This window comes from Pongo pygmaeus, chromosome 15 (genome assembly GCF_028885625.2).
Source record: "Pongo pygmaeus isolate AG05252 chromosome 15, NHGRI_mPonPyg2-v2.0_pri, whole genome shotgun sequence".
In the NCBI taxonomy this organism is placed as follows: domain Eukaryota; kingdom Metazoa; phylum Chordata; class Mammalia; order Primates; family Hominidae; genus Pongo; species Pongo pygmaeus.
The window spans coordinates 66,396,313-66,538,518 of NC_072388.2; the positions used below are offsets into that span (position 1 = coordinate 66,396,313).

Sequence of the window (142,206 nt, forward strand, 5' to 3'; positions counted from 1 at the left end):
TGCATATAAGGTGCTTAGCATGGTGCCAGACACATAGTATAATACATAGGTAATAAGTGGCAGTAGCTCCACACTGTAATGTAAAGGCCCCGCCACGGTAGGCAGTAAATGGTAGTTCTCTTCACATCTCTCTTCCACCACCTGGCAAGGAAAAGAAGAATCTTTCAAGTATCTTTGTATCTCTAAAATTCCTTGAACATGTTAGGTCCTTAGACATATATTCTGAAAGGCAAGAACTGTTCTGCCCTTCCCCCAAAGCAAACCAGCCATAAAGAGTTTGCTCTTGTCCCCCATAAGTAATTTTCTTGATGACTTTCAAAGGGAATCAGAAAGATTTCTTTATGCTTGTTAGAGAGGATTGTTTCCCGGGGGCTGCCCTCTGACCACAAGTCAGGAGAGATGTGGCTCAAGAGGGTGATTCCAGTGGAGGAACTGACCTGCAGCCCAGTCAGAAAGGGTCTGGGAAATGGGAGATCAAGAGAAGGTCACATGAAGTCTGTTGCAGATGCTATGATCAGAAAGCAAGAAGTGAGGTAGAAGCAGAAGAAGCGTTGAAGTCGAAGCCAATCTTGAATCTGGAATTATTTGGATCAGCTTTACAGGAAAACAAGCTGGGTAGGAAAGAACTGGGGGATGGGACGTATGGATATGGTCTTGGTGAGAAGAGGTCAAGGTAATATGCCAGCATTGAAAACAGGGGGAGTCTCTTTGCAACTGCCCCTTCTCAAAAGAGGAAGGAAAGGGGCATAAAGAGGCTAAGGAGTGTGAACTCAGATCACGTAGGATTCTTTGACTGCAAGCAATAGAAACCAACTTTAGCTATCTTAAGTCTAAAAAAACTTTTCATTGGAAAAGAATATGATCAGATGGCTCACATATTTAAAGGGAATGCTGGCAAAACAAGCTCGAAAGGACTAGCACAGCACAAGGCCAGCTTTGGGAATCCAGGTAATGGGAAGTAATCGAGGGTCTCCTCAGGGCTGTGCTGCCAGAGCAACTAGATGCCAATCTTTTCATCACTTCTGCTCAAGCATAAAGAGTCAAATTTGCCTAAGTTGAATCCTGCATTCACCTTCCCTCTTGGACAGGGAAGGGTCCACCCGGATACTCTGGTGTAAGCCCTACTAGGCACTGCACGTCATGATTAGAGACAGTGAAAGAAATAAGGGGCTGTTACTACAAGAAGGGAAAGGCTGCCAAGTACGCCTCCAACAGCGAATGTCCAGGACAAGCGGACGCAAGCAGCATAGGGAATTTGTACCTGACTCAGTGGCCCTGTAAGTTTTGTTTTGTTTTGTTTTGTTTTTACTTTTTTTGAGACAGGTTCTCGTTCTGTTGCCCAGCCTGGAGTGCAGTGGCATGATCATGGCTCACTACAGCCTTGAACTCCTAGGCTCAAGCGATTCTCCTGCTTCAGCCTCACAAGTAGCTGGGACTACAGGCGTACGCCACCATGCCTGGCTAATACTTTTATTTTTTGTAGAGACTGGATCTCCCTATGTTTCTCAGGTTCATTTTGAACTCCTAGCCTCAAGTGGTCCTCCCACCTCGGCCCCCCAAAGTGCTGGGATCATAGGCGTGAGCCACCATGCCTGACCTAGACTTCATTTTTTAGAGTGGTTTTAGGTTCACAGCAAAATTGAGAAGAAAGTACAGATATTTCCCATAGCCCCTGCCTCCACACATGCATAGACTTCCCATTATCAGAATCCCCCACCAGAGTCGTATATTTGTTACAATTGATGAAGCTGCTTTGATATATCATTATCACCCAAAGTCCATAGTTTACATTAGGGTTCACTCTTGGTGTTGTTCTTTTTATGTTTGAATGAATGTATATTGACATGTATCCACCATTATTGTATCATATGGAATATTTTCACTGCCATAAATGTCCTCTGTGCTTTGCCAATTCATCTTTCCCTCCCCCTTAACCCCTGGCAACCACTGTTCTTTTCACCTGCTCTACAGGTTTGCCTTTTCCAGAATGTCATATAGGTGAAATCACACCATTTAAAGCCTTTTCAAACTAACTTCTTTCATTTAGTAATATACATTTAAGTTGCCTCCATGCTGTTTTATGGCCTGATGGCTTATTTCTTTTTAGCATTGAATAATATTCCATTGTCTGGATGTACCACAGATTATTTACCCATCACCTACTGAAGAAAATCTTGGTTGCTTGCAAATTATGGCAATTAAGAATAAAGCTGCTATAAACTCCATGCAGGTTTTATTTCCAACTCCTTTGGGCGTACCACAGTTTATTTACCCATCATCTACTGAAGGAAATCTTGGTTGCTTGCAAGTTACGGCAATTAAGAATAAAGCTGCTATAAATTCCATGCAGGTTTTTGTGTGGACATAAATTTCCAACTCCTTTGGGCAAATACCAAGGAACACAATTCCTGGATTGTGTGGTGAGAGTATGTTTAGCTTTATAAGAAATTTCCAAACTTTCTTCCAAAGCAGATGTAGCAATTTTGCATTCCCACAAGCAATGAATGGGAGTTCCTGTTGCTTCACATCCTCATCTTGTCAGTATTTCCACATTTGGGCCGTTATAATTGGTATATAGTGTGGTATCTCATCGTTGTTCTCTGTAAAGTTCTTGGCTATGAGAGAAAGTGAATGGAGAAACAGGTAAGCCTCAAGAAAGCAGCAAGAGGCTCTGAAAAGTACCAGGACAGGAAGATATAGATTGTTGAATAATATCACTTCTTATGCTAGGGTTGGTATAGAGCTGGGTGACACATCATTATCACCCAAAGTCCATAATTTACATTTAGGTAACTTCATAAATTACATTACAAAGTCAGACTTCTGCACAGCTGTGAGCTACGCTCAGGAATGAGTGCATTGTGATAGGGGAAGCAAATGCAAAAGTTTACTAAGGATGACCTTGAATATTTATAAAATGTCACAGAGGGATGGAAAGGGTACCAGTGGAGGGAGAAGAGGCATTAGGCCCAGGGGAAATGATCAAGTCCTGTGGGTTTATCAGAAGATTTTGATATCCATATGTCCATGTGGGAAAGGGTAGGTAGGTACTTTCCTAGAAGTCTCAAAATAAAGTGTCTTGCTACTTTGGGGATATTTAAAGGTCCTGTCCTCTCTTGTTTTTTCATCATCAAAAAGAAAATCCAGTGGATAAGGACTATGCAGTATTCATGAACACCTTGAGCCTGAAAATGAAGAACTCATGATTCTGTGATCATGTGAATTCATCCATAAAGCATTAAGACATTAATGGGTGTGCACTAAGACAGCCCTGAAAATTAGCACAGGTTGATAAGAAGAGCAGTAAATTAAGAGAGGAAAAGACCAAAGTTAAAAGAAATCAAAGTGAGAATAAGAACATACATTGAAACCACATCACCTCATACTTTTAAGTATGGGTTTAACTGTGAAGGTCGTAAGTCTTTTAGAGGACAGAGTTGACTATGAAAGTTGGGGATTAGGCCGGGCACGGTGGCTCACGTCTGTAATCCCAGCATTTTGGGAGGCTGAGGCGGATGGATCACGAGGTCAAGAGCTCGCGATCAGCCTGACTAACATAGTGAAACTTGTCCCTACTAAAAATACAAAAATTAGCCGGGCATGGTGGAGCGCGCCTGTTATCCCAGCTACTTGGAGAGTGAGGCAGGAGAATCGCTTGAACCCGAGAGGCGGAGGTTGCAGTGAGCTGAGATCGTGCCACTGCACTCCAGCCTGGGTGACAGAGTAAGACTCCGTCTCAAAACAAAAAAAAAGAAAAGAAAAGAAAGTTGGGGATTGTGCAGGAGAGCCCCATGCCACACATATCCCCCTATCCCCTCCTCTCCCACTCTACTGCTCTCATTTCCGACTCAGCAGTCAGCCCAGATGCTGGGCAAATTTAAAAGAATTTCTGCCCTGGAGATTAAAATCCAAGCTCCAAGCTGGTCACCTCTCCTCTGTGCCTCCCTTTGCCAGGATACAGAAGCTTAGTCGTCTGAGGGGAGACAAAGGAGTATTGTTGAGGCGAGCCGGGTTATGAGAAGGCTTTGCAACTAAAAGCTTTTACGCTGCTATCTAAGCCACTCTGCCTGGGGGGACACTGTGTGCCTGTCCCAACTTCACTATATCAGTTCAAAGAGAAATTTCAGCCAGACACAGTGATTGCAGGAGGATATCTTGGGACTTGGCAACATTAATAGTTTAAGAATTTGTATCACAGCATTCTCATCCAAGTCACAGCTAGGTCCTGGGATAGGGTAGAGTGGGAAAATCTTTCTTTTTGTAGATCTGAGTCGAAAGGTTTCTCCCATAGGAGCCTGCTGAGAGACAGCCAAGCCTGGGCGGGCGGTGAGGCAGTGTGCCCACTGCCTTGCAGAGGGTGGGGCAAACCCCATCTCTATTCTTTTTACCCTCCTTGTCCTGGACCTGCTAGAACCCTGCCACCTTCAGGAAAGGCTGCAGAAGCCCAAAGGGTTGATGATCCCAGAGACTCTATCTTGTCCGAGGAATTAGTTCAATTAGTCTCAGATGCCAATGAATTAACAAATGTGTATTGAGTGTCTTCTCTTGCCTAGTACTGTGCTGTTTTGAGAACTGGGCTCCTGACTTCACGAGGAGCCCAGGGTGGGCGCGGTGGCTCATGCCTGTAATCCCAGCACTTTGGGAGGCCAAGGCAGGTGGATCACGAGGTCAGGAGTTCAAGACCAGCCTGGCCAACATGGTGAAACCCTGTCTCTACTAAAAATACAAAAATTAGCTGGGCATGGTAGCAGATGCCTGTAATCCCAGCTACTCGGGAGGCTAAGGCAGGGAGAATTGCTTGAATCCAGGAGGCGAAGGTTGCAGTGAGCCAAGATGGCACCACTGCACTCCACCTGGGTTACAGAGTAAGACTCCGTCTCAAAAAAAAAAAAAAAAGAAAAAAGAAAAAAGAGGAGTCCAGTCCTCAAAACAGTACAGTGCTAGGGAAAAAAGTCATTCAACTTTTTATTCAATTCAACAACCATTAATTGTGCCATGCACTGTGCTAAGGATTATACAGGTAGGGTTATATAGGTAGCAAAGAATGAAACCTAGGCATTTGGAAGATGAGAGCAGTACAAGATGGCCTATAACAAAGCATTACCCTGTGCTCCAAGTAATGGCTTTAGATTCTACACTTCCACGCAGAGGAAGATGTGCGATTATTTGTGTTCTACAACGGGGCTGTTTCTGTGGCCATGCTGTATCTCTACCATGTCTTATTTGTAGGTTAAACTCTGGCTTTGGCTCAAGATTGACCAGCATTTGTAAATACACACTTTTTGTTAAAAGACTCTGCCTTTCTTTCTTGCCCACAGCTTAGGTCAAGGTCACTTTCTCTTAGGTCCCTCAGCAAAGAACAGACGTGCGAAGGGGAAACAATATCTTTGGAGGAATTTTTTGTCTTCATATCCATGGGCAGTAATGTCAGGTATAGAGCTGTGACCTCTCTAGGGAATACAGTAGAGGGATCTGAGGACAGGGAGGGAAGGGTAGTGACACAAAGAGGATTTCCAGTGACACAAAGAGGGTTTCCAGTGACACAAAGCAAGAACACAGAGGGGATGAATCCTTTGTTCTGGAACTGCATCTCTGTGTTCTGAGTGGATAGGCTAAGAAAGGAACTGGCTGCTCAGAGACCCATTTTGACCTTGTAAATGCCCTGTAGTTGTTTAATGGGAGATTAATACTCTCTCACAACCTTGGGCTTTTGATATTTATTTTTTTAATAAGTGAAATCTCATATGTTTCCCAAGTTCCTGGGCTCAATCTTCCCGCTTCAGCCTAGTGAGTAGCTGGGATTACAGGTGCATGCCACCAAACCTGGCTCTGTTTTTACTATTTACATCCAAATTCATGTTCTAGGAATACATTGGGCCCACTGGACCCCAATCCCTGTTCTAACTGCTAATTTTTCACCAGGCTGAATTGAGCTGGCTGGTGCCCAGAACTCTAAGAATGCCAAAGGTCAGGTCATGAGGGTCTCTGGTGCTACAATTAGGAGTGTGGACAAACATGGGTGGCTGTGGAGGAGTGAGAAGGGGTAGACAAAGGAACACAGGCTTAGGACTTCCTCCTTGAAGTTATGCCGCTCCCACCCAGAACCTCCTGCAGTCTGGCCAACGGACCACACCCAGCTAGCTTCACTTTCCTTCTTTCCTCAAATGGAGAAAATGGCTGAATACATCATTTCTCTTGAAGGTTGTGAGATGGGCTTGAATTAGAAGTAGGGACCCAACTTAACTCTGTCCCCAGACTTGTGTCTGCTCCTTCAAGTCTTGCACAACCGCCAAACCACAAGAACATACTGTATAATAGGAATCTAGTAATGCTGTTGTGGTCATAGTGTAATTGCTTTGAAGAGATAATAGGGATCCAGATAATATCAAAAGATGTGAGGCTCCTCTGATCTGAACATTGATCCCCAACTCCCCCAGGTCCCCATTGCCATATCCATCCCCAGTATCTTAATGAGGAGAAAGGAGGCAGAACTCAAAACGTTGGCATTAAACTTGAGGAATGGGTGGTTATGGGTGCACATTCTGGCTCTTGGACTGGCAGGTTGTGGCTTTATTGAGTTAGATGTCAACTTCCCTGAATCTCGGCTTTCTACTTACTCATGAGGATCAATACTTTTAAAACATTTTAATAGCTTTATTAGAAAAATGATTCATACTCCTTGTAAAATGCTTACATAATATAGAAAAGAACAAAGCAGAAACTAATGACATTATATCAAATTTCTCCACTCAAAGATAGTCACCGTTAATCTCTGGGAAAAAGAATTCTACCCATATTTATATACATAAATATACATATAGTTACATGTATACAGTTTTACATAAAACAAATCATATTCTACATGCTTTTCTAGACATCGCTTCACTTGACATTAAGTAACGAATACCTTTCCTTGGCAATAAATATAATTCTTCATCATACATTTGGAAGGCTGCATAGTATTTCATTTTCTAGATGAACATAATTTTAATACTTTAGTTACTAGTCCTAATTGACGGACATTTCAATTGGATCCTTTACCCCTCTTTTATTTTGCTGTTATTGCTGTTATAAATATTAGGGGCACCCCTCATTCTTCTCCTAACATAAATTGTGAGAAACAGTCAGTGATGTAGCTCAAGAAAGGATGCAAGGATCACAACATGCCATGTCAGTGAAAGGAGATTTGGAGTGGGGAAAGTCCTAGTAACATTTTAGTGATTCTCCCCTCTATAAATGTCTTCCAATCTGATGTACATTACTACACATGCAGTTTATTATGCTTGACGGGAAAATATATTTACAGAAAGTTACTTTGAGTATTCCAGTGGATTTATTTCAACATTAATAATTTTGCCTCCCAAAAGAACCATGATCTTCTCAGGAGTGTCTTTTGTTCCAGGGATCCTGGATTCACACAAGCTTGATGCCCTGTGCCCAGGAAATTTCTACTTTCAAGATCAAACCATTCCAGAAGCCATCTGAGAGTTTCCCCAATGGCCAGTGAGGCAATGTGCAGTGTTTGGAAGCAACAGCAGCCCCGTGTCAGCCCCAGAGCAATACCTACTGGCTTTCCATCCTAGGAATCTGCCTGCTGTGCTCCATCACCAACCTTATATATGAGACCTGTCTGTCAGCTCTACCTGATTCCTTTGCGTGGATCCACTTTAGTGGTTCCTCTTCCGGACCTGGATGAGGAAATCCAGAACCTATAAATGCAGAATTCCTTTTTGGAAATGTGCACTCTCCATACCACCACTTTGAAAACCCCAGAGCTCACTTCTACATAAGCAAAGCTCCTAATACAATTGGGAGTTGGTCTAGTGCCAGCTCCGTATCCCATCACTTTATCTGTAGCAGAGCAAAAAGGATCCTTGACTTGCAGCTTGGACTTTGTGCAGAGGCATCTCTTCCTGTCCCCTGCCCGTGTAACATGGCTAGGTAAGATGCCTGCTTGGAATGAGTGCCAAGCTGACGGTCTGTGCATGCTGCTTTCGGTCTTGTGCTTTGCACAGTAGGAAGAGGTATGCATTGCTTGGTGCCAGGCGCATGGAACTAAGAAAGGGGAGAATATTCTTTCCATCTTTTCCTAGTCTTTTATACAACTCAGTGTTCTAGCCCCCTTCCCTGAAACGATGCAAAATTGAACAGGATAAAAATATGCATAGTTTAAAGTCTCCACTTTAAGCACAGCTTAAATCCCCATTAATCACCATATTTGGAGGTGACCAAAGCATGCAGTCTCAGATCAGAAGGGAACGGATCTGGCCCTACACCTGACTGGGTGCCAGAATGCTGGGGCTCCGGGTCCTTCAAGAAAACAAACAAGCTATCCTGGCCACTAGATGGTGTTGAGAGATAGTCTCCAATGTGCTGGCAGTCATGTCCAGGGCTTCCATACTGAGGACAGGTTTGTCATCAGAACTCACCCCCTTTTACAAAGAGGAGAGGGCAAAGAGAGCTTCCAGTAGGGTATGAGCCCTGACACACCATTGAAAACCCTGAGCACAACAAGGAGAAGTCCTGACCATCAAGGGAGATAATAGACCTATTGGTTCAGCCTAAACCACCAGGGGCAGGGCAGAGGGAGCTGCAATGGCTAGGTCCGCTCATTCTATCCATGTGTTTCACTTATTTCCTTTTCTGTGAATTCCAGGGTACTTGTGGCTCACTCATTGCAACCTTTCAGCCTGGAAGGTGCCCCGCAGGGGAACCCACACATCCCTGAGCAGAGGCAAGCCCTGAGTGGCTAAAGGTGTGGTCTTTAGAGTCAGGCAGGGCAGGGTTTGTGTCCTGGCTTGGCCACTTGCTTGCTACCTGAGCTTAGCCATGTCACTTGGTCTTCGTGAGCCTCAGTCTATGCATCTATAAAATGGAGACAAAAATAGCTTCAGCTCCAGAGAATTGTGAGAATTAAGATGATTCCTTGGCTTCAGCCTGGGGGCCGGAGGTCGCAGTGAGCCGATATCGCACCATTGCACTCCAGCCTGGGCAACAAGAGCGAAACTCCATCTCAAAAAAAAAAAAAAAAGATGATTCCCCCTAAAATGTTTAGTGGGTCAGGAACAAAGTCAGCCCTCAATAAATATGGCTTTAAATGTTTCAATTTTTAATTAGGAGATTAGAAAGATTTCATTTGTTTGCAGTGCCCTGCAATGGCTGGCTGTGTCTCCAGTGTGTTTTGGTGAAGTTGCTTCTATTCCCATTCAGCAATTCTCAGATAAACCAACAATGTGTTTTGTACCACAGCAGCCCCTCATTCCCCAGCATGGCCCTGGTGAAGTGTCCATTAATTCCTTATCTCCAGGCTGAGGTTGGCAGCCATGAAGGTCCTGCTTCTATTTTACAGTTAGGTGAGGCACAAAGAGTTGCTGAGATGTCCTCAGATTGCAGAGCAAAGTAGTGGCTGAGCAAGAACTCATTCACAGCTCTGCATGTAGGACCCCACCCCAGATCTCTGGCCTCTTCCTGTCAGCGAGAGTAGTGGCTTTGAGGAAGGGAGGTCAAGGAGCATGAAGAGGCCCTCCAAAGTCCAGTTGCCCTGTACTGAGCCACCTACTCCTCCACGCTCTCCCTCTCCTACAGTGGCCCACTGTGGACACTCGGCAAGCACGTGATGAATGTATGAACACAGGACCTCTCGTAGTTCAGCTCTGAGATGGGCTGGTGGGGACTCAGATAGAATGGAGTGTGAGGGTGAGGTAGGGCTGGGAGACTTTCCTTTCTCTTGGCTTGGGTCTGTCTTCTGCTGAGGACATAATAATAACAACCAGCATCTACTGAGTACTCACTGAGTGCCAAGAACTGAGCTAGGTGCCAAAGCTGGAATTTGAACTCTGGAAGTTGAACCCCACTGTCAGCTTGAAAACCCATTGTCTACAGCGGCCACACACGTGTCCCAGAAAAGAAAAGGGTCACTGGCAGCTCTCTGACAGGCCTGGGTTTCCTTGGCTTCTTAGAACCCTAGTCTCTCCCCACACAGGCTCCCTAGGCTGTTGGAGAACCTGCCACCTACTTAAAGCTGGTCTCTGCCCAGTTCCTCCCTCCCCCAGTTGATGTGAGCAGCCATTGTTCTCATCTTTGATGAAAGCTGTTGGAGAAATAAGACAGCTGCTTTAAAACTAGGATGTTGCAAACTCTAAAATGATCTAGAATTGCAGTCAGATGGCTGGATTTACCTGATCCTCATTCCCTGAGCTCCACCAGCTCCCAACTCAGCTGCTCTTTCTCCCTCCCTCTCCTGTCCCTATCCCATTGAGTCCCCATTCACCTGGCTCTCTCTTGCCCGTATAGCCCGCAGCTGCAGCAGAGAAAGCATTTTGCATTGATATGTGTTGTAATTACATCAGTTCTGCCCTGGCAGTTGCTCTCTGAGAAAATCACTCAAGAGCGTACGAGTAAATACAGACCCCAGAAAGGTGTGTGACAATGCAGACTCCTGGGCCCACTGATCTGAATAGCTAGGGGTGGCCTGGAATCTATATTTTCACATCAGCATTTTATGACATGAGGTTAGATTTGTAATCACTGCCCACCTCCTCATTGGAATCCTTCTCCACCAGGCCGTCCTTCCATGCTTCTCCTCCTGGGTACTTTCCAGCTCCCTAGTCTTTGGGCACCTTGCTAGTCCTTTACACCTCTACACCTTCAAGTTCCCTCCTCATTTCATAATATTTACTAGATGCCAATAATATGCCAGGCACTGAGGCAGGACCTTTATCTCCATCTTTATAATAACGCTCCAAGGAAGGAATTCTGATTCCTGATTTACAAACAAGGAACGCCTTCCCTCCCCTCCCCATCCTCTGCCTGGCTCTCTCTGGCTCCCATACCCACAGCTATACTGAACAGATGATTTGCGGTGATGTATGTGGTAACTGCATCACTTCCACCCTGTGTCCCCTGGGTGGAAGAGCCAGGATTCAAGGACAGGCATGTCTAGTTCTAAAGCCTGTGCCCAGAGTTCATAGGTCACACTTGCCACACTTTCCTTCCTAGCACAGTGGCTGGAAAATAGCAAGTATTCAATAGATATTTGTTAGTGAGTAACTGAATGAATAAATGAAAGAAGAGTCCATACTTAAAGTTAGGACACTTCCTCCCATCTTTCCATACCCATCTCACATGCACACACATACACACTCACACACACACACTGAGGATTTAGCCACTGGGCCATTTCCTTTCCTTCCTACCTGGCCCTTCTCTGCATGTCCAATCACTGCCTTCCTAGCCCCACTTGGGTGGGGACTCTTGACACTCTGCTCCAACCCATGGTTACCTCACCTCTCATGTCCCATAGTGGCTAATCCTGACAATCACCGAAGAGCCAAATTGCTCCCAAAGATTCAGCAGTAGAAGTAACCTCCTGACTTCTTTGTGACCCAAGGCAGAGAGCAGAAGCCTGGACTAGGACTGGCCCCAAGTTTCCTGGGAGTCTGAGACTCCCTTCTCCTTCTTCTCCCCTCTCTTCCCCTTCCAACAGCAACTGAGAACCAGGTCCTGAAGGCAGCAGGAGGGGATCCCTTGATTTGAGGCTTTTTTGGTGAAATAGGAGAGGGTCTCTTTGGAGCTCAGAGAAAGCAGGTGGGGATGGGAAGCAGGGTTTCTAGAAGGCTTGTACGTGGGAAGATGAATTGTCAACCATTTCACCAGCTCTCCTATAGTTATTCCTGTCTCTCAAGCCATCTGCTTATCCATTGCAATCTTGTAAACAGAGAGTTCCTAGACCTCCAGCCAATATTTGTTCAAAGAATAAATAACAAAAGCTTCCATTTATAGATCACTTGCTGCATGCCAGACAACATACTATCTCATTTAATCATTTCAACAACCCTAAGAGGCCAGAATTATTATCATCATTATTTTACAAACATGGAATTAATTCAGAAAACTTAAGCAACTGCCCCAAGGTCCCACCACCACTTAAGTGATAAAGCTTGAACTGAGCTCTGGCCATTTCCAAGTTCCCCTTTCCCTCCCATAATGCTGTCCAAGGAACGAGGCCCAGACTAAGATGCTGTAATATTGACTCTGTAGGATTTATTTTTTAAACATTCCAGCCTAAACCATGTGGTGTGTGTATATAAAGTGACTCTCCTGTAACCCCTAGAGTGGTTAGTTAGCATCTGAAGTGCCCTAATCAGGAATCCGCACTCCAGAAAATGGTTACATAAGCACTTCAAACAACATCAAAATATACACCCAAGGGCTTAATGTGCTTGAGGGATGCTAGAAATAATCTTTTATTGGTGAAATAAGCAGTTTTCAAAACACGGAGTTGGCCAGGAAGATTATTTGCCCTTGCATGAATGGAGTGTGAGAACCAGAGCAGGCCAACTGCCCGACTTTCTTGAAGCAGGCTGTGTGACTGTTTGGTGCCAGCTTGCCAATACATGTATATTTGGCAGAATTTGGCCTTAACTATTTTTAATATCTCACCTGCAGGAGATTACAGAAAAGAAGACAAATGGCCTCCCCTCACCTCTCACGTCCCATGGCAGCTAATACAATCATCGAAGGACTAAATTGGCTCAGACCAGTTGACAAGTCCCCATCCCGGCCTCATCTTCTTTCACAAGAATGCCCTGGCATATCCTTCAACTCAGGCACATGATGGCTTTTCTTCCCATCTCTCTGCTCCATCCTCCATTCTCCTTTGTCAGGCCACTTGTAATAATAAGCTAATATCCAAAGAAAGGGGCTCTAGGGGTGATGGTGGGTATTATCGTCCCAGCTACCTGGGAGGCTGAGGCAGAAGGACTGCTTGAGCCTAGGAGTTCTAGGCTGCAATGAGCTATGATTGCCACTGCATTCTAGCTTAGGCAACAGAGCAAGATCCTATCTCTTAAAAGAAAACAACAACAACAACAAAAGTTGTAACTTGCCCAAGTCACATAGCTAAAAAGTGGAAGAGACATAACTGAAACTCAAGCCTCCTAAATTCCTAATGTAGGGTTCAGTCCACCTCTACCACCCTCCCACAGACTGCCGAGGGGTCCTGCTCAGAGTTGGGCAATGGTGAGATGCACTCTATGGCCCCAAACTCATTGAAACTAACAACTGAGCTGAAAAAAATGTGGAGCCTCTTCTGCCCTCTTCAGAAGTAACTAGCTATAGGGGAGAGCATGTTCTCCCATTCCACTCTCCATGGTGCATCCCTTTTCACTATATAACAAAGTTATATTAAATGAGTTCTGGGCCGAGGTGCGGTGGCTCATCCCTGTAATCCCAGCACTTTGGGAGGCCGAGGCAGGAGGACTGCTTGAGTCCAGGAGTTCGAGACCAGCCTGAGCTGGTCTCATAAATGAGACCCCATCTCTACCAAAAAAAAAAAAAAAAAATTTTTTTTTTTTTTTTTTTTAATCTGGGTATACTGGCATGTACCTATAGTCCCAGCTGTTCATGAGGCTGAGATGGGAGGATTGCTTGAGCCCAGGAGTTCAAGTTACAGTGAGCTATGATTGTGCCACTGCAATCCAGCCTGGAGAACAGAACAAGAAGAACCTATGTCCAAAAAAAAAAAAAGTGAATGAATGAATGTCTTCTTAGCAAAATCCAGAGAACTTGTTTTTGGGCTTCCTTAGGCAACTTCTGGAATGTTGAAGTGGATAGCCTGAGCATTGTCCCACAAAATGGGGCTAATCTATCCCAGTCCCCATGAGCTATAAAGCCGTTTGCAAGTTCAGCCATTGAAGTCCCATTGGCCCAGTTAAACTTTCACTTTTGGCCTCCTGCACTACCAGCTTTCCTTAGTGTCTGGGCTCTCAAAACTTCTATGTGAGAATTGCCTGGGGAACTTTAGTTAGAGATTCAGATTCAAACCCAGGGTAGGGGTGTTCTTCATGGTGCCTGGGATGAGTCTTCCAAGGACCATTTGGAGAAACAGGCGCTGCTGGTATTTTGCTTCTGTTCAGGCCTTGACTGACAGAGAGCCTGCAGGGTTGAGGAAGAAGGCTCTGTTTTGAAAGGTGGATCCCTCCCTGCAATCGTCTCTATTTGCATCTTCTTTACTCCGGGCTCACCTAGCCAAATACTGAGTTTTCCAACCTCTCTGGGTTTGAGATTGCTTTGGGCGATCTGAGATCTGCAAATGTCTGAGAATGAGGAGCACAGGGGCACGCTGATGACTGCCCTGCAAACCGCCTGGCAGCCAGGGTCCTCCTGGGCCCTCCTTTAAAATAACATATACATAAGCTGGCCCGAAGGCCCAGGCGGGAAGATGACTTGAGCTCCGGAGTTCGAGTCCAGCCTGGGCAACATAGCGAAACCAGAAAATAAGCAAGTAAGTTACTCTCTGGGCTGTCGTAACTTATTTTTTCTTTTTCTTTCTCCTGCAAATTGCAACTCAGAACATTTGGTCTGCCAGACTGAAATATGGACTTCTGTTCCAAATATCCAGACGTCACAGTTCCCACAGGTGGCCAGGCAAATGCTGGAACCTTTGGCGGAGAGGGTCTGGTCTTTTCCCGCAGCCCGCGAGGGTCCCCCGCTATGTGGGGCCAAGCAGATCCCCGGGGCGCTCTGGCCGCCCCTTGCAGCAGCTGGTGCGGCCTCCTCAGAGAGCTCCGGGCCGGCGCCCGGGACACCCAGCCGCCCTCCCCGCCGCCCCAGGGACGAGCTCAGCGGTGCGGAGAAGTGGGAGGCTGGAGCCTGCTGAGGTCATTTCCTGTGCCTCTCCGCGAGCTGCCTGGAGAGCAGAGCCCAGCGCTCTGCCTTTAAGGAGCGGGCGGGGAGCCGAGGGGAGGAGGGCGCCCGGCGGAGCGTTGAATGGGGCGCCGCAAGGCTCGGCGGGGCTTTGTGCAGCGAGCCCGCGGGCACCCCTCCCGCTCCAGCCTCGCCCCGCCCCGCAGCCCGCGACCCCTGCTGCCGGGGAGCGGAGAACCGGCGGCAGCCCGGGACTCCGGCGAGAGCGACGCAAGGTCGGCGGCGGCGGCGGCCCGAGGGCGCCCGTGTGCCCGGTGCGCGGCGGGGACGGCCGCGAGCTCGCTGGAGGTGAGCGACCCGCGCTCCCGCCGCTGTGGCGGGCTGGGGCTGCGCCGCGGGGGAGGGCGTCAGGCTGCGCGCGGGGGACGGCCCCTCGGGACCGGAGGACGATCCCGAGCAGGTGCCTCCCCACCTGGAAGCGAGCTCCCAGCGTTGGGGAGCGCTGGAGCGCGGGTCCGGCTTGGCAAGCCGGGCGCCCCAGGGGACTCGCGCCGAGAGGCCAGGAGGAGCCTCCCCCGGGAGGACCTAGACTTGGGGATCGGTCAGATCCAGTCGCTCCCGGGAAGGGCCCTCGGAGCGGATGTGCAGGCTGCCACCTTGCTATCGGTGCTCGCTCCCTTTCACCCCTTCCCGCACCCCTCCCCACCTCACCTTAGGTTATTTCTTCTGTGATTTCTGAGTGTTCTCTTAGGGACCCTATGGCTCAGGCTCTACTCCTAGGAGCAGGTCATTCAAGCAGAAAAGAAAACAGGTTGGGCGCCGAATGACACAGAGCATTGTGTCCTAGGAGTCTTAGCGAGGACTCGGTCGCCAGGAACCAGGGGCGTTAGTGGGGGTGGCAGAGGCGGTGAAGACGCTCATCGGGAAGGAAACTCCTCTCCTTGTGGGATTTCTGCTTGCCAGGATATCTCCTCCATAGCTTTTACTATGAATCCACCTCATAAAACTCTTCCAAGACAGAGCCTTGGTTCAGGTAAAACACTTGAAAGACCATTTAAAAAATTCAGTGGGAGAATTATCAGTTCCTTCATCAAACTTTTTGGACTGTCTTCTATGTGACAGACACTGTGTATAGGGCTAGTACCATCACTTAACGATTTATAGAACATCGGTATTAGTGTTTCTGCATATTATTGGCCCCATTTTTCCAAAGGAGGAAACTGGGACTCTGAGAAGTTGTCATTTAGGCCAGTTGCAGTGGCTCATGCCTGTAATCCCAGCACTTTGGGAAGCCAAGGCAGAAGGAGAACTTGATGCCAGGAGTTCAAGACCAGCCTGGGCAACATAGGGAGACCCTGTGTCTACAAATAAATAAAAATTTAAAAATTAGCTGGGTGTGGTGGTGTGGGCCTGTAGTCCCAGCTACTTGGGAGGCTGATGATCCTGTCTCTTAAAAAAAATTGTTGTGATATGCCCATGGTCACGTAGCTAAAAAGTGGAAGAGCCATAACTGAAACCCAAGCCTCCTAAATTCCTAATGTATGGTTCAGTCCACTTCTACCACCTTCCCACAGACTGCTGAGGGGGCCTGCTCAGAGCTGGGCAATTGTGGGGTGCAGCCTGTGGCCCCAAACTCATTGAAACTAACAACTAAGCTGAAAAAATGTGGAACCTCTTCTGCCCTCTTCAGAAGTCACCAGCTGTAGGGGAGAGCATGTTCCTCCCATTCCTGATAGAAAAAGAAAAATCCAAAGAAATGTCTGGCAATTTAAAGTGTATATCATTTACCCCTAAATTCTATTTTCTGGGACTTTATCCTTCAGATATACTCTGATGTATATGAAATGGTGTACATCATTGAATATTCATTTCAGCATTGTTTAGCAAAAGGTTGGAAACAATCTAGATGTCCATCAATAAGGGACCCTTCAATAAGATCATGTAAAAGCCACACGATAGGATACACTAAAGCTGTTACAAAGCGTGGAGAGAAAATGTGGCAGATATATATTTTGATGTAGGAATATCTCTAAGTTATATTGTTGAGTACACTGTGTATGGTGGGCCACCATTTTTGGGTGGGTGTGTGAATGCCACATACGTATGAATGCTTGTAGATGCTCTGAATATCTCTGAGAGAACACACAGAAACCCGTAACAGTGGTTGCCGCTGGGGAGAACTATGGCTGAAGTACAGGCATGGGAAGAAGCCTTACTTTGCACTATATACCCTTTTGTTCGGTGTTGTAAAATAACTTAAAAAATCATATGACCTCCTCTCCAGATCTCCAGAGTTAGATGTGGTAGTGAGCACATCTTTTTTTTTTTTTGAGCCGGAGTCTCGCTCTGTCACCCAGGCTGGAGTGCAGTGGTGCAATCTCAGCTGACTACAACCTCTGCCTCCAGGGTTCAAGCAGTTCACCTGCCTTAGCCTCCCAAGTGGCTGGGATTACAGGCATGTACCACCACACCTGGCTAATTTTTGTATTTTTAGTAGAGACAGGGTTTCACCATGTTGGCCAGTCTGGTTGAACTCCTGACCTCAGGTGAGCCACCTGCCTCCACCTCCCAAAGTCCTGGGATTACAGGCGTGAGCCACCGTGCCCGGCCTCATGAGCACATCTTTGGGCCACATCTCCTCTTATGTTCTAGATGCTATTGGTTTGCCTTTTGTTTGCTGATAACAACAATAACAGTCATTTATTGAGTACTTAGTGTGCACCAGGCTTTTGTAATATCTCCTTTAATTCTCAAAAAGCCCTGCATGATGTGATATATGAAATGGCCATTTTGAAGGTTGGAAAATGGTTAAATGTTGACGGTTTCATATGGTTCAACCAAATATTATTGTCCTGATTTTCAAATATTACTGCCCTCAATTTCAGAATGGAACTGAGTCTCAAAGAAGTTAAGCAAATGGCTTAAGGCCACAGGGTTATTTAGTGCCTGAGCTCGTGTTCAAACCGGAGTTTGTCTGTCAGTGCCAGAACATGGGATCTTAGGTACTCAGCTGTTTCTCTTTGCTGTTTTTGTTCTCAAGGAATGTTGTACCTGGTTGTCCTGACCGCTTCTTTTGGTATCGAGGTTCCTGCGGCCTAGGACATGCTCACCTTTTGTGTCTCCCCGGACATTGTGTGGAATGTCATGTAGGCACCCAGCAGTGGCCAAATGGATGTTGTTAGCTTGATCAGATGACAGTGCTGAGATCAGAGGAAGTTGTCCCTGTGTCCACTCGCACCCTTCTCCCAGCCTCATCCCCAGAAAGGGGACACGAAGCTATTTCTCTCCCACAATTGACAGGTAGTCAGCCTAGTCTGGCAGACCACTTTTAGAAGATGGTGGTAGCCCCTCACTAGCAAGTGGAAGTCATACAGATACTCACACTCAGGGAATGAACCATACTGAGGTAACATGAGAGAGCCCAGTGGAAACTGTGCATATAACAGAAGCCCCGTTGCCTTCCAATGCCTCCTGCATCCTCCACAAGATAGAGGCAATGAGCTATTTTGAGGCCTGTGGTGACCTCTGACCTCTTTCTTTTAGGGTCCTGTATTGATTAGCTACCTTTGCAGGGAGCCACCAGGATATTCAGGCTGTAGACTTGAGCCTCAAAAGCCACAATATCTTTATTCATCTTTATATCCTCAATCTTGCACACAGGAATCACTTAAAAGTTGTTTGAATTAAACTTAATCTTGGGGTTGGGAGTGGTGGCTCACGCCTGTAATCCCAACACTGTGGGAGGCCAAGGCAGGTGGATCACCTGAGGTCAGGAGTTTGACCAGACTGGCCAACATGGTGAAACCCTGTCTCTACTAAAAATACAAAAATTAGCCAGTGTGGTGGCATCTGCCTGTAATCCCAGCTACTCAGGAGGCTGAGGCTGGAAAATTGTTTGAACCCGAGAGGCGGAGGTTGCAGTGAGCTGAGATTGCACCACTGTACTCCAGCCTGGGTGACAGAGCAAGACTCCATCTCAATAATAATAATAATAATAATAATAATAATAAAATAAAAACTTAATCTTAGGCTGGGCGCAGTGGCTCAACACACTTTAGAAGAATGAGGCAGGTGGATCACTTGAGCCCAGGAGTTCGAAACCAGCCTGGGCACCATGGTGAAACCCTGTCTTTACAAAAAATACAAAAATTAGCCAGTGTGGTGGCATCCACCTGTAATCCCAGCTACTCAGGAGGCTGAGGCAGGAGAATTGTTTGAACCCGGGAGGCAGAAGCTGCAGAGAGCCGAGATTGCACCATTGTACTACAGCCTGGGTGACAGAGTAAGACTCCATCTCAAAAATAATAATAATAATAATAAAATAAAAACTTAATCTTAGGCTGGGCACAGTGGCTCAACACACTTTAGAAGAATGAGGCAGGTGGATCACTTGAGCCCAGGAGTTCGAGACCAGCCTGGGCACCATGGTGAAACCCTGTCTTTACAAAAAATACAAAAATTAGCCAAGCACAGTGGTGCACGCCTGTAGTCCCAGCTACTTGGGAGGCTGAGGTGGGAGGGTCACCTGAGCTTGGGAAAGTTGTGGCTTCAGTGAACCATGATTGTGCCACTCACTCCAGCCTGGGCAACAGAGTGAGACCCTGTCTCAAAAGAAAAAGAAAAAAAGGTAATCTTAGCATTTTGTCAGTTTCTGGTCAAAATCCTCAAACTTGCCAGAGAGATCCCAGGTCAAATTTGTGTTTTCTCTGATACAGACTCTGAGTCTGGAGTCACCTAATGACTTCCTGTGCCACCTTCCCACCCATCCTACTCCCAGCCCCTGCCTCTGAGGCATATCCCCACTGACTGCTGTGGCATTTCAGTCCCGGGTGTTGGAGGATTCAGGGGATGCCAGAGCAGGTATCAAGACTATGGCAGTTTTTTTTTTCACCTGCCAAGCAGTTTAGCAGGCTGGGTGCCAGCAGAATCAAGAAAACTATGAGTTTCATAAGACTGGCCAAGAGCTGATCATAATTTTAGGGGGTATTGGGGACATAGGGACTTACTGTACTATTCTCCCTATTTCTAATGTGTGATAGAGCATTCCAGAATAAAAATAGAAAAAAAAATTGAGCTGAGTTTTGTTTCCAGCTCACTTCCCCTCTCTCATTTCCCCATTTATTTTTGCCATTAATGTATTTGTGTTAGACTAGCCTGTTAGTATGAGATATTTGCTACCACTACTGAAGCATCATCATGGGAAGAGGACAATCGTAGATATTGGGAGATCAGGATTCTTGGCCCAGTTCTGCTACTCCTTAGCTCTATGCAAGGCTCTAAGTAAGTCACAGATGTGATGAGTTTTCTCATCTGTTCATTGTGACTAATTGTGCTTGTCCTCCATCTCGGGGATAAAGAGAGAAATAACACACGTGTCGCAATACTTTGACAAGTTACAAACTCTACTGCAAATGTAAGGTATTCATTTCTGCTCATCCTTGTGCATTTTTATGGGAGGTATAAGTGCAAGGTGACTTAGCAGGTGAGGCTCAGCTTACTGGTATCTTCCTTTAACCTCCCTGATTTTGTAGCTGTTGCTCTGACCACCTGCTTCTGTCGGAAGAGCCTCTGGGCCTTGGGTTTGGCAGCAGGCACCCTGCTCCTGATCTATTTCAAAACCTCTCTGCTCTCCTCACATGCCGAGGCAAGCCAAGCACGAGTCCCAACCTCCTCAGCAACTTGCCAGGGAGAGGGTGGTTAATCCTCTCCATCCCCAAGGCAGGGAGAGGATTAAACAGACCACTTGATCAGTTCAGAACCATGATGTTACAGAGATGCTTGATTGGGAAAGCATTCCCTAAACTAGGTATAATCTCAGATATCAGGGCTAGGCAGACACCAGTGACATATTTCCAAAGTACTTGGAGATTTTGATAATTTGGGTTTTCACTCTCCCAATAGAATCTGAGCAGCAGCTTTGACAATCAGTGAGAGGGAATCAATATTAATCAAACTCTTTCAACTATACAAAAGGATTACATTTCCCTTGCCCCTTGCTTTTATGCTTTTACTGTTATTTCTTAGCCCTGAACTGAGTTGCGAGACTCCCAGGTCCTAGTCTCAGATCTGCCACTTTTCCTATTTATACAAGGAAAAGCAAAATCCCAGTAAAGGACAAGGAAAAATCAAACATGAAGCCTCCCAGCCTTCTCTGAGAGCCTTACAAGGTTCTGTTTTGTCTTTTCAGCTGTGATCTTAGCTCAGAGAAGGTCATGTTTTGTTTTTGTCTTTTGTCTTCCTGCCCGTTCCAGTTGGTCCTAGTCTTTTGAGATGGGGATTGCTGGGAGGTCACAATGCAGGGATTGTTTAGATGACAGGGCTGGGAGAGCAGCGCTGAAGTCATGTGTTCTGAGGAGCCAAGAACCGACCTTACTCGGTCCATCAGTGGTTTAATTGTTGGGCCTTTCTCTGCAAGTCTTATTTCTTAGATGAAAAGTCAGGATACATGGTAAGTGTCAGTGCTTGGGGAGATTATAGTGTCAGAATATTTGAGCCTAAGATGTCTTGGGAAATCTGGGATATAGGTTCATCCTTGTGCTAAGGCTTCTGAAAGATCCTAGAAACGATTTCTGCCATTTTCAAGTCTACCACACTCTATGAAATTGGAATTCTTTTTATTTTTTTTGGACGGGTAAAGAGCACAGAGTGGCAATGAACAAGGAATTTGGAACCAGAATCCCAGCTCCACCATTAACTAGCTATACAATTATCTGTAAATTACTTAGCTTCTCTGTTCCTCAGTGTCCTCATGTGTGTGTGGACAACAGTGCTTACCTATTGTTTCACAGGTTGTTGTAAGGTTTAAAGAGGCAACACATGGCTGGCATACAATAAAGACTCAATAAGCAATAGCTACTTGTAGTGTATGATGGGAGAAAAATATGAATAAAAGTCACATGCAAGGGGAGAAGCACTACTGGTGATTAGCCCATCAAAGAGAGGCTAACTTTGCACTGTGGTAGTATCTGGCAACAGTACAGGAGGTGGCTGGGTTTTCTGAAGCCATGTGGCTCCTGAGGAAGGAAAAGGGGATTTTGAAAAGCAACAAATTTTTATTATGGAAAATTCCAGGCATATATTCAAGTAGAGAGATCATACAAAGAACTCCCATATACCCATCAGCCAGCTTCAAAAATTATCAACATTTTACTAATCCTATTTCGTATATCTCCTCCCCTACTTACCGCTTACCATGAAGTATTTTAAAACAAATCCCAGATATTATATTATTTCACCTGTATATCATACAAATTTCTAATAGATGACATTTAAAAATATTATCGGCCGGGTGCAGTGGCTCACACCTATAATCCCAGCACTTTAAGAGGTTGAGGCAGGTGGATCACTTGAGGCCAGGAGTTCAAGACCAGCCTGGCCAACATAGTGAATCCCTATCTCTACTAAAAATACAAAAAATTAGCCAGGCTTGGTGGTGCACACCTGTAATCCAGCTACTCAGGAGGCTGAGGCATGAGAATCACTTGAAGCCAGGAGGCAGAGGTTGTAGTGAGCCAAGATTGCACCATTGTACTCCAGCGTGGCTGACAGAGTGAGACTCTCCCTCAAAAAAAAAATTATCACCCTAAAAAAATTAACAATTATTCCTTAAAATTGTTGACTACTAGGGTGACCATGTGTCATGGTTTGGGACAGACCAAATTTATACTTTTTGGCAAGCATCATTCGTCATAATGCCCTAGAAAGGGGATTTGAAAAATCCTGATGATGGATGTGTCTCCCAGGCTCGCTCTGCCTGTATCCCTCTCTCATGCACACTCATGCATCCTTCTTCCTTTTCTCATCCTCCATCCAGTGTTTTTTCTCTAAATATGTCCAGGAGGCATCTGAGTGGATTCCCCTGGCTGGACATACTATAGGTGTCTACTTGATTTGTTCTGAATTTGTACAAATTTTTTTCCCAAAGACTTGTGGCTTTCTCCAGAGGTTGCAGCAAAATATCTAGCAGTTTTCTGGTTTACATCTTAGAACCTGAAGGAAATGGTGAGAGTCTATTCCAAAGTTGGATGGATGATTTGATGATAACAATGGACACAATCCCATCTAAATAGAAGATTGTCAAGAACATTCAAAGCATTATATTTTATTTCCATTTTTTTTCTCATCTAACATCTTATATAGATGAAATAGAATAAGAAATAAACTGGGAATCGGGGTTCTGCCTCTAATTAGCTATATGACCTTGGATGCATCTGTTACCCACTTTAAGCCTTCCCTAAACACATCCCTCCCACTTTTCCCAGCTCCCATTCCCATTTATCTGCATGTCTTCTGGCAACTATGACTACATTGTAATTAGATTTTCCTAAGAGTTCCTTGAAAAACACAAAGACAAGGAATTTCTCTTAGTTTTGTTTGCATCTCCAGTGCAGAGCACAGGGTCAGGCACATAAGTAGCTGTTTAATGGATAAGTTTGTTGTGTGGATAATTGAAAAACAAATGAGCCCTGCTTTTCACTTCTGTCCAAATGAGACTAGGTTCTCCTTAAGGTTTCTCAGGTTTCGCGGTTTCCTGAGGCTCTAAGCTAACTTACAATGGAGCGGGACACACTGAGCTGAGGAAGGCAGGGAGGGACCCTGGGGATCAGTGACCGATTCTCTTCCCCAGCCCTGTTTTCTCTGTCCTTTGGTCCCCTCCCGTTCTTTCCCCACAGAACTCTTCCTCACATGCTTATTTATCTTTTCCTCTTTCTGCATGCTGGTTCTTAGGGCTCCCTGGAATAATCCAGAAGTCGATTCCATCATGGCAGAACTCAAGGTGGAGGCGCTGGCCAGTGTAGACTGGCAGAAACGCTGCCTGACCCTGGAAACCCAGCTTTTCCGGTTCCGCCTACAGGCCAGCAAGATAAGGGAGCTGCTGGCTGACAAGGTGAGTCCCTCAGAGCAGGGAGCTGCCTCTCCACACACAGAGGTTTATGGCAGGGAGGGCTGTGTGAGAGAGGGAGAGTTACGGAAAGTCAACTTTCAGTAAGATGCTTCTCCCCGTATGCAAAATGAAACCCAAGGTAGTTTAAGACCGAAGTCCGAGCAGTTTACTAAGCTGTTATCTTGCTTGCATCTTTGCTCGCTCATTAAGGCACACCAAAGACATGCTGCTGATATTCTCGGTCCCCATCACTTCCAGAGTCACCTGTGGCTGCAGCGGAGAGGTTCTATTATTCCCTTAACACTTCTTTCTCAGTGTGGGGAAGGACGGTGTTTCGGGAGAAAACAGAAATCTCTACCCTTCCTCTCACCCTTTGTTAAATAAATGAGCTACAGGAGGTGTTCTGCTTTCCTGGTAACAAGGACACAGGCTTTGGAGCCAGACCTAACTTGGCTCTGCCACTTACTGGCTAGATGACCCTGGGCAAGTCCCTTCACCTCTAAGGCAAAAAAACACAAATGTCTACTTCTAAGAGTTATTTTGAGAATTATATCAGATCACATATGTAAAGGTCCTGACATAGAATAGGTCTTAAATGGGAATAATTATTTTATTTACAGGTTTGGGTGGGCTGGTCTGGGAAACTGACCACCTTTCCTAATGTTTCTGTGGGAAGATAACATTCTATTTTATTTTATTTTATTTATACATTTATTGAGATGGAGTTTCGCTCTTGTTGCCTGGGCTGGAGTGCAATGGCGCCATCTCAGCTCGCCACAATCTCCACCTCCTGGGCTCAAGCGATTCTCCTGCCTCAGCCTCCCGAGTAGCTGGGACTACAGGCATGCACCACCACACCCAGCTAATTTTGTATTATTAGTAGAGACGTGGTTTCTCCATGTTGGTCAGGCTGGTCTCGAACTCCCAACCTCAGGTTATCCTCACCTCAGGTGATCACCTCGGCCTCTCAAAGTGTTGGGATTACAGACATGAGCCACTGCGCTCGGCTGGAAGATACATTCTAAACTGCTAACTTTCAGAGGCATTCTGGAGCATAACCCATCTAGAGAGTGAAGACCTGCACTTAAAATTAAGTGAGTCAATCATTATATGTATAGTTTTGTTTATAGTATCCATCTGCTTAGCAAACCCTTCTTTCATAAGTACAAAGGGAAACTTTAGCTCACCCCTCTCCAAATAATGTTAAAGTCTCAATTAGTAAAGCCCAAATGGATGACCTGTTTTATTGATAGCTGGAGTCCAGCAGGACAAATCAGTGGCATCACCATGGCTAAGGGGAGTGGTCCTGGACTAGTCTGGACTAGAACTCTTGAACCTCGGGTCTGTTGGCATTGTTGTCTCCTCACTCAGACTTTGCAAAACAGAGATGTGCAGGGCTCCTGCCAGGTACTGCCAATAGAAAGGAATGAATATACATCAGGAAAGGGCAGCAGACCTTAGGTAGTGATTCTCAAAGTGTGGTCAGAACCGTTTGGCCAGAACCACCTAGAGTGCTTGTTAAGCATGCATATTCCTGGATCCCACCCCAGTCCTCTCAATTGAAGTCTCCTGGGGGGTTGCTAATAATCTGCATGTTTAACAAGCTCCCAGAAAATCATTCTGTACACTATGAAGTTTGAGAATCCTGCCTTAAGCTATGGTATTGGGGGAGGGACGAGAAGGAAGGAAAGGATAAGTAGGGATTGACTCAGCCAGGCAGTCTGAGATATACCTCAGAGGGAAGAGACTTCTGTTTCTAGTAATATGGACAACAAAATAACAAACAAAAAAAAAACCCACTATGAATCACCTGGAAATACTGGGTTAAATATTTAAAATATTCATGTAAATGCAGAGCTGAGCACAGAAAAAAGTAAGAAAAGTTCTCAGGTAACAAAAGAGGGGAAAGCCACAGTGGTACTCGACTCTGACAGCTGATTGAGGGGCAGATGGTGTGTGGCTGGCCTCCCTAGAGTAATGTAAGGTTTGAAGTTAGAGTTTTAATATCTGTGGGGATAGAAATGAGAATTGGCCAGCTGGAGGTTGGAGCTGAAACAGACTTTCGCATAAAGTCAGGACTATTATTTCTTTTGATTAGTGTCAGTATGAACAAAATTTAAAAATAAAAAATGGTCAGGAATATTAAAGGGTTTACCCTAAATAACAGGGTAGACAAGGAAAGGAAAATCATTCACTGGCACAGGAGATGACAATAGCTTCTCAGACTTAGTTAAGGCTCTAGGTAGAAAAACAAGAATAGAGTCTCCCCTGAGAACCTGACGATAACACTGGTTTAATGTTAGGATTTATACTACCTGTGTGGTTTAGGAAACCCAAGTTCTGGGCCAGCGATACCCCTGGGGAGCCTGGTAGGGACAGAAACAAAACCTCTCTGGAGACACAAGACCTCAATTCAGATCACACAGGATCCACACAGAAAAAAAACCTTAATGAAGAGGAATATATAACCAAAAATGACTAAATACTTGAGGAAATAATCTACAATGAGTGAGTATCCACATACACAAAAAACAATTAGACTAGATCCCCAACAACTTCTAATAATGGAACTGTTGGCAAGAGACTATGAAATAAATGAGTTCAAAAGTTTTGAAGATGTAACAAAGAAATTGAAAGCATAAGACAAGAACAAGACACTACCTTAAAAGATCAGGTGGACTTGAAAACTAAATAGAACTTTAAGAAGTGAAAGTGTTTTCATTGAAATTAAAATGTATTAATGGATAGATTAAACATCAGATTAGGCACAATGGAAGATAGACTTAATGGACAGGAAGACAGACCTAAGGAAATCATCCAGAATGCTGCCTACAGAAATAAAGATACAGCAGCTGAGACCTGGATGTTAGAATGACAAGGTCCTATATCTATCAAATAAGATTTCATAAAGAGATAGTGGCTGAAAAGTTTCCAAACTTGATGAAAGATGTGAAGCCTCAGATTCAGGAAACAGAATGAGTCTAACCAGGGTAAGTTTTTAAAAATCACAGTTTGGTTAGATCACTGTTTGGCTGCTATAAGAAAGAACCCCAAATAACAATGGCTTAAACCAGGCTGATGTTTCTTTCTTTCTCATGTAACCTTCCAGACATAAGTAATCCAGCTCTAGGGTGATGGTCTCTGGATATTTGAAGATGCGTTACCTGAGAGTCACGTTCCAACCCCTTCCCTTTAACTTAGTGACTCAGAGGTTTCATACCTTTCTTCTGCTGATATCCCACTGGCCAGATCTTATTCACATGGTTATACCCAGCTACAAAGAAGGTTTGTACATTTCTACAAACAGAAATGTAGTCTTTATTCTGAATAACTATGCGCTCAGCTAAAAGTTGGGGGTTCTATTTATATGAGAAAGAAAGAGAGGATAGATAATAGGGAAAAACCAGCAGTCTTCAAGTCTAGACTAATAGGAGGGATAACAAATAGAAACAGAGTATGCATACCTCAAATCAGTAGAGAGAGGAAATGAAAAAAGGAAAGTCTATTAAATACAGATAGGGACAAGAAAATAATATATATATAAAAAAAGGAGTAAACAGAAAGGACAAATGAAGTGGCAGAAATAAATCCAAATATATCGGTCACAAGGTGACATATATATTGCAGCATTGATGTATGAAAATTTGGAAACATTCTAAATGTCCATCAACAGAGAGATGGATAAACATATTCAGTGTATTTGTACAGTGGAATACTACACTGCAATTAAAAATGAATCAAGTAGAACTACATTTGTAAGATCAGTAAATCTTAAAAATCAGCATTGAATAAAAAACATCTGAAGGATATATACAGCATCATACAGTTTATGTACTTCTAAAAACCTTCAAAGACAGTACTAATTGTTGTTTCTCATCCCAGATCCATGCTCATGGATTTTATATATTTGGGAATAAGCACATGATTTCAATTGAACAAAAGCTCTGCTGCTAAAAAAAAAAAAAAAAAAAAAAAAAAAAAAGTTGAAAACACTGTCTTAGATTACAACAGTTAGAACCATTTAATGGCTAACCTGGGGGTTGCAAAGTCAAATGCTTACAGGTCAGCTAGATAAGTGAAAAGAGCCAGGTGGATTCTGGGAGAACATGAGGGGACATGCTGAAGCCACTTATTGCCATAAGAAAATGTAACCCCAGGTATTTTTACCATATACAAATGAGGTAAAAATATAAAAACAACCAAGTGTAGGGTCAATGCCAGGGGAAGGGGATAAAATTGGAGAGAATTACACAGGGCTTCAACTGTATCTGTCATGATCCATTTCTTAAAGTCAAACATCAGAAGCAGATGTGACAAAAAGTAAGGGTTGACAAAGCTGAATGGTGGATATATCGTTTTTTGGGATTTTTTTTAGACAAAGTGACAAGTGACAGGCAGATACATGTGTTTTTTGTTTTGTTTTGTTTTTGTTTTTGTTTTTGTTTTTGAGACAAATTTTCTCTCTTGTTGCCCAGGCTGGAGTGCAATGGCCCATTGCAACCTCCCCATCCTGGGTTCAAGCAATTCTCCTGCCTTAGCCTCCCAAGTAGCTGGGATTACAGGTGCACGCCACCACGCCCAGCTAATTTTGTATTTTTAGTAGAGATGGGGTTTCTCCATTTTTGGTCAGGCTGGTCTTGAACTCCCAACCTCAGGTGATCCACCCACCTCAGCCTCCCAAAGTGCTGGGATTGCAGGCGTGAGCCACTGCGCCCAGCCAGCAGATACATGTTTTTAAAAAATTATTCTCATCAGGCATGGTGGTGCGTGCCTGTAGTCCCAGTGACTTACAGGCCAAGATAGGAGGATCGCTTGAGCCAAGGACTTTGAGGCTGCAGTAACCTGTGATCACACTACACTCCAGCCTGGGTGACACAGCAAAATCCCGTCTCAAAGGATATAGGTATTTTTTTTCTCTACATGTTTCTGTTTGCCTAAAGTATTTCATAATAAATGTTTTAGAGTGCCTGTCTACCCTATTCCTCAGGGGCCAACAGAGTGACTGGAAAGCCTTAACCACATTATAAACACCATACTTTCTTTCTCTACAGCCCCTGGAGTCTGGGTAAACTGAACTTTCATAATATTGACACCTTCTTGTCTTCACGTCTGTCTCTGATCCTCATGTAACCAGAATGCCTTCACATGGAAATGTTAGGGGTGCATAGTGTGATGAGTCAAGAAAGGAGAAAGGCATAGACACGGGAGGAACAACTGGGCATGCGAGAGGGAAGAGGGGAGAGACACAGATCTGGACTAGGGACCATGGGGTGGGAGACTTAAGAAAAGGGCTGGGACCTGAGTCCGACACTGGACCTCTTGGCGGGAAATCTTGAGGCCACAAACACCATGTTGGTCAATGTCAGGATTGTGTCTGTCCTCTGCAGTCGTCCCTAAACCAGTAAGACAGGTCCAGCAATTCATGAGATGCTTTCCCTAGCAGAGCCAAGACGAGTTATAGATCGCAGGAAGAGACGCCTTGGGTTTCTTAGGAGAGCTCCTGCTGGGGCCAAGAATCGTGGCCAGTTCCTACCCGCACTGGGAGAAGCCATGTCAGTTGAGTCTCTGGCCAGCCCTCTCACCCACCTGCTCCCGTACCTCTCTACACAGCTGGCCCTGGGACATTACATGGGCTGATGACTACAGGCTGCTCACTGCTGGCTATCCTGCAGGGTGAGCAAAGCCTGAGTGCTTCCCTGGGGGACCATCTCTGCTTAGGATCAGACCTGCCTGTGGGCTGCGGAGGCTTGGAAGAATGCCCTTCTTCCTACCTTGCACCTGACTCCCTCGTACACAATTGTCACTCTAGTCAGGGAATAATCTGTGCTAAAAAGAATTTTTTTAAAAAAGCAGAAACATCGAGGCTCTTAGATAATCCCTCACCTAAGGGAGAGAGAGCCGGATGAAGGGAGAGGAGAGTTGAGACTGTGCCTTTGCTGTTACACCTCTGGGTCTGGTGTGCTATTGCCATGGTCACCCAGCCTGCCTGGGCCACCCCATTCTGGAGCCAGGTTAGCCATGGGTTCCCTTTTCTTCCAGTAGAGGAGGCTGAGGGAGTGGCTGATGACCTGAGATTCACATCTCGCCCTGCTCTGCTCACATCATTTTCCCTAGCTGTCTTTCTTGGCCTGCTGGAGAAGCCACAAAGGCTATTCAGATCAATTTAAAAATTGATACTGTTCTGAGAGGACACATAAATGGATATTAAAATGTGATTCTTCCTTGGACTTTTTCATTCTGCTAAACCTGTTTCTCAGTTATCCTATCAGAAAAGTGGGAGTATAGTATCTATCCACAAAAGAGCTTTGTAGGAATTATCATTATGAATACTTGGCATCAATATTAGAACTAATACAAGGTTTTTCTTTACTCCCTATCTGCTTCTTTATGCCAAAAGGGCTTTGAGTGTATTAATAAAAGAAGAAATAGGCCAGGAGTGGTGGCTCACGCCTGTAATCCCAGCACTTTGGGAGGCCGAGGCGGGCAGATAACCTGAGGTCGGGAGTTTGAGACCAGCCTGACCAACATGGAGAAACCCCGTCTCTGCTAAAAATACAGAATTAGCCAGGCATGGTGGCGCATGCCTGTAATCCCAGCTACTCTGGAGGCTGAGGCAGGAGAATCACTTGAAACCGGGAGGCAGAGGTTGTGGTGAGCCAAGATTGTATCATTGCACTCCAGCTTGGGCGACAAGAGCAAAACTCCATCTCAAAAAGAAAAAGAGAGAAGAAATAATGTGACAAAAATTATTCTTTTTGTAGCTTAAAAACTTCTAACTGAAGCAGCGTTTACCAAGTCCAGTTCCAGCGCAACCATGTGTACTTTTGCTCTGTCACAATCGCTTGCCAGTTTTACCAGCCAAGGTTTTGGAGTATAACTCAGTTTTCGATCTACCTACCAAAAATTTGTAGTTCAGAAATTTTTCTGAGTGGATAAATGGTTCCGTTCACTCCCCTTAAGCAAGAGAACAATGGATGTTGCTCCTTCCACCTCATATGGATTATACAGAGGCAGCAGTTCAGCTTAAGTGCCAGTTTCACAACATATGGGTAGCCCAGAAAAACATATCCTAAAATATCTCATACTTTGTGACAAGGCCAGGTACCATAAAAGGAGAATACAAGGATGAGTTGGAAGTATGTTGAAGTTTGCATAAAATCATCATGGAATGGGTCTTAGCAGGTCTTTGTGCTCACAGATCTGATTTGTTTTGGGAGAAGATGCCTTCTAGGGCTTTTATTCTGTGGGGGTGTGTGTGTGTGTGTGTGTGTGTGTGTGTGTGTAAAAGAGATTTTTAATTTTTTTTTTTTTTTTTTGAGACAGAGTCTCACTTTGTCACCCAGGCTGGAGTGCAATGGTGTGATCTCAGCTCACTGCAACCTCCACCTCCCAGGTTCAAGAGATTCTCCTGCCTCAGCCTCCCAAGTAGCTGGGATTACAGTCATGTGCCACCACGCCCAGCTAATTTTTGTATTTTTAGTAGCAACGGGGTTTCACCATGTTGGCCAGGCTGGTCTTGAACTCCAGACCTCAAGTGATCCGCCTGCCTCGGCCTTCCAAAGTGCTGGGATTACAGGTGTGAGCCACTACTCCCGGCCTTAAATTGCTTTTCTAACCCTCTATTTTTATTATAAGGCTGCCCTCCTGCTCACCATAGTACTTCTCAGGAACCATGTATGGATGAGTTCTATAGTGCTGGTGAACCATTTGAGAAGGGGTGCTGATGGGGCCACGGCTCCAGGCTGCATCCCTGAAGGAGTCAGCTTTGTTTTGCATTCTGTGGCCAGGCTACTGTTTTTTACAATGTGGTCTGTGGACCACCACCTTCATCCACAAGCGCTTTCTTTACAAACACTTTCTGGAGCTATGTCTCTGACTTGCTAAAGAAAAGCTCTGTGGGCAGAGCTCAGGAATCTGCATGATGACAAAGCCCACATGTGATTCTTATGCCCTTGAAAGTCTCTCCTGCAACTAACCTCTGCCATGGCCTTACCCCGGGCCCCATTCAGCTGTCTTTCTAGTGGATCCCTGGAGCCCCATGTGGCCCAGAGAGGTTCTGGGGTTGTGGGGTATAGTGGAGCCCACAGACAAGACTTGGAGCCCTTTCTCTTCCCAGCTCCATATTTGTGTATTTTATGTATTTGGAAATAAGCATATGATTTTAATTGAACAAAAGATCTGTTGCTAAAAAAAAAAAAATTGAAAACCATTGTCTTTATATTTTTTATTTTTTGAGACAAAATCTCACTCTGTTGCCCAAGCTAGAGTGCAGTGGCACCATCTCGGCTCACTGCTACCTCTGACCCCGAGGCTCAAGCAATCCTCCCACCTTAGCCTCCCAAGTAGGTGGGACCACAGTTGCACACCACCATGCCTGGCTGATTTTTGTATTTTTAGTAGAGACAAGGTTTCAACATGTTGTCCAGGCTGGTCTCAAAGTCCTGAGCTCAAGTGATCCACCCGCCTTGGCCTCCCAAAGTGTTTGGATTACAGGCGTGCACCACCGCGCCCAGCCAAAACAATTGTCTTTGATAACAACAGAGTTAGAACAATTTAATGGCTAAAACTGGGGGTTGCAAACTCAAATGTTTGCAGTTAATTTAGATAGATGAGACAATGAAGAGAGTGAGAGGTTCTAGGAAAACGTGAGGGGAAGGGCTAAAGCCACTTACTGCTATAGAAAATAGAAAATATAATGCTAGTGTGGCCAGATCTTTTGATTTTTTAAGAGAAGATGGAAATAAGATGTATATGGAATCTGGATTTTTATGTGACATGTGAGATTTGGATGTGAGAGGCAGTGTAGTATAGTGGCTGACAGAATGTACTCTGGAGCCAGTCTACTTGAGTTTGAATTCTGGCTTTGAATCTTAGTAACTGTGTGACCTTAGGCAAGTTACCTTACCTCTCTGTTTTAGTTTCCTAATCCACACAATAGGGATACTAACAGTACCTGCCTTCTGGGGTTGTTATGAAATGTAAATGAGTTAGTGCATGTACAGTGCTTATGACAGTGGCCCTGTTTAGCTACATAAGTGTAGCCTAAATGTCCTACATGTATATACACACAGCCCTACACAGACCAAGTGGTCCTGTTTAGCTATATACATATAGGCTAAATGCCCACAACACAGTGTAAGTCTTATAGGGCACTCTTTAAATTAATAGTGGGCAACCTCTGGCTTAAACCCATTCTTTCTGTAGGTGAATCCTAAGTAGTCCAATCATATAATCTATCACCTAAAGCAGGACACTCTGGAGAGAAAGTGAAAGGAGGCTCTATTACTAGTCATGCTGAGACAACAGGTGAGCATCACACTGTCCCGGCCAAACTGGTCTCCCTGCTCCTAAGTGCCATCTTTGTATAGGAAAAAAACCAACAAGCAGCTTTTGCCTATAAATTTCTGAATGCCAGGCCATGCACATGTGCTTTACATGGGGCAGCTTGTGGAATCTTCACAACGATCCTAGGAGGTGTCATTATTATTATATATATATTTTTTTACTGATGAGGAAACTGAGGCACAGAGAGGTTAAGGAATTTGTCTAAAGCCACACTGTGGTGGAGTCAGTGAGGTTCCAGTGCCTTACCTCTTAGCTGTGCCGTTCTCTCCCGTGCGTGAAAGGCAGCGGTAATAATGTTGAACCTTTCACGCCTGTAATCCCAGGACTTAGGGAGGCCGAGGCAGGCGACTCACATGAGGCCAGGAGTTTGAGACCAGCCTGACCAGCATGGAGAAACCCCATCTCTACTAAAAATACCAAAATTAGCCAGGTGTGGTGGTGCACGTCTGTAATTACAGCTACTTGGGAGGCTGAGGCATGAGAATCGCTTGAACCTGGGAGGCGGAGGTTACAGTGAGCTGGGATTGGCCACTCCAGCCTGGGCGACACAGTGAGATTTTGTCCAAAAAGAAAAAAAAGAGTGTTGAACCCTTTTCTCAAAGGGATCATTGAGACACAGGATGGTATGGCTCTTGGTTCAGGCCACTGCTCAGCACAGCAGGACTGTGCTGGGAGTACAGGAGAGTCCCAGGTGCTCCTGCCACCGTGGGCTGGTATTTCACAGCATCTCACAGCGTGTGACAAGGAGCTGCACACTTGGGGGTTAAATACCAGATTGGTGCCAAGTGCACTTCATCAGGTTGCTGCAGCCAGTTCTAGGGCAGCTTATGAGTCTTATGTGCAGCTGGCGAAAGTAGATCCCTGTCAGCCACCTAAACCTGACACCTCCTTGGCTGGCGTGTTACCCCAGACCCACACACTGAAAGGACAGCTGAGGACATGGTCCTAGAGAACCCTGGAACAGCCAAATAAGGGTGCCCACCTATAGCACCAGCTTTGCAGAGCTCCAGGTGTGGCCTTTAAGCAAGGGTGAAGAAGAAAGATCTGCCCTCGTGAAAAGTGTTGATGCTGGGGCTAAAGTGTTCAGACACTAGTTTTAGAGAAAAAAGAATACTGCAACATAAAAGTGAATATGAAATGCTTTGAGAGTCAAGTGTCCTTGCAGGGTGGATAAGAAGGACTGGCCAGGTGCGGTGGCTCACGCCTGTAATTCCAGCCCTTTGACAGGCCGAGGCGGGCGGATCACGAGGTCAGGAGATCAAGACCATCTTGGCTAACACGGTGAAATCCCGTCTCTACTAAAAATATAAAAAATTAGCTGGGCGTGGTTGCAGGTGCCTGTAGTCCCAGGTATTCGGGAGACTGAGGCAGGAGAATGGCGTGAACGTGGGAGGCGGAGCTTACAGTGAGCTGAGATCGCGCCACTGCACTCCAGCCTGGGCGACAGAGCAAGACTCCGTCTCAAAAAAAAAAAAAAAAAGGACTGGGAGGGTCGACAGTAATGAGGACCACCTGGCAATGACAGAGGGTGACCCAGGGCTGGGAGGATACCCCAGGGGAGACCCCAGGCTCTGAAAGGTGCCTTGCCATTCCATCTACTTCAGTAATAGCATGTGCATGGGATAGATAATAAAATCCGGAGGGGAAAAAATGCCCGCTATGTTGTCAATAACAGAGTGATTTCTGGTTCTGACCAATGTCATTGACTTATCACTCATGACCCAAATGGAAACGCCTCCATGGGAGGTAAGACCCAAGTTTATCCTTTACTCCACCTTGGTCTCCGTTTGCAAAAGAGCAAGACAAGTTTTTCCATCAGTTGAAGTCAGAAAATATCAGCCAATCGTTTCAGAATGTCACAAATATGAATTATCATTTCCAATGGAAAGCCTATGCCTTCTTCTGAGCTACAGAGCAGATTAGTTAGGTCTCAACAGTCCTGCTGAAGTGCAACCTAGGAAACTTATTGAGGGTCCAGGGCCTTCCCATTCAGTATTTTATTTTATTCTTGGAAAAGGAAAATGCTCCTCAGCATTGCATTCATTAGATTATTTCTGTGTGGGTAAAAAAAAACCCAAAAACCCAACTCTGGCTAGCTTAAGCAAATGGGATTTATTAGAAGGATCCTGGGGCAGCTCACAGAACTGAAGGAACTATCCAGCAATCATGACTTGGTGAGGTTTGTGCACCTTCTCCAGGGCACCTCCCTGGCTCCAGCCTCTGATCTCTTGATTTCAGATTCCTGGAGAGAGAGAACCTGGCTGGCCCAGTTAGGTCTGGTATCGAAGAGGGAAGGGTTATGCAGTACCAACACTGGGGACCAACACTGGGGACCACCACTATGTATCAACCAAACCCCCACCACCAAGGAGAATTCCTTTTGCACTGGGCAACCACCCCTATAAACATAATATTGATTTATGCTGTGCTGTTATCTGCCCCGTGGCTGCATGGCAACTGTGTGAAGGTCAAGGAACACCTCTGGGACAGGCCTGAGGACTGTTTGACTTAGGACAGCCCATCTGGCTCAAAACAATGCCCAAAACTGATCAGAACCAACCCACCCACTCAGCTTCCATCGAGAGGTTTGAGTAGTGTTACTAACCTCAAGAGAGGAAGGAAAGAAGGGATGTGGGCATCCTTGGCTTGAACACGTGAATGCCTGTCAGAGGGGGCCCTATCCATGGGAGCATTAGGGCATTTTTGTCCCATATGGGTTGTAAGTCTTGAGTTTTACTTGGGATCTTCAGATGAGCATAACTCTAACTCTGTGTCCAAGGGAATGTGCCCTGAAAGCACCTGTGTCTCCCCAATCCCAGAAAGGAGAAAAAAATGGATGAGGGAAGGCCACCCTGAGCAGACATCCTCCAGGTTCCCAAACAGGAACTGCTGCTTCCATGTAACTTTCCTCTCACTGTCTAGCAGCAGGCTGGGGGGTCCTGCTCATCCACCTTTTAATTAAGGAAAGCAGAATTTCAGCTGAGAGATTGGGAAAGAGAGAAGGATCGATCAGTTCACTGGTAAATACCAGCTAGGGTCCAGGCTGAAGGGAGAAGGTTGAGTAGCCAGAGAAGAGGCCAAATCCTTAGAGAGGAGGTTGGGCTGGAACTTGGGAAGTGAGGGGCACTGGCCCTGTCCAGCCTCGTGGAAGGCGCGGCTGGGATGCAACGCCTCTGGGACATGTATGATGCATATGCATTACTCTGGGGCAAGGCAGGCTGGGGAAGGAAGCAGCGGCCCCAGCTAGGCTGTGGCACATGGTGTTAGACACAAGAGCGGGATGCATGAATTTGCTCTGCTTCTGCGGGTCCTCCATGTGATGATGTACAGTTGGGCAGCACACGGTGGTGCCCTGGCAGGGGGAGAATGGGAGCTGACATCCAATGCACACTTCACTTGCCAAGCCACGAGCTTGAGAAGCTGCAAAGAGATGCCATATAGGCTGTGGGCTCGTGAGCGGCTCTTTAGTCTTCAGCTTAGGTCTGGTCCCTGAAGAGCCTCCACGTGCAAGAACTTCAGTCCCTTTGCTTGGGCCACTTGGTATAATTTCCAGAATTTCCGTGCTCCTCAGCCCTGAGTGACACGCCTCTACTGGCAGCAAGACAGAATTTTTACGTTTTTACGTTTTTTTTTTGAGACAGGACCTTGCTCTGTCACCCAGGCTGGAGTGCAGTGGTGCCATCTCAGCTCACTACAGCCTCAACCTCCCAGGCTCAAGTGATCCGCCTGCCTCAGCCTCCCAAGTAGCTGGGACTACAGGCGCACACCACCACACCCAGCTAATTAAAAAATAAAAATTTTAGTAGAGATGCGGTCTTGATATGTTGCCCAGGCTGGTCTCGAACTCCAGGGCTCAAGTGATCTTCCTGCCTTAGGCTCCCAAAGTGCTGGGATTACAGGCGTCCCAGCTCGCAAGATAGAATTTTGAAAAATGTATTTTGAGCCTCTCTTTCTCTTTCTAGTTCTTTAAGATTCAAGAACTGAAATAAGGTGATAGCCCTGAAGCCCTTACAGGCAGAGGTGCCCTCGACTGTGGGTGAGGAGGTATTCGTCCCCAGCCAGTGAGATATTCTGAGTGGGGAGAAATGTTCTCTATCGATGACACAGGGTGGGCCTTATGGGAGCAGCAGCATGGCCCCGCCTTCGACCCAATGCTGAGAGGAAAGGGGCCTCAGGAAGGGGAGACTGAAGCCAGGACAGGGCGGGTTGCTCAGGAAGAATGACAGTGGAGCTGCTGCCCTCCCCAGACACCCTCCATCAGGACAAAAGAGCTGGGCCTCCACTCCCTCAGCAGAGAGGACAGCAGCCACCGGTTCTTCACCTGCCCCATGAACTCAGGATTAGGGAGCTGAGAGTTGCCTTGAAAATCTTTACCCTGACACTCTTGAGCCACTTGAGATGGGCACTTTAAGCCTGTGTGCAGTGTGTGCACAGTTCTCTAAAGCGGCCTTGATGCCATGTTCACAGTAGGGACATGGCACCTACATCTCCCCTTTCTCTCTGGCCAAGCAGATGCAGGAGCTGGAGCAGAGGCTGCTGGAGGCAGAGCAGAGAGCAGAGAACGCCGAGACCCAGGTAACCAGGGGAGGGGATCGGCGGGAATATGCAGGGGAATGACCATCGGCCCTTCCAGGCCCTTCCCACGGACACAGGTGGACACACACATCACCAGCAGTGCTGTGTTATACCTAAACAAATGAGTGTGCATGGAGCTTTCTGTGGGAGTAGAGTCTCTGGGTAAAGATCACTGTAGCAAGTGGGTATAGTAGTCCAAATAGGCTAGACTATGCTATGGTAACAAATTAAGTCTGAAGTCTCAGTGGTTTATCACATTTAGTTCTCACTCATGGAACCTGTCTATTGAGGGTTAGCCAGTGATTCCGCTTCCACAGTCACTCAGGAATCCAGGTTAAAGGAGGCTTGCCTATCTTATAGCTGGACCACTTGGAATGCACAGCCTTCTTGGTTGCCACGGCAAGGAAAGAAAGCTGGATGTATTTTTTATTAGAGATGGGGTCTTGCTATGTTGCCCAGGCTGGTCTCAAACTGCTGGGCTCAAGCTATCCACCCACCTCAGCCTCCCAAAGTGCTGGGATTACAGGTGTGAGCCACCGCACTTGGCCTTATTTATTTATTGATTGATTTTATTTTTCTAATAGGGACAGGGTCTCACTATTTGCCCAGGCTGGTCTCGAACTCCTGGGGTTTAAGCAATCCTCCTGCCTCAACCTCCCAAAGTGCTGGGATTACAGGTGTGAGCCACCACGCCCACCCTGCACCAGCTTTTAAATACTTAAGCCCAGCCAGGTGTGGCAGTGTGCACCTATGGTCCCAGCTACTTGGGAGGCTGAGGCTAGAGGATCCCTTGACATCAGGAGTTTGAATCTAGCCTGGGCAATATAGCAAGATCTTGTCTGTTTTAAAAAAATTTTAAATAAATAAATATATACATACATACATACTTGAGTTCAGAAATGATGCACTATTTCCACTTGGACCCTATTGGTTGGATCAATGACATGGCTCCATCTAGCTGCAGAAGGGTTGAGAAATATGGGTCAGCACATGGCTGTCCAGTGAACAGTACGTATCTCTACCATGGTGGGGTTGAGACAGTTGTTCTCCTAGGCTGTTTGTCCTGCCCAACTCATTCCTCCTGGGATCCACAGAGGTCAATGGCACAAGACCCAGCTGCTTTTTCCACTTATCGTCTCCTCTGCCCCCCTCTTACCTATCTCTCCATTACTAACTATGACCTAGAGTAGCCAAAATGAGTTTCTTCTTTGTCAGTCCTTCTTTTGCTCAGATTGGAGCTTTATAAACGATAATTGAATTAATTGGCTCAGACTGCCCTGGGTAAGGGCTTTGTCAGTCCTTCTTTTGCTCAGATTGGAACTTTATGAATGATAATTGAATTAATTGGCTCAGACTGCCCTGGGTAAGGGCTGTGCCTGGGAGTCACAGCCTGGGGCATCAGAGGGTGTCCCATCCCATGTTACTGGCCACTGCACACCCCGTGTGAGTGATGGGAGACACTATGAGATCATTGTACTTTTCAGGTGGGTGTCATGGAAGAGAAGGTAAAACTATCCAATCTGAAGAATGTAGACTCTGAGGGGAGCCTGCACCGGAAATACCAAGAATTGCTGAAAGCCATAAAGGGCAAAGATGAGCTCATCAGCCAGCTGGAGGCTCAGCTGGAGAAGCAGGTAAGGGCTCATGCGCAAGGGAGCACCATGCCCTCTTCGACATCTGTACCACTGGCCCCCAGCTTCCTGAGCTGCTCCGCTCAAGCCCTCGAGTGCTGGGGAACTCGCTCCCTCTTGAGCCTATTCTTTTATGTGAAAATTTAATTATAGGAAGGCCTGTTCCTCCCACATCTGCTCATTAGAAGCCAGGCAGGGGATAGAGTAGAAAAAGGAGCTTGGAGGCAGACTGATCTGGGTGTGAAGCCCACGTCTAGCACCTGCTGCCTCTGACAGTGGGCAAAGTGTTTAAGTCACTGATTCTTATTTTACACATTTATAAAAAAAAGGGTGGAAACACCTTATAGAGCTGCTGGGAGAGGCAACCTATGTGACCTGTGCCTAGTGTCAGGTACGTGGTCAGTACTTGGTAAGGAGAGCTTTTCTTTCTCCATTCTGGCCTTGTCGTGCCCTGCCAAGATGAGATACTTGATACTTGGCTGTAGTATGATCAGAGCTGCACAGAGCTGGATGGTCAGTCGTGGCCAGCTGGTTGCCCAAAGTTTCTCAATGAAGCTGAAGAGACAGAGACCAAAGTTGTTGCCTCCTCAGAAAACCGGGGTCTTCCCTCCTGAGCACATGGGAGCCCAGGAGAGGCCACTGCCCGGCATTTCAGCTCCACTCGGCACCTTTGCTCCTGAGAGGACTTCTGGAACATCTCCCTGCCAGTTCCTGTGTCCTGCCTTCTCCCCTTCACAATCTCACCAACTCCGTCCCAGTTCTGTCCATTTCCTCTGCCACTGGCCTCAGCTCCACTCGGCACCTTTGCTCCTGAGAGGACTTCTGGAACATCTCCCTGCCAGTTCCTGTGTCCTGCCTTCTCCCCTTCACAATCTCACCAACTCCATCCCAGTTCTGTCCGTTTCCTCTGCCACTGGCCTTACCTACCCAGCTTTCCCCTCGTGCCAGAGTGCCATCATTTCCAACTAAACACCCCGCAGTCTGGACAGATGACTTTTAATTTCCTACACATGCCTTCTCCATGTAGGAGAAGCCGATCCTGGTGGTGCCTTCCAACCATCATGGGCAGATTCATGTTTACCCATCAGCATTCACCCAATAGGCCCTTAATGGAGGTGCCTTTGTATGCTGTGGGGTACCATGTGTTCCTAAAAACTGATGGAAAAATAAAATTTTGACACATGGAATCTCTGATCAATTCTTCCATTGATTTTAGACATACCTTCTCTTCTGAGTAGCTCATAGTTAGAAGTGGCAGCATCCTGGGGGTTGGTGGACAAAATGACTCTTGCTAAAGCTCCTTAGGTCAGAAAAAAGGTCATTTTACAATTGGAATCAGTAGGTCAAGCTCATAAAAGAAAGGGCACTGTTTTGTGAGTCAAGAGACCTGGTTTTAGTCCCAGCTGTGCCATGAATGGACAGAGGCAAGTCATTTCTTGCCATAGCCTTAGTTGCGACAGAAGCACAAAGACAATATCAAACCAGGTCAGGGTTGGCCGACTTTTTCTGTAAAGTCCAGGTAGTAACTATTTTACGTTTTGTGGGCCACAGGTCTCTGTTGCAACTGGTCAAAGCTGCTGTTGTAACATGGAAGCAGCCACAGATAATACGTAAATGAATGAGCATGGCTGTATTACAATGCAACTTTCTTTACAAAAACAGGTCCAGGTGGGGGCAAGCAGGTGGAGGACTGGATGTGGCCTGAAGGCCATTCTTTGCCACACCTTAAACTAGATGACCTTTAAGGTCCTTCCAGCTCTGAAATACTGAGAGTCTGACATTGTCTGATGCTGGGATTATAGGCATGAGTCACCACGCCCAGCCAGGCTGCTCCTCTTTAGATGCAAACCTTTTCAATCATCTCCTCTTTTGACTACTTTGATGGAAATATCTCAGTTATCTGCAATTTTGTCTTTTTTGTTTGTTTGTTTTTTAACTATAAAGGTAACACATGCTTATAGTTAAAAATAAAAAAACGGCCAGAGGAGTATAAAATGACAAGTCACCTCTCTCTCCCTCCCCAGTCCTTGATTTCCACTCCTCACTATTAATGTTGCTTGCGTATGGAGGCACAGTGTTCTCCTTCCATGTCAGGGATGTGCCGTGTTTATTCAGTCAACCCCTTCGTGGTGAACACTTGGACTATTTCCAGTTTTGAGTTTTTAAATTTTGTGTTACCTTATCAAATAATATTGCAACAAACGATTTTTGCTCACTGGCTTTGCGAGGTCAGTGGCACGCACACCTGACCTTTCTTGGGGTTTCCCACCTCCAGTCAGTCACTCTCCTGGTGACTGTTGGGATTAACGGAAGGCCCTCTCTTTCTTGCAGAAGCAGATGAGGGCAGAGGAGGCAAAAACTGTTCAAGAAAAAGCTGCAAAGATCAAGGAATGGGTGACGCTCAAGTTGGCAGAGGTGGGTTGGAAACTCATCTTGGAGGCCTGCCGGAGGCATGGCTGGGCCTGCCCTGACCCCCCGGAGTTTCCTGCCCCCTTCTGTCTGGGGTGCCTCGGCTGACCTTCGTTCTGTCCAGCACTTATTTTGCATTCAGCCTCCATGCCAAGACACCATGGTTCACTTCCCCTTTCCTTTTGTCTTGGTTGGGTCTCCCTGGAGCTCCTGACTAGCTTGGTGCTGGATTTAAGTTTGCGAGAAGGAATGTGTCTCACTTCTGAAAAGCCCTCTCAGTTTCTTTCTAGGAAGCCCACACAGGCCAGTGTCCACTCTCTCCGCTTTCTCTTATATTTTATTTATTTATTTATTTATTTATTTATTTATTGGAGACAGAGTCTCGCTCTCTCGCCCAGGCTGGGGTGTAGTGGCACAATCTCGGCTTACCGCAACCTCTGCCTCCTGGGTTCAAGCGATTGTCGTGCCTCAGCCTCGCTGAGTAGCTGGGGTTACAGGCACGCACCACCATGCCCAGCTAATTTTTGTATTTTTAGTAGAGACAGGTTTCAGCATGTTGGCCAGGCTGGTCTCAAACTCCTGACCTCAGGTGATTCACCCACCTGGGCCTCCCAAAGTGCTTGGATTACATGAGTGAACCACCGTGCCCTGCTACTTTCTCTTTTATCCTCTTCATTCTTTTTAACTATTTGTGTGTGTGTGTGTGGTAAAATATACAAAAAATGTACCATTTAAGTGTACCATTCAGTGGCATTAAGTACATTCACAGTGTTGTGCAGCCATCACTGCTATCTATGTCTAAAATTTTTCCAAACAGAAACTCTGTACCCGCTAAACACTAACTTCCCATTCTCTCTTCCCCCATCCCCTGGTAACCTCTATTCCACCTTCCCTCTCTATCTATCCATTTTTGTAGTTTATCACGTGCTGTACCTTTATTTAGGAAACTCAGGACTTGAAGCTACAGTGCTATCGCCAACAGACAGAAAACAACCTCCTTCTAAATAAAAGGAGTGGGAATTGCAGTTTGGAAAAGGATGAACATATATCTTTTTTTTTTTTTTTTTTGAGATGGAGTCTCGCTCTTGTTTCCCAGGCTGGAGTGCAATGGCACAATATCGGCTCACTGCAACCTCTGCCTCCTGGGTTCAAGCAATTCTCCTGCCTCAGCCTCCTGAGTAGCTGGGATTACAGGCAAGCACCACCACACCTGGCTAATTTTTGTACTTTTGGTAGAGACGGGGTTTCGTTATGTTGGCCAGGCTGGTCTTGAACTCCTGACCTCAGGTGATCCGCCCGCCTCAGCCTCCCAAAGTGCTAGGATTACAGGTGTGAGCCACTGCACCTGGCTGACAAACATACATCTTTTCCTCTGTCCTCCTCACACAAGTGGTTCATACCTGCAGGAGGGTACCAGCTCATTTGGCCTCCTATACCCTTCTTTGGATGTACATCTCAGGTCACCTGCTAGACTGCAAGTTCTTGGGGACAGAACTGATGCCTGGCTTACCTGCATATTCTCACAGTCCCAACCCTTGCTAAAAGATACTCAATAAAATTGTGTTGGACTTAATTTAAAAGAAAATGCAGGCTGGGGGCAGTGGCTCACACCTGTAGTCCCAGCAGCACTTCGGGAGGCCTAGGCGGGTGGATTGCTCGACACTAGGAGCTTGAGACCAACCTGGCCAACATGGCAAACCCTGTCTCTACAAAAAATACAAAAATTAGCCGGGCATAGTGGCGTGTACCTGTAGTCCCAGCTACTCAGGAGGCTGAGGTGGGAGGCTAAGGTGGGAGGATGGTTTGAGCCCTGGAGGCAGAGGTTGCAGTGAGCCAAGATTGCACCACTGCACTCCAGCCTGGGTGATAGAGCCAGACCTTGTTTCAGAAAAGAAAAGAAAATGCAGCAGCCAGGCGCAGTGGCACATGCCTGTAATCCCAGCACTTTGGGAGGCTGAGGTGGGCAGATCGTTTGAGTCCAGGAGTTTGAGACCAGCCTGGGCAACATAGCGAGAGCTTGTCTCTACAAAAAAATAAACAAAATTAACTGGGCCTGGTGGTCTGCGTCTATGGTCCCAGCTACTCAGGAGGCTGAGGTGGGAGGATCAGTTGGGCCTGGGAGGTCAAGGCTGCAGTGAGCCAAGATTGCTCCACTGCACTTCAGTCTGGCCAACAGAGCAAGACCCTGTCTCAGAAAAAAAGAAAAAAAAGAAAAAATACGTCTAAACCTGTAGGCCAGGTGTACTAAATCTTCATTTTTCTTTTTGCTCAGCTTGAGATGGAGAATCAGCATCTGAAAAGCCATAATCAGCGCCTGGTGGAGCAGGTGGGATCCCTTCAAGATGCGCTAGAAGGTAGGCAGGCCAGGGTGTGCAGGTGTGCAGTAGGTGTGTGTGGTGGGTATGGGGCTGAGCTACGGGAGCTCTCAATGTGACTGTTTTTACCCCAACCACAGCTATTCAGATAGCTCCTTCACGGAAGCTGCTGGTGCCCCCCCACGGAGCTGCAGAGCAGGATTCTGTCCCTTCAGAGCCGGGAATCCAGCCTATGGGCCAGGACAGTGGCTCCCAGGCCCAGGGTCTGAAGGCAGCTGTGCTTGCACCTTCCCCAGGTGCCCTGCAGAGCAAGGACTCTGTTTCTGAAGCAGCAAGCCCCTTGGAGGATTCTAGTTCCAGCACGGTCCATTCTGGGGAAACGGTAGAGGCCAAGCCCCTTCAACCTCATCTGGGAAGAGAGAGCCCTCCCCACCAGCCACGCATGAAGCTTCTTACCTTCAGATGTGGTTCAGCTTCCTGGGGTGAGGGTCTGGTTACTGCTCAGAGAGGGATGCTCCCTGGGACAAGGACCTCTGCCAGGGAAGGTGGTCCTGGCAGCAGTCTGACCCTACCAAAGGTGTGGGCTCCTGGCACCCCGCGAGACAGCATCCAGTTGACCAAAAGGCACCACAGCCAGCCCCAGGTAGGCCGTGGGCACTTTGACCATGTGGTGAGCATTGAGACTGGGGCCTTCTCAGCCCTCCACCCCTCTGGCCTTCCTGAGCTGGAGTCCCGAGCTAGATACCGGGAGGAACCAGAGAAGATGGAGATGGAGGAGCTACCCCCAGCAGGGAAGAATGAGGAAAGAGAGAGCCCGAAGGCCCTTGGAGCTGAGCTGGAGGAAGTGGAGCTGGGTAACAAGCCACCTACACCCCCGCTGCACCAGTTTTCATCCTGGGTAAGAGGCAACCTCTGGGCTGGGCGGAGGAGCAGAGCTAATGACAAGAACACTGCTGGCTGAGCACAGCCATGCACTGAGCAGGAGAGGAGGCTGCTGGCATCCTCATGGTGGCCCTGGCAGGCAGGTACCATGGAGCCGGTGCAGACCACACAACCAGTGAGGGTCAGAACTAGAATTCAGAATGATGTGAATGGCGGTTGGCTGTCATTTCCTGGGTGCTCACTGTGCACCATACGTTGAGCTGGGTGCCCTGCATGCCTTTTCTCATTTAATCTTTGTGAGTCTTTCAGGTGGTCTGGTATGATGGTCAAGAGCATAGGCCCCAGAAGCAAACCACTGGGGTTGAACTGTTAACTACGTGACCTTGGGCATGTTACTGAACCTGTGTGCCTCAGCTTCCCTATCTATAAAATGGGGATAATAGTACCTACTTTATAGGGTTGTTATGAAAGTACTTACAGTAGTACTTCACAGTAGGTGGTAGGTAAGTTTTGGCTATTTTTCTTTCTTTGTTTCTTTTTTCTTTTTCTTTTTTTTTTTTTCTGAGACAGAGTTTCACTCTTATTGCCCAGGCTGGAGTGCAATGGCACGATCTTGGCTCACTACAACCTCTGCTCCTGGGTTCAAGCAGTTCTCCTGCCTCAGCCTCCCAAGTAGCTGGGATTACAGACATGCACCACCATGCCTGGCTAATTTTTGTATTTTTAGTAGAGACAGGGTTTCACCACGTTTGCCAGGCTGACATTTTTTTTTTCTTTTCCTTTTTTTTTTGAGACAGTCTTGCTCAATCTTGCCCAGGCTGGAGTGCAATGGTGCAATCACGCCTCACTACAGCCTCAACTTCCCGGGCTCAAGCAATTCTCCCACCTCAGCCTCCCGAGTAGCTGGGACTACAGGCATGCACCACCATGCCCAGCTATTTTTTAATTTTTGGTGGAGATGGGCTCTCACTATGTTGTTGCCCTGGCTGGTCTCGAACTGCTAGGCTCAGGTGGTCCTGTCACCTTGGCCTCCCAAAGTGCTGGGATTACGGGTGTGAGCCACTGTGTTTGGCCCTGTGTCTGACATTTTCCATGATAAAAAGTTAAAATAAAAATGAGACAGGCTATAAAAATGACATTTCACAGGTCACTAGTGAAAACGGCACGTGGGTATTAAGGGCTTCACACGGAGCCTGTGGGAAGGGCTCCTTCCCTTGCAAGGAGTAAGATGTGGTTTATCCCTTTTACAGGCCAGGAAACCACTGTTCCCCACAGACTTAGGTACTTGCCCAAGGTCATATAGTAGTTAGTGAGGGAGCCAGGCTTTATTTATTTATTTATTTACTTGAGAGATGGTGTCTTGCTCTGTCACTCAGGCTGGAGTGCAGTGGCACAATCACAGCCCACTGCAGCCTTATACTCCTGGACTCAAGGGATCTTTCCACCCCAGCCTCCTGAGTAGCAGGGACTACAGGTGCACACCACCACACCTGGCTAATTTTTTAAATTTTTTGTAGGAATGGAGTATCCCTGTGTTGCCCAGGCTGGTCTCAAACTCCTGGCCTCAAGTGATCCTCCTTTGTCAGCCATGAGAGCCACCTTACCTGGTCTGAGAGCCAGGCTTTAAATGTAGCTCCAGCTGCTTTGAAGCCCAGCTCTCACATTCCAGCTGTACTTCCTCTTAAGGGACATTGCCAGAGCTAATGTCAGTCTTTGATTCATGGGCAGACATCCCCTCCATAGATGCTGCTGGGGTGTGTAGCAGTACCATGGGGGACAGCTAAGTGTTGGCTCCTGGCAGCAGGAGGAATGAGGTCACTTGGGAGAGGGGGTGGCATGGGGGTGGACTCACCCCACACCACTGCTCGGGAGACCTGTATTTCCAGGAGTACCTCCCAGGGCCTCCTTTTGAAATGCTGATTTGAATCTGGGCTCAGTAGCTCATGCCTGTAATCCCAGCACTTTGGGAGGCTGAGGGAGGCAGATCACTTGAGGTCAGGAGTTCGAGACCAGCCTGGCCAACATGGCGAAACCCCGTCTCTACTAAAAATGTAAAAATTATTTGGGCATGGTGGTGCATGCCTATAGTCCTGGCTACTTGGGAGCCTGAGGCAGGAGAATCGCTTGAACCCAGGAAGCGGAGGTTACAATAAGCTGAGATTGCGCCACTGCACTCCAGCCTGGGCGACAGAGGAGACGATCTCAAAAACAAAACAAAACAAAGAAATGCTGGTTTGGGAGGCGCACAGCCCTAGACTTTTGGGCTATATCCTTGGCAGTGACTGTTGACCAGCTTCTGGTTGTTTCAAGGACACCTGTAAGACTGGAGACCCAGTTGAGCCAAGAGTGGGGCACATCAGGAAGACTAGGGGATGGAAAAGCACCGGTACCCTGGGCTGCCCTCTCTCTTCTTGCTCTAGAGTCCAAATGCAGAGGTTGGGAGCGGGGAGTAGTCAGGCAAGGAATGTGCAGCTGCTACCAGAGAGAAGCGTTGCTCACTTTGCCATTTTGCCAAAATACAGCCATTCACTGTGATAGCTTAAGCGTGGGTCTTGGGCCGGGTACAGTGGCTCACACCTGTAATCCCAGCACTTTGGGAGGCAAAAGCAGGTAGATTGCTTGAGCCCAGAAGTTCAAGACCAACCTGGGCAACACAGCGAAACTCCATCTCTGCCAAAAAAGATACAAAAATTAGCTGAGCATGGTGGCACATGCTGGTAGTCCCAGCTACTCAGGAGGCTTAAGTGGAAGTTAAGTTTGAGCCCAGGGAGGTGAAGGTTGCCATGAGTCAAGATCTTGCCACTGTACTCCAGCCTGGGTGACAGAGCCAGACCCTGTCTTGAAAAAAAAAAAAAAAAAAAAGAGTGGGTCTTCTCTATCTGAACAGGTTAAGTGTATGTGTGCAAGAGAGAGGGTGGAGGAGGAGAGGAGGAATGGGGAGACGAGTTATTGTCTCCTCTTATTCTGTGTAGAAAGTATATCAGATGACATTCTCCCCAGGAACCTCAGCTGAACTCTGGTGATGAAGGTATTAAGGGGATTAAGGTATTAAGGGGCAGCGTCAGGTCTTCCCACAGAACCTCCCTGCCCCCAGCTAGGCCCCAAGGACCCAAGAATCAGCGGAAAGAATGTAAGGAGATCTCATCCTGTTTGCAATCCCCTTTGTAACTTGCTCCTGGGGAAAACAAGACACAATGCTATCTCCTTCCCAGGCCCCTGAGGCATGATCACTCCTGTTCCAGGGAGAGCTTAAGAAATCACAGTGGCCAAACAGCCCAGCCTCTCTCTCTCCCAGGCAGGACCAATGGGGCAGTAACCATCTGGGGGGGCGGGGGGGAATGAAATATCAGAGAACATTTCTCAGTCTGACGGTGTGAGAAATACTTATGTATCTTAGAGTTTGGAAAGCCCTTTTTTCAGTTAATCCTTAAAACAACCTTGTGAGTTAGGTATTAGATAACATTTTGTCAAATAGTCCTAGGTTTTGTTTTACCTAAATCCTTCAAACTTCAGTTTCATTTCCTCTGCAAAGTTAGAGGCCTGTCCTTGGTTAAATTCCATGACCACTCTGGGCAGAAATAATCCTTTTTATGCCGAATTTTACTTGGCCCTGGTGTATTTGCCCTACATGAGCACAGAAACTCCCTGCCCTGCTGCAGGGCCCTCCTTGGCCTCCTTCCTCACCGCCCCTCTGTCTCCTGCCACCCTCCAGTGATCTCAGCGTCTCATGGCAGCACTCATCAGCACTGCCCTCTCTCCTCCCAGTTGTCCCAGGGCTGCTGCTCCCCTCTGGGATGACACCCCGATAGGCACCCACCTCCCTTCCAGTGCCATCTCCTAGCCCATCTGACCCCACCAGGTGACAGCACATCTAGCTGCCTCCCTGAGCCAGCAGGGCGTTCCTCTAAAGGCTGGCCAACCTTCCCTCATCAGCCTTGGTGATTTGTTTTCCTTTAGGCTCAGTGGAGCAAACAGATCTAGAAGGTGCAGGGAACCATTTGGGTTGTTTATGAGCAATCAGGGCCATTAGGAAAAGCACCTTTGGCCTGTGGCCTACTTCAGACCCAGGGGCCCCCTCAGGATGGACATTCTCCCAGTGTCTTCTGCATGGGGGTGCTGGAGTCCTGTTGGGCTAAATAGGCTTTGTAGATTGGCCCTGAAGCCTAGCCATGATATGACATTATTCCTGCAGGGGAAAAAATGTGCCCTAAGTTCCCACATATGTTCATCACAGCACTACTCACAATAGCAAAGACATGGAATCAACCCAATGCCCATCAATGGTAGACTGGATAAAGAAAATGTGGTACATATACACCATGGAATACTGTGCAGCCATAAACAGGAATGAGGTCATGTCCTTTGCAGGGACATGAATGGAGGAAGCCATTATCTTCAGCAAACTAACGTAGGAACAGAAAACCAAACACTGCATGTTCTCACTTACAAGTGGGAGCTGGACAATGAGAACACATGGACACAGGGAGGGGAACAATACTTAGTGGGGCCTGTCAGGGGATGGTGGCGGCGGGGGAGTATTAGGGAAAAGAGCTAAAGCATGCTGGGATTAATACCTAGGTGATGGGTTGTTAGGTGCAGTAGACCACCATGACACACGTTTTCCTATATAAAAACCTGCACATCTTGCATACGTACCCTGGAACTTAAAAAACAAACAAAATTTTTTTTAAAAAAAGAAACAATAGAGAATTTTTTAAAAATGTGCCCTAAGTTCCAAACAACTGGCTTACAAAAGAGCCCTTGTCGTGTGGCCCCAGTGGCTTCCTCATTATCAATATCCCCAACTTCTGGGGGTGAGATCTTGAGACCCAAGGGTCTCTAAAATGGGCAGGATTCAGAGCAACAGGTTACTGACCCATCTTCTCTTGAACCTCCTTTGCCCCAAAGGTGAAGGGTGGAGGAAAGAGAGGGAACTGTTGGGCACTTATTATATTCCGGGTGTTAAAAGCTTACGTTAAGTATTTCATTGATTCTCACAGCAGCCTGAAAGGTAAGTATTATTACCTCCATTTAGAGCAGAGGAAAATGAGTCTCAGAAATGAAGTAACTTGCCCAAGATTTGTTAGCCAGTCACTGCCCCCCGCAGGTCTGCCCACCCCCAAAGCCATGCTTTTTCCTGCACATGCCTGGAGGGGGTGGGGTGGGCATCATGCCGGGCCCTGAGTTTCCTGAGACCTCTTGTTTCAGGAGAGCCGGATCTACGCTGTGGCCACATGGGGCATGCGGCTCTCAGATGTGTCTCCCAGAAGTAATACTGCGTGCTGCGGTGAGTTCCAAGTGAGGCTTGGAGGCACCAAACACCCAAGGTGGGCAGGGTGGGCAAGCGGGGAGGAGAAGACTCCAAGCAACACCCAGGGCCAGGCTTGGCTGGCCTACCCTGTTCCCCTCCGCAGCAGGTGAAGTTCAGGTGAAATCACAGCAAGGCCCACCTAGGAGGGAAAGGGAAGTCGTACAGGTTCAGGCCATCACAGGGAAGTAGCGTGTCACAGAGCTGGAAGGGATCTGAGAGAGGGGCCTCCAGCCCAGCCTCCCACCTGCACAGGCTTCCCTTCTGCAGTGCCAGGGCCGTGGGTGGGAGGAGCCCCAAGTATCCTGATTTACATGAACCCCACTCACTGGCTCCTCTCCAGCCAGCCACCAAATCTCCACAACGAGGGCTGTGGGGTGGTCCCATAGCCGTATGATTTGTAACTCACATCTGCAACAGTGGAACACTGTGCAAGCCTCATGGAGGAGAAAATGGTTAAAGGTAAGGCTTTTGGATTCTTTTGTGAGGGATCCTTTACCACATGGAGATCATGGTCCCCAAAGGGAGTCAAGGGGAGAAGATGAACAGGGCTCTGGCCCCCCTCTTGAGATCTGTCACCGGCCTGCTCCTGGAGGGAATGCCGTCTGCCCAGTTCTCTGCTTCCCCCACACCCCTTCCTGGGTTATGCCCTTGAGTAATCTCATTCCTCTCTTCCCTGCTCAGCTTCAAGCCCTCCTGCCCTTGCTTCCCCTGGGTCTTTCTCTGGCCTGGTCTACAAGAATGTCACTGTGCCTGTCTACACAGCACTGAAGGGGGTAAGAAACTGCTGCACAAAGAGGGGGTGTCTGATCAGGAAAGGCCCCTGGCCTCATCATCCAATGACTGGGGCGGGGCTCTAGGGCCAGGCTTCTGCACATGGTAGCCCTGCCCGGGGAGCTCAGCCCAGCAAGTGTCATTTTGTTTTATTGTTTATTAGGTTGTTATTATAAAAATTCCACATTTACAAAAATTTGAATCAGTATGAACGTGGACAAGGTAAGAAGGTTAAGCCTATGCCTGCTTTACAGCTCCTCCCCTTCTTTTCTCATGTCTGCCCCATTCCTCAGGTCCCAGAGGGCAGTGGGGCTCCTTCTAGAATTACTGAGGTGTATTCCAACTTATATTCCCGTAACGTCACTACATTTTAAAAACAAAAATCAGATAGAATTGCAATGTTTTCATACCCATGTTTGTCTCTGTTATTGGTTTTTGAATGATAGTAATACTTGATAAAATTTTTTACAGAAGAATAAAAAACCAAAAGTGAAATTTTCTCTCACATGGCTTTTCCCTCATTCCTAAGCCCAGAGGAAGCTATCATGAATGTTTAGTGTCTATTCAGTAAGGCCTTCTGATGCAGTTATAGATATGCAGCACACTCTCACTGTCTCCTGTGTGCACACAAAAGGTGCTCATATACATGTCATTCTATGCCTTGCTTGTTCACCTAACCACGTGAATAACCACGTGTCAGGTCATCCTTCCCTACCTCCTCCTTTTTTTTTTTCCGAGACGGAGTCTGGCTCTGTCGCCAGGCTGGAGTGCAGTGGTGCAACCTTGGCTCACTGCAACTTCCGCCTCCCGGGTTCAAGCGATTCTCCTGCCTCAGCTTCCTGAATAGCTGGAGCTACAGGCGCATGCCACCACGCCAAGCTAATTTTTGTATTTTTAGTAGAGACGGGGTTTCATCATGTTGGCCAGGATGGTCTTGATCTCTTGACCTTGTGATCCGCCTGCTCTGCCTCCCAAAGTGCTGGGATTACAGGCATGAGCCACCACACCTGGCCCCTACCTCCTCCTTCTATAGGCGTCCAGTACCCTTGGTATCGAAGCACCATAACTATTAATACCTAAAGTTTTCCTCCAATAATAATTTAGGCTGTGTCCCTGTTTTTCTCTAAAATGAATGTTGCCATGAACATCACTGTGCACATATATCTTTGTGAACTTATATCTACATGTGTCTGTAGGACAGAGTTCTAGAGGTGGGATTTCTGGGCAAATTATATACATGTTTTAATTTTTGACAGGTACTGCCAAATTACCTTCTAAAAATGCCTTACACACTAGAGTTTTTTTCCCCATCTTCTCCCCATACTCTCACCAACACTGAGATACTCAGTCACTTTAAATGTTTGCCAATGGAGAGGCAATCATTGATTGTTGCGACGTCCCCACACATTTTTAAAGCTCGCATGGCACACTTGGTCTGTGGTGTAGCTTTCTGGCCCCCTAGTGGCAAGGAGTGAGGGTCACAGTGGGCAGGCGTTCAGTCGTGATGGGCAGCTGCTTTGGGGACCACAGAAGATGGTGTGTGGGAAGGGAGGCCTGAGAAGCATGGAGGTCACGACACAGGAGTGAGGCCAGGAGGGACCTTACACTGGACAGTTGTCTGTTCAGAGTCCCGGCTGGGGGTTGGCCACACCATGGGCGCTTGGAGCGGGAGTGCAAGCTGTAGGGTGGGAGAGGACTGTTTTGCAGCCTGAGCTGCAGTGAGGGAGGGGCCTGTCTTGCAGAGAGCCACGCAGATCAGCAACATGCCCTTTATGGACGAGTCCTCTGGGTCTGATGATGACTGCAGCTCTCAGGCGAGTTTCCGAATCTCGGTCCCCTCCTCTGAGTCCAGGAAGACCAGCGGACTAGGCAGCCCCCGGGCCATCAAGAGAGGTACAGAGAAGGGGAGCAGGGGCAGGGTGCAGCAGCAAGGAGCCCCTCACCTCTTCCCATGGGCACTTGAACATGGGGATCCCCGCTTGATCTGAGCTCATGATCCCCCAGCAGCTCCACCCCCAGCCCCAGAGACCAGGTCCCAGGTGGGTTGTCAAGGCTCAGCAGCTCCTGGGCTGCGTGAGTCGGGGAGGTGTGGGCCCGGGGCCTTGACTCCTCCTCCCTCGGCAAGGCGTCTCCATGTCCTCACTGAGCTCAGAGGGTGACTACGCCATCCCCCCGGACGCCTGCTCGCTGGACAGTGACTACTCAGAGCCTGAGCACAAACTGCAGCGCACCTCATCCTACTCCACCGATGGGCTGGGCCTGGGCGGGGTGAGCCGGGAAACGGGCGGGGGCGGGGCAGAAGCAGAATGTCAGCAGAGGCTGCTGGGGCCCTCAGCACAAGACACAGGCAGTAGCTGCCTGAAGTGAGGGGTCCCTAGAGCTGGGGGATGGGGGCAGGGGGTGTGGGCTGGGGGGGTGTACAGTTATGGAGTCAGACACACAGACCCCACGAGGAAGGAAGGAGGGAGCCCAGAGAGCTCCTGGAATACCAGCAACGGCCAGTTACTGAGAGCCTACTGTGGCCCACCGGGCCCCATGAAGAGTTTTCCATATATGACTTTGTTTTATCACCTGGAATACTAACGCAAGCTAACATTTATTGAACTCTTAGAGGGCACCAGGCACTGTGCTCAGTTTCCAGGCATTGTCTCATTTGTCCTCACAATCCTCTCGGGGTCATTAGCCCATCTTATAGATGAGAAGCCTGAGGCTCCAAGCTGTGCCACTACCCGCCAGGGCTAGCATCCAATCCAGATGTAATTCCGCATCCCTCGCCCCACACCTCTCTGCTGCCCCATCATCTCCCTGGCTCCATGACCCTCCAGTCCTGCCTGGCTGATGTGTCCATGGTTGCCCAGACCTGCCTTGCCCTCTCCCTGCTCTGTGCTGCCTGGAATGGTCTTCTTCCTCCTCTCAGTCTTTGAGGGAGAGGCTGAACTATCCTAACAAGGCCAGCTCAGGGCCGGCTCTCTCCTGAGGCTCTCCCTGGCCAGGCTCTCCCTCTAGCAGCCCCTGCTCTGCTACCTTCTCATAGTGAGGTCTTCCCCAGCTAGCATGGGAGCCCTTCCTTGGCAGGACCACCCATGTTTTATTTAGTCCTCTCTGAACCGTAGCAGGGCATGGTACTCTGAAAATACACTGAGTAGGTACTCAATAATTTGGTGTTTAATTGATGACAGAGTAGTGAGGCAGCTGGACCACTTGGACCTGTGTGATGTCTAGGAGCCCTGAGTGATTTCCCCTTTCTTCATCTATACCCTTCCACCCCTCAGGAGTCACTGGAGAAGTCGGGCTACCTGCTGAAAATGGGGAGCCGGGTGAAGACGTGGAAGAGGCGCTGGTTTGTCCTGAGACAGGGACAGATTATGTACTACAAGTCCCCGGTGAGAGTCTCCCCGCCCAGCACTGCAGTCAGAAGGTCTCCACGTCACACCCTGGACTATGTCAGATGGGATGAAGGAGGGGGAATGTGGCCCAAGGCCAGAGGGCAAAGGTCTGGCAGGTGGGGAGAGGCAACCTCACTGGGCCCCTGAGGCTTTGAGCCACACTTGAGGACCTAAGCCTGGCCGTGAGTTTCAGAATGAAATAGGGAGGTTCTCAGAAGGACCCATGTTCCTGATTAAGGTTCCATTTAGCTATAACCAGAATCTAGAATAAGTTACCCATCATAACACAGCCGGAATGCTGGGCATCATGTTTCCCTTTGCTTATGACCTGGAGGAAGATCTGAGGGTAAATGAGGTGCTCTGGAAAGGCTCCACATTCAGTGGCTCTCCTCCCCAATACTTTCTTTACAGAGTGATGTCATCCGGAAACCTCAAGGCCAAGTGGATCTGAACTCCTGCTGCCAAATTGTTCGAGGGGAGGGTTCACAGACGTTTCAGGTGAGCACGCTCCTGGCTGCTAGTATTTTAGACAGAAGAGGTGCTGGGTTTGGATATGGCTGTGAGTGAGACAAAGATGGGGCCAAATGAGCATGAATGAAAGACTTCAGATCAACATTTGGATGTGATCCTAACTTGTGAGTACAAGAAAGGAAGATGAGACAGAATATGAGAGATGGAGTGAAGGAAAGAGAGACAGGGAGGAAAAGATGAGGAGGAAAAAAAAGGAGGGAGCACTAGAGCAGGCAGAAGGCCGGCCCCTTGGGTTCAGGGACAGGTGCCACCTTGGAGCCAGGTCCTGGTTACTCCATTCTCCCAGTGTGCTGCCCCACCCCCACATCTCACCCTCTACAGCTCATCTCTGAGAAGAAAACCTACTACCTGATGGCTGATTCACCCAGCCTGCTGGAGGAGTGGATCCGAGTACTCCAGAGCCTGCTGAAGGTGCAGGCCACCGGGCCTCCAGCTCTGTCTCGGGGTGGCACCAAGCCCACCGTGAAGGGCTGGCTGACCAAGGTACAGGGTGGGGCTGATAGGGCAGGAACATGTGCCTCCTGCGAGTCAAGGGAGCCAGGAGTGGGGTGCCGAGGGTGATGGGTTCCCCCTTATACGGGGCTCCTTTCTCTGGGAGCCTCCTCACAGTGACTCGCTGGCCAGCCCTCAAACGTGGTCTGGCCACACAAGGTGATGGCGAGTGATTCCCCGGAAACATATCAGGGTTGTTGGAACAACTATTCTCAAGAAAGAGAAGGGAAGGGACTATCTTGTATCCATTTTGAGGTCATTAGGGGCTGTCACCCACCCCCACCTTATACCTGCCTCAGTGTTAATAGTGGGAGGAAGAGACCTGGGCGAGGTAGGTATGGCCCCTCAAAGACTTAAAGTATCCTAGGTCTGCCCGAAAGACATTTTTGTTAGGGCTCTTCTGGGTGAAAAGAGCAGAGAAGCAGTTGTTAAACCCAAGAAAATGGAAGTTAACAAGGAAGTACATTAGCTAGACCAGAACACCAGCAGGAACCAAAGCGACTTGCACTCAGCAAGCTCAGGGCTGGCAGGCTCGCTGTGTGCCTCTGCTTCTCGTTCAATCGTTTATGTCATTCTCCACCCGTGTGCAGCTTCTGTTCCTTCATGATGCATGGTTGCCCAAGGGCTTCAGCCTGCTGTTTCCCCTCCCTCCCTCCCGGCACCCTGACAACTGTGGCTTCTGCCACCTAGCAAGTTCTTCCCATTTTCATATGCCTGGAGGGGACATCTGATTGGCCTGGCTAATCGTTTCATGGCAGGTCATAGGTCACTGAATAGCCCATGATGGCTGGGGTGCCGCAGGGTGTCATGGCACCCTCACTGTGAAAGGGGTGGTTCCATTAGTAGGGAGCCCAAATGGCATCTCCATCTCTACCATAGGTCAGATCTGTCTCCCTGTGGCTTCTTTTTGCCAGTCCTGGATTTACTTCTAGAGTTACCTAGTTCTCATAATGCCAGTTCATTTCTGTCTTACAGGTAAAGCATGGCCACTCCAAGCTGGTCTGGTGCGCTCTTGTTGGGAAAACCTTCTACTACTATCGGAGCCATGAGGACAAGGTACTTCTCAGCCTCCCCACAATACCCACTCTCCTGCTTCCCCCAAAGCACATGACTGCCACTCCATGTCCTGATGAAAGTCTCTACCCCACATAACCCCACAATAAATACAAAATCAGTTGGCTGGATCCCTCCAGAGTGTGAGATTCTGCCTGTCTGGGTCTCTGGTGCTTCTCCAAGCAAGTCTCATTCTGCTGCCAGCCTGGCTGGGATGCTATAGTCTCCACCTCCCCATCCTGTCATCAGTCCATATCCACGATTCCCAGCTCCACGGAGCCTATGTATTCAGAGAGAGGAGACTCCCTTGTCCCCTACTGGCTCTCGCATTCATGGAAGGCTCCTGTCCACAGCGACCCCTGGGCTGCCTGCCTGTGCAGGATGCACGCATAGAGGAAGTAGATCGATCCTGTGACTCAGACGAGGACTATGAGGCTGGTGGAACCAGACGGTTGCTTTCCTCCCACTGCACCCTGGTGATCCACCCCACAGAGCACAGCCCCACCTACCTCCTCATTGGCACCAAGCATGAAAAGGTGAGGAAGAAGGCTGGGCCTCCAGGGCCAGGCTGGGACCTGTGATTCTGATCTTCCCTTCTCTCTTTCTCCTGAGCTTCCCAGAATTCAAGTTTATTTCCTTTTGGACACTTTGGCAACTAACATTCTCTGAATGGGAATATTCCTTTACACTGAATTTATTCCCAGTGACCAGCATTGCTTCACTGAGGTCATGTAATGGAATCGCAAATTTGGAAACTTGGGTTCATGTTCACCTGATCCTCAGTCTTTCCAGGTAGCCCTGACTCATGCCAACCAAACTAGCTGAACCCCACATGGGCTTGGCCCCTTCAAGGAGTCCTCCTTGGAGCTCTTGCCTCCACTCTTGCCACCCCGTCCCCATCTGATGGCTTTCCACCCTCTTCCAGGATACGTGGCTCTACCACCTCACAGTGGCTGCAGGTGGCAGCAGTGCCAGGGTGGGCACTGCCTATGAGCAGCTCATTGGAAAACTGATGGATGGTGAAGGAGACCCAGGTAAGGCAAGGGTGGCCACCACTGCTTGGGTCGGAGGGTAGTGGCTTGGTGACTATTGGTCAAGATCCCAAAGAAAGCAGTGTTGTACCCTGAAGCTGTTTTTAAAACATCTAAGCCACAGAGGGGAAGTTCCCATCCAAGCTCCAGGGCCCCTCTGTCTCCAGCTGAGATACTGAGGTGACCACTCTGCATCTGGGAGAGTTTATCTGGGAAGCAGGCTTTCCAGGGACCTGGGTAAATGTTTTACTTGGATAAAGCTGCCCCGTTGCTGGCTGGGCAGAGGGTTGAGGAAAGAAGGTAGCTGGTTAATCTGTAGTTAGAGTTTGTAAATCAACAAGTGAAGCCTAAATTGGGATCGGACTAACCTGCTTGGAGTCTTTATTTTGCTACTGATTCTCAGGGCCCTGAGGAACTAATTAATGGCATATACCACACACACCCCTTTACCACTGCTCTGAGGCTTGTTTGTTTCTGACCAATTCATATGCTCCTCTGTCCAGACGTGACACAGTAAGAAAGAGGCCTCCCCTGCACACATCCACCTGCACTCAGACACCCACAACCTTGCACACTCACCCCTACTGCCATTCCACAAGAAAGGCCATGCTTATATGAGGGTGCTCATTGCAGTGCCCACCTGTAAACCCCACACTCTATGGATGATAAACCCAGCATAACCCAAGTGTCGCAGATAAACCACTATCTTCCCCATAAATTAAAGATGGCAGTGAGTGGGAGGTGAGTCCCCTCTCAGTAGTAACTGCCCCTGCTCTCTGGTTCTGTGCTTTGGGCAGATTCGCCGCTCTGGAGGCACCCCATGCTGTGCTACAGCAAAGACGGCCTATACGCCTCCCTCACCACCCTGCCCTCTGAGGCCTTGCAGACGGAGGCCCTCAAGCTCTTCAAGGTAAATTGGGGTGGCGGCCAGGCCCACCACTGGGATACTTGCAATACTTGGGTGGAGAAGACCTGTGCAGTTGGGGACAACCCACAGAGGGATCTGGAGAGGAAGGGAAGGAAACTTCCCAGTGTCCCTATCACTTCCTGGATGGCAGGAATGTAATCCTGTCACGGGGAGGGAAGCAGCTCTGGAACGTCATGCACAAGTCCTTGGGAAATGCCAATGAAAACTCTCCCTGGAGGAGCTCCCCTCCTCCTGTAGTTAAGCAGAAAAGGCGATGTTTATGTTGCTTCTGGACTGAGAGATTCGGACCTATTTTAGCATGTCCTTTGTGAATGTCTGAGTTTTCTGTTTTTGTTTTTTTAATGAATTTGTCTTGTTTATGTGATGTAATGAGAACATTTTAAAAAGGAAAGCTTCTATCCCAAAGTAGCCCATAGCCCCTTTTAGTAAGCAGAGATGCCCTCCAACAGTAGCAGTGCTCCTTCTTAGAAAGGGCTGTCAGTAAACTTTAACCTCCCTGGAGCCCTTGGAAAATGGCCAAGCCATTGAGTTCTCTGAACCCAGGGGCTGCTGGTCTGCCTGTGCTCACTGCTATTCCCTCCCAGTCCTGCCAGCTCTTCATCAACGTGCCAGTGGAAGCTGCCTCGGTGGACTACCATGTGTCCCTGGCCCAGACTGCACTGCAGGTCTGCCTGGTTCACCCCGAGCTGCAGAGTGAGCTCTACTGCCAACTCATGAAGCAGACCAGCTGCCGCCCACCTCAGAAGTACTCCCTCATGCAGGTAGGCATGCCAGGGGCGGAGCAGCTGACAGAAGCCATTGGCAAGGGCTGCCAGGTGGGAAAGGTGAGAGGAGGTGACTGGGCAGGTATATGGTGAGCCCAGCCAGCGGGCAGCCTCTGTGCTCCAAGCTGCATCAGTATGGCTGAGCTGTCTGTGCACAGATGGGTGATTGCATTCTGGACACAGCCTGACCAAGTTGGCCATCCCAGCACCCACAGCAAGTTGGGGGCTCTGGTTTGGGGAAACAGTGCTGAAGGCTCTGTAGCTCAGGGCTATGAGGACAGGTGGTGCTGTAGGCCCAGCACTCACCCCACGCTGTCTGTGTCCCTGGCAGTGCTGGCAGCTCCTCGCTCTGTGTGCTCCACTTTTCCTGCCTCAGCATCACTTCCTCTGGTATGTCAAGCAGCAGCTCCAACGCCATGCAGATCCCAGGTGAGTGAACCTGGCCGTTTCCTCTGCCACTTGAGCACTGCCAACTGCCGCATGAATAAGAGGGATGAGAGGAGTCTAGGGCAGACCAGATCACTCCTGTCCTCTGAAACCACTCAGTGGTCGTGGAGACTTCACCCACTGCCGTGTGCACAAATGGGCACGTGGGGATCTGGGCATGCTTAAGCTTCTCTGTATACCAATCCATGTATCCATGGATGTACTGTGGCAACTCTCACATGAAGCCACACTGCCCCCAAACTGTCCCCAAATGCTATTCTGTTGTTATGTCCTCTGGGTTCTGGAAGAAAATATCCATGCCAGCAACCTGCTATAGAAAGGTCCTGAATGACAAATTAATGTCCCAGACCAGAGTCTTCAGGGCTTTTCTCACAACCTGCCCCAGCTACAGTTTTGGTCCTGGCTGAGTCTAGATAGGGATCTGGGGTGCCAAAGTGGCAGAGATGAGCAGAGCCCATAATACTCCCCTCTTCCTTCTGTCTTTTTAGAAGTGAAACTGGCCAGTATGCCACCTACTGCCAGCGGGCAGTGGAGCGGACCCTGCGGACCGGGGAGCGGGAAGCCAGGCCGTCGCGCATGGAAGTGGTGTCCATCCTGCTGCGTAACCCCTTCCACCACTCTTTGCCCTTCAGCATCCCTGTACACTTTACCAACGGGACTTACCAGGTGAGGAGCTGGGCGTGCTCCTTGCCCCGGGTCTTCTCACGTCACCATCCAGAGAATACCTCTGGGCCGGGTGGATGCTAAGGCTCCTTAGGCTTGGCAGATTCTTCACTGTTGCCCCAGAAGTAGATCTTATTAACTCATTGCATGAACAGGGAAGCTGAGATGCTGGCCAATAAAGTGGCATAAGAAAGGGCCTCCAAAAGATTGTTGGTAAGGGAGGGACCCAGGTATGCCCAGTTCGTTTACAGTGGATGAGCTCACATCCCTCATGCGCTGGCCCTTTGCCTATGAACACAGAAACCAACTTGCTTTGGCCTCTTTTATTTGCCCTTGCTCCTTTCCACCTGCTGTACCCAGACCCCTCCACCAGCCCTAGTGAGCTCCTCTTGGGAAGTTCACTCAGGGACAGAACCTTCTCCCACCTCAGGTGGTTGGTTTTGACGGCTCCTCCACGGTTGATGAGTTCCTCCAGCGGCTGAACCAGGAGACAGGCATGAGAAAGCCATCCCACTCTGGCTTTGCCCTCTTCACGGACGATCCCTCGGGCAGGGACCTGGAGCACTGCCTGCAGGGAAGTGTCAAGGTGACAGCCTCCCACTAAGCCAGCTGAGCCCCTCCCTGCTCAGGGATATTGGTGGTAGGGAAAGAGCCCATCTGATGGGTGCCTGTTTGGTAGCTCATTTGGTGCTGAGCCCAAGGTGCTGCCCCAGTCAGCATTTCTGTACCATCCTAAAATGTACCTGGGCAGGGAGAAAAAAGCTGTTGTGTGCCCTTGTCTCTGGAGACAAGATCGCTACACACCTACTTCCCTCGAGTGGCTGTGCAGCACCCAGAAGAAAAGCCTCTTGGCTTGGTGTAGGGACAGCGAGGCCCCACAAAGCCACTGCCTACACGTGCCCACTCAGAGGCTCACAGCTGTATGCTTGGACCCCCTGGACGTCATGTGGTACCCAGCACCTCACTTTTACCCTTTCTGCCAGGGCCTATGCCATGCTTATAGGTTGAACCACACTTTTAAAGAGGCAGGTCCTTATGGTGCCCTCTATAAGGAAAGGCCGTTGAATGGGATTTAAGATCAATCTTGTATTGTGGTCTGGGATTACTGTCCTGGGGTATAAGTGTTTGTGAGAATGTGCTCTAGCACTTTGATGCATATTTGGCTCCAGTGTTTGCTTGTCTTTAACAGGACAAAGGCTTCTATGGTCTTTTAACATTGCCTGGAAAAACTATGCCACATACCTTCTTTGCCAATGTCTGGGCATCTGTGAGGCTTTGTTACATGGTAGGCCTCTGGGCATATTTGTTGAAGAGGAGAATAGCAGTCAGTGGAATGGAAATGGAGCTGGTGATCGAAGGCCATGGGGCTGCCTAGCCTCTGGGGAGGCCCCTCAGCTGGTGACGCCAGCAGGGCAGATTTCTTGCTTTATTGCTCACCCTGTCCAGGGTTCCCTCTGTTTGTGAGGGAGCTGCTGCCACCTTGGGTCCAGGAAGCATGAAGCTCCGCAGGTCAGCCTCCTGGTGGGAGGACCTTTCCTTAGTTTTCTTTGCTCTTCTGCTCTGAGTCCAGCCGTGGCTGGACCTTGATCCCTTCTCTCCTTATCAGGAAATGTTCTGACTTTCTTCTTTTGCCTTTTCAAGATCTGCGATGCCATCTCCAAGTGGGAACAAGCCATGAAGGAGCTGCACCCCGGAAAGTCTGAGGGTGGGACACGCGTCGTGAAGCTGATGTACAAGAACAGGTCCTAAGCACTGCACGAGGGTGGGGCCAAACACAAGGGCTGCCACTGGGTGCCAGCTCATCGCCTCCTTGACTAGACAGCCTATCCAGATGTGGGGAGGGACCCACAGATATAACACTGCCTGGCAGTCACTAGCTGGGGTGCAGGCTGGCTCTGCTGCTGATACTCTGTGAAACCCTGGGCAGCTCAGGCCTTCTGTCAGCCTTCCCTGTACTGCACGTGTGTGTGTGTATATGCACACACACACACACACACACACAGACATTTGCCAAGAAAACAGACCAGACCACCCTGGGCAACATGGCAAAATCCCACCTCTACAAAAAATACAAAAATTAGCTGGGCACGGTGGCATGCACCTGTAGCCCCAGCTACTCAGTGGGGCTGAGGTGGGAGGATCACTTAAACCTGGGAGGTTGAGGCTGCAGTGAGCTGAGGTCGCACCACTGCACTCCAGCCTGGGCAACAGAATGAGGCCCTGCCTTGAAAAAAAGAAAAGAATAGAACATAGACCAACCTCATGGGATGGCTAAGTGTGTTACTTTATGAGAGTGAAATTTTGTATAAGCACCAGCTAGTTAAAGCTAAAGACTAAGTACCTCCTATACCAATTCCAGGAAATACAGAAGTAGACATCCTGACTTTCTATCAATTTGAGTAAGAAAATCCCATCCCTTCATCTCAGTATGTCTCCAGGAAAATAGTTTCCAATAGTCTCTTGGACTCTTACCTCATCCAGTCCCCTAATCTATAACTCCAGGTACCAGATTTCCCTTACTAAATCCAGTAGGCTTAATGGTATCTTCAGAATGAACCATGCCCTCCTGTTGGTATGAGATCAGCATGACCCTGCATCTGCTCTGTGTCATACTCGGTTATATGTTTCTGGAGGCAATACAAAATAGGCTCATAAATAGTGGGAAAAGAATAGTTTATCTTTTTGGAAATAAAGGTAACAGACCCAGAGAAAGCCCCATCCCTGTTTGGGATCCCTGCTGAGTCCTGACTTCTTATTGTCTTCTCTGCAGGCTGTACTTTCGCAGTCAAGTCAAAGGGGAGACGGACCGAGAACGGCTGCTCCTTGCCTCTCAAACTAGTAGAGAGATAGTGGCAGGGAGGTTTCCTGTCAACAAGGAATTGGCTCTTGAGATGGCTGCCCTGATGGCCCAGGTAAGGTTCTGTTCAGGAAGCAGGAGGGTCAGGTTGCCAGCTTAGAATGAATGCACCATGCAGCCTGAAACACAGGAGAGATTCTGCAGATCCTGTGGTGCTCAGGAGAGGGCAGCTTTGCCATCTCTGGGATGGAGAGCAGCTGACTTCTACAGAGCAGAGCTCCTCACTCACCGCAGATATAGGATGCGTGCAGATGGCTGGACTTGGAATCCAGAGACCTGGGTTTGAGTCCTATATACCTTCCAACTGTGAGGTCTTAGCCAAGTCACTTCACTTCTCTATGCTTTAGCTTCCTTCTCAGTATACCAAAACCAAAAATACTTGGCCAGGTACAGTGGCTCATGCCTGTAATCTCAGCATTTTGGGAGGCTGAGGCAGGCAGATCACCTGAGGTCAGGAGTTCGTGACCAGCCTGACCAGTGAAACCCTGTCTCTACTGAAAAAAATAAAATAAAATAAAATAAAAATAAAAATTAGCTGGGTGTGGTGGTGGGCGCCTGTAATCCCAGCTACTCGGCAGGCTGAGGCAGGAGAATTGCTTGTACCCGGGAGGCGGAGGTTGCAGTGAGCCAAGATCATGCCATTGCACTACAGCCTAGGTGACAAGAGCAAAACTCTGTCTCAAAACAAAACAAAACAACAACAACAACAACTAAAAAAAAAAAAACCTCTGCCAGCCTCCACAGGGTTGTACTAAGTATGATACCTGGATAATGTGTATCATGTAATATATGTGGTAAACTTTATAAACCAGCAGACCTTCTAAGTAGAATTAGGAAGAGGAACACACATTCAGACTTGGACTCTCCTTCCCATTATATTTAGAAGGCCATCTTGCCAAAGGTATCTGGGATACCTTCACGGCTCCCATAAGAGAGTCTGACACCTACTATATACCCACAAAAATTAAAAATTAAAAATTTTTAAAAAAGAATAAGAATCTGGATTTACATGCTGGAAAGGAAGAGGAAACAGTAATAGTTGATCTTTATAATTATAAACATCAATAGGAATACTCTCTAGGAGGCCCTGTACTAAGCATATATGCATCCTCCATTGTAGTTTTTATTCCCACCTAATAGATGAGGAAATTGAAGCTCAGAGAGTTTAAGTAACTTGATCAGGGACACAAAGCTGGGATTTGTGCCAGGTGTCCAACTCCAAAGGCCACATTTGGAACACTCTGCTGTACTCTAGGATCTGTAGCATCTTCAGTTCTATAGCCCATATTTTTGGACTGGAAGCCAGAATTTCCACATTGTTTTCCCTTGTCTGCTACCAATTAACTGTGTCTTTGGAAAAGGCACTTCACCTCAGCTGCAAAATCAAAGTTGGTCAGTGATCTCTAATATTCGAGGGCCCTAAGTTTGTTTCTCTAGTGTCTATAAAACTTGAGATGAAGTATTTTTCTAAAGTATTTTTCACATCCACTCGCACCCCACCAACAGGGTAATAATTTCACCTCTCAACAGCCCCCACCCGGCCCATCCACCATCAGATTTTCACTGGTCTCTTCATATGCTTCTACCACAGGTAGAATATGGGGACTTGGAGAAGCCTGCCCTGCCAGGCCCTGGAGGCACATCCCCTGCCAAGGCTCAGCATCTGCTCCAGCAGGTCCTAGACAGGTTCTACCCCAGGCGCTACAGACATGGGGCCCCCCCTGAACAGCTGAGGTAGGTAGGCTGCAAGGTCTTGCAGCAAGTCACTGTGGGGAGGCCTCAGGCCTGGAGTGAAGACACATTGGCACTTCACTGGCACTATTTCTCTCCATCTGCCCATACCAGGCACCTGGCAGATATGTTGACCACAAAATGGGCAACATTGCAAGGATGCTCCCCTCCTGAGTGCATCCGCATCTACCTGACCGTGGCCAGGAAATGGCCTTTCTTTGGTGCTAAACTTTTTGCTGCTCAGGTAAGTGCCAGTGGAAGGAGCTGCCCACACCCTTAGGTGTGTCCCCAGCTGCTCATGTTTGAGCCATACCAATTTGCAGCCCCTGCCTCCATACCAGTAACCACCAGAGGTCACTATCCCTCCACCATTTCTGGCCTACTCCAGCTTTCCACGGTCCAGAGCGGAATTGTGATTGCTTATCTTCATTTGTCCTTTGTTGACTGCCCCAAAAGAAAAGATGTGATCAACTAATTCACACACACAAAGATTCAAACTTGATGTAACAGCCCTCTCAAGAGTGCTTTCATTTGTTTTAAAGTTTGAAAGAACAATGTATAACCTAAACAAATACATCTCCACTGGTTTGACATGGCATACGGGGGAATCAAATTACTTAGGCAACAGTTAATTTCACCTCTGTATGAAGGCCAGGTGGCCAACAGTAATTTCAGAAGGAACTTTTCTTCACTGGGTGTCTGTTGTGCATAAACATTATAGATAATTACAGCTCAAAGCTGGGCAGTGATCCTGTTTACTGAAGCCACAGATCAGAAAATGGCCATTCATTCATTCAACAAATAGTTGAGCTCCTACTATGTCCAGTGCTGGTTGTTTGAGGTTATAAGAGGTGAGAAAATCAGACACAGTCCTTGCCTTCCTGGAGCTTCCCATCTAGTGCAGGAGATGTTTATTCATCAAATAATCGTATTCATTTTTTTCTCTATATGTTTAACATATATTCATAAGCCATCACAAGTGTTATGAAGGAGATGTACAGAGGTGTTATAAAGGCATATAATGGGGACCCACTTGGTCTGGGAGCTTAGGAAAAGCTTCTGAAAAAGGTGACATGTCCAATGTCTACCTGCCTCCCTTTGGGTTAAGAGAGAGATTTTCTGGATTACCATACTGTAGTCCTGGCAGTGAAAATCAGTCATTACAGGAATGTCCACTAAATAGTCACTTTCTTACTGATAGGGCCTAAAGCCACAGGACTGCATTCTTGCTTTCCTATTTCTTTTACAGCACCTAGGAGATTGGTTGAAGTCAGAAGCACTTCGGCTTGAAGACTATAGGTGGAATGCCGTGTTTCCAAGACTAGGAGAAAACCATCTGTTCCCCATTCCCCTAACAGAGCAGCCAGGGCTGGCCTCTATTCTGTAGCACAGAGCTTTCCATCCAGTGTGCTGTGGCAGCATGGGTTCTAGGGACACCAAAAGAATGATCGCCTCTGCCTTTGAGATGGTTAGTAGGTGGCCAGAGCCCCAAGGCCAAGGGTCTTCTGTCACAAGCAGCCTTGTCTATTTCCTGCACACACTGTACAAATACCATCTTTGTTTTCCAAGATGAGGTGGCTGGAAATCACTGCTTAGCAGATCCCTGGATGTGCCTTCTCTCTCAGAAAGTTCTTATAGTTCAGAATCTCTAACTATGGATATATCTGATGGGTTGTTTCTGTTTCCCCAGCCTGCCCAGCTGTCTTCCAAGGAGAACGCTCTGGTGTGGATTGCTGTGAATGAGGATGGTGTCAGCATCCTGGACCACAACACTATGGTATGAAAGGATGCAGGCTGCTCCCTGACCCCTCCTCTTCCTCAACATGGTCTTTTCTTCTCCTCTGTGGACTCAAAAGCCTGAACCAAGTGACCCTGGGTGCCCTACCCCCACTCCTGCCCAAGCACCACTGTCCTCTAGTCTAGACACTGCTTGTAGACATTCAAGATGGAGATCTCCAAATTATGACCACTTGGGAGTTCTCCTTTCCTGTGCCTAGAAGAGACAGGGGATGCTGGTTCCTAGCTCAGGGGACAGGTGGAAAGTTTCCCCAGAACTGATTGGTTCCTTTCCACAGCAAGTGCACGTCACTTACCCCTACTCTTCAGTGACAACCTTTGGTGGCTGCAGGGATGATTTCATGCTTGTGATTAGATCTATCCCAGACAAGAGCTCTGGAAAAAGCCACATTGAGAAGTTGATCTTCCAGATGGCTGCTCCCAAGGTAGGTCTGACAGCTGCTAAAACATTCTACTCTGGCAAGATGTGGTGGGCTTGGAGCTTGGAAAGGAAACTGGGGTTATGCTAGTGCTCTACAAGGGCCCTGCCCAGATAAAATTGTTGGTCTTGTCTGTAATTAGTATTCCAAAGGTTCAGGTGGTGTTGCATCTCCATATCAATGTTCAGCTAGTAGGTAAAGGGACATATTAGGAGGGAACTAACTCTGGCCTAGCTACTATTATGCTCTTCACTTTTTCTTTTTTATTCTCTCAAGCCCCAGCATCATGCAGTCCTCAGCTGGGTGCTTACGTGCTCTTCTCTTCCTTGCAGCAGGCCTCGAGGCAGGGCAGATTCCTCTTTAAGGTGCTCTCATGTTACCCCTGGGTTCTGCTGACCCAACACTAGCTACAAAGTGGGACAGTCCCACAGTGCTCCCTTTTCCTTGTTGTGGGGAAGACCGCAAAAAGACCTCTTTTGCTTTAATGACTTTGTTCCTACTCAATACAGGAAGTGTTGACCAGCAAAAATAATAATTACAAAGGCTCAGGAACCTAAGTTCTGATTTATTGTTTATTGTTCCTGACTCCCCTGTGATTAACTGGAAACCCTGTTGTTCTCCTTTTTAATCCTAAAGTTAGAGTTTGCCAAACCTACTCCTTTACTACCAGCCCTGCTAAAGGGGAGGATCTCCAGATCCCTTTCTTAAGAAGGCCCCTTCCCTGGTTGTAGAGCTAACCAGAGCAGAACACTGGGCCTCCTTTTCTCAGAAGGGCACTGTGCATCTCAGAGGATCTCCAGACCAACAGGAGCCCACACCACTGGGCCTCTGAACCGCAGAGTTATGATTCCCTTTGGATATTTTCTCCCAGGTGGGTATTTTAAGAGATTAAATAAACTGAGGCCCAGGAACTCAGCATAAGAGCTAATGAGTAAGAAAGCCAGGATTCAAGCCAAGGCTAGTTCAATTCCTTCACATCTCTGACCTCCTCTTAGATTGCAGAAGCTACCTTCATCATGGCCAGCTATATGAACCATTGCACTACAACTGTGAACCCACCCACCAACCCACCCGGAGCCTGCCAACTGTGGGAACTGGATGGACGACAGTTCTTTTCTTCTGTTTCCTGTGCTACCAAGGGGCCAACGTTGCTGTGAATATTTCTCCTACCCAATTCCCCACCACCACTAGTGCCTCTGGAATTAGAGACATATATCCTAGGGTATGATACTACTGTGATGGGTCTAACAGCCCCCGGCTACTCTTGTTGTGTGAAATGTGTATTTTAGCCTCTGTGAAGCCTTTACTCTCTAGGTGCCTTATGTTTCAGGGCTCAACTTTTTAAAATCCAGACCCAGTGTTAAAACCACTTATTCCTTTTTTCACAAGAATAATGACTCCAAATGCTACCTGATTCTAGACATAGACAGGGATGATCCACTGTTACTGAGGGCATCAGTGCTATAAGTTAAGGCTTTCTGCACTGGTACTCTCAAGGAAGCTAATTTTCTTTCTGGGTCTGCGGGGGACACAGTCTCACTATGTCACCCAGGCTGGAGTGCACAGGGTTCAAGCAATTCTCCTGCCTCAGCCTTCCGAGTAGCTGGGATTACAGGTGTGCGCCACCACGCCTGGCTAATTTTTGTATTTTTAGTAGAGATGGGGTTTCACCATGTTGGCCAGGCTAGTCTCGAACTCCTGACCTCAGGTGATCTGCCCACCTTGGCCTCCCAAAGTGCTGGGATTACAGGCATGAGCCACCGCCCAGCCCAGAAGCTAATTTTTTAATATTGTATATGGTCTTATTTATACTTGAAGTTTTGTGAACGTCGCTAAACAGGATAGGACTAAAATTTCCAATTCTCCTACACTCTGTCAGAAGCCTAGAACTCACTAAATTGGGCTGCCTCTCCCAAATGGGAAAGGTGCTAGCAGAGTTGGCGAAAAAAGAATAGACTCACTTTTCCCCATTATTGGTATGTAGGCATTGGTACAGCCCCTTCTGGGGCAGTCTTTGCAGGGTAACATGCTATCCCTGCTAAGATTCAAGCTGTTTTCCTCACACTGGACTGTAGGCCAAACCCAGTACCACGCAATGTGCAAGCAAGGGCAGGAGGTAGGTCCAATCTGACCCTTCCCTGTCTCATTTTAATGACTGGACAGCGCTCAGTGAAGGCTGTGTTCACTGTAGTGGGCCATCATTTGTTTCCTTGTTCTTGTAAAAGACCAAGCAAATGCACTCTGCTTTTTGCTGCTGTAAGACCACCAAAAATGAGTCAGAAACACAGAAGACTATTTCAGGCATGTGGGCCTGGATATGCTCCTTGAGACTTCTGGCAAACTTCTGCTGGGAATTAGTTTGAGGGTGAGGGTACATATGTGACATTTGCCCTAGCCTAAGAGTAACAGGTAAAAGAAAGTTTCTTTCAGCTTTTGCCTTACTGATAATACCATAATCCCCCTCAATTCAGACCTTCTGATTGAGTGCAGAGGAGACTAGACAGTCTCCTCTAGACAGGGTGTAGATACACCCTCCCCTAACAAAAACAAAACGAAAGAGTTCATACTCTGATTTTCCAACATCTAAGAAAATGAGTTTTATTTCCTAGCTCTAAGGCAGCCTTACTATGTGTCAGTGAAGTGCTGAAAACTGTATATTTAGCAGTAGCACCCAAAACCAAGCCTTTAAACCCCAACAATGTGTGTATATTGTGCACAGCAAAAACTGCGAGGCCAGAACTAATTTATCTGAACACCTCAGCTGCTGTAAGCTTCTCTTCTCTCACCCCGTAAACTGACAAGCATGATGAAAAAAGAAGCACATCCAAGTTTCTGCCTCTTTTAAATGTACTTGACTTTGCAAGGCAAGTAGTTTTACAGCCATTTCTGTTCACACCTTTCACCCCAGGACTTGGGAATCTAGCTGAGACATTTCTACCTCGAACAAGTCACATGTACCACAGGTTCCTGAATAATTCCTGCAAGGCTGGTGACAGACATAACAGCTCTGGTTTTATAATATCTTGGGTATCTCTAAGGCCAATAAGGATAACATTATCTACCCAGAGAGTTTAAAAGAAAAGTAGGAGTCCGAAGGAAGAGTAAACAAGAATGGAGCTGTATTCACACTGAATTTGGGGTCAGTCTATTTCCCCCACCCTCTCTCCTCCCCTTCAGGAACCCTTTAGTTTATTAATTTTATACAGAAGAAACTGCCTTAGAAACAAAGGATTCAATAATTTGCTTATTTATTCTTTGTTAACATGAGAGTCCCATGTCTGAAAACCAAAGTTCAATTTCTGTCTGGCCTTTTGTCTCATCCCTCTTGGCAAAAGTAGCTTTTGAACTGATAAAAAAAAAAAATGCTGAGTAACAGAAAAGTATTAATGTGCTTGACACCATGACTGAAATATCTTGTTTGTCAATAAAAAGCAGCTATCTGTGAACCAGGTAACTGTGTGTTTTGGAGGATCTGTTTATTAACAGTAAATAAATAAGCCCTGTACAGAACACAGGCACTAGGTTGACAGACTCGTCTTTTGTAGGACATTTCTTCCTGCTAACCAGTACCTGGAGGGCTTGTTTTTTTTGTAACTTTACAGAAGGGGTACTATTGGAAAATATAGCTTTCTCAAGACATCTGATGTCAGTTTCCCATTGTTTTGCTTCACAAACATCAACAAAGTAAACCTGAACATGCTTAGCAATTTCCGAAAGTGTTCTTTGCTGACATTACTTTTAACATACTGTGTCAAAATTCTTAAGGTCTCCCCTCCTTTGGTAAAGCAGGCAAAACCTTACAAGGAAAACACTATAATACACGGAAATATACTGAGTTACATTTCCAGTCACCTGCTCTATGGCTCTAAGATGCACTACATCCATAATGGTTCCTAAGACTGTGTCCACCTGATGGTTTGGAGTACGGAAAACCAGCCCCTATGGCTTAAGAGTCATCTCCCATGGAAGACAATGCTGGCCTTCTGAACGCTGGGGCTCATGGGCTTGTTGATGTGGCTTTCTGGTGTGCCAGGATCTCCTGGCAGCTCCTGTATACTTCAATCAAGCAGTCCAGCCGGGGCTTGGCACTCTGAATTCCAAAGGGGAGAAATGCGGAGTCAAGGTGAGAACATAAGGGAGTGCAGTGGTGCTGCATCCACTTGCAAATTTTTTTTTTTTTTTTGAGACAGTTTTGCTCTGTTGCCCAGGCTGGAGTGCAGTGGCGCAATCTTGGCTCACTGCAACCTCCACCTCCCGGGTTCAAGCGATTCTCCTGCTTCAGCCTCCCGAGTAGCTGGGATTACAGGTGCTCACCACCACGCCCAGTGGCACAATCTCGGCTGACTGAAACCTCTGCATCCCGGGTTCAAATGATTCTTGTGCCTCAGTCTCCCAAGTAGCTGGGACTACAGGCACGAACCACCATGCCCAACTAATTTTTGTATTTTTAGTAGAAACGGGGTTTCACCATGTTGGCCAGGCTACTCTTGAACTCCTGGCCTTAAGTGATCCGCCCACCTCGGCTTCCCAAAGTGCTGGGATTACAGGCTTGAGCCATGGTGCCGGGCCCACGTGCAACTTCAATCTCTCACCCACATCAAGGGGTATAAATGACACAGCAGTGAGCTCATGGAGTTAAGAAGTTTAGGCCTCAGCACACCTTGCTGGAAAGAGTCCCAGCTAGGCTGTATGAAAATAAAGAATTGTTTAAAATATATATAAATAGATACAAATACATAATATTCAGATTCTACTTGACTAATAGAGAAGATAGGTAGTTTAAAATAAGAGGAAATACTGATAGGTAATACAAGGAAATATGAAAAGCCTATCATTTAAAGAGATACAAATTTAATGCCTTTACCTACATATTAAGCTAAAAAAGCTAAATCCACTATTAGCCAGGATGGTAGAAAAAGAAGTACAAAATCCCCAAAGTATGATAAAGTTGTCCAATCTCTGGAGCCCGATCTTAAACACTAGAAATCTATAAAACTATCCATAAGCTTTAATAAAATAATTTTGAATTATAATGCAAAATAATTTTTTGGCTTATCTTAAACCCTTTGTGAAAAAGGTCAGTGCGGCAGGGTTAACTGTATACATAAATACATGCATAAATACCTACCTCTAAATTTATTATTTTGTAATTTATTATATTTGTATAATTTTTGTTTTTTGAGATGGGGTCTCTGTCACCCAGGCTAAATACAGTGGCATGATCAAAGCTCACTGCGGCCTTGACCTCCTGGGCTCAAGCAGTCCTCCCACCTCAGCTTCCCGAGTAGCTGGGACCACTGATGTGCACCACCACGCTCAGCTAATTTTGGTATTTTTTGTAGAGATGGGGGTTTTACCATGTTGCCCAGGCTGGTCTCGAACTCCTGAGCTCAAGTGATCTGCCTGCCTCAGCCTCCCAAAGTGTTGGGATTACAGGCATGAGCCACTGCACCAGCTGGTAAGTGTTTTTTTTTTTGTAAGAGCAAAACAAAAAAACCCAGGCATGATTTTAAAAGCTGGCAAGAGTGGCTAAATAAACTGATATTTCAACATATTATACAATATAATTATTTAAAATAATAAATATAATGGCCTTTGTAGGATACATACATATTAAATTATTTACAAAGCAAGACACACAATAGTGTACAATGTGAGATCAATTACCTCTATCTAAAAAAAGTGTACAGTAGTAGACTGACAAAGTAGATGAATGGTGATTTATAGGCAGAAGTTGCTATATATTTGATTGTATTCTTTAAAATGTGCATGAGGCCAGGTATGCTGGCTCATGCTTGTAATCCCAACACTTTGGGAGGCTGAGGCAGGAGAATTGCTTGAACTCAGGAGTTCAACATCAGCCTAGGCAACATGGCAAGACCTCATCTCTACCAGAAATAAAAAAAAAATTAGCCAGGCGAGGTGGTGTACACCTGTAGTCCCAAGTTCTCAGGAGGCTGAGGCAGGAGGATTTCTTGAGCCTGGGAGGTGGAGGCTGCAATGAGTGGTGATCACACCACTGCACTCCAGCCTAGGTGACAAAGTGAGACTCTGTCTCTAAAATAAAACAAAATGTGCATGAATATTTTTAAGGACTATATTTGCCTCAGAGAGGAACTTCTTAAATAACTGAAATCCTAATTATCACTCAAAACAGCTGTCAGCTGTCTTCCAATACTCTGACAAAAGGAATTTACATTCCTAATGAAAAGGTTGAGGAGTAATTGGAGAATGGTAAAAGTGTTCTATGCTCACCTGGAAGACGGGTACTACTTGGGATATCCCATGTGGTTCCACTGGATCCTTCAATAAGATGCAGAGGTAGTAAATCACCTTCTGCTGTAAGAAAATAAATCAAATAGCAAAGTCTAAGTGAAACTCATTTTGCATTCTTTTTTTCTTTCTCCTTTTTTTTTTTTTTTGAGACAGAGTCTCTCTTTGTTGCCCAAGCTGGAGTGCAGTGGCGCAATCTCGGCTCACTGCAACCTCCACCTCCCAGGTTCAAGCGATTCTCCTGCCTCAGCCTCCCAAGTAGCTGGGATTACAGGTGCTTGCCACCATGCCCGGCTAATTTTTTGTATTTTTAGTAGAGACGGGGTTTCACCATGTTGGTCAGGCTGGTCTGGAACTCCCGACCTCAGGTGATCCGCCCGCCTTGGCCTCCCAAGGTGCTGGGATTACAGGCGTGAGCCACCACACCTGGCCACATTCTATTTTTCTAAGGGAAGCCTCAACACTTTTTCACAAATGGTTAAGTAGTAGAACACTTGATAGCTTTTGAAGTGGGAGAAAAGTATATTCTCATTCTTTAAATGAAAAAAGACAAGGCCAGGCGTAGTGGCTCAAACCTGTAAACTGAACACTTGGGGAGGCCACAGCAGGACGATGGCTTGAGCCCAGGAATTCAAGACCAGCCTAGGCAACATAGTGAGACTGCATCTCTGCAAAAAATAGAAAAAACGAGCTAAGCATGGTGGTGCATGCCTGTAGTCCCAGCTACTCAGGAGGCTGAGGTGAGAGAATGGCTTGAGCCTGGGAAGTTGAGGCTGCAGTGAGCTGTGATCGAGCCACTGCACTCCAGCCTGGGCAACAGAGTGAGACCCTGTCTCAAAAAAAAAAGGAAAAAAGAAAGAGAAGGAAAAAATGCCAGTGATAATTCTGAAGTTGGTCTTGAAGATAAAGTTGAAATGCTAATTCCCTATCCATGAAAACCTGCTGCATCTCTTTAAAAATAAAGAGATTTACCTTTTAAATATAAGTCTCACTTTTATGGTTTTAGTTTAAATCTGGGAACATCCCATGGGCTGGCTACCTCCTCCAGAGAGGCCTGTAATACTTACCTTTTAAATACTTACCATGTAAATAGCCTCATTGATGACAATATCCTTGACCTTGCCCATTTCTATGAAGGTAGTGCTTTCTTTGCCTGAAGCATAAGATGAAGTCATCTGAATGCCAAGGGAATCAATGATTAACAGAGTCTCCTGATCAATCTTCACAAAATGGAGATAACCAAGCAGACCTAAGAGGGTGATGAAGATGGCAGCAGAGAGGATCATGCTGTTCTGAAGAGAGAGCCAGACATAGGCAGTAAGATTACCAAGTGGTACCAGTCAACTCTAGGCAATGAGGAAAAAAGCCTTTCTTCTCGTCAGATGAGGGGAACATGCAGGAAGGAAAAGGAAATTGCTTTTATTTGGGTTCTGAGGTGCTATGAAAGTATACAGTGAAACAGATCCAGACAACAAATGGATAGGTCTAGGGGAAACCTCCATCAGCAAAATGTCCACCATCACAGCAATCTCAGAAATTTTTCTTCCAAAATTCCAACTTAAGGGCCTAAATCAGCTGAACGCAGTAGATTGCACCTGTAATTCCAGCTACTAGGGAGGCTGAGGCAGGAGGAACGTTTGAGCCCAAGAGTTCGAGGCTGCAGTGAGCTATGATCATAGAACTGCACTCTAGCTTGGGTACCAGAATAAGACACTGTCTCTTTAAAAATAGAAAGGACCCAGCCGAGTGAGGTGGCTCACGCCTGTACTCCTAGCACTTTGGGAAGCCAAGGCAGGTGGATCACAAGGTCAAGAGATCGAGACCATCCTGGCCAACATGGTGAAACCCCGTCTCTACTAAAAATACAAAAAGTAGCTGGGCGTGGTGGCACACGCCTCTAGTACCAACTACTCTGGAGGCTGAGGCAGGAGAATCGCTTGAACCTGGGAGGTGGAGGTTGCAGTGAGCCGAGATCGCACCACTGCACTCCAGCCTGATGACAGAGTGAGACATCTCAAAAAAAAAAAAAAAAAAAAAAAGGACCCCAAATCTTTTCCTTTCACACTCCCTCAGCAGAATACAGGAGGGAGTTGTGTCCTGATAAACCCATTGTAAGATGAAAATGCATTTAATATTTAGTTCTAGCACTCAAATAAAAAATTAAAATTAAAAAATGCACTTAATATACCTATCAAGCATCAGAGCTTAGCCTAGCCTACCTAAAACGTGCTCAGAACATTTACATTAGCCTACAGTTGGGCAAATCATGTAACACAAAACCTGGTTTTATAGTAACGTATGGAAAATCTCATATAATTTATTCAATGCAATGCTATACTTAAAGTGAAAAACAATGTTTGTATGGGTACTTGAAGTACCGTTCCTACTGACTTTGTATTGTTTCCACATCATCCTAAAGTCAAAAAAATCCTAAGTAAAACCATCCTAAGTTGGGAACCATCTGTATATAGTGCAAAATCACAGACTGAACAATTATAAAGTGCTTAACACAGTGTAGCAGATACTACGGCTTGCCTAATAAACAGCCACCCACCAGCCCCAGTTGAACTGTGAGTGAATCATGATTGGTTCCCACTCCTTCTGCCAATGACTGCTTTAAAAATGGGCATGTGACGCAACTCTGGCCAATGAAATGTGAGGGGAGATCTGCTGGAGGGGCTTCTGGAAAACTTGAGTTTATCTTTAAAAATCTGCAGAAGAGACGTTCTCTTCATCATGAGGTTTAGATACCTGGAACTACTATGGCCTCTGCCAGACCCAGTGGAGAGCTAGTAGAGCACAACCAGAGGACGCTAAGGGTGGAAGTACAGTTTCTGCACTTGGAGGACCAGGTGGAGGACAAGTAGGGCACACTAAGGGTGTCAGCAGTAAGATGACAAGAGCTGGAATCAAATGAGTCTCTATGTGAACTCTGGAGCCCTCCTACCTTATGACTTCTTGTTAATAGAAAAGGTCCTTATCTCTTAAGGCTATTTTAGTTGTTCTGTGTTACTTACAGTTGACTAAGTGATATGTTAAGGGCTCAAAAAATGGTGTCTGTTATTTATTCCCTTGATACTAAGACAAATGTACAATCTTTAACATTTCTGAAGTTAAAATGTGTTTTCCTATTGGTGTGTGTTTCTTTCATGTGGCATTGTTTTATCTTTTTTCCCAGAAGCTTGCATTCATTCATTCATTCGAGACGGAATTTCATTCTTGTTTCCCTGGCTGGAGTGCAATGGTGTGATCTCGGCTCACTGCAACCTCCGTCTCCCGGGTTCAAGTGATTCTCCTGCCTCAGCCTCCCTAGTAGCTGGGATTACTGGCACCCGCCACCATGCCAATTTTTTTTTTTTATTTTTAGTAGAGATGGGGTTTCACTATGTTGGCCTGGCTGGTCTCGAACTCCTGATCTCAGGCAATCCACTCGCCTCAGCCTCCCAAAGTGCTGGTATTACAGGTGTGAGCCATCACGCCCGGCAAAGCTATGATTTAGAATACTGGCACATGAAAAAAATTATTGATGACCTAGAATCAAAGAAATTTTGTAATTTTGGACTGCATTCCTTGAGGGCAGGAAGTATCTTATTATTCTTTGCACTGACAAGACGCCCTCCTTTATCTACTTCTGGTCAGGTTCCTCTAAGCTGTCTAGGCCGTGACCTTGACATCTTTGTTGGGCCTGCACTACCCACCCAGTTGTAGCAAGAATCTTGCTGAATTGGTTTAGAAAGAATTCCCACCCTTGGTATTTGATCAGCGTGCCTTCAGCAAGAATCCTGTCAAGTCAATTTAGCCAGAATCCCACCTTGCCCCTGATGTTTCCTTTGGGTAATTTTCCATCCACTGACTGCCCCCCTGCTCCTTGGCTATAAATCTCCACTTGTCCATGCTATATTCAGAACTGAGGAAATTTGGAATTCTACACTGAAGTCTCTTTTCCTCTACTGTAGTAGTTCCTGAATAAAATCTGGTTTTTGTACCACTTCAACTACTCACTAGCTCTGGTTTTCTTTGATGGTCTCTTTCTACTTTTTCATAGCTAACCTATAGTGTTAGATCAGGGATCTGTAAACTATTTGGGCCTGTGGTCTGGTTTTGTCTGGCCCATCTCAAGCAAAGAATGATTTTTAAGTTTTTACAGGGTTGTAGAAAGAAAGAAAAGAATATTATGAGACAGACCCCACAGAACCTGCTATATTTACTATCTAGTCTTTTAACGAAAATGTTTGGGCCAGGCACGGTGGCTCATGCCTATAATCCCAACACTTTGGGAGGCCAACATGGGGGGGATCGCTTGAGGCCAAGAGTTCAAGACCAGCCTGGGCAACCTAGTGAGACCCTGTCTCTACAAAAAATACAAAAATTAGCCAGGTGTGGTGGCGCATGCCTGTAGTCCCAGCTACTCAGGAGGCTGAGATAAGAGGATCGCTTGAATCCAGGAGACTGAGGCTGCAGTGAGAGGTATTCACATCACTACACTCCAGCCTGGGCAACAGAGTGAGAACCTGTCTCAAAAAAAGAAAGAAACCTATCTCAAAAAGACAAAAAAAGTTTCCTTATCTCTGTGCTAGATAATTATTTGTTGATTGATGAATGGAGGATTCAGTACTGGGTCTCTGATGATCCAGAAAGATCTAATTTTGAGTTAATTAATTGCACTGAATAAGCATTAAGAAGAATGGAGAGGAATACAATTCAGCCCTGACCCTTATAGATTTATTAAAGGCAAGATTAATACATAGAAAATATTCTGGAGGATACTCTGATACTGACTATAAGTGCCAAAAGAAAAGTTTAAAAAAAAAGAAAGAAGAAGACATTAAAGCACACAAGAATATATCCCATCACATCCAAGGAAATAGGATTTAATTGGTGCAGGGGAAGTGGTGGTTAGTGACCAATATAATTAGTTGAAAGGGAAGGGGGAAGAACATTCCAGGTTGGAATAAACAAGGGAACAACCTGGAACTTTAATAGAACTGTAAACTCAAAAACAAGAAGGAATGAAGGGATGAAGAACAATAAATCCTTGATTTGATCCATGTCAGCTTTCCAATAAAAGCAATCCATGCCCTACTATCTGCATTTTTTTCAATTTCATTTTTCTGTGTAGAATTCAAACAATTCAATATTAATTTGGGTTGGGGTTAAGCTGTATGTTTGAATGAATTCCTTCAATCAGATTTCTTCTCATTCCAGATATTCATTACTCTCATAAACAGTTTTGAATAGGAAAGGTAAGAAATTTTGGCACACAGAGCCCTTAGAAAGTGTTGCAGTAGAGTTTAAAGGAAGATGTGGTCACTGAGTCCTGGGGTACTTGGTGGGGGTAAACAGAGTACACCAGCATGAGAGAGATAAGTACAGAAGGGACCTGGCATAAAAGCAGGCTTTTGTTTTTAAATTTTGCCTAAGATCAGCTATACAATGGTATAAAGGAAAAGAAAGGGTCTCAGAGTCAGAAAGCCCTTGGTTTGAAGCCCAGATCTGCCATTTACTGCTTTGAGACTTTGGATAAGTCATTGCTCTTTGTCAGCCTTGGTTTCCTTCGTTCTGGGGCTAAAGTAAGGAATTCAGTAAAGCATCTGGCAGTCAGTGGGCATTTAATAAGTATCTATTTTCTTCTCCTCACATGAGCACATACATAGGCTGTAAGAACTCAGGCTAGTACTAAAATTCAACTATACAATAAATTAAATTTTAGGGGGGCTATCAAGTCAACTTAATCATCATTTTAACTGACTTATGAACAAACTTTTTTTTTTTTTTTTTTTTTTTTTGAGACAGAGTCTCCCTCTGTTGCCCAGGCTGGAGTGCAGTGTCGTGATCTCGGCTCACTGCTACCTCCACCTCCCGGGTTCAAGCGATTCTCCCGCCTCAGCCTTCCGAGTAGCTGGGACTACAAGCGTGTGCCACCACACCCAGCTAATGTTTGAATTTTTCGTAGAGATGTGATTTCACCATGTTGGCCAGGCTGGTCTCCAACTCCAGACCTCAAGTGATCCGCCCGCCTCAGCCTCCCAAAGTGCTGGGATTACAGGCGTGAGGTACAGTGCTTTGCCTGAACAAACATACGGTTTAGATAGTTAGATACAGTTTCCTACAATTAGGACAGTCTTAATTCTGCATATTTCTATGCTAAATTACCATGCTCTGAAACACGCTTTGACAGCAAAAAAGCTAATGGATGCAGTAATGGAAACAATATCCAAGTTACAGAAATAAATAGCCCTGCTGTACTTAGCTCTGATTAGATCACTTCTGGGATAATATATTCAATTCAGGCACTACATATTAAACTAGAACTTATCCTGAAAATTAGGATAATTCTTTTTATTTGAGAGCTGTCACAAAGTTACTGCATTTAACCCTCACAATATCATGAAGCTGGTAAGGCTGGCATGAATTCTATTTTAGAGATGTAGAAAATTGAGGCTCAGAGAAAACAGGAATGAATCTGGAAATTGAGCACAGCTATCACACACGTCCAAAATTTCATAATCCTTTAGAAAGTACTTGAAATTGGGGAAGGGTTTGGGAGGAGGGAGGGTTAAAAAACTGCCTTGAAAAACAGAGATTAGGAAGAACTATATCTATACACACGGATAAACACACACACTTGTGGAGGCAAAGACAGTTTGTGGAAGTCTACATAAAGTATTGTCAGCAGTACTCCTTTGAGGAGCAGAAGGGATGGACGAGGAAGACCCACTTAGTAGTTCCCTGAACTCTTGGAATTAAATTACTGCGCGCCTATACTACATAGAACACATGAAAGTTAAAGTTTTAGGCTGTCGCGCAAGAACCAGATGTATGCTGAGTGAACCCACCGAGCAGAGCACAGCCACGGAAGGGGAATGTACTGTCCAGGAGCACACATTTCACTAAACGTCATTTAAAGAGCTGTCCAGCAGCGGAATATCGTCCCCAAAACCCGTGAGTTCCCGCCCTCCTGTCCTATCACTGTAGGATGGGCCGACCAGAGGTCCGGGATCGACCAAAGACCCCAAAGACCCTCCCAAAGCCGAACCCCCTCCTTCGAGCGCGAGGAGGGGCCGACTTGCCATTACCTCGCAGAGGGTGAAGAGTCCGTAGGCCGCCAGCCACACCGTGCAGGTGACAGCGGTGAGCGAACGCAGCGAGAGCCGAGGGCAGCTGAGGCAGAATTCCCGGCAGGACGGGGAGTAGTAGCGGCGCTGCAGCGCCAGGCGGCCGCCGCAGATATCCGAAAAGCTCCGCTCATCCTCCATGACGCCCCCACTCGGCCGCCCGCACCGCACCGCCCGGCGCGGCACTGCGCTCGCCCGCCCTAGCCGTCTCGCCCGCCCTAGCCGTCTCGCCGGCTCTCGCCTTCTCGCCCGCTCCAGCCTTCTCGCCCGCTCCAGACCCGCTTCCGGCAGCGCGTCACCACGCCCCGCCCTAAGCCTGCGCAGCCTCAGTTGCGCGCCGAGAGCTCTGCTGGGGGCTGATGGCTGTGCGTTCTTCCGGGCCGGCGTTGACTGTCTTCGAACAAAGCTCGTCGGGGGCAATAGTTCAGCGGACAGATTAAAATCGTTTTTAGACCGGGCGCGTTGGCTCACTCCTGTGGTCCAGCACTGTGGAAGGCCAAGGCGGGAGGATCGCTTGAGCCTGGGAGGTCGAGGTTGCAGTGAGCCGAGATCATGCCACTGCTCTCTAGCCTGTGCGACAGAGCAAGACCGTGTCTCAAAACAAACAAACCCACAGTTTGTTTTTGTTTTTATTTTGAGACGGAATGGTGCGACCTCGGCTCACTGCAACCTCCGTCCCTCGGGCTCAAGCGATTCTCCTGCCTGAGCTTCATGAGTAGCTGGGATTACAGGCGCGCGCCACCACGCCCTGCTGATTTTTGTATTTTTAGTAGAGACGGGGTTTCACCATATTGGCCAGGTTGGTCTCGAACTCCTGACTTCAGGTGATTCGCCCGCCTCGGCCTCCCAAAGTGCTGGGATTACAGGCGTGAGCCACCGCACCCAGCCCAAACCCACAGTTTTAATCATGCTTTTGCTTGGCAAGCCTATTTCTCTAAGCCAGAGTGAGCCGAAAGGAGAGTCCACGGGTATTCATTTCACTTACTCTTTTCCTGTGCCGGGTAGTTTGAGGTGCTGAGGATGCAGCAGTGAACGATGTTGATGACAGTATCTGCCCTCGAGTAGCTTTCTTTCTAGTAGGAGACAATATGGAAATAAGAGAGTATCGTTGGCAATACTATGCTGACTGGCAGGGATGGACTGAGGACTTTACATAGGGCAGTCAGGGGAAGTCTCTAAGTAAGAGGACACTGAGTTACAAGGGTGACGAGCCAGACAGGACTGAAGGAGCTCTGGAGGAGGAATTTGCCAGAAAGAAAGACCAGGAAAGGCAAACCCCTCGAAGTTGGAACAAGTTTGGCTTAATGAAATAATCAAAAGGCCAGAAAGGTTGGTGTGTGGAGAAAACAGTTGGGAGTTGGGGAGGTAGGTAGGGGTCAGATCCAGGAGGGTCTTGTAGAGTCTGGTAAGGAGTTTGGATTTCACTGCCTGGGAGTTCTCTCTCCCAAATGACTGCTTGGACCGTGGTAGACAGGCAAGACCTGGCTGGGAATTAAGCAGGAGCGGGAGATGCAGAAGGAATGGATAATAAAATTACTAAACTCATGAGTAATAGTGGCCTATGGGTTCCATTTTTACTTCTGATGTGGCCCAGGAGTGGCTATGTGGACTGTCAAAACACTTGTGATGGGCTGGGCACGGTGGTACATGCCTGTAATCTCAGCACTTTGGGAGGCTGAGGAGGGCAGATCACTTGGGTCAGGAGTTCAAGATCAGCCTGGCCAACATGGTGAAACCCCATCTCTACTAAAAATACAAAAAAATTAGCTGGGCATGGTGGAGCACGCCTGTAATCCCGGCTGCTCCGGTGGTTGAGGCAGGAGAATCACTTGAACTTAGGAGTTCAAGACCAGCCTGGGCAACATAGCAAGACTGTGTCTATATTAATTAAAAAAAAAAAAAAAAAAGATCCATGACATAAGGGTCTCACCAGCTTTAAGTCTCTCTGATGAAAGGTTCCGTTTCTTCATCTTCATTCAGAATTTTGTTTCCCTTTTCTTTTTTCCTAAAGGATTTCTTCAAGCACTTCTTTATTTTTCTAGTTTTATTTCTGTGCCCTGAATCTGACAATTAATACACCCCTTTTATTAGTCCGTTTTCACACTGCTATAAAGAACTACCTGAGACTGGGTAATTTATAAAGAAAAGAGGTTTATTGACTCACAGTTCCGCATGGCTGGCAAGGCCTCAGGTAACTTACAATAATGGTTGAAGGCAAAGGGGAAGCCAGGCATGTCTTACATGGCAGCAGGAGGGAGGGGGGAAGTGCCACATTTTTAAACCATCAGATCTTGTGAGAGAACTCACTCAGTATCACAAGACCAGCATGGGGGAAATCTGTCCCCATGATCCAGTCACCTCCCACCGGGTCCCTCCCCTAACAAGTGGAGATTACAATTTGACATGAGATTTGGGTAGGCACACAGAGCCAAACCATATCACCCCTCTTACTATTGCATATATCATGTGTTTTATAATTATAAAAGTGATATTTGCTTATTGTGGAAAATTTGAAAAATACAGAAAAGAAAAAAATGTAAACCACCCATATTTCCATCACTCAGAGATAAGTACTGTTAATGTTTTGGGGAAGCCTGTAGTCCTGGAGTTCTTAACTTGGGTTCCACGGATAGAATCAGTGTTTCATTTTTAGTTTCATTAACTTCTAATTAAAATTTAACATATCTTTTGATTATGAATATAGGCAACAAACTAGTATTAGTAGAGCTTGTGATTTTTGTCACTGACAGAAATCACAGATATTTTCTTTTCACAATAATTGTTTCAAAATGTCATTTCTATTCATTGCTACTTCAAAATTGTAGTAATTATTAAGCACATCACTAGCTATTATTATTTAATGTGTCAATAAAGAGAAACATATCACTGTAACACATTTTTTAAATATTTTGATAACCATATTTTAATGTAGTTGATTTTCTTAGAAGTCCTATGTATTTATACATTTTAAAGCATTATTATAATAAAGGGTCCCTTCGTTTCACCAAACTTCCAGAGGGTCTACAATACAAAAGGTACCTGTACAGGCTAAGAAGTTTCTTTTGTTTTTCTTTCTTTCTGGTTTGTTTTGTTTTGTTTTGTTTTGTTTTGTTTTGAGACAAGGTCTTGCTCTGTCACCCAAAGCGGAGTGCAGCAGTGGTACAGTCACGGCTCACTGCAGTCTCAACTTCCTGGGCTAAAGAGATCCTCCTACCTCAGCCCCCAAAGTATCTAGGGCTACAGGCACACTCTACCACATTAGGCTAATTTTTGCGTATTTTGTAGAGATGGCATCTCACTATGTTTCCCAGGCTATTTCAAACTCCTGGGCTCAGGTGGTCCTTCGGCCTCAGCCTCCCAAAGAGTTGGGATTACAGGCATGAGTCACCATGCCCAGCAGGCTAAGAAGTTTTACAATTACAGAGTCATAGAAAGAAAAAGGCCAAATGTACTTTACTTAATTTTTTAAAAATACTCAATTATTAGGAATAAATACTGTAGTAACCTAAGATCTCTAAAATCCTTTTTCTTTTTAGAGAGAAGTTCTTGCTCTGTTACTCAGGCTGCAGTGCAGTGATATGATCATAACTCATTGTGGCCTTGAGTGCCTGGGTTCAAGCGTTCCTCTTGCCTTGGCCTCCTAAAGTGCCGGGATTGCAGGCAGGAGCTACTGCACCCAGTCACTAAAATCCTTATTACTGCTTTGTGGGTTGTTTGTTTGTTCGTTTGAGACGGAGTTTTGCTCTTGTTAGCCAGGCTGGAGTGCAATGGCACAATCTTGGCTCACCACAACCTCCGCATTCCAGGTTCAAGCGATTCTCCTGCTGAGCTCAGCCTCCCAAGTAGCTGGGATTACAGGCATGCGCCATCACGCCCAGCTAATTTTGTATTTTTAGTAGAGACGGGGTTCCTCCATGCTGGTCAGGCTGGTCTCAAACTCCTGACTTCAGGTGATCTGCCCGTCTCAACCTCTCAAAGTGCTGGGATTACAGGCGTGAGCCACCGCACCCAGCCCTGCCCTTGTTTTTTGTTTTTTTTCAGACAGTCTCACTCTGTCGCCTAGGCTAGAGTGCAGTAGCACAATCTCTACTCACTGCAACCTCCACCTCCTGGGTTCAAGCGATTCTTGTGCCTCAGCCTCCCAAGTAGCTGGGATTACAGGCACAAAGGTTTTAGCTTTCTTACTGGGATGGATAGGCAAAGGTATGTGTTCATCTTTCAGAAATGGAAGTCTCCTCATCTGTCCATTTAAGGAAATGTTTTAATTGAGGTATATCCTCCAAGCAGTAAAACACAGTCTGTGACTTACTTTTCCATACTCTAATGGTGTCTTGATGAACAGAGGTTTTAATTTTCATAAAGTCCAACTTATCAATCTTGTCTTTTATGGCTAGTGTTGTATCATATTTTGTCCTGTTTAGGAAGCTTTGCCTGTCTTGTGGGCATGGTGGCTCATGCCTGTAATCCCAGCACTTTGAGAGGCTGAGCCAAGAAGATCGTTTGAGCTCAGGAGTTCCAGACCATGCTGGGCAACATAGCAAAACTCTGACTCTACCAAGAAAAAAAAAAAAAAAAAAAAGCTGGGCATGGTGGCACAGCTACTAGGTACTAGGGAGGCTGAGGCAGAAGGGTTGCTTGAGCTCAGTAAGCCCAGCTTACTGTAGAAGGCTACAGTAAGCTGTGATCAAGCCACTGCATTCCAGCCTGGGTGACAGAGCAAGAAAAACAACAACAACAACAACAAACTTTGCCTATCTTTTTTTTCCTAGAAGCTTAATTATTTTACCTTTCATATTTAAGCCAATGATCCATTTTGAACTAATTTTTGTTTGTAGAGGTTAAGGGTCATTTTGTTTCCCAGCAGCATGTGTTGAAAAGACTACCCTTCCCCCTGAATTGTGATGGTGCCTTTGTTGTAAATAGGTGACCACAAATTTCTTGGTCTATTTCCACACTCTCTATTATGTTCTGTTGTTCTATTTTGTCTTCCCTTGTGCTAATAGCAACCTGTCTCAATTACTGTAGCTCTACAGTAGGTCTTGATTTCTCATACTGTTAAGTCTTTCAATTTTGTACATTTTCTTCAAAATTGTATTGGCTATTATAGGGTTTTTGTATTTTCACCAAAAATTTTGCTTGGATTGTACCGAATCTATCAGTCAATTTAAGGGAGAATTGACATCTTAACTATGCCACATATTCCAATCCATGAACCTGGCATCTCTCCATTTATTGAAGTCTTCTCTAATTTCTCTCAGCAATGCTTAACAGTTATTTGTACATCTTTCATTAGACCTCATTTGTAGGTATTTGATGTTTTCTGATATTCTCATAAATGATGTACATTAAAAAATTTATTACCTCTCCCTTTTTATTTATTTATTTTTAAAGACAGCATCTCACTCTGTCACCCAGGCTAGAGTCCATTGGCACAAATATCAGCTCACTATAACTTCAGATTCCTGGGCTCAGGGTATTCTCCCACCTTGGCCTCCCAAAGTGCTGGGCTTACAGGCATGAGCTATTGTGCCCAGCCTTGCCACTCTCTTTTTAGTAAGATATGTTTGGTATTTACCTAACATCAAATTGAAATTTTATAAAACAAAATACATCCATAATCCTGCCACCTAAGTATTTCTTCTTTACAAAAGCGCCTATGTCATATAAAATTTATATTAAATAAATTTATATGCTTCTCTCATATTAATTTTTTTAATACATAGTCTTGCTTTGTTACCCAGGCTGGAGTGCAGTGGTGCAATCTTGGCTCACTGCAACCTCTGCCTCCTGGGATCAAGCAATCCTCCTGCCTCAGCCTCCCCAGTAGTTGGGACTACAGGTGCACACCACCATGTCTGGCTAATTTTTATATTTGTAATAGAGACGAGGTTTCACCATGTTGCCCAGGCCAGTCTCAAGCAACCTGCCTGCCTCGGCCTCCTAAAGTGCTGGGATTACAGGTGTGAGCCACCGTACCTAGTTTATTAATATGTTTTTTTGTATACTTTTTCTCATGTTAATGTGTGCTTTGTTGTCAGCCATTAACCTAGCAATGGAAAGAAAAAATACTTATTTTTCCCCAACATTAATCTACCATAGTTTACTTACTGTCACCCTGTTGTTCTCATAGCCAGTGAAAATGGCTAGTAATTGTTTCAAGTAAGGAAGAATGACAGTGGGAAAAAAATAGGAGAAAGGAAAAATAGAAAGAAATCTATTGGCAGAATCTGATACAGCGCAAAAAGTAGTGGTTTTTTTCATGGAGTCACATCTCCATTCTGTGGATTTCTAGAACAGTAGAGCTTAATATTTTCAACTTAAGTCTAGGAACACACCTGGCTTTTATGTGGAATGTTTCTCTTCCCTTGTAATATCAGGATACTTTTTGTTCTTGTGCACTAAAGGTTTTTTAATGTAATAAGCCAAGCTTGTGAGAAAGTTTAGATAAAAGATGGATCTAGGCCGGGCGCGGTGGCTCACGCCTGTAATCCGAGCACTTTGGGAGGCCGAGGCGGGCGGATCACGAAGTCAGGAGATCGAGACCATCCTGGCTAACATGGTGAAACCCCGTCTGTACTAAAAATACAAAAAATTAGCCGGGTGTGGTGGCGGACTCCTGTAGTCCCAGCTACTCGGGAGGCTGAGGCAGGAGAATGGCGTGAACCCGGGAGGCGGAGCTTGCAGTGAGTCGAGATCACGCCACTGCACTCCAACCTGGGTGACAGAGCGAGACTCCGTCTCAAAAAAAAAAAAAAAAAAAAAAAAAAAAAAGATGGATCTAATTTGATGGGCATAGGTTTTACAAATAGGTTCAATTAGACCATAACACCCTCAGCTCAGTTTCATGATTTTGATCAAGCCACAACTGTGTAGGCTTGGAAATAAGTAACTATTTTTTTATTAAGATTTCAAAGGAAAAGTAAAAAAGCTCTGGTTTTTGTTGTTGTTGTTTTTTGTTTTGTTTTTGTTTTGAGATGGAGTTTTGCTCTTGTTGCGCAGGCTGGAGTGTAGTGGCGCAATCTCGGCTCACTGCGACCTCCGCCTTCTGGTTTCAAGCGATTCTCCTGCCTCAGCCTCCTGAGTAGCTGGGACTACAGGCACGTGCCACCATGCCCAGCTAATTTTTTGTATTTTTAGTAGAGATGGGGTTTCACCATCTTTACCAGGATAGTCTCGATCTCTTGACCTCATGATCTGCCCACCTTGGCCTCCCAAAGTGCTGGGATTACAGGCGTGAGCCACCCTGCCCAGCTAAGAGCCCTGGTTTTTAAAAAGCCTCATATATTCAAAGTGTGGGAGGTAAACCAGCAGCAGTGGCTGGGTGATTCTTCAAAATGCAGATTCTTGGGTCTCATACCAAACCTACAGACTCAGAATCTGAGTTTTAGCAAGATTCTCAGGTGATACTCTTAGACATTAAAATTTGAGAAGTACTGAAAGACACAACTCTTAATACTGGATTCTCTACCCTGCTGCATAGTACAATCAGCTGGCGAGCTTTTAAAAACCACTACACCTGGGTCCATCCCAGGTAATTAAATCAGAATGGGCAGTGAGGGAAGGAGAACATGAACATGAGCTTTGTTTGTTTATTTTTGTTTTTGTTTTTTGAGATGGAGTCTTGCTGTGTCACCAGGCTGGAGTCCAGTGGCGCGATCTCGGCTCACTGCAACCTCCGCCTCCCAGGTTCAAGAGATTCTCCTACCTCAGCCTCCCAGGGAGCTAGGACTAGAGGTGCGTGCCACCAGGGCCAGCTAATGTTTGTATTTTTAGTAGAGACGGGGTTTCACCATGTTGGCCAGGATGGTCTTGATCTCTTGACTTGGTGATCCGCCCGCCTCGGCCTCCCAAAGTGCTGGAATTACAGGCGTGAGCCACCACACCCGGCCTGGACATGAGTATTTTTAAAAAGCTCCCAAGTTATTTTTAGGGAGCTGCCACAGTTGAGCACTCTTAGGAGGATATTTTTCCCTCTGCCATCCCAGGCTCTAATGTTAGAGGCCTGTGAATTAACTGACAATAGACTTTAATAGGAGAAAATGTTAATTTACCTACTGGCGTGTTGTGTAGTACAATGTAACTCTCTGAATAGCCAGAGATAAAGGTATCCAGTAGGGCCTTTGTATTTGTGGATTCCGCATCCATGAATTCAACCAACCAAGGGTGGAAGATATTCAGAGAGCTGGTTTGGTGGCTCACGCCTGTAATCTTAGCACTTTGGGAGGCTGAGACAGGAGGATTGCTTGAGCCCAGGAGTTTGAGACCAGCCTGGGCAACAAAGTGTAACCCCTGTCTCTACCAAAAATCAAAAAAAGTTAGCCCGGGGTTGTGGCATGTGCCTACTGTCCCAGCTACACAGGAGGCTGAGGCAGCAGGATCCCTTGAGCCCAGGATGTCAAGGCTGCAGTGAGCCATGTTCATGCCACTGCACTCCAGCCTGGGTGAGACCCTGTCTCGAAAAAAAAAAGAAAAAGAGAAAAAATAATGTCTGTACTGAACTTGCATAGACTTTTTTCTTGCCGTTATTCCCTAAACAATACAGGAGAATGGCTATTTACATATAATTTACATTGTATTAGGTATAAGAAGTAATCTAGAGATGATTTAAAATATACAGAAGGATTGCATAGGCTATATGCAAACACGATGCCATTTTATATCAGGAACTTAAGCATCTGTAGATTTTGGTATCTGAGGGAGGTCCTGGAACCAATCCCCCACTAATACAGAGGGACAACTGTATATACCACCTTAAAAGGAGGGAAACTTAGGGCTTCATTGGGAATGTGTGGAAGGTTCTATTGGGTTTTTTGATGCTGAATGAAGCTGAATTAGGATTTTCTGGTGCTAAGCCTCAGTCTTTTCCCAGTCAGGAAACTTCCTCCCAGGAAACCTCAGAAATTTATTTGTCACAGTCCTGGAGGCTAGGAAGTCCAGGATCGTGTTGCCTGCAGATTTGGTGTCTGGTGATAGCCCGTTTCACAGATGACACACTCTTGTTGTGTCCTCACATGGTACAAGGGGCAAGGCAGCTCTCTGGGCAGTTTTTTACAAGAGCACTGAATAGAAAACAACAAAACAAAACAAAACACAAACAGTTTGATTCTCCTGTTGTTTTTCACAACACAGAAAACTTCTGTGACCAAGCGTATGGGGGGTTTTCCCCATACACCAAGGAAGCAATTCGACACTATCCACCTGGAAGTCATGTCAGATCCTACAGAACTTATCCACAGCTCAGTCCCACAAAAGTGCCCCTGACTTGAGACATCAATTGCAAGTCCAAGCTTCTGGAACTTCCCACCAACCAGCTATTAATTGGCATTCCCACAACGCTCCTTTTGGGTTCAGTTAATTTCATATAAACTCTGTCTTTGCTGCAACTCCCACTGTTCTCGGTGGCTTTTTGCAGGGCAGCAGGCAGGAAGAATCTGTCAGGCTGTGACATCTGTGCCACTTGCTCATAAAGGCTCACAGAACTCGGGAATACTTATGCTTACTGGTTTATTATAACGCATATTTTAAAGGATACAAATGAAGAGCCAGATGAAGAGATACATGGAGGTCTGGGAAGGTCCTGAGCTCAGGCGCTTTTGTCCCGTGGAGTTGCGGTGCACGGCCTTCCCTGTACCCCATATGTGGAAGTCCCCTGAGCTCAGTCCTTTTGGGTTTATATGGAGGCTTCATTATGTAGGCCTGATTGATTAAATCACTGGCCATTGGTGGCCAACTCAACCTTCAGCCCCTCTTCCCCTTCCTGAAGGTGTGTGTGTGTTGGGGGCGGGGCAGGGGTATGAATTTCAAGTTCCTGAGCACATGGTTGCTTCTCCTGGCCCCTAATCCTGTGGTTACCTAGGGACTTTACAAAACTCACCTCCTTAACAGAAATTCAGGTGTGGTTGAAAGGGGATCATTATAAATAACAAGAGCCTTTCACCTTTATTGCTCCAGAGCTGTTTCAGGAACCAAGGACAAAAGGCCAATTTAACAAAACATATTCTTGAAGAGGAAAAGGGGAAGTGGGTGGGGATCTGCTAGGGGCTGGCGCTAACAGGACTGGTAGCTCCAGCTTTCAGAGGAGAAGAGTTTCTTGGCCCTGGAGAAAGGGCGAGTCTGCACAAGGCCCCTGAAGTGCTGTGAGATTGAGAGGGACAGGCTTCCCTGGTGAGCCTGGTCCCTTCCTTTCGACCTTGGGAGGGATGAAGTGAATGAGGGGAGGAGAAGGGCCAACGGAGAAGGCAGAATGGCTAGTCAAGGGCCGTTTGGGTGCTGCTTCTCCCCAGGGCTGCCTCCACTCCTGTGGCTGCTTTGAGGGTTGCCAGCCGGGGGCAGAGGTGCCAGTCTATGGTCCGGCACCAGGCTGTTAAATGACTATTCAAGGATCCACATTCCCTGAGAAACCACCTTTGCAGAATTTTAAGTAATGAAATATAACATGACTGACTCCATTTTGCTACTAGTCTTGCAAGCTAAATTGTTTGGGGGTTTTTGTTGTTTTTTGTTTTTGTTTTGTGCAGGTCTCTGTCTAGTGCAGAGACCAAGACAACTATAAGAGGAATTTAGTTTATAGCTAAACTTTGAGGCAAGGAGAACTGACCCCCCTCCTTGTTCGGAGATCGAAGCCACATTCATATGACACGGTTACAATTATGGTAGGGGCTTGAACTTTGCTGAAGAATTGTGGTAGGGGCTTGAACATAGTTAAAGAATGAGATGCTGTTGCTTCCTCTGTTTTCTGTAAGTTGCTTACTGCCCCAAAGTCACGTAATGGGGGTCTCAAGATTGATAACTTCCTCAGCTACTCCTATAGATGACCTCACTATTATGAAACCTAGAGACCTGGTCTTGGAGATCCTTTTCAGATTTAGCATTTCAGTAGATTAAGAGAGGCCCCCTGGTCCTGAGACCACCCACACTTCCTGGGAACTGACTCAGCTGTGTAAAGACAGTTTTAGAGGCCTCTGTGATTCTATCGCCAGCCAATCAATTGTTTCAGTTCCCCAGCTCCCTGCCTCCCAAAGTACCCTTAAAAAACCCTAGCCTCCAAATTCTTGGAGAGAGGGGTTTGAGAAATTTCTCCCTGTTCTCCTCACTTGCCTTGACCCTGCAATTATTAATTAAATTCTTTCTTTGCTACAACTTCTGCTGTTCTCGATGGTTCTTTTCAGGGCAGCAGGCAAGAAGAACCCGTCGGGCTGTGATACCTGTGCCACTTGCTCATGAAGGGCCACCAGCTGCTGGAGCCGTACCTGATGGTGAGTGTGGACGAGATGCACGTGGGCCAGACCAGCACCAATGAAGAACCACCAAACCCATGTACAATGAGGAGCTCTACACTAATGCCACTGATGGTGGCCATTGTCCATGAGATGCCCCGGGCTATGACCACTTCATGTAAACATGTACCCTGTAATTCTTTCTTTCTTTCCTTTCTCTCTTTCTCTCCTTCTCTCCTTCTCTCTTTCTTTCTCTCTTTCTCTCTCTCTTTCTTCCTTTCTTTCTTTCTTTTCTTTCTTGAGAGGGAGTCTTACTCTGTTGCCCAGGCTGGAGTGCAGTGGTGCCATCTCGGCTCACTGCAACCTCCAACTCCCAGGTTCAAGCGATTCTTCAGCCTCAGCCTCCCGAGTAGCTGGGACTACAGGCATGTGCCACCACAACTGGCTAATTTTTTTTTTTTTTTTTTTTTTTGGTATTTTTGGTAGAGATGGGTTTCACCATATTGGCCAGGCTGGTCTCCAACTCCTGACCTCAGGTCATCCGCCTGCCTCGGCCTCCCAAAGTGCTGGGATTACAGGCGTGAGCCACTGCGCCTGGCCACATGTACCCTGTAATTCTATCACTGGTAAACTGAGTTCTTTCCCTACTTTGTATTGGTTGCAAAGAAAGAACAACCGATTGGAAAAACAAAAGGCAAGCAGGTTTTATTTCTGGCCATGAATAGAGAGCTCTTGCTCTAAAGCAATGTTCCCCAACCTTTTTGGCAGCAGGAACCAGTTTCATGGAAGACAATTTTTCCACAGACCAAGGTAGGGAGGATGGTTTTGGGATGATTTAAGTGCATTACATTTATTGTGCACTTTATTGCTATTATTATTACATTGTAATATATAATGAAATAATTATACAACTCACCATAATGTAAAATCAGTGGGAGCCCTGAGCTTGTTTTCCTGCAACTAAACGGTCCCATCCGTGGGTGATGGGAGACAGTGACAGATCATCGGACATTAAATTCTCACAAGGAGCGTGCAACCTAGATCCCTCACATGCATAGTTCACAATAGGGTCCGCACTCCTAGGAGAATCTAATGCCGCTGCTGATCTGACAGGAGGCGGAGCTCAGGTAGTAATGCCAGCGATGGGGAGTAGCTGTAAATACAGATGAAGCTTCACTCGCTTGCTTGCCCACCTGCTACTCACTTCCCGCTGTGCAACTTGGTTCCTAACAGGCCACAGGCCAGTACCAGTGAATGGTCCGGGGGTTGGTGACCCCTGCTCTAAAGACACCTTCTCCTAGAGCCATAGGAAGCTGGGGAATTTTATGGAGTTAGATGTGGGAAGGGGAGGTATGTAAACATGTGCTGGGAGCCCAAGATCATAAACATGCATCTTCATACAATGCATGTTCAGAAAATGGTGGGGATTTTCTTCTATGGGTGGGATTTTGATATTATAATGATATCTTAATGATCTAAAGGTAACAAGGAGCTTCCGGTTCTGGTTGGCACCAGTTTTGCACCAGCCTTATCTTCCTCTGGTAATTGACGAAGGGTTCTGAAGCTCTTGTGGCTTCTCAGGCCATCTGGAGTTCTTTTAAGCAAGGTACCTACAGATAAAAAGACTAGAAAAACACTGTTTAAGAAAAAATAATGAACTTTCACAGCTGTTTATGGTTTAAGAAAACAGGCTGGGTGCTGTAGCTCATGCCTGTAATCCCAGCACTTTGGGAGGCCAAGGCGGACAGATCACTGGAGGCCAGGAGTTCGAGACCAGCCTGGCCAATGTGGTGAGAACCCCCACCCCCATCTCTACTAAAAATACAAAAAAAATTAGCCAGGTGTGGTGGCTGACACCTATAATCCCAGCTACTCGGGAGGCTGAGGCACAAGAATCTCTTGAACCCAGGAGGTGGAGGTTACAGTGAGCCGAGATCGCACTACTGCACGCCTGGGCAACAGAAGGAGACTCTGTCTCAAAAAAAAGAAAGAAAATAATGAGCTTTCCCAGCTATATTTCTAGGGGTGCCCTGGTAACAACTCCAGTGTGGACTAAAAGGAAGAAGCTGAGGCAAAATTAATATAACTAGAGAATTTATTTGGGCCAAGCTTGAGGATTGCAATACAGGAGCATAGATTCAAAAGATTGCTCTGAGCTATTTTTTTTTTTTCCCACTGGGAGTGGCTGTGCACCGCCGGCATGGCCAACACCTTGAACACCTTCCAAGGCTGGGTGTATCTGCAGCCAGAGGGAAAAGTGTTTGTGGTAATAACCCTAATAGGGCAGGACATGGTGGCTCAAGCCTGTTATCCCAGGTACTTAGGAGGCTGAGGTGAGAGGATTATCTGAGACCAGGAGTTCAAGACCAGCCTGAGCAACATGGTGAGATCCTGTCTCTAAAATAAAAATTAGCCAGGAGTGGGGTGCACCCCTGTGGCTCCAGCTACTTGGAAGACTGAGGTGGAGGATTTCTTGAGCCAGGAGTTCAAGGCTGCAGTAAGCTATGATCGTACCACTGCACTCCAGCTCAAGTGACAGAACGAGACAGTGTCTCCAAACCCAACCCCTCCCCACCAATAAAACAGATCAATGGAAACAAGATTATTCTCCCATACCTGAGGCAGCCCACCTACTGCTCTTACTGCAGGAAGTTTATCTGGGAGTATTTGGGAAACAGGGTTATCGATGCCAAGTGTGCACATGTGTTGCCCATAAACACTGCCATCATCTAACCATTACAGCCTGTATTTGCCAAAACAATATTAACCAAGAAGATTCAAAGATTGCCAAACAGAGGTTCAGAATCAACATCTCACACAAGTTCAGCATCCACAACTACAAATCACTACCGCTTTGCAATCACTGTGGCGCCCTGCATTGGGGGATAATGGGTCTTCATTTCTGAAGACTCTAGTGTCATGTAAAACTTTGATGAAATAAATGTTATAATTTTCTTTTGGTTTTGTTTTCTTTTTTGAGACAGGGTCTCATTCTGTCACCCAGGCTAGAGTGCAGTGGCATGATCACAGTTCACTGCAGCCTCGACCTCTTGGGCTCAAGGGATCCTCCTGGCTCCTGTTTCCTGAGTAGCTGGGTCTATGGGTACACACCACCACACCCAGCTAATTTTGTTTATTTTTTGTAGAGACAGGGTCTCGCTATGTTGTCTAGGCTGGTCCTGAACTCCTGGGCTCAAGCAATCTTCCTGCCTTGGCCTCCTGAAGTGCTAGCATTATAGGCATGAGCCACTGCACCTGGTTCTTTTCTCTCTTGTTAATCTGTCATTTGCTATAGGAGTGGTGGCTGTTCCTTACAATGGATGAGGAAAGGTATCACACTTTTCTGCCACTACACTGCCTTTGAGAATTTGTAGTTTACCCTTCTCTGAGTTCTCTTGGATTTGCAGTAAACAATGGTGTGCTAGAGCCTGCTCTTAGCAGCTTGCAATTTTTAGGAATTTTGTGAGCCAGTTGTCGAACACAACCTTCATTAAGAATCAGATTACAGTCTGGGTACGGTGGCTCATGCCTGTAATCTCAGTTTTGGGAGGCTGAGGCAAGGAGGATCGCTTGAGCCCAGGTGTTTAAGACCAGTCTAGGCAGCATAATGAGAACCCCATCTCTCAAAAAAAAAAAAAAATTTGCTGGGTATGGTGGCACGCACCTGTAGTTCCAGCTACTCAGGAGGCTGAGGTGGGAGGATTGCTTGAGTCCAGGAGGTCAAGGTTGCTGTGAGCTGTGATTGTGCCACTGTGCTCCAGCCTGTAATAATTTAATTACATAAATTATATTAAAACCAAAGATAATGTAGACTCCAGACTTATCACTGCCTAATTATTTTACTATGTCTTCCTATTATTTATGTCCTCGAGGTTTTTTTTTTGTGTTGATTGTATCTGTATGGTAGAAATACTGTATAAATGAGCACCTCTTCACAACTCCATGTTCAGTGACATCACAATGGGAGCTCATAAATAAGAAAGTATTTACACCCCAGAAATCAGCAAACCTGACAATTGCGTCTTACTTATTCCCACTCCCTCACAGTTTCCCACCCCACAACTCCCAGCAACCTATTAAGGGATAGAGTGTGTGTTGGGCGCCATGCAATTAAAGGAAAGAGGCCAAATCTCTAGATTCTCCTACAAAGGAAGAAGAAAAATAGAGCAAGCTGGTTTGAACCTGAGAAGGGGTCCTAGAGCTATGCACTAACAGGGTACAAGTTTTAAAGTAAAATTTTAAACTTAAGTCATTCTTTATGACTTTAGAATTTTATTTTTGAAAACAGATTTTTAAATTAAATGCCTGTTCTGAAAATAAAAGCAGGTATTCATTTTGAACTTTGGGGTTTGTTTTTTGTTTTGCTTTGAGTTGCTGTTCTATGAACTTTGGGGTTTTAAAAATGAATTATAGGCAGTACATTGAGCTCCATAAAGACAGTGCCAGGACAAGTGAGAGCCGGATGGGCACTAGGCGACTCTGTGCCTCGCTGAGGAAAAAGATCTAAACATAGGCAAAGGAGGTCTTAAAAAACCAAGAGGCAAAATGCCATCATATGTATTTTGTGTGCAAACTTGTCCAGAGGAGCATAAGAAGAAGCACCCATATGCTTCAGTCAACTTCTCAGAGTTTTTTAAGAAGTGCTCAGTGAGGGGGAAGACCATGTCTGCTAAAGAGAAAGGACAATTTGAAGGTATGGCAAGAGTGGACAAGGCCCGTTATGAAAGAGAAATGAAAACATATATCCCTCCTAAAGGGGAGACAAAAAAAGTTTACGGATCCCAATGCACCCAAGAGGTCTCCTTCAGCTTTTTTCTTGTTCTGTTCTGCGTGTGGCCCAAAAGTCAAAAGAGAACATTCTGGCCTGTCCGTTGGTGATGCTGCGAAGAAACTGGGAGGGATGTGGAATAACACTGCTGCAGATGACAAGCAACCTTAAAAAGAAGGCTGCAAAGCTGAAGGAAAAACACAGAAAGGATATTGCTACATATTGAGCTAAAGGAAAGTCTGATGCAGCCAAAAAGGGAGTTGTTGAGGCTGAAAAAAGCAAGAAAAAGAAGGAAGAGGAAGAAGAGGGAGAGAATGAGGAGGAGGAAGATGAAGAAGATGGTGATGATGAATAAGTTCGAGTGCAGTTTTTTTCTTGTCACTAAAGCATTTAACCCCCCTGTACACAACTCACTCCTTTTAAAGACAAAAAAAAATTGAAATGTAAGGCTGTGTAAGACTTGTTTTTAAAGTGTACACTGTCTTTTTTTTTTTTTTTGTATAGTTAACACACTACCAAATGTGTCATTAGATAGCCCTGTCCTGGTGATATTTTTAATAGCCTCCATACTGTACCTTGTTTGGTACAGTATGGGGGCTGTAAATTGACATGGAAATTTAAAGCAGGTTTTCGTTGGTGCACAGCACAAATTAGTTATATATGGGATGGTAGCTTTACATCTTCAGTTGTCTCTGATGCAGCTTATATGAAATAATTGTTGTTCTGTTAACGGAATACTCTGTAATTGCAAAAAAAAAGTTGCAGCTGTTTGTTGACATTCTGAATGCTTCTAAGTACATACAATTTTTATTATTATTGTTGTCCTTTTAAAAATGAACTATAAACTATTTCAGACATGGAATAAATAATAATTTGAATTGTTAAAGATAATAGGACTACAAGTTGAGTATTCCTTATCCTAAATGCTTGGGATCAGGAGTGTTTCAGATTTTTTATTTTTTTTTTATATTTGCATATACATATGAGATATCTTGGGAATGGGATGCAACTTTAAACATGAAACTTACTTAATGTTCATATATACCTTATACACATATCCTGAAGGTGATTTTATATTTTAAATAATTTTGTTCATGAAACAAAGTTTTGACTGCTTTCTTTTATTTCTATTTTTATTTTTATTTATTTATTTTTTGAGATGGGGTCCTCACTCTGTCACCCAGGCGGGAGTGCAGTGGCACGATCTCGGCTCACTGCAACCTCCACCTCCCTGGTTCAAGCAATTGCCCTGCCTCAGCCTCCTGAGTAGCTGGGATTACAGGCGCACGCCACCACGCCTGGCTAATTTTATTGTGTTTTTAGTAGAGATGGGGTTTCACCACGTTGGCCAGACTGGTCTCGAACTCCTGACCTCAGGCAATCCACCTATCTCGGCCTCCCACGAGATTACAGGCGTGAGCCACCGCACCTGGCCCTATTTATATTTTTTTTAGAGACAGGGTCTTGCTGTGTCACCCAGGCTGCAATGCAATGGTGCAATCATGCCTCACAGGCATGAGCCACTGCACCCAGCCTTTTTTTTTTTTTTTTTAAGACTAGTCAAGTGCAGTAGTGAGAAGGGAAGAAAAAAATAGAACGAGGTATTCCATCTGTAACTGACTGTGACCAATCTATTAAGGTAACTCACTACCTTCGGACCAAACTGACTGCATTTTGACTGGGAATGGTCACATGAGGTCCAGTATGGAATTTTCCACTTGCGTCATCATGTAGGTGCTGAAATTTTGGATTTGGATTTTAGATTTTTGGATTAAGGATGCTCAACCTGTATAACAATCTCCTGTTCACTCTGCCAGTGCATAATAAAGTGGAACTACTAATTTATCTCTGAATAAACTATATGTAGTGGAAAACCACTGAAAATGACATGCAAGATTAAAGTAGCACTTTGGAAAGATCAGTCTGGTGATCCACAGTAAATGCTCAAGAAGCAAGAGGTTTTTTGTTGTTTGTTTGTTTGTTTGTTTTTGAGACAGAGTTTTGCTCTTGGTGCCCCGGCTGGAGTGCAATGGCACAATCTTGGCTCACCGCAACCTCCGCCTCCCGGATTCAAGCAATTCTCCTGCCTCAGACTCCTGAGTAGCTGGGATTACAGGCATGCGCCACCGCGTCCGGCTAATTTTTTGTGTTTTTAGTAGAGACAGGAGTGTCTCCATGTTGGTCAGGCTGGCCTCAAACTCCCAACCTCAGGTGATCCACCTGCCTCGGCCTCCCAAAATGCTGGTTTTACAAGCGTGAGCCACCGCGCCCAGCGGAAGCAAGAGGTTTTTGCAGTAGCACAGGAAGCCCTGAGGCAACCTGTGCCAGTATCAACTTCAGAAAACATTTAGTAAAGGGGGAAAAAAAATTGAATATAGTGATGGGCAAGAAATACAAAAGTATCAACATAATTTCAATGAGCTGAACAAGTATGGCAGTATCTGTGACTGTGAATCCCTGACCACGCCCCCACCCATTGCTGGAGGGCTTGTTAAAACATAGGTTACTGGTGCCCTACCCCTAGAGTTACTGATTCTGTAAATTTGCGGGTGGGGCCCAAGAATTTGCACTTCTAACAAGTATCTGGTGACCCATAGCAGGTGCTCAAGAAGCAAGAAGTTTCTTGCTGCTTTTTATTTTTATTTTTATTTTTTTGAGATAGGGTCTCCCTCTGTCACTCAGGCTGAGGTGCAGTGGTGTGATCGTGGCTCACTGAAGCCTCAACTTCCTGGATCAAGAGATTCTCCCACTTTAGCCTCCCGAGTAGCTGGGGCCATAGGCACATGCCACCACACCCAGCTATTTTTTTTTTTTTTAAATTTCTGGTAGAGTCAGCGTCTCACTATGCTGCCCAGGCTGGTCTCAAACTCCTGGGCTCAGGAGATCCTCCTGCCTTGGCCTCCTAAAGTGTTGGAATTACAGGTGTGAGTCACTGTGTACAGCTGGTTTCTTCTTGATGCTGTATCCAGGTGATGCTGATGCTGCTGGTCTGGGACCACACTTTCAGAACCACTGCCTTACAGCGGTTATTTTGCTAAGGCCTCAAAGACATCATTGTTAAACCAGCAGGGGGAGACAATATACAACAGAGCCCCTAAAAATAAAATGTCTTAGGATACTAAAACTCCTTTGGAGTTATGGTGTTGCCATGGAGACCTCTGAACTGTTTTGGAAAGCAGTGTGTAAATTGACATGAGGTGAAATAAATTTCAGGTGTTTATGTAAAAAATTAATTTGGTAGAAATGTCTAGATTCTTGCATGCCATGGTGTCTTGGTTAAGAACTTGGAATGTGGAGTCAGCTCTGCCACTTACAAGCTATGTGGCTCGGGGAAAATTACTTATGTCTTTGATCTTTTCTTCGCTTTAAAAAGTAACCTGTGGTATAGAATTGGAGGGGTAAAGTTCTTGGAATGCTGAGATTATTAAATTATTATTAGTTATTAAAACTCTAGTTACTTAGTACTTACAGCTCTTTAGCTTAGAAATAGTCTAAACACGTTGCTATATTTGCTTTTTTAATAACCAGCGCTCCCGTTATTCAGGTAAAGAATTAAAAACATCTAGAAGGTAATTGCTTTGTAAATCCTAACCTCTTTCATTCAAAATACCTAAGGTAGATGGCTCTTTATAAACGTGCCCGGCTCAGAGAGCTCTCATCTATATTATATCTCCGAATCCAAATTTCACTGATGCCCAAAGTCTAAGAGTGTTTCCTGGGCTTTGAGCTTTGAGATAGAACGAAGCAGATGGATCCTGGCTTTGACTAGGCAGGGCCAGACCAGGCCCGACCCAGCCAGCCCATCTGTAGAGTCAGCATCAGCCGGGCGTGAAGATTCGTGTCGGCTCCTGCGTTCCGCCAAGTTCAGGAACCTGGCATGGGCCGGCCGCCTCCCGCGAAGGGACACACCTGTTGGTCACCGCGCTCTTACTGGCCAGACCCGGATATTGGCCTTCTGGCGTCAGCAGCAGGGGCATGTCCCTGGCCGGAGAGCACAGGCCAGGGTGGGGTGACGTCATCGAAGGCATGTCCCAGCCTTACAGAGCGGTGGGCGGGGCCTGCGAAGAAGGTGTGCCGGGGGCTGGTTGGAGGCGCGGGGGGCGGGGCCAATGTGGCGGTGACGTCACGGGGCGGGGCGGACGCTGGCGCGGGTAGGTAAGCGCAGCGGCGGGCGGTGGCGCTCACTCCCGGCTTCCAACCACGCTGAGCCTCTGCCTTGGAGATTCTCAGTGCTGCAGATGATGTCCCTAAGGGGCAGCCTCTCGCGCCTACTCCAGACGCGAGTGCATTCCATCCTGAAGAAATCCGTCCACTCCGTGGCTGTGATAGGAGCCCCGTTCTCACAAGGGCAGGTGAGAACTGGCACCTGGCACCGCCGGTCAGGATCCTCCGCCCCCTAGAACCTGGAGACAGCGGCGGTAGGGTGCGGGGGACCGGGAGGCGAGGAGAGGATGGGGAGAAATGGCGAGGGGAAGAGCTGGCCGGTTCCCGCGATTGGGCACCGTGGAAGCATGTGGGATTTCCTCCGACAGGATGGAGAGGGAGGGAGGGAGGGGTGGGGGGCACCCTGTTTGGGATGAGGGTGTGTTTCTGCGGCCTCCCCAGAAAGACCGAGAAAACGGTGGATGCAGCTTGGGGTAATGGAGGGGAGAGAATGAGGAAGAGGATTCCTTGGAGGGGCTGGAGGGGGCGAAACTGGTCAGAATCCCCAGTGGAGAATCGATGGAGGAGGTTAAAGGGAGCGACCGAGGATTTAAGTCTTCTGGATCCATTCACTCAGAATGAGCATTAACTGGGAGGGAAACTGGAGCTGGCCTCTCCAGCGCGGGAGGCCGGGAGGAGCTGTTTTGTTATCTTCAATGAAGGAAACCTGCAGTCGGGAGCGCTCAATCTCGAAGCCCAGTCTCTGTCCCGAGCCAGCCCCACACACGCCTAGCTCCCGGATCCTAACCTGGCTCAGCCTCTCCCGTCTTGGCTTGGGCAGCTGATGTGATTCCAACAATGGAGTTGGAAGGACAGTCATAGATGGAAGGGCTGATGCTGTCACAGGTTTTCAGAGGAACCTGCTGGGAACTAAGTGTACCAAATGGGTTTTTTTCAGACACCTTCTCTACCTCTAACTGTGTAATTTGTGTGACTGACAGAAAAGAAAAGGAGTGGAGCATGGTCCCGCTGCCATAAGAGAAGCTGGCTTGATGAAAAGGCTCTCCAGTTTGGGTAAGTGGTTAGATTTTTAGATATTAGTGCAGGACTAGTAACAGACCACTTCAGAGTCTTTTCTCTGACATCCAGGGACTACACAGCTTTGTGTTTGGGAACAGTCTGCCACATCCCGCATCCTCCTTTGAATTCCATATGCGGCTTAAGATCTATCAAGGAGTCATCAGGGAAAGTCTTCTTGCAATAGTGTGTTGGAAGGCAAGGAGGTAAAGTGAGGCAAGGTCTGAACAGCTGCCAGAGAATGACGCTAAGAACACTAGCTCCAGCTTCAACTGCACAGTCAGCCTTTCCCCTTAAAATTCCATTTTCCTAACTCCATCTTGAGATGCTTATGATTCATCAGTCTCGCCAGTTTTCTGTCTTCAAATTATTTCCTCTCTAGGGTTAATATCTTTATTACTGGAAGCAGTAATATAGGTCTTATAGGCTCACTGATCTTATAGAACTAATAGGCTTAGATCTGTATTTTCCGTGTTTTTTTTTTCTTTTTTTGAGATGGAGTCTTATTCCATCACCCAGGCTGGAGTGCAGTGGTGCAATATTGGCTCACTGCAACCTCCACCTTCTGGGTCCAAGCAATTCTCCTCCCAAGTAGCTGGAATTACAGGTGCGTGCCACCACACCTGGCTAATTTTGTATTTTTAGTAGACACAGGGTTTCACCATGTTGGTCAGGCTGGTCTTGAACTCCTGACCTCAGATGATCCGCCTACCTCAGCTTCCCAAAGTGCTGGGATTATAGGTGTGAGCCACTGTGCCCAGCTCTAAATGCCATTTCTATAGTAAGGGAGAACCCTTCTCTTAGTAACAGCACCAAATTTTGAATACCTTTATAAGCAGGGTGCAGGGGCTCATGCCTGTAATCCCAGCACTTTGGGAGGCCGAGGTGGGTGGACCACCTGAGGTCAGGAGTTCGAGACCAGCCTGACCAATATGGTGAAATCCCTTCTCTACTAGAAATACAAAAATTAGTCAGGCATAGTGGCATGCATCTGTAGTCCCAGCTACTCAGGAGCCTGAGACAGAAGAATTGCTTGAACCTGGGAGGCAAAGGTTGCAGTGATTGTGCCACTGCACTCCAGCCTGGGTGACAGAGTGAGACTCCATCTCAGATAAATAAATAAATACCTTTATGGCAGGAAGGTTCTTCTTTATATCCAATCTAAATGTTTCTAGACTCCGTTCAAGGCCATTTGCTCTGTTCATGTTTGGATCATTCACATATCTTTTCTGGTGATATAAGTGCAAAATGTGAGGCAGCACGGAGATTATGGAGATAATAACACAGAATCTAAGTTAACTCCCCACTGTTGCTCTGAAATCTTCTCTGCTGGTCATAAGTCCATTCCAAGTGAAGTCATCTCCTTCCAAAAGCCACTGAAACCGCCTTGAATTGAGGTGTCCTTCATGTACCTCCACCTACATATGGATATGGTGACTTGGATTCAATACTCAAACCTTGTTTATTAAATAATTGCAGTTTCTTCTTTACTAAGGCCTCTCTTAGTCATTTTAATAACTCTCCAAGTTCACCACCGAAGATTAAAGACAAACTGCTAAGATTTAGTCTTCTTTTAATGTGTGGCAAGTTAACTAATGGGAGGAGGTTTTTATTCCCGCCCATAAATGAGCATACTGTCTCTTAAAATAGCTTGTACACACTGCCTTTTTAAAAGAATCATTTTACGCTGAAGACGACAATCTCTGGTTATCACTATTTTTAAATCCTGGAGACATCTCTGCAGTCCATCTGAACTCGGCCAAGCATTGCTCAAATTGCTCTACTGTCTGTAGGTTCTGCCTTAAGAGACTCCTGACAAGAAGCGGTTTCAGCCTCTTCTGGAGGAGACCTCTATAACAATCAGCTGAGGCTGCTGAATGAGGGGGAAGGGCACATTTGTAGCAGCTTCTCTTACTCATGCTTTGTAGACTTCCTTTCCTGTCACAGCTCTTGGTATTTTTCCACTCCAACCCAGGGGAAGCCATTCTCCTGTAAATATTACTCCCTCTACTGCTTCCTCTTTAAACTCCAACCTAAAGTGATGGTGAAGCTTCAGTTTATATGGCCTTCCCTTTGACTTTTTTCTCAAATATATTTAATTGTACAATTATATCCTTACTGTGTAGCTGATTGGTAGCTCAGTATCACCAGCAGTCTGAAATAGAATCTCATAGCCTATTAAATAAAACTGTGGCTCTCAGCAGATTTCTAGCATGTGGTTTTGGCTAATCTCCTGGAATATGTTGGAGAAAAGTACCAAGAGACATTTCAATTGCTCTGTTCCTAAACAGTACCAAAATAACTTGAGTGTTTTGAACACTTTCAAATAAACAGCATGGATCAAATTTCAAAGGAGAGACTCATGGAAAGGTAACTTTCACAATCCCTTTGTTCCTTGCCTTTGCTCTGATGTCACAGGCTACTGGTGTTAGCATGGCATGAGTTAAATTTCCTGTTTTCTCTCGAATGAATGTATTTGACTTAGTGTCTGGGCTTGTTTTATTTCCTTGGGCTTAGTAAGGACACTCAACAGTACTCTCAGGTAACCTTTTCTTTTTTTTTTTTTTTTTTTGAGACGGAGTCTCGCTCTGTCACCAGGCTGGAGTAGAGTGACGCGATCTTGGCTCACTGCAACCTCTGCCTCCCGGGTTCAAGCAATTCTCCTGCCTCAACCTCCCAAGTAGCTGGGATTACAGGTGCCTGCCACTGCGCCCGACTAATTTTTGTATTTTTAGTAGAGACGGGGTTTCACCATGTTGGCCAGGCTGGTCTCGAACTCCTGACTTCAGGTGATCCGCCCATCTAGGCCTCCCAAAGTGCTGGGATTACAAGAGTGAGCCATTGCTCCCAGCCACCTTTTATTTTTCTTTGAGAGAGGGTCTCACTCTGTCACTTAGGCTGGAGTGCAGTGGCATAGTCAGAGCCTACTGCAATCTCAACCTCATGGACTCAAGCGATCCTCCCACTTTAGCCTCTTGAGTAGCTGGGACTACAGACACATGCCAGTATGCCTGGATAATTTTTTTTTTCTTTTGTAGAGCCGGGGTTTCACTATGTTGCCCAGGCTGGTCCCAAACTCCTGGGCTTAAGAGGGCCTAAGAGAAATGAAAAGGCATTGCTCTGGTAAGGCTGAGGAGCAGTATATCTGCACTTGATTTTGGTTAGCTCTGAGAACCATGGTAATTTGTGAACTCTAGCCACCTGTTACCATGTGAGAAGGCGTGGGCCTTGTACTCTTTTCTCCAGTTTTTCAAGAAAAGCCAGAAATTTGCACTTTAATGGGAAATCTGTGTTGTTTTAAAATACTGTATAGTGACACCATTGAAAATGGTGGCGTAGGACCTCCAAAAAAGGAATTTTCTAATAAATTAGAAAATTACCTTTTCTAATTTAAAAAGAAAAGAGGTTTAATTGACTCATGGTTCTGCAGGATGTACAGGCTTCTGCTTCTGGGGAGGCCCCAGGAGAATTATAATCATGGCGGAAGGTGAAGGGGAAGCAAGCACGTCTTTTATGGCAGGAGCAGGAGGAAGAGAGCAAAGAGGGAGGTGCTACATACTTTTAACCAGATCTCATGAGAACTCTATCATGAGACAGCACTAGGGAGATGGTGCTGAACCATTAGAAACAACCCCCATAATCCCATCACCTCCCACCAGGCCAGACCTCCAACATTGGGGATTACAATTCAACATGAGATTTGGGTGGGAACACAGAGCCAAACCATATCAAGAACATTGGCAAAAATGATCAGAATCAGCTTTTTCAGAACTCTGGAAATTACCCAAAGGCTTGCAGCAATCTAGGGAGCATTTATTCAAGCAAAACATTGTATCTCAGTAAGAACATTAATAATTGTGGCATTTTAACTTGCCCTGTTCCCATGCTGCCTTTTCCCAGATCAGCTATAGCCTGGACAACCAATAGCCTGCAATCACAGTGAAACCAGGAGGCTGGCAGTTACTGCAAAAGGGAGAACAGAGTTGATACTCCTCATAGACCATACCCAGAAAATTGTCATTTGACTGGTCTGATGGTTTCCTAAAATTGTCCATTCACAAGGCTGTCTTTATTTGACCAACACAAGTCAGTAAGGAAAGAATAGTCTTCAGTAAATGGTGCTGGGATAACTGGATATCCACATAAAAAAATCCCTAGCTCACATCATATATGAAAATTAACTCAAAATGGACCAAAGTCCTAAATGTACTGCTGAAACCATATAACTGTTAGAGAACATAGGACTGGATTTTTGAGACCTTGGGTTAGGTATTGGTTTCTTAGATATCCCATCAAAATCATAAGTGACAAAAATTAAAGTGGACTTATCTAAATTAAATACATCTATGTTTCAAAGAGCACTATCAAGAAAGTGGGGGCCGGGCACAGTGGCTCATGCCTGTAATCCCAGCACTTTGGGAGGCCAAGGCAGGCAGATCACCTGAGGTCAGGAGTTCAAGACCAGCCTCAACATGGAGAAACCCCATCTCTACTAAAAATACAAAAAAAATTAGCCGGGCGTGGTGGTGCATGCCTGTAATCCCAGCTACTCGGGAGGCTGAGGCAGGAGAATTGCTTGAACCTGGGAGGCAGAGGTTGCGGTGAGCTGAGATCGTGCCATTGCACTCCAGCCTGAGCAACAAGAGCGAAACTCCGTCTCAAAAAAAAAAAAAAAAAAAAAAAAGAAACTGGAAAGACTTCATCAATGTAATGGAAAACCAAAAAAAAAGAGAAAAGAAGGTAAAAAGACTGCCCATAGAATGGGCAAAATATTTGCAAATCACATACCTGATAAGATTCTAGTGTTCAGCAAACATAAATAAAATAACAACCGTAAAAAGACAACCCGATTTAAAAATTAGCAGTAGATTTAATTAGCCACTTCTCCAAAGAAGTTATACAAATGGGCAATAAACACATTAGTCATTATGGAAATGCAAATTTAAAACTACAATGGCCGGGTGTGGCGGCTCACACCTGTAATCCCAGTACTTTGGGAAGCTGAGGTAGGCAGATCATTTCAGGTCAGGAGGTCGGACCAGCCTGATCAACAGGGTGAAACAACCTCTCTACTAAAAAATACAAAAATTAGCCGGATGTGGTGGCACACTCCTGTAGTCCCAGCTACTCAGGAGGCTGAGGTGGGAGAATCACTTGAACCTGAGAGGTGGAGGGTGCAGTGAGCAGAGATTGTACTACTGCACTCCAGTCTGGGCAACAGAGTGAGACTCTGTCTCAGGGGGAAAAAAAAAAAAAACTACAATGAAATACCATTTCACACCCACTAGGATGGCTATGATAAAAAAGATAGACAATACCAAGTATTGGTGAGGGTGTAAAAAGATTGAACCTGTCATACACTACTGGTGTGAATGTAAAACTGTGCAGCCACTTTGGAAAACAGTTTAGCAGATCCTCAAAGTTAAATGTATAGTTACTGTATCCTCAAGCAATTCCATTCCTATGTATATACCTAATAGAATTCAAAACATATATTCACACAAACTTTTTTTTTTAGACAGTCTCGCTCTTTCACCCAGGCTGGAATGCAGTGGTGCAATCTCGGCCTCAGCCTTCTGAGTACCTGGGACCACAGGCGAGCACCACCATGCCCGGCTAACTTTTGTATTTTTAATTTTGCCATGTTGGCCAGGTTGGTCTCGAACTCCTAGCCTCAAGTGATCCACCTGCCTCGGCCTACCAAAGTGCTAGGATTATAGGCATGAGCCACTGCACCTGGCCACACACAAACTTATATATAAATATTCATAGCATTATTCATAATGGTCAACGTGTGGAAACTCAAATGTACATTAATTGAATAAGGGAGGAAAATTTGACATATCCATACAATGGAGTATTATTCAGTCATAAATGGAATGAAGTACTAATTTATGCTACAACATGGATGAACCTAGAAAACACGCTAAGTGAAGGAAAGCAGACACAGAAGGCCACATGTTATGATTCCATTTATATGAACTGTCTGGAACAGGCAAAGCCATACAGGCAGAAAGGAGATCAGTGGTTCCCAGGAGCTGGGAATGACTGCTAAAGGGCATGGGTTTCTTTCTGAAGGGTGATGAAACTGTTGTAGAATTAGGTAGTGTTGATGGCTGCACAACTTCTTGAATATATTAGAAAGCACTGAATTATAGATTCTAAAAGGATGAATTTCATGGTATGTGAACTATATCTCAATAATTAAAAAACTAGGCAATTGTGATCAGTAAGGAAATATATATATATCTCTCTGAAACTTCTGAATTGCTAATATTGATCTATTTTGTGACTTGGGTAGTAATTATAGGGTGTTTACAACTATCTGTTATACTTATGTAAGTTTTATGTGTTTATATTTTATGAAATATACAATAAAGACACATTACAAATCATGTCTGTTGATAGATATCGATCTTTTCAAGCTCTAGTTTTGGGCACTGAAAAGAGATGAAACTGGCATCTCTGAGGTGCCTTTTGAACAGTGTCATATCTTTGGGACAAGAATTGGTTGCTAGGTTGACTCAACAGCAAATATCAGTGATGTTTCTGAAGAGACTGTAAGGCTGTATGATCCACCAAACCTTCTGCCTCTGCCATTCACACTCTTCTATTAAAAACTTAGCAAGGCATAGTGGCTCATGCCTGTCAGCCCAGCACTTAGGAAGGCCAAGGTGGGAAGATTGCTTGAGGTCAGGAGTTTAAGATCAGCCTGGACAATGTAGCAAGACCCCATCTCTACATTTTTTTAAAGTCTATTTCCACAGCAAGGAAGAAATGAAAGTACAGCACCTGTCCCACTTCCCACAAAAAAGTCTTTGCCTAAGGTCTGCATATGTGACTGGAAGCTAAATTATTGGAATGAGCTTGTTTGTTTACAGTTATTAAAGTTCTGGGTTCTTTGATTTCTAAAGTCATTCTGATATGTATTTGGAAGAGTAAATGTCTAGCAAATCGGCTTTATATTTCCTTTAGAGATCTAGCAAAGACCAAACCTGCTTTGGACCTCATCTGTGCCACAGTGCCCTTGGGGGATGGGCCACCTGTAGCAGAGGAATAGGAGCTGAGGCATGAGCTGATAAGTGGCATCACTTTAGGGCCTTCTCCAATCTCACCTGGAATGTCACTAATAGTGACCTATTTCTTTGGGTTGAAGCTTTTCATTTTCTGGGCCTCCTTTATATTGCAGATTCTTTTATTTTATAGATAGGTCTCACTATGTTGCCCAGGCTGGAGTGTGGGGGCTATTCACAGACATAATCATAGTACACTACTGCCTCAAACTTCTGGGCTCAAGCAAGCCTCCTGCCTCAGCCTTCTGGATAGCTGGGATTACAGATGTGCACCACTGTGCTTGGCTGCAGATTCCTTTTAGGAGGTGAACACATAATCAGTAATTTGCTAATGCCTTAGTAAAAACTTAGTGATGTGCCTGCATAGAGGGAAATCTATAATAGATACTATTGGGATTTGGCAAATTTCAATGTAGCCATATATTTCCCATTTATGACAGCAAAGATTTTAACTTAATACCTCTTATTTAACTTAATACCTCTTATCAAAAGTTTTTGGATACTTAACATTTACCATCTTCTAGACACTGTGCTAGGCATTTGCTATTATCCCATTTTCATAATTTGTAAAAAGCAAATTTTGACCACCTCAGCCATTAGGATGGCTACTATCAAAACAGAAAATAAGAAGTGTTGATGAAGATGTGGAGAAATTGAAACTCTTTTACACTGTTGGTAGGAACATAAAATGGAGCCGCTATGGAAAACAGTATGGCAACTCCTCTAAAAATTAGAAATAGAATTACTATATGATTTAGCAATTCCACTTCTGGGTATGTACCCAAAAGGACTGAAAGCAGGATCTTGAAGTAGTTGCATACCCATGTTCACAGCAGTATTAACAACAGCAAAAAGGTGGAAGCAACCCAAGTGTTCACTGATGGATGAATGGACAAACAAAATGTGGTACGTACATGTAATGGACTATCATTCAGTCTTTAAAAAGCAGGGCTGGGTGGGGTGGCTCATGCCTGTAATCCCAGCACTTTGGAAGGCTGAAGCAGGAGGATTGCTTGAGTCCAGGAGTTTGAGACCAGCCTGGGCAACTTAGCGAGACCCAATCTCCACAGGAGGGGAAAAAAAATTAGCCAGGTGTGGTGGTGCATGCACATAGTCCTAGCTATTCAGGAGGCTGAGGCAGGAGTATTGCTTGAGCCCAGGAGGTTGAGGCTGCAGTGAGCTATGATCATACCACTGCATTCCAGTCTGGCAGCATGGACAACAGAATAAAGCCTCATCTGTTTAAGAAACAAAACAAAGAAACCTGACATATGCTGCAATATGGGTGAACTTTGAGGACATTATGCTAAGTGAAATAAGCCAGTCACGAAAGGACAAATACAGCATGATTCCATTTATATGAACTTTTTAGAGAAGTCCAATTTATAAAAACAAAGTGGAATATCAGTTACTAGGACTTGGTGGGAGAAGGAAATGGGGAGTTAATTATTGCTTAATGGGTACAGAGTTTGTTTTGCAAGATGAGTTCTGGAGATGGATGATGGTAGTGATGGTAGTGTCCAATCAACTTCTCAGTCTTCTCGGCTCTTACTACAAAGGAAGAAACTGTACTACCCAGCTTTCTTTTTTAATAGAAATGTTATTTATAGTTTATAATGAATGCACTACATAAAAACTTTATAGCTTCATTATTATGAAATGTGTTCAAGATCCTACAGTAAAAGTGAAACATTCGCAAGGACTTGCGTTAATGAAGACTACACAGAAAACCTTTCTAAGGATTTGTGCGGATCCGATACATACTTGGCAAATTTTTGAGTTGTACATTCTTACAGAAAGTCCATTTAAAAGTGATCATTTGTAAGACAAAAATATAAATAGTTTCAAAAATCTTTAAAAAATCATCCTAAATGCATGATCTTCACCTCCAGCTTCTGAAGAGCCCTCATTCTCAGTGTCTTCCTTCCCACATTTCCCACCACAGCCATCTCATGATCCTCAAGCTCATGCTTTTCCAACTCGGGTAGGGACTCTCTCAACTTTCTCCCTGTCATCCCCCACATCAGTTGTATTGACAAAGAACGTCAGAGGATGAGGGTCTAGTTCCTGTATTAGGTTGGTGCAAAAGTAATTGCAGTTTTTGCTGTTGAAATGGATATCATAGATAACAGTGCCCATGGTAAGGGTTCAAAATTAACAGTGGAAAGAAAAATAGTTCATTTGACTCTCAAGTAAACAATTTGGAAAGTAGTCCAGAGCTGGTTTAGTGGTTCTGTTCCTTTAAGTTCAGACCTAGATTCTTATCTGGTGCTACTGGCAAGGCCTCTATCTAATGGTGCCAGATGGTTGTAGCCTCAGCAGCAGGATGGAAGAATGAACAAAAAAAGGGGCAAAGGCAGTTCTCTTCCCTTCCCAAGAAGTTGCTGCGGGACACGGTTCTGCTTATCCTATTGTCCAGAGCTAGTTCACGTGACCACATCCAGTTACAAGCGAGGTTAGTAAATATAGTTTTTATATTTATTTATTTATTTATTTTAGATGGAGTCTCGCTCTGTCACCCAGGCTGGAGTGCAGTGGCGCAATCTCGGCTCACTGCAACCTCCGCCTCCCAGGTTCAAGCAATTCTCTGCCTCAGCCTCCATAGTAGCTGGGATTACAGGCACCTGCCACTGTGCCCAGCTAATTTTTTGTATTTTTAGTAGAGATAGTTTCACCATCTTGGCCAGGCTGGTCTGGTCTTGAACTCCTGACCTTGTGATCCACCCACCTCGGCCTCCCAAAGTGCTGGGATTACAGGTGTTAGCCACCGTGCCCGGCCCATGTAGCATGTAGAATGTAGTCTTTTCTAAGAGGTTATGCTCCCAGCTAAAAACCTTTTCTTTCTGGAAAAAGGGAAGAAAGAATTTTGGGTAACTAACATGCGGCAGTGCCCTCTCCCTATGCTGTAGACCCCTTCCCCTCTGACAGTCCCTGTTCCAGCATTATCCCTCCTCTCACCTCGCGTCATGGCTCTTCTCTCCTAACCTGTCCTTTCGGTAATTAATTGTGCAACCCTTACCCTCCACCATCCCCCTTGACCTTAGGTAGCCCTCTAGCTGTTGTCCAGTTATTTTGTTTTTCTTCAGAGCCAACTTCCTGGCTTTCTCATTGCCCTTTCACATTTCAGTTTGTTATAATGTGGCTTCGTAGGCCATCACTGCAGTAAATCTAGTATTGCTGCAGTATCTGACCTACTTTCTAATACAATGAACAGATGAACAGTATAACATTCACCTTATTTACACCACTAATCTTGCTTTCTTTATTGAAACCAACACTATTCTCTCTTGGCTTCAACTCTTCAAATTCCTCTAGTAAATCCTTCCTTTCTTTCTTTCTTTCTTTTTTTCTTTTTTTTTTTTTTTTTTGAGACAGGGTCTCACTCTGTCACCCAGGCTGGAGTACAGTGGTACGATCTCAGCTCACTATAGCCTCCACCTCCCAGGCTCAAGCGATTCTCCCACTTTAGCCTCCCAAGTAGCTGGAACTACAGGCACATGCCACCACACCAGCTAACTTATTTATTTTTAGATACAGGGTCTCACTATGTTGCCCAGGCTGGTGTTGAACTCCTGGCCTCATGTGATCCTCCTGCCTTGGCCTTCCAAAGTGTTGGGATTACAGGTGTGAGCCACTGCATCCGGCCTACATCCTCTTTTTCTAGCTACTCCTTACATGTCGGTGTTCTCAGGATTCTGTCCTTGATTCTCCTGCTTTATCCTGTCTTGGTTGGCAGTCTGCTTCCATGGCTTTACTGTCACCTGTATGCTGATGCCACTCAAAGCTCTATTTTTTTTTTAATTTTTTGAGACAGGGTCTTGCTCTGTCACCCAGGCCAGAGTGCAGTGGTGTAATCTTGGCTTACTACAGCCTCTACCTCATGGGCTCAAGTAATTCTCCCACCTCAGTGTCCCAAGTAGCTTGGACAACAGGCTTGTGCCACCATACCCAGCTAATTTTATTTTTTTCTTTTTGTTTTAGAGATGAGGTCTCACTATGTTGCTCCAGGTTGGTCTCAAACTCCTAGACTCAAGCAATTTTCCTGCCTCAGCCTCTCAAAGTGTTGGGATTACAGGCATGAGCCACTATGCCCAGCAAAAACTTTATCTCTAATACTTGTTTTTCCTCCTAACTGCAAACCTGTACACAGATGTCTTCCATGTATCTTATCTTTTTAACTTTTTGTTATGGAAGTATTCAAACATAATGAAAGTAGAGATGGTAACATAACTGACTTGATATATCCATAAGCCAGCATCATCACCAATATGTGGCAATGTTTTTACACCACCTCCAGACCATTTTAGAGTAAATCAGACATCTTGTTTCATGGACTGGACAGCACCTCTGATCACACACAGTGTATCCTAACTTTATTATGGCCACCCAGAGGGGAAACAGACTTCTCATATCTTAACACAGGAGGTGGTTTTGCAAATTGGAGCAAGGTGCCCACCATCTGTACCCAGGGGAGTCAGGCTCTTACCCTTCTGTAGGAACTAAGAGGTTGAGGCACTATCTCCCTAAATGTTTGCATCTCCAGGAGATGGCTTCCTGGGTCCTTGAAGAAGCATTCCTGGGTTGTGAGACTCGTGAGAGGCCTATTTAGTCATTATGAAGATTCACATAAATTTGAAAAGCACAGAGAAATTACGAAATAAAAGGGAGGAAGGGAGGGCTCTTTATTTTCAACAGGGAGCATTAAGCCTCTTAATTTTTTTTTTTTTTTTTTTTTTTTTTTGAGGCAGAGTCTCACTCTGTCACTCAGGCTGGAGTGCAGTGGTACGATCTCGGCTCACTGCAAGCTCTGCCTCCCGGGTTCACGCCATTCTCCTGCCTCAGCCTCCCGAGTAGCTGGGACTACAGGCGCCCGCCACCACGCCTAGCTAATTTTTCGTATTTTTAGTAGAGATGGGGTTTCACCATGTTAGCCAGGATGGTCTCGATCTCCTGACCTCGTGATCCGCCTGCCTCAGCCTCCCAAAGTGCTGGGATTACAGGCGTGAGCCACTGCACCTGGCCAAGCCTCTTAATTTTTAATTAGTATTGTTCACATTGCCTGATTGAGTTACACTTTTTAGGTTTCTTTTGTTGTTTTTTTGTTTTTAAGTTTGAGTTTAATTCAAATGAGGTCCATATTGCTTTATACTTTAAGACCTTTATAGGTTCTTTTTTTTTCTTCTTTGTAGTTTATTTATAGAAGAATCTAGGTCATTTGCAGAATTTCTCTGTTTAGATCCATGGTGTCCTATGACATGTTCTATGGCGATGTATACTTCATCAGAGGTGACATTTCAGCGATACTGTCAGCCATTGACTATTGCCTAGAATTATCCATTAACTTGTCTCCATGTGCTTTCAACAGGATAGTCTCTAACACATCAATGTCAACATATCCCAAACTGAACTTATCATCTTCTCCCTTCCTTCCCATGCCCCTCTATTGCTGGACTCTCTGTTCCCTCTCATTTCTTTCTTTAGCTTCCTGTGGCACTCTGCTTCTCCAGACCATTTTCTATACTGCTGTCTGAGCACTAGATCCAAAATGCAGATTCGATTTGTCTTGCATTGTTCTATAGGGCTGAAGGTATTCTCTCCTCCTCAGTAAGCATTTCCTCCTCCTCTCTTATTCCTGGCTAATGTCTTCCAGACTCAGATATTGCTGCTTCTGAGAACTTCTCCTGACCCTTCTCTTCTTGGGTCTCTGTTCCTGCCACACCCTTTGCACATCTGGTTCATAGCAATTAGCACTGGGCTGGGCTGCCACTTTCTCTGCCTGACATCTCACCAACCTGTGACCTCCTTGAAATCTGCACCATACCTTATTTCTGCATTCCTAGGATTTAGTGGAGTGCTAGGCACACAGTATACTTTTGTTGAAGAAAAAAAGGGAGCAAAGCATCTTAGCTTTCTCCTATAACTTCATTCACATCACAACCCTTGATGAGTCTTCCCAAACCAGTATTTTGTTTCTCTGAAAATGATCTGCTACTTAGAAGCCACCTGGTCTCCGAGATTTTTAAAACGTATGACTCAAAGGATAACTGCCATATATCAAACTTTAACTCTTGCAAGCTAAATGTTAGTAGGGGCCAGGTGCGATGGCTCACACCCGTAACCCCAGCACTTTGGGAGGCCAAGGTGGGTGGATCATTTAAGCCCAGGAGTTCAAGACCAGCCTGGGTAGCATGGCAAAACCCTATCTCTACCAAAAAAAAAAAAAATAAATAAATAAATAAATAAATTAGGTGGGTGTGGTGGTGCACTTCTGTAGTCCCAGCTACTTGGGAGGCTGAGGTGGGAAGACGGCTTGAGGCTGGAAGATGGCGGTTGCAGTGAGCTGAGATCACACCACTGCACTCCAGCTTGGGCAACAGAACCAGATCGTGTCTCCAAAAAAAAAAAAAAAAAAAAGCTAGTAGGTAGTAATGATGAGTTATTGCTCCCCTTTTTTTTAAACCAGGACATCAGTAGATAATGACTGCTTTCTTCAAGTAAGGCTGACCTCTAATTACTTTAGACAGATGCTGCATTGTTATTTTAATATTCAAAATACTACAATTCAGAGGCAGAACCGAAGAGATTACAGTGGTTGGCTTAAATAATTTAACCTTTGAATAAATTTACTTATCCCTCTCTATTAATGACCAAACCTTGGAGGAAGGAGATGTTACAAGGGCTGGTTGGAGCTGTCTGCTCTGAAACTCTGAAGAAATGAACTGGGACAGATATCTCAAGACACATGGTTCTTTGGCTGGGTGTACAGTAGCTCACACCTGTAATCCAGTATTGAAAATAAATATATGTGGTAATGCTCAGCTTTGAAGGGAAGAAAAATGGACCCTTCCTGGCTCCCTCCTCTATGCCAAGACAAGAGAATCACAACCTAGAAAAAGAAGTAGAAAACACCTTCCTGTGTGACCCAAGAGCTGAGTCACCGCAGGTTGTGTCATTGTGGTTAGGGATTTCAGAGTAGTAGTATTCTAAGATTTACTTGGCCTTGCCTTTATATTCTTTCATAGGGAATGTAGGAAATTCAAACTATGTGTGAGAGCAGGACTCTTTAAGAGTCATTCCAGTGAGAAATCAGTGGGCCTGCATTTGTTTGCCACTTCTTTTTTTTCTAGTAGGGATGGGGTATTGCTGTGTTGCCCAGGCTGGTCTTGAACTCTGGCCTCAAGCAATCCTCCTGCCTTGGATCCCAAAGTGCCGGGATTACAGGCACGAACCACCGTGGCCAGCCTGTTTGCTACTTCTCACCGGAAACTGTTTTATCAAAATGACATAACAATATTACACATTTTGGGAAGTCTTAGGTTACACCATCAGTTTCAAGGAAAAGGAAAATAATAGGGTGGGGAGAAAAACCACAAAGCTGCCTCATCCAGTTGAACTAATCTGTAATCTCTAGCATGCATCGGGTCTTTCCTTGTTATCTCATTGAAACCACTATGTGAGGTAGGACAGGTTTAGAAACTGAACCTGACTAGAGATCTGAACTCTCCTAGGAAGTTAGGGGGCAGATGGCAGGGATTCTTTTCTTTGCATCCGGTGTAGCATTTGGCTAACTGAGGCTGTCTGAGTTTTCTGTGCTTTCAGCCCAGATAGTAGGGAATGCAGTCTGTCTGGTTTGAGGTTTCTTGGGCAGACTCACCAGGATGCTAGCCCAGGGTCTGGGGCAGGGAGCTACCCAGGCTTTGCAAGAACTGGTAACTTGCAAAGCTGTAGTCGCCAGCCTGATGTATCTTCCTTTAAATCCTTTCTGGAACAAGGCAGAGTGTAAACAATTTTTTTTTTTTTTTTGAGACGGGGTCTTACTCTGTCACCCTGGCTGGAGTGCTGCGTACAATCTCGCCTCACTGCAACCTCTGCCTCCTGGGTTCAAGCGATTCTCCTACCTCAGCCACCCAAGTAGCAGGGACTACAGGCGTGTGCCACCATGCCCAGCTGATTTTTGTATTTTTAGTACAGACGGGGTTTCACCATGTTGGCCAGGCTGGTCTCGAACTCCTGACCTCAAGTGATCCACCTGCCTCAGCCTCCCAAAGTGCTGGGATTACAGGTGTAGGCAACTGCACCAAGGTGTAAACAATTTTTAAACATCACATGCTCTAAAGAACAGTATTTTATCCCTTGGGACTGTTGTATTTCTTCTTCTCGTTAGCTACTGGAAAGATTGAAGTTTTGTCAACATGTTAACAATAGCAGGTCTTGTCTTCTCAGAGGAGCTCAACAGTCTCGTTCTGAATGGATATGGTTATGTGACTTCATGAAGCCAGAGCAATCCTCCTCTTACCTCTACCCTGCCTGTGCTGGAACCAGGTTCTAGGGTGCCATCAGCTGACAGTCTGTCTGAGAAAGCCTGAGCTGGCTCATCATGGTCTATAGGTGCTCAGAGGGTTGACATGAGTTTGGTTCAGAGGGGTGTACATTCCAAAGCCTATCTTTAGAAGATGAAGATGACAGCATCTGTTCTCCTTAGGCAAGAAGGACAGATGTAGCTGGAGAACCAATTAGCAGGAAACATATAACTGGTGTTGTATATCATCTCAGTTACTATCTTGAACTAAATTTTCGAGTGTATTTTGCATTCGTATATATATATATACATGTTTTTTTGTTTGTTTGTTGTTTTAACTCAAGGATCACATTCATGCAAAGGCATCTATTAACACCATGTTTGTATCATTTGCTCTTGAGGTTAACGCTGGTGTATGTTAGATGGATATGTTCCGAAGTGACTGGTCTGGATCCCCACAGTCACTTTCCTTGAGTCCCCAGTGCCACTATCTCTGCCCCTGTCTTTCTGAGTCATGGTCCTCACTGCCTCTGAGAAAACCTACCTGTCGTGGAGGCAACATGAGAGCAGAGTGGGGAGGAAAGAGATGTTACAAGGGCTGGTTGGAGCTGTCTCCTCTGGAACTCTGAAGAAATGAACTGGGACAGATATCTCAAGACACATGGTTCTTTGGCTGAGCGCACGGTGGCTCACACCTGTAATCCAGCACTTTGGGAGGCTGAAGAGGGTGGATTGCTTGAGGCCAGGGGTTTGAGACCAGCCTGGTAACGTGGCGAAAACTTGTCTCTACAAAAAAATATAAATTAGCCAGGTATGGTGGCACATGCCTGTAGTCCCAGCTACTCTGGAGGCTGATATGTGAGAACTGCTTGAGCCTGAGAGGTTAAGGCTGTAGTGAGCCATGTTTGTGCCACTGCACTCCAGCCTGAGTGACAGAGTAAGACCATCTCAAAAAAAAGAGACAAGGTTCTTAAGGTTGTACAGTCTTTGCGACTTAAACGCACCAAATAAAATTCAGATCTCTGCATTTTATTGGTAGTAACCAAATGAGTTTACCTAAATAACAGTCTCTTCAAAGGTTATTACCCAAATTACATTTTATGGATAAGAGAAATTCTACTTACTTCAAATGGCCTGAATTAACCCTGGCATCCCCCATTCCCCACCCTCCAGTTTAGACTTCTAGTAACATTGCAACTTTATTTTTAATAAGCTAGTATTTCAAGTACAAGCTTGTTCTAAGAATTAGCAGTCACATCCCTTTAAAATTTCAGGAATTCAGCTGGGCACGGCGGCTCACACCTGTATTCCTAGCACTTTGGGAGGCCGAGGTGGGTGCATCACCTGAGGTCAGGAGTTCCAGACCAGTCTGGCCAACATGGTGAATCCTGTCTCTACTGAAAATGCAAAAATTAGCCGGGCGTGGTGGCAGGCACCTGTAATACCAGCTACTCGGGAAGCTGAGGCGGGAGAATTGCTTGATCTGGTGGGTGGAGGTTGCAGTGAGCCAAGATCGTGCCCCTTCACTCCAGCGTGGGTGAAAGAGCAAAACTTCATCTAAAAAAAATTAAAAAAATTTTTTAAATTAATTTCCAAGAATTCCTTTTGCATGGGGCTAAATCTGCCATGTATAATATTTGAGTCTGTAACTTTAAAAGCCATTAGTACCCTCTCAGCACCAAGTGAGGATGCAGAGTCTTTGTTTTTCTCCTGATTTCACTGACTTGTTATTCCTGACAAGTCACAAACATTTCTATCCTATTCATATTTAGAAACAATTTGGAAAAAGTGCACACTAAGAGGCCCCTAGCTTTTCTCCATGTCTGTTATTCTACCAATGGGCTGCCTGTGGCTCCGCAGACCCTCCTGTGTGTCAGCCCACTTTGAAACCCATCTCTCTTGACTTGCTAGGAGCCCTGGTAGCAACAGAGGTCACAGCAGTAGGGAGAATGGGATAGTCTTATGCTGTCAAAAAAAACCCCCAAAAAACAAAAAAAACAAAACCTTACTCATCACGTAATCATATATGAGCTCTAACCAAAGCGTAATTCAGTTGCTGTTAAACAGTTGGAGCTATTCAGCCTTGCTGAAATTCTTCCTTTGCAATGTGTGGATAGTGATACCAGCAGAGGATGTGAGAATGAGCACGTATCTGTAGAGCATGTAGCACAGTGTGGTGTGTAGAGGCAGACAATTATTATCCATTTCCTGTCTCTGGCTTCTTTCAGGGATTTACTCACTAGCCCTGAAATAGAAGTGCTGTTCACAGATATTGCTAAGGTCAGGTAAGCCTGTTTTGATTTCTTCCTTACTGCCTGGTTGCATCATTCTGTTGATGCACTTGTGTTCTTGTTCCACTCTGATAGAGCCTGGAGAGGTTTATCAAGGCCAAAGGTAACATCTGGGCCTGAAAGATCAGAGTAGTACTTGGTGTATTTTATTACCAGCGCTCAGGAGAGAAGCAACAAAGCTGTGCCAGTGTATAAACAGCAAGTGAAAAATGAGAGCCTTTCACATTGTTCCAAATCTATCTGACATAAGAACTTCCTTGAAATTTCAGGCTCCTCTTGTCCTACAATGTCCTCTTAGAAGAAAGAGCAGCAATGAAACACTAGGTCTCACCTGACCTGGACTTACAGATGAATTGACCTGATGCACAGTTAGAGAAAGGGAAAGTTCCCACAGGCATAACAGCCAGACACATATTCCTTACACATTATAATGTTTCCATTTTTCATCATTACCCTAAGCTTCTTGAAAAATTAGTGAGACCATTTCTTATGACCTATGAACCAGAAGAATGTGCCACAGCACTCTGATAAAGAAATAGCTTTAAGGCTGGGCATGGTGGCTCACACCTGTAATCCTAGCACTTTGGGAGGCTGAAGTGGGAGGATCACTTGAGGTCAGGAGTTCGAGACCAGCCTGACCAACATGGCGAAACCTCCTCTCTACTAAAGCTACAAAAATTAGCTGGGCATGGTGGTGCATGCCTGTAATCCCAGCTACTTCAGAGGCTGAGGCAGCAGAACCCCTTGAACCAGGGAGGTGGAGGTTGTAGTGAGCCAAGATCATGCCATTGCACTGCAGCCTGAGTGACAGAGCAAGACTGTCTCAAAAAAAAAAAAAAAAAAAAGAATAGCTTTAATATTAATCAGTTCATCCTGCTGTTACAAAAAGTTAACTTCCCATCAGCCTCCTCACTCCTCTTAAAAAAAAGCTGTAGCAGATGGGTTACAATTCATGTTTTCTACAACATCATACTAGAACCAGGGTTCAGATAATCCTAGAACTAGGGTTCTTTTCTACCAGTCCTTTGGGTACTGGTAGTACCCAATACTATTGGCACAGCGGGCATTAGAGGAGAAAGTTCTTAAGAGGTGACATCAGGCTGGCATCATGTATTTGATTCAGTTCTGTAATTAACTAGAATAGTTTAACATAAATTTGTAATCCTAGAGCAACTTTCATATTCTGTTCTTAAAGGTTATGGCAGTAGAATAAAAAAGTACTCATTGTGGCATAGATTGCTAGCTGTCCACCAAAATCCATTCGCATTCTCTTCTGGACATAAGCTAGACCTGCATTTGCTGGCCAGTGCCAAAAGTGAGCAGGAGTAATGTGCCACTTTCAGGCCAGAGTCTTGAAAAGAGGAGGTGTGCTTTCTCAATGCTTTCTTCCTCTCCTGCTGCCTTGAACCTGGGGAGACCTAGACTTAGCCACACAGATGGCAAAGTCCTAGGCATGGGAGCCACAAGCCAGGTCTCTGAATTGCTGCATAAAGGAAAGCCTCCTACTGACCTGGAATACCTATCCTGGATGCTAAACAAACAAGAAATAAACTGTGTTTGAGCCATTATTTTGGGGGAGTTGCTATGGCAGTTAATTTACTCTAATAACCTTACTTAAAATAGTATTATGTGTTATGCTTATAACTAGGCCAGGCATGGTGGCTCACACCTGTAATCCTAGCACTTTAGAAGGCCGTGATGGGAGAATTACTTGAGCCCAGGAGTTGGTGACCAGCCTGGAACACACAGTGAGACCCTGTCTCTACAAATAATCCAAAAAAAAGAAAAAAAAATGATTAAAGTCTGAAAGGATACAGTAGTAAAACCCAGGGAGTAGGTTTGGGACCTCTGTTATACACGTTATCCAATTTTACAGAGAATTTCAAAGCAAAACAGTGCAAGTACAAACTATTTGTCACAGGAGTTCTTCTTTGACACCCCTGATCCTCAGTGAACTTCCCCTGACTCCTTTAGGACTCACTGTCCCAAGTCCTTACCTGGCACTGAAACTGTGCAAATTATAGAGTTGAGTTGGTTCTTCCTGAATATTCTAGGGGGAAAAATGAAAGAGCAGAGTTGGGAGCAGGAAGGTAGGCCATTCAGGCAGGGCCTCTCAAGGTATAAATCCCTTTAGAGGCGGCTGGCCCTTAGCTTTGTGGATGCAGAAACACAAGGTTGCTGAGTGCATAGCTCATCAGGCTTTCAGACCCACAGACTCATGCTAACCATGCTGGATCAACTAAAATGCCCATGCATAATTATGTTAAGCAGTAGTCCTTCCAGTGTCCACTGTCTAGAAGCTCTTGCCCATATTAAGGCATTTGGGAAACCAACTGAATAGCCAGAAGTCTGTTTGGTGAGACAGCATCAGAATAAATGGAGTTGGACAATGTGGACAGAATCCACCACCCAGGTTGGGAATTAATCTGATGAACCGCCGACAGAAGTTAGTACCCTTCCAGCACCTGTAAGGAGAGCAGAGTGGTGGCCTGAATTAGCGACCAAAATCCTTCTATGAAATTCAATCTCTCTTCCTGGGAATGTTGCTGTAAGATTGCCAAATTCTCTTTAGGTTCATTTTTAGGCTTTGTGCAGCTTTTTTCTAATACAAGTGAGTACTGTTTTCTGTCACGTTTATCTGAGTCTACATCCTGGTTTGCATAATTGGACTTGGGTAGTCCCCAAGTTCTGTGACTTATCCACTGGATTGAGCGCTTTAATTCCCCTGTATTTCTTCTTGGTCATATGAGGATTGAATGAAAGTGCTTGGCAAATAGTTCTGAAAAGTTAGTTAATATTATTTAACTCCAGTTTGGGGCCTTTTATATGACTATTCCTTAAAGTGCAATGACCAAAATATAAATTTATAAAGATTATAAATCTTTTATAATTGTACACCTAATATTATGAAACACCAGGCATACCCTGGTGTCTTACATCTAGTAAGAACCTAATGGTTGATGTGATTTAAGGAGAGTGCTGAGATAAACATGGAGCTGAATGTAAAACATCCAGGAATTGTCCATTCAAGATCTGTACAGTACGCTGGGTGCAGTGGCTCACGCCTGTAATCCCAGAACTTTGGGAGGCCGAGGCAGGTGGATCACTTGAGGTCAGGAGTTCGAGACCAGCCTGGCCAACATGGCGAAACCCTGTCTCTACTAAAAATACAAAAACAAATTCACCGGCTTTGATGGCGCACACCTGTAATCCCAGCTACTTGGGAGGCTGAGGCAGGAGAATTGCTTGAATCCAGGAGGTGGAGGTTGCAGTGAGCCGAGATTGTGCCACTGCACTCTAGCCTGGGTGATAGCGCAAGACCCTGTCTCAAAAAAAAAAAAAAAAAAATCTGTGCAGTCCCGGATTGTGTTGTCAACAGACAGAGGAAAGACTTGATACTGACTTGAAGGTTAATTAAAGCTTTCATTCTCTTAAGTCTAAAGTATCCTCTCCATATTTTGAGATTTGGTGAAGTCCATAATGACTTTACTCATACCTTTTTGTCTTTTTTTTTTTTTAAATAAAAGATTTTTATAGATGTTTTATTTGGTTCACATTTTTCTCTTGGTTCACAATGTCTTTGGCCTGTTGTCATATTTTTCTCCTCCTACCCCTGCTCTGCTACCTTTTTATCTAGTTGTCTGGATCTTCTCCAGGTTGGGGCCTTTCATATGACTATTCCTTAAAGTGTAATGACCAAAAGATAAATACAGAATTCTTGCTGTAGGTGTATCTCACCTTTAAGAATAGGTCTGGGTGACACAAGGGCTGGGGAGGAAAAAAAGAATAGGATAAAGTTTTCTGTCTTGTTTCTAATATCTCTTGCGGTGGCAATTCCTTGGTTGGCCTCATGGGTTTTTGTTATGGTCACTGCTCCTCAAATTTTTATATTTCTTCAGAATTTTGGCTTTGGATTGAGTTTGGGTTCAAGAGGTAGAGCTCAAAATTATAATTTAAATTCATGATGAGTCCATGCTGCTCTTAATCCAAACCTTTAACACAAATCTCTGCAAATATTAAGATATGCCATGTCTATCTTGTTACTGCCCCTTCCTCACCAATACCAGGACCCTAAGAATACAATCTATGTCAACGTTCTGTTCTCTGATAGTTCAGATCCCTTTTTGATAGAGTCAGATTATTTAGTCCTCACCCTAAACATAGCATCCAACTTAGGTGGGAAAATATTCAAAGCTGTGAGAATATAGCACTAGTTCTTAAAGTGTTGGACTCATGAGGAATTCCTTAGGAGACAAATTGCATAGTAAAGGATAGAGGTTGAGCATCCCTAATCCAGAAATCCAAAATCGGAAATGTTCCAAAATCTGAAACTTTTTGAGCACCAATATGACATTACCAGTTACCCTGAACACACTGTATTAATGGCATGTCATATTTTCTGCTGTTAAGTACTTATGTGTGAAAAAGTAAGAAAATAACTGCCTATCAGTAGCATATAAATTCAGAGTCAGGAAGATGGTGATGCCAAACAATCATATTGTCCACATGGGTGGCTGTGATAGTGACACCTTTGTTTTCTGATGGTTCAATGCACACAAACTTTGTTTCATGCACAAGATGATTTAAAATATCATATAAAATTACCTTCAGGCTATGTGTATAAAGTGTGTATGAAACACAAGTTTTGTGTTTAGACTTGAGTTCCATCCCTAAGATATCTCAATATATATATAATGCAAATATTCCAAAATCTGAAAAAATAAAAATAAAAAATCTAAAACACTTCTGGTCCCAAGCCTTTGGATAATGGGTACTCAACCTGTACAAACTTTGGAGCCAGATGGCCTAGATTTGGATCCTGATTCTGGCACTTACCAGCTGTGTAACTTGGGCGGTTACTTCTCTTTGCTTCAGTTTCCTCACCCACCGAATAGGCACATTTTAGTTGCCTCACAGAATTCTTCTGAATCTTAAATAAGAATTTATGTTAAGCAGCTAGAACAATGCCTGGGATCTTGTAAATAATAAATAAATATTAGATATTTCTTTCAGGATGTTTCAGATTGGCTTTTTATTTATAAAAGTTTATAATATGTGAATTTCCTGGCCAGGCAGGTGGCTCATGCCCATAATCCCAGCACTTTGGGAGGATGAGGCGGGAGGATCAGTTGAGGTCAGAAGTTTGAGACCAGCTGGGGCAACATAGCAAGACCCCATTTCTACAAAAAGAAAGTTTAAAAAAATGAGAATCTCTTTGTGTATTTTTGCTAAATTAATAGTACTTAATTTCCTTTAAAATTGTTGGTTCTTAATTTTCTTTAAAATTGTTGGTTCTTTTTGATATTTTATTTCTAATCTGTCACTCTGGGATATCTGAGGTCTAATTGTTAACCATTTTTTATTGTTGGGTTAAGTCAATCGATAACTCTTAGTTTCAGTTTCCAACATCTGCAAAACTGTTCATAATAGGATCGAGATAATCTTCCCACAGTCATTTGACATTTTAAATTTTACTGTGACAAAATGATTATGATGTGTACTTTGTCACATATTATCATTGTGGCCCAGGCTAGTAAGAGTTGGAGATAGCACAGAAAATTCATCTTGTCATCCCTCATTTGCTTCCAGGCTGCCACCTAAAAGACTTTGGAGATTTGAGTTTTACTCCAGTCCCCAAAGATGATCTCTACAACAACCTGATAGTGAATCCACGCTCAGTGGGTCTTGCCAACCAGGAACTGGCTGAGGTGGTTAGCAGAGCTGTGTCGGATGGCTACAGCTGTGTCACACTGGGAGGAGACCACAGGTAAGCTGGGAGCCAGGCGTGGTGAAGGGATGGATTACATGGTGCTTGGGGCTCATCACTTAGCTTCTTTATCTGTTTCTTCATCTGGAGAAAAATACCCTACAGAATTTTTAGGGTAGATATTAAAATGAACAGCAAGCATTTAAATGTCTAAGATCCTGAGCTGCTCAAGGGGCACTGTGGTTTTCTTCGTATGACACATTGTACAGTAAGAATACGTACATTCAGACACAGCAAGTTCAGAGGTATACTAGGCAAGGTTCCTAGGCACTGTGTTAACATGCTTGTCTCCTGGAAAGCTTTCTTGAGACTTATCTTATGACTGGAGAATTAGAAAGATCCATCGATAGGCTGAATTTGCGAGTTTTTGTTAGCATTTCTGCTAACAGACCTGTTAGAAATCCCCTTTGGTATGTTACTACGTTTTCTTTTTTTTTTTTTTTTTTTTTTTTGAGACAGGGTCTGGCTCTGTCGCCCAGGCTGGAGTACAGTGGCATGTTCTCGGCTCACTGCAACCTCCGCCTCCTGGGCTCAAGCCATCTTCCTACCTCAGCCTCCCAAGTAGCTGGGACTACAGGTGCATGCCACCATGCCTGGCTCATTTTTGTTATTTCTTGTAGAGACGGGGTTTGGCCATGTTGCCCAGACTGGTCTCAAACTCCTGAGCTAAAGCGATCCTTCTGCCAAGGCCTCCCAAGGTGCTGGGATTACAGGCATGAGCCACTGTGCCCGGCTGTGGATTCATTTTCTGCCTCCACAATATGGACCCTAGTGACTCATGCAATCAGTCCTTTGATCCTGTCTCCTCCTGAATCAGCATGTACTTTATTGAGCACTGTTCTGATATTTTCTCAGCAGTGCTAGAGATTGCAGGAAATTTGTGATATATTAAGGCCTAGATGAAATAAATATACATGGAATAAACAAAAATATTGAATTCTACAGAATTTCAAAGGAGGAAGAGATCAGTCTGGACTAAAATAGATTTCACAAGGGAATGTGATTTGAACTAAGCAATGAAGATCTTCGGTAGGAAGAAGGCACTGAAGTACTAGGAATATTGAGCACTCCATACATATTCTCAGTTAATTCTGCTAACAATGCTAGGTGGTAGATATGGTTTTATCATTTACTGCTGGAAGCATGTACGGACAGATATATAAGAACTTATCCAAGGTGGGCACAGTGGTGCATGCCTGCAGGCCTAGCTACTCAGGAGGCTGAGGTGGGAGGATTGCTTGAGCCCAGGAGTTTGAGGCCAGTCTGGGCAACACAGTGAGGTCAGGTCTCTTAAAAATAAATAAATAAGTAAGAAAGAAAATATAACTTATCCAAGGACTAGAACCAGGAAATAGAGCTGGGATTCAAATCCAGTGTGACTCTTCTGGTGATTATTTTCCCTGGGGTGCTGAGAGAGCTTTTCAGATCACTGAACAGAAATGAAATCTTTGTTACATCTGGAGAAGCAGGTAGATTCCTCCTTGGGAGTGAAAAAAAAAAAAAAAAAAAAGACTCAGGTTGAAGAAAATGGTCACACCCAGGTTCTCTACTGAGATGAGTAGGCCATTCGATTAAATCGACCAGAGGGCGGGAAGTCTCCTGCCTCCTTTCTCAGTGTGGTCTCTGGAAATTTATTTAGTCTGTCTGCTGGTCTGAGTTCTGGTCAAGTCTCACTGTTTGGGGGCCACTGATCAATGTGATTACCACAGATCTTGTTTTCTTTTCCTGTGGCTATCTATATTGCAGCCATGTTACTGCTTACCAGCTCAATGTTAAAGCCTAGGCAATCTGAAATTCTAGAGAGGAAGAGATAAGTGCATAACTTGAATAGCTGTTGAACATTTTCAAGAAGAGGCATTTTTAGGTCACTGCTCCTTTTATGTAGTATAACATATATTACTACCTTAATCATCGAAGCAACTCTGATTTACACAGGCCAAGTATTATTGTTATCCCTATCTCACAGAAAATGAAACTGAAATCTAAAGACATTAGATGCTTTGTCTTCAGTCACACAGCTCTTCCAGGACTAAAACTCTAGTATTCTGACTTAATCCACTGCCTTTTCACTAGACCATGCTATTCCTCAAAAGACCCAACCAGTGTGGGACATGGCGCCTAGAATAGCTGTCTCATGCTATATTGACCAAGAAGGATGGTTGCAGTCCTAAGATGCTTAAGCTGCATTTCCCATCTATGTCAAATTCCTTGGTTACTGGGAAGCTTTCCAACATTTATTTCATCAGGTGTATTCTTAGAATTGAGACAGAACAGTTGGCTAATGTAAGCAGAGCCCAAGGACAAGGAAAGGCAAAAACAGAAATACACTTTAAGATCTTATATTTGAGGCTGGGCATGGTGGCTCACGCCTGTAATCCTAGCACTTTGGGAGGCTGAGCCAGGTGGATCACTTGAGATCGAGTTCAAGACCAGCCTGGCCAACATGTTGAAACCCCGTCTCTACTAAAAATACAAAAAATTAGCCAGGCATGGTGGCATGTGCCTGTAATCCCAGTTACTCGGGAGGCTGAGGCAGGAAAATAGCTTGAACCCAGGAGGTGGAGGGTGTAGTGAGCTGAGATTGCACCACTGCACTCCAGCCTGGGCAACAGAGCAAGACTCTGTCTCAAAAAAAAAAAAAAAAAAAAAATTGAATGCCATGCTAATATATATAAGGTAACATGCAATAAATCTTTTTACTCAGTGGTCTAAATTAGGTCTTTAATTGGTTTACCCTGTTAATGTCTCCAAGAGCTTTTCTTTCAGATTTTGGTGAGTCGTTACTTGTAGACTGTACCATTTACCTAGATTTCTTTTTTTCTTCTTCATTTTTGGAGACAGGGTGTCACTATTTTGCCCAGGCTGGTCTTGAACCCCTGGGCTCATGTGATCCTCTCACCTCACCCTCTTGAGTAGCTAGGATTACAGGTGTACACCATCTTGCCTGGCTTAACTTGATTTCATTCATTGAACAAATATTCGAAGTTCTTTTCTGAGCCAGGGCTAATGGATAAAATTACATGGATTTGGGGACAGCAGTGACATCTGTCACACTGCAGGGTAGCAAGTCACCAGCTTCGAATCTCTAGGGCTTTATATTTCTTCCTGTCTAAATCACTCAAGGTTAATTTTTGGGAACTACAACTACAGGTCTTGCCTCACCCAAACCCAGCCTCCGTCTAGGCCCTGGCTTTGCCCTGTGGAGAGAGTATAAGTTGTTTTGGCTGAGGACATTTGTTATCGGTCATGTTTGCCAAGCAGAGGGCCTTCACGATTGTATTTGTTCTTTGCAGCCTGGCAATCGGTACCATTAGTGGCCATGCCCGACACTGCCCAGACCTTTGCGTTGTCTGGGTTGATGCCCATGCTGACATCAACACACCCCTTACCACTTCATCAGGAAATCTCCATGGACAGCCAGTTTCATTTCTCCTCAGAGAACTACAGGATAAGGTCAGTGGGCCAAAATGAAAAGAAAGGTGAATGGCTTGCAGGGTTTTGCTGGAGTTGGTCTAGTTCAGTAAGATTTTGGTGAAGGGTGGGTTGAGTGTGGATTACCACCCCTTCATTTGTTCATCACTATTATGGACCAGGCAGTCTGCCAGATGCTAGGGGTATAAAGACTAGGACATAGTCGCTGTTCTTTGTAAGAAAGCAAGGAGGGGGTAGTAACTATAGTGACTGATATACCCACAGCCTGAGGACTTCTTGGTTACAGGCTCCCAGGCCATACTCTCAGACACACTGATCTAGAAGACAAATAAAACCATGATGACCTCTGGGTAATATTTTTCTGAGCAGTTCAGAAGATATGGGAGTCCATGTTAGGCACAGACTAGAATCTGTATATCCCTCCCCTTAGTGAGGGACCAAGTCAAACCAGGACACTACAAAGATTATTCATTGAGCAGAAGTCCTGTGTCGGCTGTTGGCAACTTGAGATGGCAACCAGGTTATGCTTCAAGAACCAATCTGTAAACAAGTCAGTAATGTGCAACGGGATAGAAAAGGGCTAATCAGCAGTATTCCTGCTACTAGGTAAGTTAATGAGAAACTAAGACAACCTTAGAGATTTTGTCTTGAGAAAGCAATACTGTGTTCCTCAGCTGCCCTTCTGAAACATTTCCACCTTGTGTCACTTCTCCTTCCCAGATCAAGTGTGTCCTGTGTTGCTCTAAACTTACCCTGTGGGTAGCAGAAGAAAGCAGATTGCATACCCAGGGAGGCACAGGATAATGATCTTGGTGAGAACAAGAATTCTTGATTAATCCTGTCCATTTCTCCCTTTCATAGGTACCACAACTCCCAGGATTTTCCTGGATCAAACCTTGTATCTCTTCTGCAAGTATTGTGTATATTGGTCTGAGAGACGTGGACCCTCCTGAACAGTAAGTTGATGCATTTGGCTGAAGTTTAGGGCCTGTCCTAGCCAATTATGTTCTATTTGAAAGGCTGATGCTTAACTTGGTCTATTGTAGGTCACTACAACAAACCCACCCTCTCCCCCAAATACACATTTGTTAAAAATGCTCTTTTAACTAAGGACTCCTTCCTTTATATCTCATTACAGTTTTATTTTAAAGAACTATGATATCCAGTATTTTTCCATGAGAGATATTGATCGACTTGGTATCCAGAAGGTCATGGAACAAACATTTGATCTGCTGATTGGCAAGTAAGTAACTATAACTGATGTCAGGGCAAACCCCCAATGGGCAACACACTTTTAGCCTGTTTCTTGAGGACAGCAGCTTTACTTTTAAAATACAAAGCAAAAATATACACATAATTTTAAATAGTTCAGAAAGGCAAAATATGAAACACAGGTCATATTCTTCCTCTGGGGTTTTTGGGAGGAGGTTTCCTCTAAATCATTGCCTAGATCTTCTGTCTCATGAATTTTTCTTTATCTCCATCTTTAATGCTTATCTTCTGAGATGACAAGCATTTATTGTTTCAATTGTCCCATTCTTCCCAGCCTCACAATTGTTTCATCTGAGTTTTATATTAAGCAAATCTTGGCAGTGTAGAAAGATGGCAGATGAATACTAATCAAATGGTAGTTTTAAGAGCATTTTCCCAATACCAAGTCTTTACTTCTGGCTGATTAATGTCAGGATTGTTATCTGGTAGTATGTTATTTTGTAAGCTGTTAAGAAACTTAGTTGTTAGCTTCAGCCTTTGGACACTGGGGCTATAATGAAGTTAGAAATGGAAGATGTTAAAACTGCAGACCTAAAATTAGAGTTCACTTCAGCTGCTGTTACATTCAGAGAATAATAGCAACCATAACTTACATCAAGCCAATTTAAATTAGACTAATTTAAATTGTCTAACTAAACTGTCTCTAGATGAGAGCCCAATCTCATCTAGAAGTGAAGAAATCCCTCTATTGACAGTTATTAGTATAAGAAGTTCTAATACCCAGTGTAAGGCAGAAATAAACATTGGAGTTAGTCTGTCTGAGGAATGCAGAACAAATGGCAGTATCATGAAGTGGTATGTAGGCAGTTAATATTGCCAATCTCAGTAACTTCCAAGAATAGGAAACCTGGAAATGTATTAACAGCTTTATTAACAAAGTACTAGGACTAATAGCAACAAAATCAAGGAGTTGCAACCATAAGAAGGATGAGTGTCCAAGGACAACCAGTTAAGTATTATTTTAAGTATTATTTTATCCTCTTCCTTTCTAGGAGACAAAGACCAATCCATCTGAGTTTTGATATTGATGCATTTGACCCTACACTGGCTCCAGCCACAGGAACTCCTGTTGTAGGGGGACTAACCTATCGAGAAGGCATGTATATTGCTGAGGAAATACACAATACAGGTATGTAGCAACCAGGTCTGCAGCCTGTTAACTACATAGGTAAATATGCGAGAGTCTCTTGCCTGCAAAGGATCTTTTCTGCTATTCCACATCATTGCAGAGTTTGTTTTTGCTTAAACTTTTGTAGCTAAAAATTATATGGCCATGCTATAAAAAGGATCTAGTCCTTTAGAGTCATGCTTGGACATGGCTCTTACCAAATTACACTAAGGTAATAATGAGTAAAAAATTGTATATTTAAACAATTAAATACAAGAATAAATTGTCAAACTGATGCAGTTCTTTGAGTTATCTAAAGGCAGATTAAGATAAGAAGGCAAGACCAAGGCTGTAATTTGCACTCTAAGAGATTGGTTCATTGGGAGTTGTGAATTTGGAGTTAAAGCTGATCTCTTGAAGAAATCTGCAAATTGAACAATATCTTGGGTCCTTTATGTAGGGTAGGTCTTATACTAGAGCCTGATAGGATTTCTAATAAGGGGGATACAGTTAGATGAGAATGGCTGATGGAAAGAGTACTAAGATGAATTCTACGTTATCAAGACTGGCTACTTTTCCAAAACTCATACTTGTTTGCAAAGTTTCCATTTCTGTCAGAAAGCTTCTGGTTTTAAAGCTACTTCAAATGACCCTTCATTCCAAAATTTAAAGAACTACCAAATCATACTGCTTCAGTAACCATCTGATGGAACTAGGGTATAGATAAAGACCCCAGATTGAAAGGTTCAGGGCTATAGAGAACCCTTGACTAGCTGGGATAGAAACTCACATTGAGAAACAGTCTCCTTAGTGCCACAGCCTGCTAGAACCTTAGGCAGTACAGAAAGGCAGGCAGTACTGGTCTAATTCTCAGATCTGCAATCTTAGATGTTGCCAGTGGTCCTTAGGTTATTGGCCAGAGAACCTGGGAGTTCAATTCTCTGCTTTGCTTCCTAAAAACACCACTTAGAGCAGGGGTTAATAACCTCTAGCACTTATATATGGCATAGCTTGTCTCTGTTCCCATGCTACAATATTTTATTCCAAAAGACACTCATGGGGCTAGGCACAGTGGTTCATACCTATAATCCCAGTACTCTGGGAGGCCAAGGCACGAGGATTACTTTACCCCAGGGGTTCAAGACCAGCGTGGGCAACATAGTGAGACCCTGTTTCTACAAAAAATAATTAGCCAGGTGTCCCAACTACTTGGGAGGTTGAGGCTGCAGTGAGCCATGATTGTGCCACTGCACTGTTATAATGCTGTCAACTAGATACATAAAGCAGTTTTGCTTAATTTATAGGGTGGCAATAGTCTGGAAACATTAAGTCATGTATATATTTCTAATAGTGCAAACCTTGATTACCACTTCTGGGATATGCTAAAGGTGCAGGTTTAGTCAGTGGAAATCAGAGACAAATCAGGAACACAGGTCCATGTGCAGGAAATGATGGAAATGCTACAGTAATACACCTGTTGGTTGCAGTTTGGCACCCGTACACTCAACTATGCATTGCTAATAAGGGAAGATGCTGAACGGACATGATGGCATTGAGCACATCATGTACTATAGTGTAATATCAATAAACCATTAGGTACATTTGCCTGTGTTTCCAGACTTTATGGCCACCCTAAATATTCTTAGATACTTGCATTCCTGAATACTAGCTTGTTCAGATCACCCTTCATCCAGAATAACCAACTAAAAAGTTAAATTCTACAGAGAAATGAGGCATTTAGAGGGGTGAGCATGGTATCAGGTCTGGATAGGTTCTTCTGGTTTAAGCCTCCCTTCCACTTCTTCCAGGCCAAAGGAACACTACCGAGAACTTTGACATAAGTTCTCTTAACAGAAGGTAACTGAAGTCTAGATAAAATAATTAACATATGGCTGAATTTTCTCTTGATCAAGTACAAGATACTGGGTCAGTCTGCTGGGAGACAAAAAGATGTGTTAGATGTGGAACCTGCCTCCAGAGCTCAGGCCTGCAGGGGTGAGAATGAAGTCTGCAGTAATAACTACATTTCAGGGCGTATGGTGTGGTGCTCTAACAGATACAGATAACGCATTAGAGTTCAAAAGTGGGAATGCAGTTTGGCTAGTGAAAGTGGGAGATTTCCTCTGCCTTCATACTTGATTCATTTCCAGGCAGGCATCTGGAAGGTTCCTAGTCATACTGGAGATGGCATACATTTTGCCAACAAGCAGGATGAAAACCTCCCCCACCCAACACCAAGCCTTTTCCTTTTCCAGAACGCCTGACAATTATGCCTGTTATGTTAGTTGAACAGGGATGGTTTATTTCGTTATCTTAAAAGGTTTATTTTAATCTACTGTAACATAACAGTGTTTTAACTTAAATTCATGGCCAAGAGGATGAGGTGCAAGGGGCTTCCTAAAAATAGGTATTTTCTACTATAAAATGGACTCTTGTTTTTACCTTGGCTTGTTCTCCCTGTCTCAGTGGGATGACCCTCACTGAGAGCAGCAGCAAGGGAATCTGAGATTTTGTCACACTTTGTTCTTCCAGGGTTGCTATCAGCACTGGATCTTGTTGAAGTCAATCCTCAGTTGGCCACCTCAGAGGAAGAGGCGAAGACTACAGCTAACCTGGCAGTGGATGTGATTGCTTCAAGTTTTGGTCAGACAAGAGAAGGAGGGCATATTGTCTATGACCAACTTCCTACTCCCAGTTCACCAGATGAATCAGAAAATCAAGCACGTGTGAGAATTTAGGAGACACTGTGCACTGACATGTTTCACAACGGGCATTCCAGAATTATGAGGCATTGAGGGGATAGATGGATACTAAATGGTTGTCTGGGTCAATACTGCCTTAATGAGAACATTTACACATTCTCACAATTGTAAAGTTTCCCCTCTATTTTGGTGACCAATACTACTGTAAATGTATTTGGTTTTTTGCAGTTCACAGGGTATTAATATGCTACAGTACTATGTAAATTTAAAGAAGTCATAAACAGCGTTTATTACCTTGGTATATCATACTGGTCTTGTTGCTGTTCCTTCACATTTAAGTGGTTTTCCATCTTTCCTCCCTCCTCCCACAGTCTGGCTATACAGTGCATCCCTGAACTGTCAGCCCACAGCAGCAATATGCTTATTCTATCCACATCCCTAACATCATGCATTCACAAGGTCAAAGTACTGGTCCACAAACCCTTCCCTATAGAAGTTCAATGGCTGCGAAAGAATTTGTAGTAAACCAGGCCTCCCAGGATGGCGAGCTCCAGTAAGATGATAATGGAAAGCAGCAGCTTGTTGGTTGTCACTCTACAAAGAGAAGCAAAGTGGGAAGTAGTCAGAATTTTGGATAACCTTCCTTCTAAACATTTTGGGGTTAGACCTGGGACCACGGCTGGATACTCTGAGGCTGTATGTTTGATCACACAGCCACTTAGCAGGAAGTACTCATAAGGTTCTTTAGCTGTCACTTAGCGATAACACTGTCTACCTCACAGAAATGTTAAACTGAGAAAATAAAAACCAAAGTATAAAAATGGATTCTGAAATGTGTTCAAATAGTAGTTACTTCCTTTAAAAATAGCTTTTCTAGAAAGAAGGGTTAGCTAGAAAAAGTAATCAAATATACATCCAGCTCAGGATGGGTCCCGCCCTAGGATAAGTAACTAGAAGCCTGGGTAATACCTTTCAATCCCTTGTAAACTTCTTCCCTCTGCCCTATTTTTCCCTTTGCTCTCCTATCAACCCAAATGGATATGTTATAAAGGTAGTATAGGAGTTTAAAAATGTTACTATCTGTTGTCTACACAAAGAATCCAACCTCTGGTTCTCATGTTCACTCTAGGTTTCTCCCTATTCCACAAGGAATTTATCACTGTAGGAAAATTCCACCCCTCCTGCTAGTTCCATGAGTGGGTTGTAGTTTTGTTTCATGCCAGGCCATCTGTGCCCAAGGTCACGTACAATACCCTCTTACCCCCAACTTCAACCTCAGTGGCAATAGTTCTGCCCTGGATTTGTTGCTGTTAGCACTCAAGGATTTTGTTTTTTATTTTTGGTAAAGACTATTGGTGGCAGTTAGTACAATTCAAATACTGATCTTCAAAGAAGGACTTATTTATTCTCTATGGACTAGGAGTCCACACAGAGCTGAATGAAACTGAATCAAGTCACTGCTGTGATGACTGAAGTCAATCCTGTTTCTTGGGAAATGAAACCACAGCCAGCTGATGCATGGCATATGCTGTTTCACTTATTGAGAACCATGGTGGCTCTATACAGGAGGTCATCAGCTCTACCACCCTTTAGATGCACTAGAATTCCATTCTTCTCCTGAAACAGCTTGCGTTTTCTGGACCTTTATTTTCAAAATGCCTGCATGAAGCAATGCTCATGGTCCTCTGGGCAACCTGACAGTGCCAGCAGATTCTGCAGCATCTTGGCTCAGTTACTGCCCACGAACCCTGACAACTCCACAAGGGTTTTATTTTTAAAAGTCTACTTCTTCCCTACAAGATAGAACTTCCAGAAAAGGAGCTGACTCCCATGAAGGGCAAGCAGAGTCAAAAGCAAGTACTATGCAAGTGAAAACTGCTTTCTAATCAAGATTTTACAAATATATATATATATATTTTTTTTTTTTTGAGACGGAGTCTCGCTTTGTCCCCCAGGCTAGAGTGCAGTGGTGCCATCTCGGCTCACTGCAACCTCTACCCTCCAGGTTCAAGCAATTCTCTGTCTCAGCCTCCTGAATAGCTGGGATTACAGGTGCCCGCCACTACGCCCGGCTAATTTTTCTGTATTTTTAGTAGAGACGGGTTTCACCATTTTGGCCAGACTGGTCTTGAACTCCTGACCTTGTGATCTGCCCGCTTTGGCCTCCCAAGGTGCTGGGATTACAGGCATGAGCCACCGCACCCGGCTGAGATTATATAAATATATTTCAAGGAACAGGAAGCTGTTATTCCCAGGTGTTGGCTTCTCTAAAGAACATCAGCTGTGATTAAATATCCTCTCAGTGGAGAAATTTTTCACTGCTCCAAGTCAAAGCAGTGTATACTTTTAACAAATGATTTTATCCTGAGTTATTTAATTATCCAAGACCATATTCCTTAGCGTATTTATTCTGGTCTGCTGGGTGGTACTGAGTATACAGGGACTATGCGTCAACTGCTGAGGTGCTTTTTTAGGACCTTTCTAAGTCACTATTTTAAGCTTTTTGGTTGAAAGCCATTGAGTTAAGAGAAATTTCATGACTTTAATAAAACTTACTTTCTGGACATTGAACGGAGAATCTTTCGACTTTTGCTCAAGTTTTCACTTGTGTTTACCAGCTGAGAAGAGAAAATAGTGATTATTTCCCTCTTTAAAAAGTATACTCTGTATAATTGAATATCCCTAGATTAACAGTAGGCATTAAGGGATATATGTTGAAAAATTCCAAGAAAAGCCAATTTAAATGATGGCCTTTGAGTGTAAGTAGAAGAACCTGGAAAGGACAAGATATTTTAGTACTCATCAAGTAGGCTTAAGAATCATCTTCCTAGGTTGCTGCTGGGGATGGACTCCTGAGACTGAGCTAATCTCCTACCGTGGCTACTCCAAAAGGGAAGGCTTCAAGTGTAGCCAGCAGACCGGCCAGCCAGTGACTGTAGAGCAACTTAAGATTTGAATTTCATCAGCCAAATTCCAGGACAGCCTCTTGAGTTGGCATTTGTTTTTGTAGGCTGGTCTGTTACTGCTTTTGGGATCTGGTTATCTTTTTTCTTTACCCTCTTAAGAGACAGTTACATTGAACTGTGAAAAGAATTAACCTCCATGGAACTTTCAACTGCTTGCTACTAATCTGGACAGCTGGAGGATATTTCACCTCCAGCAGATGGCTACTTGCCATCTGTTCCCATTCCCCAGTGGCCTTGGTAAGCTGACCTCTCAGCTCATTCCTTGGCTTTTATTTATTTGAAACAGGGTCTCACTCCGTCACTCAGGCTGGAGTGCAGTGCTGCAACTGCAGCTCACTGCAGCCTCGACCTCCCAGGCTCAAGCAATAACCCCACCTGTCCCCAAGTAGCTGGGATCACAGGTGCACGCCACCACACCCTGCTCTTTTTTTTTGATTTTTAGTAGAGACGAGGTCTCGCTATGTTGCCCAGGCTGGTTTCAAACTCCTAGGCTCAAGCCATCCTCCCACCTCAGCCTCCCAAAGTGCTAAAAGTACAGGTGTAAGCCCGGCCTCCTTGGCTTTTAAATTCAACCAATCTACCTGGTATGTTCAAAAACCAAAACCCACACAATCTGTAAGCAAGTTACATTCTCCATAGCTTGCCTTGAATGTACTACTTTATTGTGAATTTTCACTGAAGAGGGCTAGGCATTACTCCGACTTAATGGAGAATTGTAGCTATTAAGAAAATCTACTCAAATCTTCACACTGAGCTAGTATTTTCCTGTCCAAATCTTGGCCACAGTATGTTTTTCAAATTGATTTGCCTTCTGCTATTAAGAATACAGCATTCCATTGGTAAATTAAACTAATTAAAAAATTCCGCCCGGGCACAGTGGCTCACGCCTGTAATTCCAGCACTTTGGGAGGCTGAGGCGGGTGGATCATGAGGTTAGGAGATCGAGACCATCCTCGCTAACACGGTGAAACCCCATCTCTACTAAAAATGCGAAAAATTAGCCGGGCGTGGTGGCAGACGCCTTTAGTCCCAGCTACTTGGGAGGCTGAGGCAGGAGAATGGCGTGAACCTGGGAGGCAGAGCTTGCAGTGAGCCAAGATTGCACCACTGCACTCCAGCCTGGGCGACAGAGCAAGACTCCATCTCAAAAAAAAAAAAAAAAAAATTCCAACTGGGCACAGTGGCTCATGCCTGTAATCCTAGCGCTTTGGGAGGCCCAGGTGGAATGATTGCTTGAGCCCAGGAGTTCGAGAGCAACTTTGGCAGCATAGTGAGACCCCGTTTTTACAAAAAATTAAAACAATCAGCCAGGCACAGTAGCACATGCCTGTATCCCAGCTACACATGAGGATCACTTGAGCCCAGGAGTCTGAAGCTACAGTAAGTTATAATTGCATTGTTGCACTCCAGCCTGGGTGACAGAGCAAGACCCTGTCTCTAAAAAACTAAAAAATTCCTATGTAGGTTAACTCATTTATGGAAAGGAAAAAATAAATCAGTTATTTTTCTGAGGCTCTCAGAGTGACAATAGACTAGAGATCCCTGATATAGTCATCATTTGGTTTAAATATTTGTTTTCTTTCCACAATGATCCAGCTTACCTTACTGGATAATCCTTAGAGATTTTTTTCCTTATTACTTTTTTTTTTTTACTTTTACTTACATAATAGTAAAGGGTTATAGTCCAGGATTGAAGCATAATTTATAAATCTATAAACTGTGGTACTATTTTATGAAATCTGGAAAATAGCCTTGGCTCTAAATGACAGGGTATAAGCAGATGATGTTTTCGTAAGAATAGCAGAATACCCTATTAGATGTGTGAGAAATTAAAATCTCAGGTTGGAAGCTTTGAATCCTAAAGTGCCTTTTGACATATTATTTCTCTTGCCAAAGAGAGAATGCAGCCACTTTATCCTTATTAATTCCTGTAATCTTGTAAGTGTAGAAATCAGGTCCTTCCATCTTTTTTTCCCTTCACTGAAGCAAAAATTTCCAGTGATGTCTAAATCTTAGGGGTAAAATTGCTGCTAAGGGAGCTCTCTCAGCCAAGCAAACTAAAAATTGAGCAAAGTGGCCGGGCACAGTGGCTCACATCTGTAATCCTAGCACTTTGGGAGGCCGTAGCGGGTGGATCACCTGAGGTTAGGAGTTCGAGACCAGCCTGGCCAACATGGCGAAACCCCATCTCTACTAAAAATACAAACATTAGCTAGGCATGGTGGTGCATGCCTGTAATCCCAGCTACTCAGGCGGCTGAGGCAAGAGAATCGCTTGAACCCAGGATGTGGAGGTTGCAGCAAGTGGAGATCACGCCACTGCACTCCAGCCTGGGTGACACAGTGAGACTCTATCTCAAAAAATAAAAATAAATAAAAATAAATAAATTAATAAATAAAAATTGAGAAAAGCCTAAGAACTTAAAAAAGACTATTCCCTGAATACAGAACTGCTGTAGCTTTTGGCCTTAGTATGGTTTCCAGGTGCAGTGGCCCCCTAAATTGCCCCATACTTGCCCCTTTCCCTGTCTGCCCAGACTTACTCTACTCTTGGTACGTTCTAACTGGTCTCGTTGTTCCCCCAGCTCTTCTATGATTTCTGAGCCAATCTGGTCAGTCTCCGTGGCAATCCGATGAGAACGTTCAATACTTTGGGTGGCCCGGTTCAGGCTTTCAGTGCCTTGCAGAAGCATTGCCCTTTGAGACTGCAGCCGATTCTGAAAGGAGTATGGAAGAGAAATGTTAGACTTTTTCCATTATAAATTCATTGCCAGCATATTCCTCATGACCTTCCCCATGTTAGAAGGGATATAGTGAGCAATAATTTTCATTCCTTTTAAGACAGAACCAAAGAAGCTAATGATTCTTTTCAAGGTCACAGACTAAAGCAGAACCTGAAATCCAATCAATAGGATCACAATACCCCCAACTCCACAGCCTTTTACACTTACGAGAGGCAAGGAAAGATGGATTAAAAATACTGGAGCACTTTCCCTGTGTTTGTGATGAATCTGAACTGGTCCATGTATCTCCTGGACTATCAACTTCTGAAAGGTGGCAGCCCAGATGTGGGAGCTACCTGATAATGCATATAGCCTGTAACTTCAATAGTGCTATGAGCAAACCAACTAAACTCTGCAGCCCTAGAAAAAGGTTAATTCACTGAAGATTCCCACTAGACTGGTACTGAGGATTAACGGACCATGAATAAGCTATTCTGTTCTTCGTTTTAAGCCTCTAGCACCTGGTATTTCCAGGTGGTCTCCCATCCAAGTACTAACCTGGCCTGACTCACTTAGCTTCTGAGATCAGGCAGGTTCAGGATGGTATTGCCTAGATGGCTACATTCTTCTTTTTCAGCACCTAAAGAAATCATGTAGAAGTCTGAGACACTACCACATTCTGGAAAAAACATATGTGGTTACCCTCTTGGTGAGCCCCAAAAAGAACTTCACCTAAGGTCAAACAAAAAACCTTGAGGCTGCCACACTGGTGGTGATTTGGTCTCAGGGAAATTAGTATCTGGGGCTTGAGCAAGCTTTCCCCACCTGCCCTAATTTCTCAACTGCCCTAATTTTCTAAATCCCCACCGAAGTTTTACTCCACCTGTAAACCTAAATACAGACAGCAGGAAGAAAAAAGTAGCCTTGTCAGGCCAGAATTAACAACCACCGACAGAAATGGAGGCAACTCCAAGTTCTTAGCTGTTCAAAGCGTGCGCGCACACACACACACACACACACACACAATCAAAAGGGACCCAGCTCACAGAGGCTTATTACAGAGCAGGTGACCACTGGCAGTAGGACCATCAAGGAGCCAAAAGATTGGCTCCCAGAACCGAAGTAGCAAGAAGCATTTTCTTTTTTTCTCTTTTTTTTTTTTTTTGAGAGAGTCTCGCTCTGTCGCCTGGGCTGGAGTGCAGTGGCAAGATCTCAGCTCACTGCAGCCTCTGCCTCCCAGACACAAGCAATTCTGCTGCCTCAGCCTCCCAAGTAACTGGGATTACAGGCACCCACCACCACGCCCAGCTAATTTTTGTATTTTTAGTAGAGACAGGGTTTCACCATATTGGCCCAGGCTGGTCTCGAACTCCTGACCTCAGGTGATCCACCAGCCTCAGCCTCCCAAAGTGCTGGGATTACAGGCATAAGCCACTGTGCCCGGCGCTCTGTAGCATTTTCACTTAATAAATGGCATACAGACCAGTAGATGAGGAAACCACTGAATGAGGTTCAAATAAAACCAGTTAGGTTAGCGCAGAGGAAGAAGGAAAAAGGTTTTCAAAATAAAAGATGCAGATTTTCAACTGAGTAGGCTACAACATGACCAAGAAAAGATCAGATCACATAAATGAACTTCAGACAGATTTGGAACAATAATTTTTCTGAAGGTATGGATACCTAAATTATGTTTTAATAATTTCTGAAACTCGCCAGGCGCGGTGGCTCACGCCTGTAATCCCAGCACTTTGGGAGGCCAAGACGGGTGGATCACGAGGTCAGGAGAGCGAGACCATCCTGGCTAACAGGGTGAAACCCAGTCTCTACTAAAAGTACAAAAAAAAAAATAGCCGGGCATGGTGGTGGGCGCCTGTAGTCCTAGCTACTTGGGAGGCTGAGGCAGGAGAATGGAGTGAACCCAGGAGGCAGAGCTTACAGTGAGCTGAGATCGCGCCACTGCACTCCAGTCTGGGCGACAGAGCGAGACTCCGTCTCAAAAAATAATAATAATAATAATTTCTGAAACTCATAATTTTAAAGCAAAATTGTTTGGACTTCCTCCCCAACTTTGGCAACAGGACTAAAGTCACTTTTACAACTCCCACTTTAACCAGCTCCACCTGCCTGCCTTTTTCCAGTCTCCCTTTACAAGTGATCTTCTGTCAGCTTCTAATCTGTGACAATCCCTCATGCATCCATTTGAAAATTTTAGGTACTTCATTCTCAAGGGATCTAGTTTTGGCATCAGCAATGTCAAGCCAATATCATCCTGAATGTCTCTTAAACTATAATCAGGACGCATCGTGAAACAGGATTTGTTTAAAATTGTAGTATGAGCCTTTCTACCTCTGTTCAGTCTGCACTGGTGGGGGCCCCTTTCCATTTCTCTGCCACGCTACTTGCCAGAGAATTTCTACTTTGTGTTGTGTTTGTGGAAGACAGACCAAATGCAGCACATTTAATCTTTCAGACGTTTTATTCCTTTAACGATCTAGCTGCTCTAGATGGTTTCAAAATACAGATGTTCAATTAGTCCAATTTTATAAATCAGAATCCTGAAAGCTAGAGAGGGAGTCTCGCTCACTTTCTATTACCACAGAATAAAATGATAAAAAGCTCCTTCTCGAGAAGTGCCCTGCATTGGCTACTGTATCTCAATTGCTGGGCCATCTTGACATTAAGGTAAAGGAAAGCTTGGATTGATTTTGTAACAATATTCTGATAAATTAGAAACCTAACTGAATTTTCCAGGCATATCTGAGAAAGTGATTCTAAAATTTATATGAGAGAATAAAAAAGATCAAGGAGAAAAGAAATTAGATCAATGGGTCAGAATCCAGAATCCTGCTAATAAGAATAGGTAACATTTATATTCTACTACATACAAAGCACTGTTGTTTTTTTTTTATTATAAGACTGTATTATATTAAGGATAAAAAGAAATCTAAACATGCCTATGGTTCGAAAGGCCTGCATTAAATAGAGCAGATACCAAGGGGTAACAGGAACTGGATGCAGAAAAGAGAATAAGGGCGAAAAAAATGAAACAAGAGTCTAGTATACACTGATAACATGAAATACCCCAACAATATAGTTAATTTTTGTACCACAGGC

At 45.2% G+C, this 142,206-nt stretch overlaps 4 protein-coding genes and 1 pseudogene across 12 annotated transcripts in view; 3 read left to right on the top strand and 2 right to left on the bottom strand.

Annotated features, from left to right (window-relative positions):
- Positions 1 to 14,701: 14,701 nt before the first annotated feature.
- PLEKHH1 (pleckstrin homology, MyTH4 and FERM domain containing H1) lies at positions 14,702 to 70,319 on the top strand. Of its 6 annotated transcripts, XM_063651706.1 has the most exons (30): positions 14,702 to 14,994; positions 23,374 to 23,533; positions 37,385 to 37,450; positions 38,935 to 39,084; positions 41,413 to 41,496; positions 43,763 to 43,844; positions 43,946 to 44,703; positions 49,896 to 49,974; positions 50,680 to 50,771; positions 52,512 to 52,662; positions 52,895 to 53,037; positions 54,042 to 54,152; positions 54,567 to 54,653; positions 55,008 to 55,169; positions 56,154 to 56,234; positions 56,585 to 56,767; positions 57,157 to 57,265; positions 58,060 to 58,172; positions 58,775 to 58,951; positions 59,286 to 59,383; positions 59,890 to 60,067; positions 60,495 to 60,650; positions 61,706 to 61,806; positions 62,835 to 62,976; positions 64,513 to 64,655; positions 64,767 to 64,896; positions 66,343 to 66,429; positions 66,728 to 66,874; positions 67,638 to 67,739; positions 67,864 to 67,976. In XM_063651706.1, exons 2-29 carry the CDS (start codon positions 23,408 to 23,410, stop codon positions 67,698 to 67,700), a joined length of 3,999 nt encoding a protein of 1,332 aa, XP_063507776.1. In that variant the 5' UTR covers positions 14,702 to 14,994; positions 23,374 to 23,407; the 3' UTR covers positions 67,701 to 67,739; positions 67,864 to 67,976. The 6 variants fall into 6 exon arrangements, with proteins under 6 accessions (XP_063507776.1, XP_063507775.1, XP_063507778.1 ...); XM_063651705.1 differs by lacking the exon at positions 67,638 to 67,739 and having other exon boundaries at positions 67,864 to 70,319; XM_063651708.1 differs by lacking the exon at positions 67,638 to 67,739 and having other exon boundaries at positions 44,102 to 44,703; positions 67,864 to 70,319.
- On the bottom strand, positions 70,100 to 80,558 carry PIGH (phosphatidylinositol glycan anchor biosynthesis class H). 3 transcript variants are annotated; one of them, XM_054448273.2, is made up of 4 exons: positions 80,218 to 80,558; positions 74,224 to 74,428; positions 73,124 to 73,207; positions 70,100 to 70,958 (listed from the first exon to the last, which is right to left on the bottom strand). In XM_054448273.2, exons 1-4 carry the CDS (start codon positions 80,388 to 80,390, stop codon positions 70,866 to 70,868), a joined length of 555 nt encoding a protein of 184 aa, XP_054304248.1. In that variant the 5' UTR covers positions 80,391 to 80,558; the 3' UTR covers positions 70,100 to 70,865. The 3 variants fall into 3 exon arrangements, with proteins under 3 accessions (XP_054304248.1, XP_054304247.1, XP_063507796.1); XM_054448272.2 differs by having other exon boundaries at positions 74,224 to 74,433; positions 80,218 to 80,552; XM_063651726.1 differs by having other exon boundaries at positions 74,224 to 74,316; positions 80,218 to 80,550.
- A 13,114-nt stretch (positions 80,559 to 93,672) lies between these two features.
- LOC129012352 (high mobility group protein B1-like) lies at positions 93,673 to 96,595 on the top strand (annotated as a pseudogene).
- A 3,738-nt stretch (positions 96,596 to 100,333) lies between these two features.
- ARG2 (arginase 2) lies at positions 100,334 to 133,712 on the top strand. The gene is made up of 8 exons (XM_054447661.2): positions 100,334 to 100,592; positions 101,385 to 101,457; positions 124,713 to 124,890; positions 128,184 to 128,343; positions 129,184 to 129,278; positions 129,461 to 129,565; positions 130,587 to 130,723; positions 133,235 to 133,712. The coding sequence occupies exons 1-8, from the start codon at positions 100,479 to 100,481 to the stop codon at positions 133,438 to 133,440; spliced, it is 1,068 nt and encodes a 355-aa protein (XP_054303636.1). The 5' UTR covers positions 100,334 to 100,478; the 3' UTR covers positions 133,441 to 133,712.
- The window catches only part of VTI1B (vesicle transport through interaction with t-SNAREs 1B), a 26,279-nt gene continuing 17,741 nt past the window's right edge, over positions 133,669 to 142,206 (bottom strand). The window contains exons 4-6 of one of the 2 annotated variants that reach the window (XM_054447662.2): positions 138,913 to 139,086; positions 135,961 to 136,022; positions 133,669 to 133,998 (exon numbers count right to left, since the gene is read on the bottom strand). In XM_054447662.2, coding sequence (XP_054303637.1) covers positions 133,902 to 133,998; positions 135,961 to 136,022; positions 138,913 to 139,086 — 333 coding nt within the window. In that variant the 3' untranslated portion in view covers positions 133,669 to 133,901. The remainder of the gene's footprint in view (positions 133,999 to 135,960; positions 136,023 to 138,912; positions 139,087 to 142,206) is intronic. The other variant, XM_054447663.2, reaches the window with a different exon arrangement.

What these genes read in the sequence shown, in the direction of transcription:
- PLEKHH1 (XM_063651705.1), top strand. Translation starts at nt 23,408, where the DNA reads ATGGCAGAACTCAAGGTGGAGGCGCTGGCCAGTGTAGACTGGCAGAAA. An exon ending in AGGCTCAGCTGGAGAAGCAG is followed by an intron (nt 39,085 to 41,412) that starts GTAAGGGCTCAT and finishes TCTTTCTTGCAG; the next exon opens with AAGCAGATGAGGGCAGAGGA. An exon ending in GCCTGCAGGGAAGTGTCAAG is followed by an intron (nt 60,651 to 61,705) that starts GTGACAGCCTCC and finishes TGCCTTTTCAAG; the next exon opens with ATCTGCGATGCCATCTCCAA.
- PIGH (XM_054448272.2), bottom strand. Translation starts at nt 80,397, where the DNA reads ATGGAGGATGAGCGGAGCTTTTCGGATATCTGCGGCGGCCGCCTGGCG. An exon ending in GACTCTTCACCCTCTGCGAG is followed by an intron (nt 74,434 to 80,217) that starts GTAATGGCAAGT and finishes CTCTCTCTTCAG; the next exon opens with AACAGCATGATCCTCTCTGC. An exon ending in AAGTAGTACCCGTCTTCCAG is followed by an intron (nt 70,959 to 73,123) that starts GTGAGCATAGAA and finishes TTTGGAATTCAG; the next exon opens with AGTGCCAAGCCCCGGCTGGA.
- ARG2 (XM_054447661.2), top strand. Translation starts at nt 100,479, where the DNA reads ATGATGTCCCTAAGGGGCAGCCTCTCGCGCCTACTCCAGACGCGAGTG. An exon ending in CCCCGTTCTCACAAGGGCAG is followed by an intron (nt 100,593 to 101,384) that starts GTGAGAACTGGC and finishes TGTGACTGACAG; the next exon opens with AAAAGAAAAGGAGTGGAGCA. An exon ending in TGAGGAAATACACAATACAG is followed by an intron (nt 130,724 to 133,234) that starts GTATGTAGCAAC and finishes TTGTTCTTCCAG; the next exon opens with GGTTGCTATCAGCACTGGAT.